This window comes from Aulostomus chinensis, chromosome 5 (genome assembly GCF_037954235.1).
Source record: "Aulostomus chinensis isolate RoL2024-O1b breed Wild chromosome 5, RoL_Achi_v1.0, whole genome shotgun sequence".
In the NCBI taxonomy this organism is placed as follows: domain Eukaryota; kingdom Metazoa; phylum Chordata; class Actinopteri; order Syngnathiformes; family Aulostomidae; genus Aulostomus; species Aulostomus chinensis.
The window spans coordinates 25,408,122-25,548,555 of NC_141324.1; the positions used below are offsets into that span (position 1 = coordinate 25,408,122).

At 41.3% G+C, this 140,434-nt stretch overlaps 11 protein-coding genes and 2 long non-coding RNA genes across 36 annotated transcripts in view; 5 read left to right on the forward strand and 8 right to left on the reverse strand.

The window, feature by feature from the left end:
* Nucleotides 1–9,364: 9,364 nt before the first annotated feature.
* Nucleotides 9,365–32,847, reverse strand: ap1m1 (adaptor related protein complex 1 subunit mu 1). 2 transcript variants are annotated; one of them, XM_086204196.1, is made up of 12 exons: nt 32,742–32,847; nt 20,981–21,137; nt 20,802–20,869; nt 20,577–20,707; nt 19,192–19,339; nt 18,887–19,013; nt 18,504–18,646; nt 17,556–17,627; nt 17,119–17,277; nt 16,812–16,937; nt 10,525–10,600; nt 9,365–10,107 (listed from the first exon to the last, which is right to left on the reverse strand). In XM_086204196.1, exons 2-12 carry the CDS (start codon nt 21,099–21,101, stop codon nt 10,085–10,087), a joined length of 1,194 nt encoding a protein of 397 aa, XP_086060322.1. In that variant the 5' UTR covers nt 21,102–21,137; nt 32,742–32,847; the 3' UTR covers nt 9,365–10,084. The 2 variants fall into 2 exon arrangements, with proteins under 2 accessions (XP_086060322.1, XP_086060321.1); XM_086204195.1 differs by lacking the exon at nt 32,742–32,847 and adding an exon at nt 22,208–22,427.
* LOC147261907 (tropomyosin alpha-4 chain-like) lies at nt 26,613–37,708 on the forward strand. 2 transcript variants are annotated; one of them, XM_086204197.1, is made up of 9 exons: nt 26,613–26,916; nt 29,559–29,684; nt 34,224–34,357; nt 35,768–35,885; nt 35,964–36,034; nt 36,148–36,223; nt 36,554–36,616; nt 36,698–36,767; nt 37,355–37,708. In XM_086204197.1, exons 1-9 carry the CDS (start codon nt 26,803–26,805, stop codon nt 37,435–37,437), a joined length of 855 nt encoding a protein of 284 aa, XP_086060323.1. In that variant the 5' UTR covers nt 26,613–26,802; the 3' UTR covers nt 37,438–37,708. The 2 variants fall into 2 exon arrangements, with proteins under 2 accessions (XP_086060323.1, XP_086060324.1); XM_086204198.1 differs by lacking the exons at nt 26,613–26,916; nt 29,559–29,684 and adding an exon at nt 32,868–33,186.
* An 894-nt stretch (nt 37,709–38,602) lies between these two features.
* On the forward strand, nt 38,603–43,833 carry LOC147261908 (ras-related protein Rab-8A-like). Its single transcript, XM_086204199.1, has 8 exons — nt 38,603–38,802; nt 39,336–39,396; nt 39,648–39,708; nt 39,807–39,884; nt 39,965–40,054; nt 40,199–40,264; nt 40,349–40,399; nt 40,608–43,833. Exons 1-8 carry the CDS (start codon nt 38,679–38,681, stop codon nt 40,695–40,697), a joined length of 621 nt encoding a protein of 206 aa, XP_086060325.1. The 5' UTR covers nt 38,603–38,678; the 3' UTR covers nt 40,698–43,833.
* Nucleotides 43,834–44,324: 491 nt separating this feature from the next.
* Nucleotides 44,325–47,769, reverse strand: cib3 (calcium and integrin binding family member 3). The gene is made up of 6 exons (XM_086205041.1): nt 47,719–47,769; nt 47,010–47,044; nt 46,544–46,655; nt 45,373–45,520; nt 44,494–44,689; nt 44,325–44,346 (listed from the first exon to the last, which is right to left on the reverse strand). The coding sequence occupies exons 1-6, from the start codon at nt 47,767–47,769 to the stop codon at nt 44,325–44,327; spliced, it is 564 nt and encodes a 187-aa protein (XP_086061167.1).
* A 2,251-nt stretch (nt 47,770–50,020) lies between these two features.
* Nucleotides 50,021–51,929, reverse strand: admp (anti-dorsalizing morphogenic protein). Its single transcript, XM_086205042.1, has 5 exons — nt 51,635–51,929; nt 51,398–51,534; nt 50,929–51,051; nt 50,655–50,844; nt 50,021–50,445 (listed from the first exon to the last, which is right to left on the reverse strand). The coding sequence occupies exons 1-5, from the start codon at nt 51,927–51,929 to the stop codon at nt 50,021–50,023; spliced, it is 1,170 nt and encodes a 389-aa protein (XP_086061168.1).
* A 2,034-nt stretch (nt 51,930–53,963) lies between these two features.
* Nucleotides 53,964–59,120, reverse strand: pnhd (pinhead). Its single transcript, XM_086204207.1, has 7 exons — nt 58,619–59,120; nt 58,084–58,179; nt 57,486–57,625; nt 56,991–57,267; nt 56,035–56,216; nt 55,081–55,139; nt 53,964–54,270 (listed from the first exon to the last, which is right to left on the reverse strand). The coding sequence occupies exons 1-7, from the start codon at nt 58,668–58,670 to the stop codon at nt 54,120–54,122; spliced, it is 957 nt and encodes a 318-aa protein (XP_086060333.1). The 5' UTR covers nt 58,671–59,120; the 3' UTR covers nt 53,964–54,119.
* Nucleotides 56,945–64,548, forward strand: LOC147261912 (serine/threonine-protein kinase NIM1-like). 6 transcript variants are annotated; one of them, XM_086204202.1, is made up of 6 exons: nt 56,945–57,259; nt 57,415–57,523; nt 61,443–61,822; nt 61,943–62,209; nt 62,461–62,729; nt 62,917–64,548. In XM_086204202.1, the coding sequence occupies exons 3-6, from the start codon at nt 61,753–61,755 to the stop codon at nt 63,670–63,672; spliced, it is 1,362 nt and encodes a 453-aa protein (XP_086060328.1). In that variant the 5' UTR covers nt 56,945–57,259; nt 57,415–57,523; nt 61,443–61,752; the 3' UTR covers nt 63,673–64,548. The 6 variants fall into 6 exon arrangements, with proteins under 6 accessions (XP_086060328.1, XP_086060327.1, XP_086060330.1 ...); XM_086204201.1 differs by having other exon boundaries at nt 56,945–57,251; XM_086204204.1 differs by having other exon boundaries at nt 56,945–57,251; nt 61,709–61,822.
* Nucleotides 64,549–67,728: 3,180 nt separating this feature from the next.
* On the reverse strand, nt 67,729–69,817 carry ccl25a (chemokine (C-C motif) ligand 25a). The gene is made up of 5 exons (XM_086205043.1): nt 69,761–69,817; nt 69,141–69,230; nt 68,429–68,546; nt 68,226–68,337; nt 67,729–68,153 (listed from the first exon to the last, which is right to left on the reverse strand). The coding sequence occupies exons 2-5, from the start codon at nt 69,202–69,204 to the stop codon at nt 68,094–68,096; spliced, it is 354 nt and encodes a 117-aa protein (XP_086061169.1). The 5' UTR covers nt 69,205–69,230; nt 69,761–69,817; the 3' UTR covers nt 67,729–68,093.
* Nucleotides 69,818–77,907: 8,090 nt separating this feature from the next.
* ranbp3b (RAN binding protein 3b) lies at nt 77,908–88,169 on the forward strand. Of its 2 annotated transcripts, XM_086204208.1 has the most exons (17): nt 77,913–77,987; nt 80,126–80,181; nt 80,521–80,557; nt 80,655–80,732; nt 80,845–80,916; nt 81,990–82,055; nt 82,260–82,352; nt 82,521–82,630; nt 83,009–83,125; nt 83,415–83,515; nt 83,630–83,705; nt 83,804–83,900; nt 85,034–85,158; nt 85,250–85,370; nt 85,683–85,825; nt 86,501–86,696; nt 86,984–88,169. In XM_086204208.1, exons 1-17 carry the CDS (start codon nt 77,966–77,968, stop codon nt 87,025–87,027), a joined length of 1,554 nt encoding a protein of 517 aa, XP_086060334.1. In that variant the 5' UTR covers nt 77,913–77,965; the 3' UTR covers nt 87,028–88,169. The 2 variants fall into 2 exon arrangements, with proteins under 2 accessions (XP_086060335.1, XP_086060334.1); XM_086204209.1 differs by lacking the exon at nt 82,260–82,352 and having other exon boundaries at nt 77,908–77,987.
* A 7,987-nt stretch (nt 88,170–96,156) lies between these two features.
* LOC147261915 (uncharacterized) lies at nt 96,157–102,144 on the reverse strand. The gene is made up of 4 exons (XR_015116126.1): nt 101,761–102,144; nt 100,000–100,134; nt 97,750–97,872; nt 96,157–97,272 (listed from the first exon to the last, which is right to left on the reverse strand). It is a non-coding gene; the product is annotated as an uncharacterized LOC147261915 (long non-coding RNA).
* Nucleotides 102,145–105,059: 2,915 nt separating this feature from the next.
* LOC147261916 (uncharacterized) lies at nt 105,060–114,275 on the reverse strand. 4 transcript variants are annotated; one of them, XM_086204210.1, is made up of 5 exons: nt 114,142–114,275; nt 113,536–114,010; nt 111,775–111,909; nt 107,973–108,273; nt 105,060–106,397 (listed from the first exon to the last, which is right to left on the reverse strand). In XM_086204210.1, the coding sequence occupies exons 4-5, from the start codon at nt 108,244–108,246 to the stop codon at nt 105,961–105,963; spliced, it is 711 nt and encodes a 236-aa protein (XP_086060336.1). In that variant the 5' UTR covers nt 108,247–108,273; nt 111,775–111,909; nt 113,536–114,010; nt 114,142–114,275; the 3' UTR covers nt 105,060–105,960. The 4 variants fall into 4 exon arrangements, with proteins under 4 accessions (XP_086060336.1, XP_086060338.1, XP_086060337.1 ...); XM_086204212.1 differs by lacking the exon at nt 111,775–111,909; XM_086204211.1 differs by having other exon boundaries at nt 113,536–114,228.
* LOC147261917 (uncharacterized) lies at nt 113,819–117,197 on the forward strand. Its single transcript, XR_015115895.1, has 3 exons — nt 113,819–114,237; nt 115,346–115,427; nt 116,747–117,197. It is a non-coding gene; the product is annotated as an uncharacterized LOC147261917 (long non-coding RNA).
* Nucleotides 117,198–119,069: 1,872 nt separating this feature from the next.
* ptprfb (protein tyrosine phosphatase receptor type Fb) overlaps nt 119,070–140,434 on the reverse strand; it is a 172,001-nt gene continuing 150,636 nt past the window's right edge. For all 13 annotated transcript variants that reach the window (XM_086204218.1, XM_086204216.1, XM_086204223.1 and 10 more), the window contains 11 exons: nt 139,787–139,910; nt 139,200–139,375; nt 132,444–132,563; nt 131,553–131,707; nt 130,471–130,756; nt 129,336–129,514; nt 125,604–125,730; nt 123,861–123,986; nt 122,164–122,318; nt 121,821–121,956; nt 119,070–120,966 (listed from right to left, as the gene is read on the reverse strand). In XM_086204218.1, the coding sequence (XP_086060344.1) occupies nt 120,898–120,966; nt 121,821–121,956; nt 122,164–122,318; nt 123,861–123,986; nt 125,604–125,730; nt 129,336–129,514; nt 130,471–130,756; nt 131,553–131,707; nt 132,444–132,563; nt 139,200–139,375; nt 139,787–139,910 (1,653 nt within the window). In that variant the 3' untranslated portion in view covers nt 119,070–120,897. The remainder of the gene's footprint in view (nt 120,967–121,820; nt 121,957–122,163; nt 122,319–123,860; nt 123,987–125,603; nt 125,731–129,335; nt 129,515–130,470; nt 130,757–131,552; nt 131,708–132,443; nt 132,564–139,199; nt 139,376–139,786; nt 139,911–140,434) is intronic.

Genomic DNA, 140,434 nt, shown 5'->3' on the forward strand with positions numbered 1-140,434 from the left:
ATTCCCCGTATTCCCCGAGTTGAGCACAGAGTTGCCAGTAAGTACATCCCACGGTGACACTGACACATATCAAACAGGAGTCGCTGTGAAATTTTTCCACGCTGTTGAGATGTTTGCAGGGAAACGTTCATTCTCGCAGGCTTGTAATTTATCGCTCGAGTGCCTTATGATCTCCTGTGGGCATGGGAGTAAATTGCCCCAGTGTGTAGATGGTGAGATAGTGATCACAGCGCTACAACCTCAGCTTTGGAGCGGTGACAGATGGTAGCCGAACCTTTTCACACACTCATGAGTGGCGAGAGTCAAGAAGTCAATAAACCTGAGGTGAAAAGGTCAATGCAAGAGGATCCTCTTACTGTCAAGATATGCAGGCCTGGTTTTCTTCTCCTTTTACATGTTAAATATTCAATAAATAAATCAGATCGTCCCCCGGGTATCCCTGAATGTGATGTCCATCGTAGTTTAGGGTTTAAGTGTAGTAATCTTCGCTAATAAGCTCATCAGTGGAATATCAAATATCATGAACATCCATACCAGCATTATTGGAAGATCAGTCAAAACCACAATTACCAGCATCATGTTGGCGCCGTGTCCACCTCCAAAATCATTAGGGCTCATCCCCCAGAGACCACGAATGTCTGTCTCACTCTGGAGAGTCCAAAAGTCAAAAATGAGTGCACGATTACCAGTGATTTGTGTTCAAACTATCCTGTCTTCCATAAACAAACACTTAGACACATGCGTCGAGGTCGTTCATCCACTGGACCTTTAACGTACCGACTGAAAAGTCGGGGTCACAGGGTGAGGCAGGTTAGCGATAGAAGTGTATTTAATAAATTTAACTCCAAAAACATAAAGTAGACGGAGGTGGCTGGAATAATTGAAGACTTTGAATTAAAGTCCTTTTTCTCTCAGGATAAAAGCATCCAGTTCCAACACACAATGCAGCGTCTTTTTGATATCGCTTCCAATTTTGGGTGCCATGTAGTGTCAGATTATGTTCTCACCTGAGGCAAAATGAGAGTCTGAAATTGTAAACCAAGTTAGGTGGGCGTCAAAGAGCCAAAAGTGCCCCTTGAAATTAAACTGTACATTCCCAGGGTGACTTTAGCGTGTTTATGGCTCTCAAATGTGTATTTAACTGGCTGTCAATAGCCATAGCCCACTGCAATCTGCCCTCAGTTTTTACATTCACTGAAGTGAAAGATCCTCCATACTTCTTCCACCACTGGCCAAAAGCACACTGAATATAGGTATGAGCGTAATTTCCCATTGTTACAAAACCTACACGGTAATAAATCAGTCACAGTAATTACAGAGGCTACAGTGTAATCGCTTTAATTGCTGCGGGGTGCGTGAGGGTTGAGTCTCTGTCTACATACCTAATACCACGTTTACAGGTTTATCAGCGCTGGAGCCTGTCGGTGGCCGCCACACCTCCTGCTGTTACTACATCAGACTGTGATATGACAACACGTATTTGCAGAGAGACTGGAGAAAGAGTCGGTTAATCTCCTTAACGATGTCTGAGATTTACTTATTTATTTGCACAACATGTGTGCCCATTTGAGGATTTCAGATGTGTGTCGTTCATCTAAAAAGCCACACGGCTTCTTAAAATTTCTTTTTCTTATACAGAGGCACATTGTGAGCTAACCACGTGCGCAACCACCCTACCCAAAAATATTAAAATGGGGGAGTTTTAAAAGCACTCTGGACAGACCCCATCATTGCAACACCGAAATATCTACCCCATCAAGCAGGCTATTTCTGTCTGAGCTCCTTCATGTGGTTGAATTTCTATTTTTGCCTGAATCTTAACTGAATGATATTGTATACCCTGACCTTCCTCCCGTTGCAAATTATATGAGGGGAATCATATGCAGATAGGATGAATCACAGTAGGTTATCATAAACCAGCACAAAGTCAACTTGATGGATGCGTATTCAAACCCCCGTCCTGAGGATGCATCCCAAAGGGTTTATTTTTACTCAGCTGTGAATAGTTATGGCAGCAAACCACCACATGGCCGTATGATTGAGTGGTCTTGGTGGAAAATGGGGACTGAAATTATAGAGGCAGAGCTGGTGTCACAGGCCTCCCATTCCCCCTCTTCTCCACAAGCTGATTGGGTAAACACACAAGGTTTCTCTGGGAGTGGGAAATAGTAACTGCTGGGGTTGGGGACTGAACTTTGTAATTTTCAGGGTACCAGATAAATTACACCGCCTCTGCAGAGGACTGCTCGCAATAAATCAATAAGAGCGCATTTTTGGTACCTGAGAGTGTGGAGTAAGTATGTGTCAGAGAAAGAGAGGAGACCATGTGACATCCAGCACTCAGTCAGAGCAAACTGCGCTCTGTCTGCTAAACTGTTTTTAATCAGTAGTATGTTCTTAAAGGGGCGCGTCAACATTTTGGTATATACAATTACTGTCCATCAATTTTATTGTCAGACAAGCCGATAGATACCCTTCTCTGCTCTCTGGGTTCAACCTGACAGCTAGTTAGCTTAGCTTCAATGAAAGCGAGCATTAGGACGCTTAGCATACCGTAGCAAACCTTGAGCAAGGCTAAAGAAAAAAATCGGCAAAATCTGTTTTGTCAATCAATGTCCTGTACATTGTCCCTTTTCATGATCAGTAAGAATAATTTTAATCCGAGGAAACTTTGGGTAAAAGCAAATGTATGTAAAGGCTGATGAGTGTATCTATCTGGAGGGTTTTCATATCCTAATAATTGATTTGCAGCGTCAACCTGCTCTTTCTCAGCTACACATCACCTGACATTCAAAGTCAATTGAGGGTCACAGAAGATGGATTTTGTCTTTTGAATGTGAATAAACATCAAGAGGTTCCTTTACTGCGAAAGGATTGACAGGCCGTGCGATCCGTGTCAACATGCATATGAAGCGAGAAGATTCTTTGGAAAATACATTCAATCAAGCACATTTGTTATGTATTATAAATAAAACAGATAAAAATCATGAATGAGATTTTGGTTTGAATTACAACCTCACAGATTTGATGGCAAATCCTCCTGCACTCCACTATTTGATGTTCTCATCAAGTAATCCTTTTGAGTCGAGGAGGAGTGTGTGTGTGTGTGTGTGTGTGTGTGGGGGGGGGGGTCCTCGATACTTTTCCACACAGACAGAATTTTTATGACTTGCTTGTTTCAAACAGTTTCACAAGACAAAGTTTTTGCGGCGTAATATTATTTATTAGCTCACACATTTCCACACCTGTGAGCCACTAAGCATTTTTCCCTCTTTTAGGAGCGTTTGTTGAGTGTTTTCAGCTCCTCGCTGGTTGTTATGGCAGGACGGAGCAGCTCACACGCTTTCCTCCGCCCAAACTGTCAAAGCGCATCAGATTTTTGAGCTGCTTATGCTCGTGTTCTTTGATGTCGGGCGTGTTGTACATGGCTTGATAGTAATGGAGAGTTTGTTGTGGCAGGGGACACGTTGTACTTGCTTGTGTTTACTTTGCTGCTGCCCTTTTCAAAGGCCCAGTATAAACAGCAGCCCAGACAGATTTAATATGAGACACCCAAACCTTTTAACTTCAGGTTTCCATCCTCAAACATGAGCTCATTGATTGACCTGTAATTACTAGTTTGAATACACCCATTGTCATCTATCTATCTATATCTGTCTCCAGTTGCAGTGAAAGGGACAATGAAGCCCCGCTGCAAAATGTCTCGAGAGTGACACTGATGTCAAACACATGTTTCCCCCCACAGCCCAACAGAAATAGACAAGCCTATTTAGAGGACTGGTTTGCATGCAGGCTCCAAGGACTGATGTTTGCAATCTGGGAGCCACAGAGGGTTTTTACATGATCAGTAATTCAAAAAGTGGTCGGCAAAAGAATTCATCTTGTGCCTCTTTGTTTTCCTGTTGCCATGCACTTGTGCTAAAATATCATTTGGTGCGACGGGATGGCATTAAGACAGCAGAAAGTATGTCAGACGTCGTCCAAGGACTATCAAATGTCCAGAGGAGCGAGAAAAGGGAAAATGTTTGCAGTTGCAGAGAGAAAAACCCAAAAGCTCACTGTGGAACAATCACCGAGAATTTGATGGGCAAGTTTATTATTATTACGTCCAGATGTAGATTTGTTTGACTTTTACGTGGTCGAAGCAGTAATTTGAATGATGCACTGCCGCTGCAATTATTGTTACCCAGAGTGCAAGGTGTCTCAGTGCTCCCGCTGCACTTGTCTTTCTTTATCCGAGAATAAAAACCTGACCTCACTGAAAACCCCCCCCGAGCCTTTGAACTTACATCCAACTGCCAGGTGTCCTGTGTTTTCCCAAAGACGACAGACAAGGATTTTACTCTCCATTGTGTCACAAGAAAAGACTTCTCCGTTTCCATGCTGCCTCCAGCAACATTTATTTTGAGGGTTTTATCCACTGACAGAAAAGACTTGAAAGACTTCCTTCTCTGTCACAAAATACAGAGATATCCTTAGTTGCGCATTAAGTTCTTTTCATTTATCTATTTTTTACAACTTCTTTCTCATACAAGTGCATCCAGGGGGATGTTTACATTTCAAAAACTTTGGCATCACCTTCAGTTGTCAAAGAAAAACATTATTCAAACTGCCCGGTACGTTTCGCCTCAGGTTGCACCGCACAGCAGCTGTTATAGATATGTCATTTTAACATAATCCTCCAGCAGCGCGGGGCATGTCGTGGCACCGTTACTCCAAAACACTGAGGAAAACCAAACATGCAAATAAAGTGAGCTGAAGTAATGCCGAGGGCATATTTGAAAAGCAAGCCATCCCTCTTGTCTCTTGGTTTGGATAAGAGTGTACGGTGGATGCATTTACTAACTAACAAAACAAACACAGCTCCAGTGTGTCGCGGTGATGAATGCCATGATGGTATCCAGGGTAGTTTTCCAGGAATATAAGCAAACTTTGACATCCACGTATTGTTAAGTGAAGTGGCTCTGAAATATATTCTGGATGTTTAAAGTCTCTTTTTAATTAGTTAGTTATAAAAAACAGATACTGATCGCTAGGCGGTTCATTTATTTGAAGGTCCACTGTCTCTCTCTCTCTCTCACACACATACGTTTGTCTTTTCTGCCTTTGTTACTCAGTGGGAAAATCTTGCAGCTGAAAACATTTTCTGAATCATTCCCTGTTAAAACCATCATTTGGTGGGGGGGCCATTCTCACATGGCTGGAAAATACAGGAGAAAACAGGGAAACATCGAGCCTTCAGGGAGTCGGCGTACCGCGCCAAAAAAATAGTCCTGCAAATAACCACCCATAAACCACCACTCCTGTTTGGTTATTTTATCTGCAGATTAAACAAACAAGATAGAACATGTTCAATATTGAGCTTTAGCTCTGAGCTAGCAGACATACTTTGTAACTTCTGTGCCAGCTAGTTTGTGTCTTTGTGCTAAGCTAAGCTAAGCAAAGCGAAGCAGCTGCTTCTCGTTGTGGTCTTGTTTTTGTTTCTTACACAAGAATGAGTGTCTGCTGCTGATTGACAAAACAGGCTATTTAAAGTATTTCACCTTAGGAAATTAATCATTTAAGAAAATAACAGGCAGACCTAATTATGAAGTAAAATGAGTTCTGTTTCTAAACTTCCCGTTTTTAGACATCTAACCTGTTGGTGACCTCTTATGAAAGGTTTTGGTGCTGTTATGGGCATAAGATGTGAACACTTCTGACAACTCTTCCTGATTAGATGGGTTTATAAAAGTGTGAAAAGTATTTCACACTTTTAAAAACCCACAGACAAGCAGCTGGGAGCTGTGGAAAAATAAACTATTTGCTGTAAAAGGCATATTGATTAAATTATGAGAAGATCCCTGAGATTTGTCTGAGTCTTGGGAGGTCCGACCCCAGGCGGGGGAACACTACTCCAGTAGTCTATAACAATAAAATACTCTACACATTATGAAGAGAGCAAGTGTGCACTACTGTACTTGCTGATCTTTCAGACTTTGAACTTCACTTCTGATGAGTCAGTCTGCAAGGTAAAGTAAAACTCTTAGCATGTACGTGACATCTCTGAGCGTGCGGTAAATATAGCAACGGTGCCACATGTTTACCCCGACGTGCACTTTGGCCCAGTGAGCATTAGAGATTGTGATGAAGTTGTATGACCCACTGTCACGCACCGTCTCAGCACACGTGTGGGCTGGAAGATGAGAGTGTCTCAAGGCCGGTTAAGTTGAACACTCAGCTATATGCTCTTTAAAATAATATTATTCTAAAGTCTACAAAGGCAGATGGAAATTTCCCCACACTCGAGGAATACCCGGCCGGGACCACACACACACACACACACACACACACCACACTCCTAGTGTATTTCAGCGAGTGTAAAAACTATTTCAAGTTTCTGTGGGAGGAAGTCTCTGGCATTCCGCAGCTTCACCTACAGTAAAATACCTTTTCTCCAGTTACTGTCTCAACGTGACTCATCAACTATTTGTATTTCACCACTGAGGGTGAAAGACTTCATGCAGGCGATTAAAGGGGCACTGTGCATGCCTGAGAGGGGAACGACCAGATTTGACGTCACGCAAGGGATCACAGTCCTGATGTGACACCAGAGGATTTCCCTCGGTTGCTAGGCGCCGGAGTTCCGTGTGTGGATAAACACAGGGTTCCTCGTGGCACACCTGTGTTTAAAGTTGACAAGGATGCCGTAAAACTCTACCTGTTGCCTCATCAATCTGCTGAGTAACTTTAGTTATTTTCCATTGCAGGGTAGTTATCAGTCAGTACACCGCTGCCGATAGTGTATCGTTGTCATGACAACCAAATAACCAGTAGAGGGGAAAGGTAAAGCTTTTCTCCTCGACCTGTCCATGGAGATACACTGCACGCGTTATTTTTGATTTCCTTTGAGTTGCTGTGATACCTGGAAACAGAAATAGAAACACAAAGTTCACAAAGCTGCGGTCTGACTTTGGGTTCAATCACACGAAATTCCACTGAGCCATTTACCATGTAAATATGAAGAGTACAATTTTAAAATTTCAGAGCCCCTTTATGGATTTCTCATCCAAGTTGGCTTTCATTTTGTCCTTTGATAAAAAATAAACTACAGCATAATACAAAGTATGAACATCAGAAAGGGATTTTTCAAATATTTCCACTCTAAATCTGAATATCTTGTCATTTTGAAAACTATTAATATTTTATTATAAATATTTTTGACATGCACAGCAGGCCATATTGTGATTTTAATCAATTTTTGGCTAATTGCGCAGCTCTATCCGGTTCAAAAAATATTTAAAAAAACATCACTATTCCTTCTTCAATGGTGAGTTTAAGAATTTACAGTGATACTTCTGTGTGAATTTTTTTTTTCCTGTTAAATCATCATTTGAAAAGACATGAGAGAACTATACCTCTGAGAAAATGTGCTGATATCCTGTGGTGGGACTCGGATAAGAGAGTACAACTTTGCATTAAATATTTGTGAACTTAAGAGAGGAAACTCGTGTTTTTCCTTCGGCCGAGACTTCTACATGTCAGGGCTCCCCTCTGCGTCCTCTGAAGGTGAATTTACTTCATGAATGCAACCTTTTCATCGAGTGCCAAATACAACATTCTCATCTTTTGCCAAGCATCGCAGACGAGCGCGGGAACATTCACATGCACCAGAAAGTGTGTCAGACCATGTTTCTACCATAATGTTTGCTGTAGCCTCTCTATGAAAAGACAATCCTGTGAAATATCTTGGTTGCAAAACCTTTTAAACTCCAGACGGTTGGGATAGATGCAGACCAGATATACTTAATCTGGTTTGAGCAGGTGTTATTACCAGACTCATACCTTTCATTCAGATCCCTGCTGGATAGGACAAGAATTCACATGCAAGGCTGCACTTCAATAATAGCAATCAGTACGAGACAGTCTGTAAATAAGCACATACTAAAATCACATTTGTATTACAGCTGTGGTTCCTTTCACTTCTCAACAAATACATATCAAAATACTCGTCTCATCAGTCTTTTTTTTTTTTAATAATACGTCTCGATGAAGATGGTGAAGGTCCCAGTCTAACCAAAACGCTGATGAACTAGAGAGAACAATACCAGCACACATTCGCTGGGGCAAAGTTTTGGCCCCTCCACATTCATGCTCGGGCCCTAATCATAACTGTAAGCAGCGGGCCCTCACAACCCTTGCCCACATCCCAGTGTGTGGCTGTTGCATAGAGCAAGAGAGTGTTTGGATTTTGCACGATGGAGGAGACTAATGCAGGCGCTGCAGTGCAAATGTCACTTCCTACGTCCACTAGGTGGTGCCAGAGAGGACACACTCCACAAGGAGGGGTACATCGGAGTGTTTTGTCATTTTCTGTTGCGCTGGTTGGCAAATTCACCCCAAAATTAAATGAGATCTTTCGTGACTTCATCTGCACTCTTCCACCAAGTTTGGTGACAATCGGACTCACAGTTTTTGTGTAATCCTGCTGGCAGAAGCACCAACAGCAAAGACGGCAAGAGTTCCTCAACAGAGGTGATAAAGCAAAGGCAAGTGAGTGAGGGAATTATGCATTTATCGATTTGAAAACATCCTGGCGCTCGGGTGTGAAGTGGATTGCCTTTTCTTGTTTCCTCAGTCGTGTCACAATCACGTGATGAAGTCCTTGATTGTTGTGAGAAGAAACAGCTGCAGCGCGGCATCAGGCTCACCTTGAGAACAGTCGGTAAACGCTAAACTTGATCTTGATGACAATCAAGAACAATGAAAGATGGAATAGCAAAGCGCACATTCCTTTTTATGACAGTGAATCAAATTATTTTCCCACACCAGACACACCTGCAGTGTTTGGACACAACAGGCACTTCTAAAAAAAAAAGAACATCTGATGGCATCAAGTATCAAGTCCACGATAAGAACAAGTCTGGTGTTTCACTCACGGTGACATCAACTTCAGCACCTGCTTAGGATGAGTCACGTGAAGTCCAAGTATCCCAGTACTGTCACAAGACAAATTTAAGCAATGACCTCATGTAAGACCACTGCAGTCTGGTTTGGCACGGACAATAGTTAGACTGTGCTGGTCCGTCCTGCGTTGCTCTCCAGCATGTCTGCGACCACTGACCACAGCTTGAGTCACATCCTTCCCAACGCTCCTGCGTGTTTATGGAGTGCTGGCGCTCAATTGCCTATGATATCACAGGTCCTCTTATTAAGAGTAGCACTGTGTGGAGAGACCTCCAGAACGGTGTGGAAAAGAACCATCCAAGGTTGGTGTCACTGCCCAGCTGAGGGGCAGGTGCCTCACTGTGATGACGTGACAGGACTGAAACAGCAGTGACATCACATGTACAATGATGTAAAGAGACGACGGAACCTTTTTCTCTAAATATACATTTAATGATTTCAAACAGGGTGGTTACAGGCGGAGTAGGATTGTTTACCATGCGACTTCAACTGCCCACATTTCTGCAAAGCTGCAAGTCGAAGGAGTGGAACTGAAAAAGCAGGACAGCTACTCAGGAAGGCATTGCCCTGGCGTTTAACAATGGCATTACAGTATGGTGGCAATACAAAAAGAAATATTTTAATTTACATACATTTAAACTAATAACACTGACTTGGAGTTATTAACGTGTACCCTATATACAGATAATCAAAGAAGAATGGAACAAAACAACTTCTTAAGAAAAAAAAAACATACTCAGACTGACCTTTGTGTTATTGATGTTTGTGTGTGTTGGGGGTGTGTGTGTGTGTTGTGTGATTGCAGTAAAGTAAAAGAAAGAATTGTAACAAACGCTTCAAAATCACCTGATCCTCAGTAATAGATTGTGTACGACTTCCACACTGTGTCCGATGATGTAAACATTACTCCTGCTATTCTTGGCCTTGCTGACTTTAGGAGTCACACAGTAGTAAAACAATTATTTTTTTCAGAACCTCACTAAAACGAAAGACCTGTCTAACATTTGCATTGATCAGATTCAACAAATACTATAACAAAATGTATATACTGACAGTCCTGTGGTCTCCTGACTGACACCTGCCATTGACATCAGCTCGACTCCGCCCCCTCAGATTTCCACCTGCCTACTGCCGCCGCCTACTGGGTCCGGAGTTGGTAATCTGAGGAGGAAATGGGTAAGATTTAATCAAATGGGCAAATAAAAGAGGGATTGAGGAGAAATCTAGTGGAGGCGGCTGATGATTTCCTCCCAGAATGAAGGAATAGAAAAGGAAATGAGATGAGGATGTTTAGCAATTAGTGGCAACATTAGCAAAAAGACCAACATGTGCAACCCCGGTCGTCTCAGCATGAAAATCAGGGAAGCTTGAGAAAAGAACAAAAAAAAAAGAAGAAAAAAAGTTCACTTTCTCACATTTCGCAGGACGTTGCCACATTGCCTCATGTTCTACCCTTTTCATAGAAGTGCATCTGATTAAGGTTAGTTCCCACCACATTGCACTGCATTGCTCAACTGTTGCCTAATAACTGCACATATGAACATTCTGCACATGCTTGAATGAGCTGTCAAGCCTTACCTCCATTTTGGGTGATGTAGCGTACCCACGGCAAGGCCTGATAACCGCTCTTCTCAATGATCTTCAGGTAACGCACCTGACAGCCATGGGGGGGGGGGGGGGGGGGGGAAGAGTAGAATAAACAAAAATGTTCTTTGCCAATTATCAAATTACATACAACTTGAGGTGATTCAAGTTTCAAACTGGAAAGAAAGAAGATAACAATATGAACATCAGTTGATTGGTTCATCGTAAATAATTTGAAAAGTTCTTCTCAGTCACTTCTTCTATTACTTTTTTGAAGGGGCACAGGATGCACGGGTGGAAGAACCTGAGCGCCCTGGTGAAATTAATGCAGACAAAAGTCTAATCCGTATGATCTTGTTCCCAGCAGCAGTGCCGCTTTTAGGGGTGATCAAGCACACTTAACCCTCATTTCTGCACGATGTCACGATGCTTTACACACTCCAGTACACTACGCGCCATGTCCAACGTCGCACCAGTGAGGTAGAAGAAGAAAAACAAGAAGAACACCGCAGCTTATAAACACAAGAGAGTGGGAATGTTAGCGGAGAACATCGGGTCAAAATGATCGTCTTTTCTATCAAGCTGACTGAGAGTGCCGGAGATCGCGTTTGCTGTCTCAGTCGGTCTTCTTGCAGTGCTCACAAACTAACATGTATGTTTTTTTTTCCATTTTGAATGAATGTTTCCTCTCAGATAGGCTTCAAAGGTGACGCATTTGAAGAAGAACAAACTCTCACTGACTGCAAATGTGTGTTTCCACAGATGGATGGAGGACTTTTTAAAGAAAGATTCAGGTTCGGTGAGAGTCTTCCGTCAAAACGGCCTTCATACATTGAACTTGTCAGTAGAGGAAACTGTATACAAAGAGTCGTACAGTAATGCTGGAACACTGCACTTCCACTAAAAAAACAAAACAAAAAAACAAAAACACACTGCGTCTGTTACATACTCTCAACCTCTTATAGTTGCCCTTCTAGAGAGTGTGTTAAGAGCTTTCATGGAATATGAAGCCAAGGACATAGAGTGTATTATTTGATGGGAGACGGGTGGAAGCTCTCTGAATGTTTTATGTTTGGATTCACAGACTCTGCTGTAGCTGCCATGAGTGCAAGCTGACTTTCTCATGCAACTATCAAGCCTACAGGAAGATTTTGCAAGAGCAAAATATTAGTTGAGTACTTCTTCAAGCTGGTAGTAAGATATAAGTAAGAGTAATGGAGTTGAGGAAGTAGTAGTATGACTCACACAACAAAGAGGGAAGCAGCTTTAGAACAGCTTTCAAGGGACACACACATTTAAATTTACATAACTGTATTTTTGCAGAAAAAGCAAACATCAGCATAATCAAGACACAACTTTCACAAGCCGTTGACCAACATTTTACCAGGCATGTTACCACATAGCTGATTTTCGAGAAAGCACAAAAATACCCTGCCATTCTGAGCCGCAACTGAACAGGATTGCACTTTTTTTCCCTTCAATCACGAGAGAATTTATGCTTTACATGAACTTTCCTGTCAAGAGAGGCTTGGAACAATCTGTTCTGCAAGTTGTATAGTGACTACTTAGACAGGTTGGTGGAAATAAGTGAATGTAAAGATAGATCCCGCTCCCCTTTTCTGTGTCACCTCCTTTTGTGGTAGCAAGTATATATCGGTTAAAAAAAAAACCTGCATTATTTTAAAAGAGATAACAAATTGTGTACTTCTGCAGTAATAACTTGGCCGCACATATGTGCTCTGACAATTAGCAGGATTGAGGGTGCATTTAAAGGCTGACGTGACCCCTTTTTGGGAGAAGAAGCCGTGCCATGTCTCCATCATGCTGGTTTCAAGCCCAACGCAGGACAGACAGAGCAGGAATTTGCTGGTGGAGTGGCGGCGGGCCTCGGTACTGGCCGCCTTGTTATTACCGTCCTCTACACAGTGAGGTCAGCGAGAGAGAGCACCGCTGCCACCAGACTCATGACGACAAACACATAGATGCGGGATCACCGAGTCTGCAGGCACAGCACTTCTCCTGGAAGCCAGGAGCCAAACATGCCGTCTGGGTACGTAGTCAGCAAAATGGCATCAAAAGCCATCATCCGCAAAATATCATTATGGCTTGTAAGATGAGAAGGGGAGCGAAGGATGTTTGTTGTATCTTGTTTGGTAAGTACAGACTGCATGTGTGGTCTGCATTTATCAGAGAAGTTATGGCTGAGAAAACATCTGCCAACTTGTTTGGGTTCCCTCGATGTCACCTAAGGAAGAACTGAAAACTTAACTACAGCTCACTTTACTGCCACTTGGCCAAAGAGGGGGGTTGCTGCATTTCTAGTTACACATTTATAAGGTGTAGTTGTGCGCTCCTCTACACTTAGTGGCGGAGTTAAGGGAACTTTCTCGTGCTTTGATATTCACATGGGTCAATTAAACCGGCTACGTTAGAGTATGAGAACCAGTCTGCTGTTGCCCTGTAATAAGGGGAAGGTTACTGCCTGACACACGGTTTCGATGGGAATACAGCATTAGCAGTGTGCCTTTGAGAGGGTGGGGGTGGAGGTGGGGTGGGGTGGGGGGTTAGTCACCAAAGAGACAGCTGTGGCGCGCACGGCAACAGACCGAGTGAAACGCTGCAAATTAACCGGAATATTTTCTGTCAATATTTCGTGTGCGCTTGCAGGACACGCCAAGGGACGTGAACGTCAACATCTCTCCTCAGAAGCTCTTACATGTTTTCTGTCACTCATAATCACGTTTCGAATGTACAAAAATGCTCTGAACATTTGCTGTGTCCCACTTGCGTGATGAGCTGACGTCTTCATGGTCATCAGGCTCAACACGCCCTCCAAGAACAGGGTCACACTCATCCACCTGCTCAGCCTCTGAAGTTTTCCAACTGCTTAACAAACCGCTGATTTGTTCAGTAAGTTTTTCTGCCGTGAAGGAAAGTTAGGGAGAACTAATAATAGCTCCGTTTAGACAGTGGATGAACTGAGGGGCTGCATAAGGGACCAGTAAAAGGTTTGGACACATTTATTTTTAAAGCTAATCCAATGAAGTCCCAGAATAGAGCTGGAAATGAGCATAATAGGTCAATTTTAACTTAGAATTTACTTTTTATTTAGATATTAGGAGCAAACTAAAGTAGAATCCCCGCCTCACGGTTGTGGGCCCCAAGAATCCCTCCAGTTGTAGTTCACAACCGTGTTTGTCCACACTCATATTATACTGTATTAGTGCAGACATAATTTCATGAAGTTTTTAAGTTTCCTTTTTGAGAAAATAAAGCTCATCAATACTCAATCAAGGTGTCACTGACATGTACAGTCAGAAGAGTATGCAGATCCTCACAATGGAGTTGACCTTTTGATGATAAACTACCATCATTTCATGCTATCAGCTATTTGTGTACAATGTTGTTTTGTGCAGCCACAGCAACCTTGACCTTCTTACGGGTTCATTCTTGAGTCCAAGTGAACATTTGTACCTGAACTGAGGAAGTTACCCAGTTACACATTCACGTTATCAATGGGATGTACGTACGTACAGACACGCCGACAACATCATGCCTGCAGGCTGCAAAACAAAACCTCTTCAGATAGTTTCCATCCAGCAAGTTAACACAAGAAAGGATACTTCATAAAGTTGGATTATTTATCTTAAAAGAATGATGTTAATGCACGCTACTGTATGTAAGGTCTCATAACTTTGTGATTTTTCTTTGAAACTTAAACATGAATCATGACTGGTAGGGAAATCATCACCAAATCTTTATTTAAACAGTTCCTGGTTCCTGGTCCCCGTCAGGAATCTAATTTCATGCAATTCAATATCTGTTGATACGATATTAGTGTGATTTTTCAGATAATTAGTCAAAATGATTCAACAAAAGCACGACAAGTATTGGAACCGAGGAGAAGATGACACTTCAGCGTCAAGGGTGTGACCAGATTCAAGACACCAGGAACTAAAAGTCTGCTTGTGCTTAAAAGGTTTGAAGAAAACCACAAAAAGAGGATCCGCAACCAAACCATCGCCGCACACGTGAGCAATTCTGATCCAGATTTACAGACTCCACTGCATATTATCACTTTTCGGATTATCATTGATTACTTTTACGTCCTAAGCATGAACTTAAAATTTTTTTTTCTTGATGAGTCAATTATGTCATTTCTCACATTTCACACATCTCTCAACAATAAAAAGAGATAAAAACGCTGTTGTCAGGGAAGTTTTACAGTAAATGGATTTCTCAACCTTTCAACCCATTAAAAAAAAAACAAAAAACAATAACCTCTGCGGTGAGTCAAGAAAGTGGTTTTTCACAAAGGACCTCAGAAACTGCTGTTGTCAGGATGGGACCGTTTAAGGATTAGAAGTGCAACCCATGAAGCTTCAGATTTTAGCTTTTAACGAGAGACGAGGCTTCCCATAGATATGCAAAGCGAGCGAGTAAATACCTGCCTTTGTCATCTGACTGTGATTTAATGCACTTGCTCTCAATCAGCCATCCGTTCATTTGAGGATTGAAAGGAAGGAAGGAACAGGAGATTATTTCTTTCAGCTGCCAAATTACCCCGGAGAATGACAAGCTTCTTCTTCTTCTTTTTTTTTTTTTTTTAAACGCTGCCAAAACAATCTTAATTACCAGTATCATATATTTCAATTAACTTGGGTTTGTGCTTCTTGTTTCCGAGGGGGACGTGTAATGTCCATACAACTTAATAATAATTTACTGATCATGGCGGCAAATCAAGCTGGAAAATATGACTTTCAGCTCTCTTCGGAGTCAGGGAGTAGTGTTAAAAGTTAAGAAACAACAAGAGTGGGAGGTACTGATACACAGATTTCATTGAAGTGGAATCCTACGTACAAAGCTACTGATGCAAAGGTTTAATATGAATATGGATTATAAGACTTTTGGGGGTTCATTTAGGTTTATATATTCACGAATGCCAGTTGCCCAGCTTGACAACTATCAGGATCTTCTGCTTTAGAAATCCATAAATACCTGTATGAGCACAAGTCTACCTTTTAAATTGCCTCGGTTTCTGCTTAGGGACACTTTAACACAATTCCTGATGAATTTCTCTGCAAACATGTAGCTGCTATTTTGATCTGTCGTTTTACACACACACACACACACACACACACACACACACACACATATATATAAACTGTTAGATAAAATAATAATATGCAGTTTTTCATGTTCAAAGTCAAATAAACATGTGAGAAGAAGAGAAATACAGCAGGTTAGTGGGCTAATGTGCTGATATGTTCAGAGAACAGGAAGCACCTGTTAGGTTGTTTTTTTTATCCCCTCCAACTTTTATTTCTTTAAGGGGTGGCTGAGATTTCTGGTCACATGATACCCAACTGGCTTTTAAAAATGTACTCAGACGCATTGGATAATTATTCAGCAAAACTGTATTTTACGATTTCCTGAGTAGACATAACAGAGAATGCGTCACTTGTTGCTTTACATAATAAAACTCATTGTTAGAGAAGCTCATGTGATTATGTAAATGTACCTGAGGAGTAAATTTGTTTTTCCTTATGCAAACAATATATTTATAACTGGTTTGTCAAGTAGCATTTGTTTCCTCACATAAAAACATGGAAAATCATAACTTTGTGTTCCTGTGGTTCCCTGGTGAAACATATAATCATAGGACAACTGTGATTATGCAGTACATCTGAGACCAGCAAGAATTTTCATTCAAGCAAGCAGGAAAAAAAACATCTTGTTACATTTTATTGGCAGTCCTGGATTGACTTACCTTTCACAGAGGACACAAGTCTGTGTCTGCAGATAAATGCAGACGGCCTATCCAAGTTCACAAGCAGGCGCTCTTTTATTTGTCCAACAGAAGACATTTTTGTTTACCACAAAGGAGTCTTGCAGCCTGGCATTGTTGTGCTTTACTGCCCCCTCTGGCCGAAAACGGATAATATGAATTGTTTAAATTCCTTGCGTGGGGAAATGACAGATGACTAACACGGCTATGAACTATAAATCTTTAATCCAGGATGACAGCAAACAAGTAAGAACCACAAGTACTGGATGATACTGAAAAGAGCAGGTGCTGATAAACTGCAGCGTGTGTCTGACCGCTCACGGGTGGTTCAATCAAACGAAAGTGAAGTTTTAATAGGTGCAGGCTCACTTATCAGTCCTGTGATTAATACCTTGCTCTGTTATTTGTTAAATTTTGTTTTCAGCAGAGGTTTTTCTGTATTTTAACCCACCAGGTTTACAGATGCGGAGTGGAACTACTCATGGTAGCGTACCTGAATGCCTGAGGTGGTGAAGTACGGGATCTCAAACTTGACACTGATTGGTGGCTTCCCCTCCTTATCTTCAGCTTCCACACTTGGCAGACCAAAGTGGGCTCGCATCAGATACTCCTTTCCACCCTGTGATGAGTCATGACACACACTTCTTTAAACATAAACTGATCTCAAAATTAAAAAAAGGGAAACATTTACACCAAATAACTGAAAATGGGAAGAAAAGAGGAAATTATAATACAAACATAAGATCGCATAATTCATGTAACTGTGTGTATTAAACTGGTGAGTCATCGTTTTTGCTCACAGGGAAGGACTTGATGGACCAGACGATCTCGCTGTTCTCAGGCACCCACTTCACGCTGCCTACTGTGGTCTTGAACTTGGGTGAGTCAGCGTCCGTTGGCACAGGAATGTGGATCTCCACGTTGTTGGCAGTGGAACGCCTCTTAAATTGACTTTTGGCCTGAGATGAGAAACAAGAAGGTCAAGTTTAACACGGTGTTCTGACTAAACAGGACAATAAAACCACAATCTTGCTTTCAATACAGTGGGGTTGGCCACACATAACAAGATTTAATTCAACATAAATCATTATCAAATACTTTGCAGTGACTGTTAAAACACCTTGACCCAGCCGCATAACCAAGCAATCATTTTTGAACAAACTATTTTTAGAGCCACACTGGGAACATAAGTACTAATAACACAGCAACTGTTGTGTCCACTGAGGAGGAGACGGACCTTGATCATGTACTCGATCCGACTGTGAGAGTGCTTCTCAATCACAGATTCGATCCAGATCAAAGGCTTCACCTAAAAACACAGGCAACATAACACTTTTTAGCAACAAGCACACCAGATTGTTTCAAAAGCGTTGGTTTACATTACAGAGGAAACAGTCACCCTCTAGTGGATGACAGCTAGTACTACAACAAGAAGGATTCAATAAGGGAATTCAACTGAACAGCGATTATAAAACCTCCCTTTATGAGGAACATTTACTGAATCTGTTAGAACTGCTTATTTTGCTCGTTATACGTCTTCCAGCAAATGAATAAATATCACAATATCAGAAATGATAGCTATCAGACATCACGATGGTGCTGATCCCGATCACCTTCCATAGCTTACGCTGTACAACCAGCCCAGTGTATCATGAGCCACCGCTAGTGTCTCTGAAATACACTTCAAGTGGGTATATTTTTTGCTCTTTTAATAACAAGCACTGTGTGGTTTACAACAGCCTAAAAAATGTAACCATAAAAACCAAAAAAAAAAGACCTCTTGCATCTTGGAAGTGAACTCATGCTAGACAGCATTACCGGCAGTGAGATTTCCCCTTGAATGAATAAATGTTAAAATAGACAGGTTGAAGTTGAAATATTTCCTGAGCAGACAATGTCATGTGGTGTGTGATGACTGCTAGAAGATGCAACTGGAAAAACCTCAATGTCAACTTGTACTTCCCACTTACTAGAAACTCAGTTACGAAAGACTGAGAATTTGAAGCTTGTCCAAAGTTGATTAACACCCGCCTCCATTAGGCATTTTACCTGTCAACCTTATTCGCATAGCTACACATTTGGCCAATTGGAATGCAAGATACTGTTGTCCATCAAACTGCTGGACAATATAAATGTTTCTGAAGTCCGTGAGGGGCGTGGAGAGGCTGGGACCCTCGCTACTCACGTGTGTGTTGAGGCGGTACGACATGAGCTCAAACTCTCCATCAGGAGGGATGAAGGAGATGGTGCGGTCATTCTCGAAGCGAGACAGACGGACACACTGGTGAAACTTGACATCCTCGAGTTCCACAGATTTACTCTTCCCTCCTGAGTAAATACAACACAAGAGAGGAGGTCAAACAAGATTCGGATACAAATTGTGTTTTTCAAGCCGAGGGTACCAGAAGGATGTGGCGTATTATACAAAACAAAAGGTGCAGAAAAAGAATGGCCACATGCTGTTTTTGTTCACTCGCACACATTCATTTATTTTGATTAAAACTTCCATCAGGCAGCTCCCCACGCTGCTCAATCATGACATATAGCACGTTGTTAGAGGAAACTCACGTCCAGTGTTTTCAAACAGAACCTTGTCGTTAAGGCCCAGCCGCAACTCAGGCATTCCCGACAGGAAAACACGCATCTTAATGGAGCCAACGATTTCACTACGCAGAACATTACCATTGGCACTGACCTGAAATAAAAAGAGGAATAGAGAAACGTATCAAAGATTATGTCAACCACTGAAGAAAGCCAAGCACAGCAGGATTAGCCATCATGACACATTTAGAGCCAGTTGTGACGCACGCGGCGAGGAAGTTTATAAACAGTGTGGCTGGCAACACAGAGCTTCTAAAACAAGCAGTTCCTACCAGGAGGTTGACCGACTCAATGACGTCCAGGAAGACTTCATTCTTCCTGTACTTGATGCCCTCTGACCTCCAGGACACAGCGTTAGTGACAGTTGCTGGGGGGCGCGGTGCACCGGTGTCCAGCTTGTGCCCCTCCTGGGTTATATATCTTAGAGACAAAAAGGTAAACACAGAGGCAAAACAGAGAAAAGGCAACATTAACAGACTGATGGTGAGTTTCCAGGAAACAAGAGCACACTCTTGTGGTCGAGGATGGAACAATCAACAGAATAAAAGAAAATCCACAATTACTTCTTGTGGACTGTAACTGTTACGTACAGTACAAAAACCTGTCAGTAAAGCCTTATTTTACTGTAAACAATAACAGAAATGTACATGCTAGGCAAGTCCAAAACTGCAGTTACATTACTTCGTAGAAATGCACTAGTTTATATGTGCATTATTACTATCATCATTATTAAATTATGTGCATTATCATTACTTTTATTAGTAGTATTATCATCATTGGTGCTAATAATGGCTGCACAATCTAATCTTTTAAGTTACGATACATTTATGTTGTCCTAGAAGCACCTAAATATACCTCTCACTGAAATATAACGGTCATTCACCAATGTAAAAATTCTGACATATTAACAATACAATATGTGTTTGCTATCGATCAACAGCTGCTATTCACGTTCTGTTTTCGTCCTCCCAGTGGAAAATTTTGGACATCCCTGCAGCACTTTGTCCTGTTTTGATTTTCAATGTAGGAGCTGTGTTTTGTTCGTCAAGTGCTTGAGGACACACTTGTGGTGGATATCATCTGGCTCGTGGTTTCACACTATCCCAATAACTCACAGCTGGTGATTATGAACCAAAAAGTGCAGCACTGCACGAGTAAACGTGAGGCACATACACGCGTGCAATTGTTGTTAGATTACCAAAAAATAAATCGGGACCTTTAACTAGGTGTTTTACAGCTCCGCAAGTTTTGCAGCTTTTTTCTATTTCAAACATGTGACCAACAAAATGTATTCTTTTTTTTTTTCCACTGTCTTTACTCAACAATGATTTCAAAATTCTGCAAAATATGACTGAAGTATTTCACAGCTAAAACGACGATCTTTTGATAAAAACAGGCCCCATGTTCAACGGAAAACACAGATATTTTTCGAAAATGATGCTACACGACCAGTGAAAAAATTACTCTGATGTTCAAAAAAGCATAAATGTGCATCCGTTGTGGAGCACAACACTGTTGCTAATCATTAACAGTGTCCAAATTTGAATGTGGAAGTTCAGTCTGTAATCAGAATAACAGCCATACAGTCAGAGAGCGTCAACTGGATGAGCGCCGAACTCCGACAACACGGACGGAGGGTAAAAACTAGAACACTCACTCTTGCAAAATCTTGCTGTCGGTGGTCTGAGGGTAACCGAAGTCCATCAGCTCATCCATCAGCTCATATATGATGACAAAGTTATCCCTGATGCTCTCTTCTTCCAGCTCTTTGAAATACTCTGAAAAAACCTGAGGAATTCAAATGAAATTTAATGATTTATTGCTTTATTAGTTTTGTTTATTGCTCAAATGAGCCAAACCAGTGAAGTAAATTGAATCCTACCTGGACAATTTTGTACAAAAAGGAGAAAACCAGAGAGACACTGGCATTTTTCTTGGATGTTGCAACCACTGATGTGTGGTGTGTTAAGTATTTTCCGAGTCCAAGCAGCAAAAATAAACATACAGTGAATCTGAACACAACGCATGGGTGTAAAGTCACTCAGAACACACAAAGGATACAGTAGAGGTTATTGTGTTTAATCCACATGAAGCGGACTCCCCCGTGGGCCAGGATGGGAGACAGAGTCCCCTCCTCCTCTTTGTCCATCAGGAGGCTCATGAAGTGCTCGATCTCTGACATGTCCACATCTCCACGGTAATTTCGGCACACCAGGACCTGACCAGATCACAACAGTACTTTACATGAGGTGTTAGTGCTGCAGCGTGCTAACAGCTGTTGTAAAACTATGTAGTAACACAGTGGTTATTAATATGAACTGGGTAACAACCGTAAGAGTTAACATTATGAGGCAAAAGTCCCACTCTGGTCATAATGTGTCTTGCATTTCAATCCTCTCTTCAGACATTTGAGCTGAGCTCAGAATAATGAATGTGCAGAGTTGGAGGTTGTTTTCACATTCCCATGCTGAAGAGGGAACGTTTCTTTGAGTTCCCCTCCAGATTCATTTCTATTTTTCCATGGTCTATCCATGCAAGCATAAATACATTAATGAAGTAAAGAAAAGAGTGGGATCCTATAACATTAGTCATGAATTAAGTTTTGCCTAAGAACATCAGGACAGGTTTCAGGTAAAAGATAATAATTAAAACTGACATGAACTAAATGCCTTAAGAAAAGTTACTTCGGACATTCAATCCAATTTTAGTCCTAAGTTATAGGTTATGCGCGTAAACTTCCCAGCAGTGAAACAGCTGTGAACAGGAGCAAGGCCAAATGTGAGACAGAATTGTTTACTTAGATGTTGCATCTGTTTTGCTTGAATCATGAACAGAAAAGGCCGAATCTACAAGAACATTCTAATCAACGATTATGCTTTACAATATATGATGTAAGCCAAGCTATACCTGGCCTTTAACAATGAGATATGTTACTGTAGATATTTGTAAGGAGGTGCGGAAGCGATGAAGCAGTGTACAGTCAATTCTGCTGTGAGAGCTAACAGCTGTCTGCCTGTTTATTAACCTCAACGTCACTATTTATTCTTGACATTAGCTTGGCTATCATTTATTACACTTAACAATCGTTTTAAACTGCCACTATCGTTAACTCGGCGTTTGTTGAGTTACGTTACACGCAAAACCTCAATGATGCACATTAGCCCATATAGGCTATCGTTAGCTACCCTGCTGTAGGCTGAGCCACATCATAATCTGTCAACGAGGAATGTTAGCTGTTAGCTACGCTTACGCTAGCTTAGCAGAGTCGAAGCTGTTCCGTTACCTCACCTTTCCTTTTAGATCCAAGACATACACCGCACTTGCAGACATCTTGGACTAATTTGAGCTTAGCTCAGCTCGGTATCCGCAACTTGTTGAGAATGTTTGATGATAAATTGCAAGGTGGTAAAAGCAAAAATAGACTTTCATTCATAATACTCGAAAAAGGAAAGCCACCCTTCCCTTTTTTTTCCCCAACAGCGAACAACCACAATCGCGGGCGCCTCCTCGTGACCCGGAGGAATTACTACATCTTCCTGGTGTTCGATTTTAATGGCGACTGATCAGTGCCGTTTACAGCGCACTAGTGCCACCCACTAGGAAGGAGTGTGAGCAAAGTACGCAGAACCTTGAAGCACGCAAATCTCATTTGTTTACTTACATACTTGTACTTTTTCTTGTACATACTTTCTATTGAAATCCAGAGGAATATTTTAAATGGCAGCTATTTCATGGCATACATACATGTGTCATTTATAAAGTACTTTCAGCTGGGAGATAGATGTCTAGATCACAAAATTATCACAATTAAGCTTTTTTTTTTTTCATTTTGCCATATTTTTTGGAACTCGTTTTTGTTGTAACATGATTGTTTCAGTTCTGAAAGGAAACACTTAATCCTTTTTGTACAGTTTAGCAAAATAAAACTTTTATAATACTGTATAGTAGTGTGATATGTGGCTTGATTATGGAGAAAGGCTTCATTGGTTTCATTGCTGTCAAAAACAGGAAGTTCCTGTAATTGCAGGATTTGATTCAGTAGTAACAAAAAGGAATTATCGTTCCTGTTGTCAAAAATAATTTTGAGTTATCAACTAAGACATAATGATAGGAATAAATTAAATGAGTGGATATTTGCCTTCAAATTTCAGTAATATATGTCTTGGCACTACAAAGTATTTGTTTGTACTTCCTACACATAAGGTCATGGTTAATGGATGTAATTTAAAAAAAAAAACATATGCACATGAAACCCATAATCCCAAATCATCCAGTTTATGAGTTTAATTTACTCATCTCATTTACGCAAAGCTTAGTTTTTCTTCTAGCTCCCCCTGTTGGAAGAATGGTTGACTTGCATGTCAAAAATTTCACAGTTTAGAGCTGTTCTTACCACCTGACATGATAATCACCACAAGATAGCACCATTTCCAATTGTTGAAGTACCGAAAGGATCAGTGCCACTACAGCTCCATGATGTATTGCGTATTGAATTTCAATACTGATTGATTATGACATGATGTCAATTTTCATTTAATGTCACAATGTCAAGGTTTTATTTAACAGGAAACTAGGACTAAAAGTCCCGCACCATAACTTTTCTAATCAGTCAAATAATTTTAATTTCTCTTCTTAAATAGAGAAATTTTCTATGTCAGATTTTACTGACAAGTTTAGCTCATCAGGATTTGAAGGCTTCTGAAATACAAGCACTGCTGTTTCTTACATCTAAAAATACTCCACTGATGAATAGGTTGTGGTATTATTATATGTAAAGCCACTGGATTAATAATTGTTGTAGTCGAGGCTTATCATTAAACAGCTTTTGGTCTCTGGTATCCGTATTGTGTCACCGAGTGATGTGATGTGACGAAAGTGTGATTGAACACCTGGGTTGTTCTGTGAGCTCTCTTTGTTCAAACTACATGTTAAGGAGGCTTACTGAAATAAGTTTCAGAAGCTATTCAGGTCTTAAAGAACACCAACCCCCTTTGGAGCGGAAAGCCTTTCAGCGCTGGGCTTGAGTGAGACAACTATGCCTCACCAAAGTTACGGATCTCTAATCCCTTGGCTGGTAAATTGAAGTCTAGACATTGTCAGAAGTCATAGATCCAACTGGACTGAGTTACAGAAGCCAAATATAACAAACTGCGTCCTCTCTCAGCCATGTTTGTGTGCTGGACTCTCAGGAGGAAATCATGTAGTTTAGACATGTTTGTACAGACGCTGAGGAGCGCTGAGGTGTTGGGTTTGTCTCATGAGTCACTCCATCACACAGGTGTTACATTCTAGATTAGTCAGATGGGTTGGAGTAGATTGCCACAGCGAGTGTGGCTTTTCAGACTGAGTAATGCTCGTTTAACATGGAGCTGCAATATTTAAAACCCAGCGTCAGTGTCCTCATATCCTTCGCATGACAACAAGCACTGCAGACTAGTTTGTATATTCATGGTCGAGTTCACTTATGCTCTAATCTTTCCCGTTGCTCTGTGATTTATACTTAGCGGGACTTTGACGAGACTCCCAAGGCGATCCTGTGGCTTTTGGGGGAATTTTTACCATACAAGGAGAAGAGGAGTTTAGCTGGGTTTCCTGTGGGAGGGCTCTGATTTCTCTCACACCACATCTGATTCACTCTCTCTATATTTCTCTCTCTCCTACCTCCTGTCTCTTCTCCTCTCTTGGTTCACCTCCGAACCTCTCTTTGTCTTTACTGTCTAATAAATGAAAACTTTATTGAAGATACACCGAACATCCATATTCGCTGTACTGGAGCACTTTTTGATCATTAGAATGTGTTCAGGCAGCATCTTTGACACACCAAATAAGGCACTTATCACTGCGGGTCATGATGTAAGCTTGTGTTAAGATAACCCACTGTTAGTGTCTCACTGTCAAAGGGAGTGGGAAGGATTTATGGTTCTACATCTCTTTTAATGTTTATTTTAGCGTGGGATTCCTTGGGTGACTCTGATGTCTAAAAAGTCTTGACGCCAAACTCAGAGTGCAGTAGTAGTAGTGCACACCAACTGATGTGATGTGAGGCAGAACTGAACCTCCTGACCCTCATGTCGCACATCTTTCACAACCCTCCAGGGAAACACAACAACATTTCACAAAGAAAAATAGCCAAGTCTTTGAGGTTGAGACAGTGACATATTTCAGATAGTCTGTTTTTTTATGGCTCATATGGTTTAAAAAGTTGCTGCATTTTCTCAACGAGAAAATCTAATTAAACTAGAGAACGTGCATATCACCAAACTGGGAGCTTCCTAATTGCAAGTGATGAGATTCTCCTCCAACCTGCAGAAAGCATATTCTGTTTATCAATCTTCTCGAGGTTAAAGATAATTCAAAGAAAGAAAGCAAGTTAAGTGAAAAAATAGCAAGGGCAATGTTTACAGCATAATTTCTTCTTGGCGGTGCTTTACTGCGTTGCAACAGTTCAACAATGCAACATCCATTCTCAACAAAACAAAGATTTTCCAGTTTTGATTTGATTTGACGCTCCAGAGCATCATTGGGGACATCCACCCGCTGGAGGATAAAGTCATTCAGACAAAGAAAATATCAATGTAGAAGCTTAACGGTGGAGATGCAACAGTAAAATCAAAATGCATCTGTTTAGAGTTTGTATTCAGACGTGACTTAAATCGGCACTGTGTACCTTCTTTGACTTTCCTTGTAATCTTTATTTTTAGCCGGCAGCTGGCACATACGGGTTGAAAGCAACCAGACAGGTCCATTAGTATGAATGTCAGCAGCATTCACACGCACACACACGCACACACACACACACACACGCACACACACACACACACACACACACACACACACACACACACCTCCCTTTAACTATGACTTGCACTCTTTGCAGATTAACTGCAAATAACAAATATAGGGAAATAATATCTAATTTGTCAAATATTTTTTTAATGTAAAAGTGCCAAAGAGCCTGGCAGTGCTCAAACATTCTGGAAACCAGCAGTAACGCAAGTTGGATCCCCTCGTCAACAACGCTTTTTACACCTAACAAATGACAGAAAACAGATCTAAAAAAAAAAAGAGAGAGAAAAAAAGAAGGCCTGCCAAACCCGTAGAAATTAAGAGGATGCTAATTGCAGTTTTACATCTCTGAAGCTCGAATGTTGAAGGTCCTGCCTGGTCTACATCACATGCTTACCCTTCTCTCCCCAAATTTCCTTTGGCGGGATGATTTTCCATGCAGACCTATTCCATTCAGTGCTAGAATGAAAACTATGTCCTTTCTAACCAACTCTGGAATTAACATCAATTTAGACATTCCTAAGAACCCAGGCATATAGATACAAAGCCCAAAGGGGAAAATTGAACCTCCAGTGAGTAACATCACTAATATGAACAATGTCCATTTGAATTCTCAGCTCTTTCATCTTCTTCTGCTATTCCTCACCTGTTCTGTCCAAATCTAAACAGCCATGATCCAAATAAGGAGATGCTGGATATCGCCTAAACATCTACACCCCGTCGTTCCTGCAGGAGCCTTTGAGAGGTGAAGTTGAGATTAGGGAGGGGGGCACAGCAAGTTGTAAAGTAGCCAAGGCAGGGAGTGGTGGTGGGGGGTGGGGGGGGGGGTGGGAAAGGGCTGTCACTAGGGACTGGGGTTGTCCAAAGTCAAGTTTAAATCACATAGAGCTCTCCCGACCCTCACTTTGCATCCTCCTCTCCTCTGCTCACTCGCTCCTCACTGTCTCTGTTTCACTCCTCTCCTCCTCTCTTGCTCTGTCCTCTTGTGAAAGGTCGTCTTCTGAACATCTGTAACAAATAAAATCCTTCTTTTTATTTTTTTTAATATAATTCCTTTTTTTTTGTTTTGCCAAAGACACTGAAGCACAACTGTCACCATGGAGGCCATCAAGAAGAAGATGCAGATGCTGAAGTTGGACAAGGAGAATGCCATCGACAGGGCAGAGCAGGCTGAGTCTGACAAGAAGGCAGCAGAGGATAAATGCAAGCAGGTGAGACCCCGCAGATGGGCTTCTAAAGAGAGAAACGAAGGATGCGGTGGATGGAATGATCAATGTGTGCTCAAGTGGTTTAAAATCTGGAGTTATACAGTAATATTTCAATACTATAAGATAAGATACTGCATAAGCATCAGCAGCAAGGAAGTACAGATGTGTAAGGTATAAAAGATGAGATACGTAATTAATCAATGAAGCACTTAAATAAAGACTTACAATACAAAATACATTTAAACAGCAATAATTATGCCCAAATGAATTGATCCAAGGAAATTGTAAGTATTGTGACGATTTTGGTGGGTTTCGTTTTACAGAAAAGTGTAAAAATTACTATTTTCATACATGAATTGCCTTTTTTTTAAATATTGTAATATATTTAAAAGTCCATAAAAAAGTAACCTTATAGCACAAGCCTCTCTGGAGCAGTCAAAATCTCAGTTACTGTGACAACTACACGTAGTTCAGCATTAGAAGTAATTCCCTTTATATCAGTTTTTCCTCACCATGAACTCACATTCAATTCAAGGTGAACGTTGAAGGAAACGTGAACTTATTTTGGATCATTATTTTCCTTTTTTCAATTTCTATCATGATTGTTTATGTTGTAAATAAAGTGTTTCCCAAAGCCACCAATGCTCAAATACATAGAGCAACTGATCCAGGGGCCCAGGGCCTCTTCTTCTGTTGGAGAAGGGTGGGGGGTGTCGGTCCGCAGGGAAACAGAATGCCAGAAGACTGCTGCTCATATTATCCACGGTGCACCAGAAGGATTAACTGAAGCCACCAGGAGTTGCAGTGCAGAAGTTAAAACAACTCATCTACAGCAGCTGTTACTCTGAATCCATTGGACTGCATTACACATCATCCTTCTCTCAATGAAAGTCAGGGAAACCTCACAGAAATCAAATATCTGCATCCATATTTGGTGCTAAAGCAGAGCCTGAGGCAGCTTTCTATTTGAAGTGCTAACTGAATGATAGCGTACTTCTACCACTTGATATGAGCAAAGTACAATCTAGTGACGTAATGGGATATTTGAGGTTTCTAAAAAGAGGCAATTATTACACAGTGGGAGGTTGTCATCTAGCTGTTATGAGTGGAATGCTGGAGAGTTAGAGGCAAAGCCATGATCTACATTAAAGTAGGTGGAAGGAATCCTTACTGGGGTGGCCGATGCCCAAATCATACCCCCGGAGAGCTCATGCAGTGGCACTTGTCACTGGCACTGCACATATGGACCCAAGCATGTCTTCCACATCAAGAAAGAGTCAGCATGAAATCCTAGATGATGCAGAGCTGTTTAGTTTGTTTGGATGGTAGAGACGAAAGCGGCGCTAAGGGATGCTTTCTTTGCTATTCTTGGCACGACGAGACGAACATCAGACTACAGTTGGTCTGACGAGAGGCCCTGAAAATACACAAAACTAAATTCTAATATCAACAAATACCACAAAGAACTTCAAGGACAGACTACGGCGGCAGTTCAAGGATCGGTTTTCCTAATTTACAAAAAGATAACTGATATTTAACAGCAATGCGTGTCTTTTCGGAAACAATGTTCCAGTAAATCTGGAGAATCAACAGACCTCAGAAGGAAGACTTTACTTGGGACAGCTTCAATAAAAAAAAAAAAACCCTCATGAATAAAGGTTACAGTGAGTTCTGTGGATTTTCAAGAGGACAAGTTTTTTTTTTGGACCCCCCCCATGCTAGTGGTGATGCTCCTAAGACGGCCCACTTAGCTCCCAAACTGAAGTATTTGAAATATTTGAGGGTTGTCTTTGGTCCCCAGTTGATGAATTCTACTGATTTAGGTGGACTGCAGACTCATCGTCTCTCTCCACAAATCTGTGTGAGCACATTAGCTGAACTCTCTCACCAGCTGTTGAACGGATTGGCATGTTTTAGTATGAGAGCTCAGGTATGGTAGCCCCTATACTGCAATGTGAAAAAAATGAAAAAAAAAATCTAAAAAAAAGAAGAAAAAAAAGAAAAACCTCCAACATACATTAAGTCAGTAAAAGTGAATTACTTTCCAAAAATAAAGTTTTACTATCTCAAAATATGAGAAAAAGACTGTCTAAAAATAATATGAAACTCAAAATGATGACCTATTATCTCAAAAACACTGAATTAGCACCTCAAAATGATTAATGTATACACCAAATATGTCAACATCATTCTGCAAATATTGATTTCATATTGATGTCGATTTTTCAGATGATTCGTGACTTTGTATCACAGGAAATCAAGGAAACCTTTCACGTACATGTGAGGAAAAATAGGCTTGAGCCAAATTTTGATAATCTTGGGGTATAAAGTTATCATTTGAGAACTTTTTGTGTTATTTGTAGATAACATTTTGAGAAGGATTGTCATTATTTTAAGAATCTAAGTCATCATTTGAACAATGTTCCTCATTATTCTAAGACTCAAAGTCATCATTTTAAGACAAATTCTCATCATTATGGGATCCTACGTCCCTTCTTTGAGAAGGCATCCTTAAAACAATGAATGACACCTTTTCAGGCACCATGAAATTAATATCTCTTCCACTTCTGGCTGGATTTCTATTGAATTTCATACAGACACCCCCCGCCCCCCCAACTATCTGTCATATTCTCTGTTTCTTTCAGCTTGAGGATGAGCTGCTCGCTCTGCAGAAGAAACTGAAGGGAACAGAAGATGAGCTGGACAAGTACTCGGAGGCCCTGAAGGATGCTCAGGAGAAACTGGAACTGTCGGAGAAGAAGGCCACAGATGTGAGTTCGCCACAAAGACGCCATCTGAAACATATTATCCAAATCACACCGGAACACCACAACTTCTAAGTTGCGGTATCAATATCCACTTTTTCAGATGAAGTGAACTAAATATCACTGCACGGGTAAAACGATAGACGAAAGCAGATGTGGGAGCTGCAAACAGAACTTGTCTTCGGTTAGAGTTTGGGCTCAGGAGCGCACTGTTACATGAGTGTTGCTTACACTGCTCACAGTTCCTGAAAAGTTCGTGTCAGAACTCGCCTTAATAGATGAGTAAAGTTGTTTTCACCGTGATGAAACATGGCGGAGAGCTTTAAACATTCACATCCAGAGATAGAATAATGAAAGACTACGTTCAGCGTTGTAATCCTAGAAATGGAGAGTATTATCTTTAAAAGACTTGAAAGGTTTCCAAGGCAACAGCCAAACAAAAGAGCAAAAGCAGACAAAGTAAAATGGTGTGACCTTTTTGTGAAAGGGTTGTCATGAGATCGAAGTCAAAAGAGGCCTGGTTATTCATCCCAAATCCACCCATCCTGTGTATAAAGCAGTGTACAGTACATCTGTGACAAACTCCACGGCAACTTTTAAAACTCCCCCTCAGCACATACTGAGCAACCACAACTTAAGATCCCCAGAGGAAACAAGCAACCCTCAAAATACCAAATGAATAACTAGTATCCTCTAACCAGATCGTGTGGGGAAGCTCTGACTTTTTAATGGCTGATTGAGGTCTGAACTAGAACTATTTCTCAAGTACAGACAAAACTGGGCCAGCCTGCAGCCGACCAGGAATCCCAGGAATGCAGCTTAAGCAAACAGAGAACCCCTTACTGCAGTGTCTAATGAAATCAATGCTCTGGCCTTTTTTTAAGGGGCGGAGATATTACATGCTCCTCTGTCTAGCCTTACAGTCCACATACCCTGGAAGTGCACCATGATTAATGAGCATTTAAAGAGCATCTATTTCATGGATCTTTATTTATCAAACACATGTCAGTTGGCTGACAGAGACACTGATCGCACTGCAAAAGAAAACCCAAACAAACAAAGCAAAGAACTGCCGAAAAACACATGTCAATTTCTAGCCTGAACAATCTTGTAAACACTTGAAATGAGATCAAATCAGCGGACAAGCGACATCGTTTCATTTCAGGAAGTCGTAACGCATGCATTTGTCTTGCTGACTGAAGATTACGTGATTACACATAAGATAAACCTGTTGAGATTATATTGTTAGTGGATTGGGGTTTTTTTTGCCCGCCTAAGAAATTAATGACAAATTGATTTTTAAAAAATGAGACGAATATACTTGTCAAACTTCAATTATCGCAGTGATCATTAATCTTATTAAAACAAACACATGCTATTTAGTTTGCTTTTCTGAGTAGTAAGGACTTGTAACACAGTTAATATCATTATACAATGTTTAAATATTACATAATATAATAATCTTTCTTATTAATGTAAACTTTAGACCAGCTGTACTTTCATATTTTTGTGAAGCATTTTGGAAAAATTCACGAGGTCATGATTTCTTGACAGCAAATGTGACCAATAAAGATCCTACAGAAGATTTGTCTTAATGATGTGCAACTTATTAAATAACTAACAGATTTAATCGATTTTTTTAAACTAAAATGCCCCACTTGAAGCACTTTTAGGAACCCTACTTGTAATCACGCAGGGGGAAGACTGAGATTATAATACCGTTATTTGTCATTTCTATTTTTTTTCCAATTCTTTAGAAGATCATTTTCTCTGAACAACAAAAGCCCAGTTGTTGAAAACAAATAAGTACGAATCAAGATTACTTTGGTTTTTCAACGTAAAAATTGCTTGTAAAGGCACTTTTTAAATTGCCACACATGACATCTACAAAGGGTTTGCATTGCGTTACAAACAATCCAAACCCACAGATGGTTAGTTTTACTTAAGATAAAGTCAGGAAGTACATTAAATCATTTTGCATGAAAATCAATTGACATCGTTCGATATCAAAAATAGTTTCTGGTTGAATTTCTAAACTTCGACTAATCTGAGAGCCCACTATTATCAGTCCACGATCAAATAGTTTCAAATGTAAATTCATTAAATCAAACGCCACCTCTGCGTAACTCTTCAGTGACAGTGGGAGAGATAAGATCCCAAAGGTCAAAAGGTCAGCGCAAGCTTCTTTTTTTTTTTCTGTCTGCCTCAAATGGCTAAAAGCCTCTACTTCTTCTCAAGTAATACTTTGACTAATATTGTATTTGCATGTGTGGTATAATTCTCATTGAAAACCCCTTTAAAATGATAATTCTATTCTTTTATTTTTCTTACTGATACACTGGCTGGACATCTCTGCAATGCCTCATTTAAAATGGCATTTGACACACGGTTGACAAATATAGTGGCTTCCTGCAGCAGGCCGCGTTTTGTTTAAATTTCTATTAATCGTGCATCCCTATACTACAGTACAATACAATACAATACACAACATCAAAATCCAGAACAAGACACTAAAGTTGCACCAACATTGCAAAGTTCCAAATGTTTGAACTTCAAGCTTAAACCTAGAGAATTGCTGCATTTCATAGGCAGTCTGACAGAAACAGAAAATAAATTCAAGCTTTTGTTTTGAGAGGAGGAGGAGGAGGAGGAGGAGGAGGGCGGGGGGATGTAGGGGGCGCTGGAGGAATGTGTCGCCACCCGATGGCTGCGGGTCATGAATGCTGCAAATCAATTTACATTCCGAGCCACTGCAGGTCAACAACCCGCCCCACCCTCACCCTCCCTCCCTCCTCTCTGTGTGGATGCAAATCTTTTGGTTTTCTCCACAACAAATCTCTCTCTCTCTCTCTCTCTCTCTTACACACACACTTCAGCGTTTTCACTCCTCAGTACCTCATCATCTACCTTTGTTCACGCTGGTTATGATTCATGCAACAAGATGAGACATCCCTTTGGCTCCTCCTGATCTGCTCCTCATCGGAGGAGAAAAATGCAGGCCAGCCAGCACCTTACATTTTCCTTATAAGTACACAAGCAAACACAGGAACTGACATTACACACCTCTTTTGTGGAGGAAAAGAGCAGAGCCTTCCCCTCCTAAATCCTGTGATGTCATCAGAGACTGGCTTCTTCACAGGATTGGAGGATCTCGCCATAAATTTCCTGAAAACTCGCAGCCTTTTTCTTTCTCTCTCTGCCCCCCACCCCACCCCACCACCCCCCCAGCCTCTACACTGCACGTCCCTTATTTCCTGCCCGAGAAAAAAAGTTGGAACCGGGAGACTTTGACACAAATCAGCGACCTTTTTTTTTCTTTCTTCTTCTTCTTTTCCTCATTTAAGACACTCGCGTTTAATATTTTTGCTTTCGGGAGCACAAAGTAACCGAGATTATGGAGACAGTGAAGAAGAAAATCCAAGCTCTCCAGCAGCAAGTTGATGACGCTGAGGATCGCGCACTGGAAGTACAAAAGGAGTTGGACGGTGAACGAGAACTGCGCGAAAAAGTGAGATTACGCATATTTGTCCATCTTCATTTGCGTTTTTGTAACCTGTTGCCTGGTGAGTTTTTACCCGGAACATTGAGTGTAGATACTACAATGCCATATAATCCTCCTCAACGGCTCTGACAGACTCGTAACCCTCCTTTAACTCTTCAAAAACGTCGTTTCAGAGTCATAAAAGGAAATCTTTTAGTACCATCCTCCATTTAATTTGTCTGGCTGCCTTAAATTTGCCACTTATCTTAATAAAATAACGAAACAACAACTAAATGCTTCCAGCCTCCAATACACAATGACATTTATGGGATTAATTTATTAATAATACTTTATAAGGTTTGAATTTCATCCCTCCAGCTGTCAAAAGCATCTGCAAATGGTTTCTGCTTGTTTCCTCAAACAGCCCATAAGTCTCCCTACGCCCTTTATCTGTTTGCCTGAACTCCATTTGACATAAACCTGAACTGAGGAGCCGCTCGTCCTGGCCCCTGCACGGGAAGAAGACTGGTTATCTGCGTTATCAGCGCCATAGGAAACAGAATCAATCTGTTGTCCTCCAAAACATTCACAAGCTGACATTACAGAGGTCAGGCCCTCTGCACCAGACAGGTTGCAAGGTTGAAATGGGTTTTGTAGGCCATCTGATTGGGTCAAACTGTGAAGTTCTCAACATAATTGGATTCTTTGTGGTTGTTAAGAGTATAATGGATTAGAGATCTGTACCAGGGGAAGTGAAAGCAAAGTCTTGCACATGATTCCAGAGAGGAGCCGTAAGGAGCTTTTCATTTAGCCCACTTGACTGCAGGAAATGAATATACATAAACCGATTACGCCCCCAGCCAACTGTAGTCTTCCAAACCTAAAATCTATCTGCTCTGATGTGAATAAACTGTTACTTGGTCTGTTTTCTCAGTGCAGCTTATGATAACAGTGTCCTTCCTCTGAGTCCAAAGTGTGTTTCCTGACTGACCTATGACCCTCTCCTCTCTCTCTCTCTCTCTCTCTCTCTTTCTCTCTCTCTCTCTCTCCCTGTGCTGCTACAGGCTGAGGGCGATGTGGCATCCTTGAACCGCAGGATCCAGCTGGTGGAGGAGGAGCTGGACCGGGCTCAGGAGAGACTGGCCACAGCCCTGCAGAAGCTAGAGGAGGCAGAGAAGGCTGCAGATGAGAGCGAGAGGTGAAGAAGAAGAAGAACCACCCGACACCCCCACCCCCACCCCCCACCCAGAGGGGTTCCTTTTACTCAGTATACTCAAATCATTGACACGAGTGATTTTCTTCGGTGGTCATAGTAACCACAAGTTTAAACGTGCCATAAAATACTACTCTGTTTAAGAGACAAAGACCTTACTGTTTGGATGTTAACCATCCTCAATCGATTCATAGCTAGCAGCAAGAAAAGAATAACTCAAATTCCCTTTTTTAATGTTATTTTGGAAAGTCAAACACCTCCTCTGTTTATAAAATGCTTGAGGACTGAAAGTCCATTCACTGCATTAAGCACAGTCATGGCTTGGCTTTTCATGTGTCATTCGATTATTTTTTTATTCCTCTAATAGAAAAAGCTTCTTTAAAACTGTGTTGGTGACGAAGCGGTCAGCCACAATTGAACAGGGTTTGTTAGCTCTGGAAATATTTTTATATGGGGGGGGGGTTGGAAGTCACCTCAAACCATCTGAAACATTACAGGGTTTTCTGGTTAATATCATTCAAATAGAATGGTGCAGGATTGAGCCCTGAAACCCAGAAATAAGAATTTTTGAACTTCCCTGGTCTCCGTCAATCGCTTTTCAGTGGAATTCCTCTAATTAGGTGTGTGGTTCTGAAAAGTAAAGCTATTTAGACGTTTTGTTCTTTGGCATAAAATGTGTGCTTTGAAGCTTTGAAGCGTCTTGGAGATGGAGGTTTCTGACAAGTGGCTAAAGACGACTACAGAGGTTGTTGAGGACATCAAATGTCATCATGCCAAAAGCAGACGAGGCGCAAACCTAGATGTAGCATAATGTTAGCTTTTTACTGCTAGTGATTACATTTAACGTTGCAGTAATCATAAACGTGGTGTGAAGATTATCTGGTGAAACAAAACCTGTAAGACACAAAAAAGTTTTGTTTGCCACAGAGCTTCTTTTTTTTTTCAATCAATAATCCACACTGCAATGTTTAGAGTCCCACTGGTGTTTGGTGGAGCGAACACATGCTAATTTATGAAGTAGCCTAAAAAATGTGTCCACCCTGCACTCTGTATTAACATCTCAAGTTATGTAGAAAGCTTTTTAAACATTATTTAATTAGCTGAAAAGTCACTTTGATACATTGAATGGTATACAGATGCTTTATGGCAGTTTTCAAGGACAAATACTAGAAACGAAATGCTAAGACAGTAGCATCTTGTAGCGTGTATCTTCCAACATCTTCATAACGTTCAGACCCATGAAGGGTCATATACTTTATTGAGGGTTTATAAAATTATGTCATATTATCTTGTTAGTTACAACTCATGCTGATAAATAATGACATTATGCTTTGTTGTCATGTGATTTGGAGATCTTGAGGTTTTGTTACCCTAACGGTTGGTTATCGTCCTCAGAGGCATGAAGGTGATTGAGAACAGAGCCATGAAAGACGAGGAGAAGATGGAGATTCAGGAGATGCAGCTCAAAGAAGCCAAACACATCGCAGAGGAGGCTGACCGCAAATATGAGGAGGTACAGACATCCCACTCTCAGCTGACGTTTGGAGTTTGTTTTGGTTCTTCTTCTGACTTCCTGCCCCTCTAATGCCAGGTGGCTCGTAAACTGGTGATCCTTGAGGGTGAGCTGGAGAGAGCAGAAGAGAGGGCGGAAATTGCAGAACTGTAAGCATAAAAGACACTGTAAAATGTTCTGCACTCTCTTACCAGTTGTTAGTCAGATAACTAATCATAATCAGTGAAGGAAACATTTACTAACTTGTGCCCTTGCCTCGCAGGAAGTGCGGTGACCTGGAAGAGGAGCTGAAGAATGTTACCAACAACCTGAAGTCTCTGGAGGCGCAGTCTGATAAAGCAAGTGTTGTCTATCACCTTGATTTTGTTTGTTTTTTTTTAACTTCAGAACATTATCCACACTCACTGTTGCGACCCTGTACAACCACTCGCCAGATAATCAGAAATATTTGATTTAAAGGGCCAGATTTATCCTTCTGGTCCTGGGGATTGAACAGGCGGCCTTCTGGTCACTAGCTCGCTTCTCTAACCTTTATGCTAAAATTATGCAACTACATAACTTTCAGGAATGTTATGAATCTACCACTTTCCCATTCTGCCCAGAATGATGTTATTAATTTTGAGGTGTAATGGGAAAAAAATGTTTTGTTTTGTTTTTTTCCTCCGTAGTACTCTGAGAAAGAAGACAAGTACGAGGAGGAGATCAAAGTCCTGAATGACAGACTTAAGGAGGTGGGTGCACGTCTCCTCCACATGTACTGAACAATCTCTGATTGTCATCTACTCATTCTTATGTTTCTTCTCTGGTCAAAGGCGGAAACCCGTGCAGAGTTTGCAGAGCGGACAGTGGCTAAACTGGAAAAGACCATAGATGACTTAGAAGGTATGTTACTTTTGAATCCTTCTCATCTACAGTGTCTTCACTCAGACCTTTGTTCAGATTCTTACTGTACTGAATTTCCAACCTCTTTTTCTCTGATTTCTCTCCTCCTCCTGCTTTCTCTCTGCCTGCCTGCCTGCCCTTTGACCTGCAGATGAACTGTACACTCAGAAGCTGAAATACAAGGCTATCAGCGAGGAGCTGGATCATGCCCTCAATGATATGAACACCTTGTAAACTTGGCTTTATGTTTTCACTTTGTCTCCTTTTGTGATTGCAAGCACTTTTTCTCCTCTCCTGCCTGTTCACTCTTGCTGCTCCTTTTCCTTTAAAGCTCAATAAAGACATTTTATCTTTACTCTGTTTTCTGTCTTCAGTTGTTTCTTCCCACTGTCAGTAAAATGTGTATCAAAGACTACTTCAAGCCTTAGCAGTGTAGTTTGATTGTTAATGTCTTACCAGCCACAGTAGGCAGGGCAAATTTGTAGGTTTGCATTGTTTATTACTGTGTCTGGAAATGTATTTAATTAGCTTAGCCTTTTCTCTTGTGCTATCTGTCTGATTTATATCTGGTCCTTTTTTTATTGCAGACAAACTATCGAGCGCAAAAGAGGAAAACGTAGGAATACACCAAGTCCTGGCCCAAACACTGCAAGAGCTCAATAGCTTGTAAAATGACAAGAAGAACAGCAAGCAGTTAAAAAATAAATAAGTAAAAACATCATTTGTACAAGATATTTTCTACATGCCATCCATTCTCTGTAACTCTTAACTCCTGGTTGATAAAACACATTTACTCATTTTTTTAAAAATATTTATGATTCTTTTGTATCTTTTCCCTTTTTACAATGGTTTTGGGTCCATTTAGTATTGTGTTTCGGTGCTGGAAATTCTCTTGTCAACCAAACATGAGCACAAATAAAACTGATACTGATGACAATGTTCATGCTGGTGTTGCAATTTGTTTATTAACTGTGTGTGTGTATGTGTGTGTGTGTGAGTGAAAGTTTGCCGTGCTACAATTATATTTCAAGAGAGAACTCACCCCACTTGTATGAACATGCTCTGTTATCTGGTGAATTCCTCAAACGCTTCACTGGAGTTGGAGCTTCAACTACTGAGTTTTACACAACCAGCGGGTATGATACTTCAATATTTAATATGAATTATGTTAAAATGTAAACATCTTCACTAATAGCAATCAAACATTACCTCCACATCAGGTTAAAAATAGGTTCTAGGAATTTCAAGTAGCCCACGAGTTGTCTTTTTTGTAATACTTTCCCACAAGCAACACACTTTGAAGGGTTTGTTAGTGTGATTGTTGTCTTATTAATTCTCAACAAAGCATTTATTTTCCCATTTAGTTATAAACTGGTCATATGAACCATTTGGGGTGTGAAGTTGTAAAAAACTTTTTTTAACTTGCAGGAAAAATAATTTATTTTGAATGTATTGTTTATTTGATAGTTGTAACATGAAATAAAACAAACAAAACATATAAAATTAACACAATACACAATTCTTGGTGTTTGTATTTGATATTTTACTGTCATGATTGCTGGTTTATTATTGTATCAAATATTTATCTTTGAAATGAAGTAAATGTTAGACAGTATTTGCATTCTACATGAAACAAAAGTTTAAAGTTACTACATATACGTAAAGATTTTGAAATGGCTGCAGTTTTATTGACTACTTCAGACTGATGCTACATCAAATCCGTCCTCCTCTCCAACAGGAACGATTGCACTTCCCACTCTTCCGCGGTTGCTCGTCTGCTTCCTCACCACGTGACTGATACAAACCCTTGTTTTATGAAATAGCAGGTGGATTCCCAGCCAGCAGGGGGCGATATTTCCAGACGTCACACGGACTTCGCCAGGCGGGATTTCCGCAATAATAACAACAACTATGGCGAAAACATACGACTATTTGTTTAAATTACTGTTAATCGGGGACTCAGGGGTCGGAAAGACATGCGTCCTGTTCAGGTTTTCAGAGGACGCCTTCAACTCAACGTTTATCTCAACAATAGGTAGGTTTTACTTGATATAACTGTGTCTGACTGTTTACAGTACGCTGATGCTCCTTGTAATGGGTGCGTCTATTTCCTGGTGAGCTTGCTATGCTATGGCGATGAGCTGAGTGTTTTCGCTTTGATTAAAAAAAATACTGCGTTTCTGAGAATATAAGAATATTTTAAGTTGCCTCTGTTATTTATATTACCAGTACCAGTTGTTTGACACTTAATTATAAGTCGGAGTTGTCTTGCTCTACTGGAAACTCATGCCGGGGGTTAGCATTAGCGGTTCGCCGTGTAGTACTACAGTCAGCTTTCGTGCCCCGTTTACATCCCGGAAAAGAATCGGAAGTCACATCGAATGCATAATTGCTGGTTATTCAACACATGAAACTCGGTGCTGCTCTTGTAATCAAACAATATTGCTATGTTTTTGCCAAGTAGATATAGTATATTCTCGGAGAGAAAGTGTCATTCTGGTTTTATGGTCATATTAAGTTAGCAAGCTAGCTCATAATTGACATGTATGATCTTCTCTACCCTTCCAGGAATTGACTTCAAAATTAGGACAATAGAGCTTGACGGCAAGAAGATAAAGTTACAGATATGGTAAGTCTACCTTAATATCTGCAGACATTGGATACAACATTGATGCGTTGTCATAAAAGTATGAACAATTTAGCAGGTATTTCATCAGGTTTTCTATCGCTATCTCGGGCACAAAGAATAAAAAAAATAGAGAATAATTCAGATTTCGAAATACTATGCTTTTAATTCATCTCGAAAGTCTTATACTTGGTCCTTAGCATGTCAATATCAACAGGCTTCTTGAGATGTTAGTCTTGTGGGATGTTTTCCAGGGATACAGCTGGCCAGGAGCGCTTCCGAACAATCACAACAGCCTACTACAGAGGAGCAATGGTGAGGGTCTTCAGATATAGATCATATCTATTCACAAGGGTTGCTTTTGTTTCTTAGTTCTGTTAACAACAAGAGATTTGACATGATCCTCTGTACAGGGAATCATGCTTGTCTACGACATCACCAACGAGAAGTCTTTTGAAAATATCAAGAACTGGATAAGGAACATAGAGGAGGTTTGTAGTACAGCTGATGTACTTGTTTGATACCAAATATCCCTGAGAGGCATATTGAAATGTCTTCACTCCTTACTCAGCATGCTTCATCTGATGTTGAAAAGATGGTCCTGGGCAATAAGTGTGACATCAACGACAAGCGACAGGTGTCCAAAGACAGGGGCGAGAAGGTGAGTTGACATTATAATATCCTGCTTCATAAGTTCTTAACTTCTTCAGGGGTACTTGTACACTTTTGAAGTATTATTAACATTAGATATTTTAATGTTGATTAATTCAAATCTTGAAGTTATTTTTCTTCGATTTTCATGTAGCTTGCTTTAGAATATGGAATCAAGTTCATGGAGACGAGTGCAAAGGCCAACATCAATGTGGAAAATGTAAGTTGCAGATCTTCCTTGACATATAATATGCAGATAATTGCCTCTGAAATGTGACATTATCTATATTCTTTGTGGTTGCAGGCATTTTTGACACTTGCCAGGGACATCAAATCAAAAATGGACACAAAATTGGTATGGATTTATACAAATGAACGTAGTGGGAAATGTAGAAATAAATAGCTGCAGTATGGAACAGTTTATCATGTGTTTTATTTTATTTTTGAGTCTTCATCTTTTAAAAAAATGAGTCGTGAGAGGGTTCTGCTAGTAGAAAAATACACAAGGGTTTATGCATAAACAGTGACAGAGCAGTGACCTATATATCATTGTTTTGCTGCAGGAGGTTAACACACCGCAGGGTGGCAGTCATGGCGTCAAGATCCTTGAGCCTCAGAAAAAGACCAGCTTCTTCCACTGTAGCCTACTTTGAGGACGGAGGCCTTCGATACTGCTCTGCCAGGTGGTCGGGCACAAATGGACTGTGCTTCCTTTTAGCACTTCTTCCCCTTTCTCCTTTCTCTCCATCCATGGCCTGACCTCCCAGTTGACACAAACTGTTACTCTCCAAGTAAGTGGAGGATTCTTCTTCCTATCTTCCTCTTCTGAAAGCTTCCACTGGTGCATCATAGTTTCATTTTAAGGAGTTCCATTGTCTACATGGGTCGGTCTGGTTGACCAGCACAGGACACAACCAGGAGCAAAGCTCAAATGTTTCATATCACACTGACAATTCTGTTTGTACGCTCATATTTCTCTCAGCTGTTAAAAGTTGGAGAGAGAAAGCACCTCATTAAAGGAAATATAGATGAGATATTTTATTAGCGCTTTTCCCCTTTTCCATGTTATGAATATCAACCAGAGACTGACAAGCTTGAACATGCATGAAGCTGAGTTGCACATGCTTTCTCTTCATTTTCCTTTCAAGTTTAGGCCAAGATAGTCAGATGAACTCAGTTGATAGGTTTTCCATTTCATTTCTGCTCTCCAGTTTGCATATTGTGCTTGACAATCATTCTATGTGATGTCAAGACCTGAACAGTTGTGTAAAGATTATAGTTTCAGCTTGCATTTGCTGGTTTTTGGTTGATTTTTGACCTGATTTGGTTTATAAAGTCTTAGAAATCAATGAAAATGTAGATTTTGTGTGGGACATCTTCTGATGTCTGTCAGCGGAAGGTGGCAAGACACTCTTAATTTGTACTGCAGAAGTCGGCAAAATTAGAATTTCTGCATAGAAAAATAATCACCCCTTACCAAAATAATTGTTTTTTTCATTATGAAAAAAAATTTAGCCCGTTAATTTGACTTGAAGGTTTTGAAGTGGCTCTGATTCTCTGTTGAGCTAAATGACGTTTCTGGTGATTTTATCAGCAATCAAATTAATCTAGGTTTGGCACTGTAACCCCCCCCCAATCCCCCACCAAACCCTGCTGTCCATGCAGCTCTCCTTGCACTTTACCACTACCTTGTATTCTGTGTGTAGTCTGTGCTAAGTGATAGTTTACAACAATACAATTACTTAGTTCTAAAAATTTTCATCTATTCAGTCTCTGTAATATTAGGGGCATAAGTCTTAAAATTTCCTGCACTTATAAACGACTGCTTTGCTCTCCTGGTAGAAGTTCACTGACAACATTGCCCTGATTTATTTACTAGATTTATATATTTATGAGGAGAAGAATTTGCTCTGTTTCTATGCTGCCAAATTGTAGTTACAAATGATATTTTCTTGGCGTAGTACAAAAAGACTGATATGGTGTAAGCTTAAAGGTAACCGCTTCAGTATTACTGTTCATTGTCTGGTATGTGTGTCGTCGTAGCTCTATACTCTCACAGCTAGGTGGCACCATAGGCACAATTTTATGGTTGGCTACCCAAACTCAAATAGAAGCCAGTATTGCAAAGAAACAAAATCACACTTACTTGCCAAAATCAGTAGGGACCAAGATACAACTACTGTATGAAATACTGCAATAAATTGTCCCTTGTTGATTTTTTTTTTCAAAGGTTCATTCTGGAGCTAGTAATTTGTATAACTGCACTGGGATACAATGATGAGAGGTGTTCTTGATATTTTGTCAGCTGTTAGGGTTAGTGTGTGTTTTATCTAGATGTGCCTAATAAATTGGCGAGTGCATGTTGTCCACTTGTGTCGAAATAGGGCTGTCAACACTCTTGAAAAATGGACATTGTAGTATTATTTCTTGGGGGACAAACCCTCCTTATTGAAAATCTACTTTGTGCTCAGTAAACCTATCAGATGATGTCTCTGAGGGCTTATTATTTTGCAATCTGTGTCCATCAGAGGACAAAACTATAAAAGACGTAACTTCTCCTGAAGATATTTGATCAACACACAATCTGCATACTTGTACAAAATATAGACATTAAAAAAAAAAAGGATTTCAAACATGAAAAATCAGTAAATGGCGTTGCCTTCAGTGACGCAGCTCAGGCTCATGCGAGGACCCGATGCTTTTTGTTTCCACATTTGGGTGTGAATACTCACAATCGAACTGATGTTTTTTTTCTTAAAGTTTGAGTTTAGAACAGCCCTATATCGAACGGTGATGTCTCAGTATGTTTTCATAGTTCCTCCTGCTGCACTTGTTGTCAGTCTGAAAATCAAATTCCTGTCTGCACAATATCGAGTGATGAATCAGTTTGTTTGTCAGCACCTTTAAAAAAAACTAAAAACAAAGAACCAACATCCAATCATTTGGGGACCTCACAGACTACCATGACCTTTAGTCTTAACAGCTCAGTCATTGATAGGTGAGCTATGCATTGTGAATCTTGGACCTTGAACCATATTTGTGTTATTTTCAGACATATTTGTGGACCTGTGCTGTTGAATGTATGGGATTATTAACGTTTGTTCGCTGAGCCAAATATGGGACATACTCAGTCGACATCTGATTGATGATAGGGACATTTTGAGAAAGCACTGTTGACTCGTTTCAGTGATACTGTAGCTTTAAGACACACAGAAATATTGGGAGTTGACTGTCGTGGGACCCATGATGTGTCATTTTCAGATGAAATGATACACACGTATTGTTTGTTTTTCTGGTTACACTGTAATAAATTCCCCTTATTTAGCACTTACGAGCAGCGTACAAATTTATAATTTATTGCACAGTGAATTATTCATTTTTAATGTTGTTAGCAATTGTAGCTTACCCTATAAAGGCATATTTTTGTTATTACAGCTTTGTTACCCTGGTACAGTTGTTAACAAATGTATTATTTTACACATACTGCTTACAAATACATCAGTGTTACCAACCATTTATCAAATATTTGTATCCCGCTTGTAAGTGCTAAATGTGGGAATTTGAAGTTACGCTTTTGTATATCTTTCTTTTTTTTAACGATTCCAATCGCATGTCATATATCTATTTTTTACAGACACATTTTCATGACATCATTTGTGAAGGACACAGGGAGAATACTAAAAATGCATTTTGAAAAAAAAAATTGTAAATATCACATTGAAAAAGAGATCTACTTCAATTGTACTGTACTTTCTAAGTCCTTATGAAGATGTATCTACAATTTGTAGATATATGTATGTTTGACTTAATAAAATAAGAAAATCAAAGTACAGCTCATTGTCTTTATCGGCTGTCGTTTGACTCCATTTTTCCACGACAAAACCTGACATCTCAAACTCCTCCCTTATTATCAGCCATGAGCCACTGGGGCATCCTGGCATGTGTCTCCTCTGCAGTTTAGTGTACCCTGGTTAGCTTCAGCCGTATTGTGAAGGATTCGCAGATTTTCTTTCTTTTTTTCATCAGAGCAGTACTGCTGCAATAAAAGAAACGTAGGATGTGGGCTCCATGTTTTTTTGCGAGTTTCTCTCAATGAAATGTCAAAGTGTTCAGTCATAATAACTCAGATGCTTCCACGTAAGAAAGCTGTCATCGCATGAAAATGTCTCTTGAAAGAGGAGACGACAGGACTCCTGTTCGCTCCAGACAGTCTGCAGACTTCTAAATTCACCCTGAGGTGATTCAGTTAATCAAGACGTGAGCTTGATTGGCCTACTCACTTATATCCGTATGTGGAAGGTGCTGTGAGCAGAAATAAGAATAGTTAATGCTGTGATATACGCAGTCAGAAGACCATAAATTCAATACATGAGCAAAGAAATTGAGTCTCAACCACTAATATTGATGCATGCTGTTATTCACGAGTGATGTAAACCTCTCCCGGCCTACCTGAGGAAGTCTGGGGCTCGGACGATCATGTGCTGGAAGTCTTCCAGGGACAGACGTCCGTCGTTGTCCAGGTCAGCTTCATCTATCACCTTCTCACACACCATCCTCACCTCATCCTCCGTCAGCTCGTTACGTGTCAGTTTGTTGAGCGTCTTCTCCAAATCTGACTTGCAGATAAAGTCATCATTGTTGAAATCTACCTTATAAATAAATAAATAAATAAGGGACAAGGAAAGGACAAAGGGGAGTTAAGTTAAAACTGCTGTAACTATGGTTAAGATGTTGATAAGACATTTGTTATGCATGATATTCATCAAACCCCACACGTTATCAGATAGGTCACCATGGGCCCGTGCTGCTTTATCACGCAGGTTCATTATAATGCAAATATGCCTTTACAGCACATCTCACTGCAGTTTCTCCCACGTTGACCTGAATAATGAATGAAAAGTTCCCTTGACCGTGACCACGGTGATGTGTATGCAACTTCTTCATTTGTCAGCATTGGTTAATTAGAGGGAGACTGGTGCTGAGCACAAACACAAGCTCTTTACCTCAGTAAAAGGCTGGTTAATCATTTATGACAGTCCACGCACCGTCCGTCCTGCTTAAAGCTCTGTAATCCTTCTCCATGTACCCCTTTCAGATGCTTGCATATTGAAATACAAGAGGCCCTTGTTTCATGCACGGATGCTAAACTTACAGGGGAAATATTAATCTGAATATTTATAAAAGGAATTGGATGTTGTTTTTTGGCTCAAAATGAAGCGCAGTTTAGTTGGTGTGCTTCACTGCACTGAAGTTATGGGTTATAGCTGTAAAAGCGGGTCCGATTTCTTTGGTAGGCTAAGAAAAACTGCAGGGCTCCATAAATTTTACCGTAAATCTTGAAAGCATAGTAGGCCTTGAGGTCACGTGGCGCCATCTCACTCAGAACTGAGAACATGTCCAAGAAGTCATCCAGTGTCATGTTTCCCTCTCCGTCCTCAGAGAAGACCTCAGCGATCCTCTGACGGAATGGGTTGTCCTGGACAGCAGGGAGAGCCGTCACAAAAGACTGACCAGTTCAGCACCACTGATCATGCTTGAGCTGTAGGACCTGACGGCCATGACAATGACGGTGTGGTTACCACAAGATTATGTCTTTGTCTTTTATTTGTCTCCCTTGTTTTGACGTTTTGTCCGAATCAAACATCAGAGGCACTTTCATTGAAGGAACATGCCAACATTTTGGGAAATTCCCTGATTTGCCATCGTCCCCGGAGCCAAATCAGAAGACACCCTTCCCTCCTTTGCACTAGAGCGCTGAGATCCAGGGACTGCTGACCTCTGGTTAGCTAAGCACAGGGATTAACAATTTAGAATTACAAGACTTTTTATCATAGAATCAGATACATAGCCGGAGGTACTTTCATGACACGACTGCTGGGTGCAGTGATTTGATGCAGCCCCTAAAAATTCCTCATTGTAATATTGTCCAACAAAGCATTGCAAATATTTGCTTGTAGGTAGAAGATTGACTGCCACTGCTAACCATGACTGACTTTGTGAGACAGGATTGTTTCTGGATAAATCAACATCCTGAACTTTATCTCTTCATTGGTTGTTGAATGAATTATGCTAACACTTCCCACCCACTACCATTCGTTGTGCTAAGCTAACTAGTGATCAGCTGGTCCCTGGAGGGGTCTGGCTGTGGGGAGGATGGTTGAGAAGAGCATTTTCCCCCAAAATCATCTCTTTTAAAGCAAACTGTTGGATGAACAGGTGATATGGAGAAAGTTTAATCTCACTCTCTCGCTCAGGTCATGTCACTGACCAGAGTGTTAACACACTTGATTACCCCACGCTCTCATCGTGTTTAAATGTGCATATAATTGACCCATTCCCAAAAAGTGTGCCCCGTGGGACCCACCAGCATTCTTCAAGTTGAAAGGAGTCAGGTAACATATAACCTTTCAAAGAATTCTGTCGATTAGTTTGTGATGAATTATGGATGGGAACGCAGGGACAGCGGGTCTGCTGGGTGTGTGTGGACCAGTGGGTCTACCTTCAGCTCTGGCATGCTGCCAATCAGCTCATATGGTAACTTCACATCTGGGTGGTTGGTGTAGTCAAGGGGAACAAGCTGCGGTGCCAAATCCCGATAGCGATAGAAGAGTCTACAGTAGGGAAAGGCTTAATATTGAATTACATCTCCTGTATTATATAGTGGCATGTTAATGAGATGCAATTAGTAGCAAAGAAAAGCCCAGTTAGAGCAGCTTGTTGTACAAAAACACTGCAAACATTTCAGTACATTTCAGAAAAGCCCCCTCCTCTGCATGCTTTCGAACGTTCATAATTCCAGTTTTGATCTCATGAGACGCCCCACACCAGGACGTGTCTCCTGATACTGTAGTTTAGAGTTACAGTATTGTGCGGAACAGAGTAATATTCAGCTGTGTCAGGTGAGTTACACTCAGAAGTTATAAGGTGTGATACAATGTCCATACACGGATAAACAAGTTTCTCACCTGAGAATTTCTTTTCTTGTAAAATACGTACAGTCCTGCAAACACATTCAGATTAAACATTGAATAGACTATTAGGAGCTGAATTAAAAGAAAAACTACAGTGCAACGTATCTGCCCAAGATACACATTTTCACATCATGCTGAAGTCAGAGTAACAAAACATAGAAGTATAAAATACTCCAGCGCCCAAAAAAACTTTAGCAAAAGCCCAGATGGTAGAAAAATGTATTTAAATGATCAAAAAATAATGATATGGTTCAGTGTGATTGATTGATTATGACTGGTATATTAATATGCAAGTCGTACTTTTCTAAGCATGTCATTAAAAAAAAAAAAGAATCTAATTTAAAGTACAACATTAGCAAGTCTCCCACACACTTGCCCTGGCTGTATATGTGCAGTAAACAAGTTAGCAATTGATCAAAAAGAATACAATAATTCTAACTTCCTCTCACAAATTTAACACTTTGCTTTTGAGGTCTAAAAAAAACCCCCAGCAGTTTGTGAAGTTGCTACTGACAGGAATGAGTGGAGCTGGTTCAACAGCACCCTGAAGGATGCACCACATGACCCCGCATCTTCTTGTTTTCAGAGAGAGACAAAGGAGCAGCATGAAGAAGTTGCCGTTAACTTTGTTTACAGAATCCGGTAGTTCTTGGGGATAAGAGAGGCTCCGTTCGAACCGTAGAAGGATAACAGTTACACTCACCTGGTAGGCATCTAGCTGCTGCGATGTGAAGATGGTCTGTTTGTTTCCCATGTCTGAGTGCACCAACGCCAAGCCTCAGGTCCATCGTTGCTCCAACATCAAGTGCTTTTTAGGGTGCATGGACATGTCAGATATGAAATCCAGGGACAAAAGGAAGCCAGAGCCAGAGAGGAGATCAGGTGTCGGCCTGTCACAGGGGCCTTTGGTCCCCATTATAATGGCAGCATTTCATCGTTTTCTCCATTGTGAATAGCAGCTCCTTTGACAATGAACACGGGCTGTCGTCCAGCATCATGCCAAATGGTATCAACCCCCTTTAGTGCCACTCCATGGCCAACGCTTCTGCCGCTGCTCAGGTTACACTCTTTAGAGACGGGGTTTTGTAGTGGGCACATAGAGTTTAAGATTGGAACACAAGTTCAGGTTCAGCTGATTCCATCACTGTGAACAACCATTCTCCTGTTGAAAGTGACATATTTTCTGAAATATTATATTTGGAAGATTCTCAATATGTCATAAAATTCACTCCCATAAAGCTAAGATGTACCGTGGACACAGATTATTGTATTACATCACAGGTACGACAGACATTCAGCCGGAGATGCTAAACTCACTGTTCCTTTCCTGCAGAGCTGAGGATGCTGCAGACGTTGGTGCTTCCTCTCGTCATCTCCATGGCCTATATCACAACTATATGTTACTAAACCAAAATTACTGTTTGGATCCCACATCTGTATTTGCACCATTACTGGTTGGATCCCAGGTGTTACCAGAAGAGCGACATGTAGTTTGCCTCACATCAGGATGAGGGGACCCCAAACGATACACTGTTTCGCACGTTAGCAGGTTAAATTCCAGTTGTAACCCAATTTGTGATTTTTATCAAATAACATTTCTTCAAGATAACTCACTTTAACTCAACCCTCCCATGTCAGTTAAATGTTGCATGGAAGCTGCTTGCAGATGTTCAGTTAGCAGCATAATCTGGTGTCATGCAGCAACAGCACCACTGACAGCAGCTGAAATTTTAATATTTTGCAGGGCTGCGGGGTGGCATTGAATTACACAACTGCAAAGGTGTATTAGTAACTTGGAGTGTTGATGCTTAAGTTTAAAAGCAAAAAAAAAAATTGTGTGTACCATGTGCAAATGTATTGAATTTGTATGCTTCAGCATATTTACTGTAAAACCGCAGTTTGTTCATTTAAAGCTTTTTTAAGGAATTTTTTTTTATAAGTATATTAGAAACAGACAAAACTGCAACAATTCAACATGGAATGACGTTTTTAAAATTTCGGAATTTTTTGACAGAAACTTATATGAAAATACAAGTTGTTTTTGGTATTTCGTAAGGACCACCGTTGGTTTCAATGGCGTGTAGCCAAGTTGTTCTGATCCAAGGTGGCAAACAGTGCCCTCTTGTGGTATAACAATAGCGCCTTTACAGACTGCAGATGCTGTTGAACGTCATTCAGTTCTGTTGCTGCTTTGTCATCAGGGATGTTCTTGTAATAATCTGATTTTAAGAACAATTTGAAGACCCTCTCTCGTGTGAATTTGTCTGGCTCTTTGAAAAAAATGTTTCTCTCTAGTTTTAACTATAGATCTGAGTATGATCAACAGGAACTGGTCAAATTAGGTTTTGTGTGTGTGTGTGTGTGTGTGTGTGTGTGTGTGTGTGTGTGTGTGTGTGTGTGTGTGTGTGTGGAGGGCGGGGTTTTCAGATGGGGCCTTCTTTCTTTCAATTCAGAGACTCAGTTGGCAGCATGTCGTGAGCTAATGTTGCAGTCTTTAAACAAGGCCACAGAGAAAAGATTTGATTGTTTAGTGGTATGATTGTGAAAGGGTAGTGCCTGTGTATGCCCTTCGCTCCTTTTAAGTGATATTTATGATTCAGCCTTCGTCACGAGTATTGTTGATGTTGACTTCAATATATTAAATCTTGCAAGTGCAAGATGCCTTCCGAGAGCAGTATTGTCAGAAATTACTGTTGTAACATGTTGTTCTCTAGATATTTTGATGCTGTTTACAGTGAAGAAATTACAAAAAAAATTCACCTTACCCTTTTGTTTACAACATTTATTCTGACTTAATAATCATTCACAACAGAAAACATAAAATATACACATTTACATCTTTCACAGGATATCATTTCTATCACTGTCATATATTATAATTTATGATTATTTACATATATTACAATGCCAGATGTAGGACTTAGCACAGAGTTGTGAGGGGCATCAAACCCTGATTTACATCATATTTTTACAGCATATCTGTGCAGCCTGACACCAGTCAGACATCAGTGGCAGCCGCAGCTCCCAGCCACCATGTCATTATACTGTTTCAGCACTACGTTCTCATCATCATCGAAATATAGCAAGTTGATGGAGAAGAGTTTATCAGGCACGCAGCACGGTGTCTCAATGCCTCTGATCAGCTTCAGGGCGTTGATGATGGACTGCACAGTGGCGTGGTTGGTTGGCCTCATGTTCTGACCCAGAGGAAAGGGGCAGGAGCCTTTGCAGTGGTAGGCATTGTAACCCCGGGGAGACACGATCCAGCCTGACCAGCCGATTTCCTCAAAGTCCACATAGAGAGGCAGGCGCTGGCAGGGCATGGACGCACCCTCCTCCTCGCTGTGGTCCAAGGAGCGAGCGCTGCGGGAGGATGGAGCTGACATGGGGGTTTGGGGCAAGCTTAACATGGCCGCGGTATCGTATGGATCTGGTGATGAAAAGATGAAGAAAATTCAGGGTAAATGTGTATGAACGCTGGACATTCGGGGGAGAAAATGGAGGAGAAGGAGGCAGAGAGTTTCTCCAAGCCCCCAGATTTCTTATCTACACCCCTGTTCAACAGCGTTGGGACAGTGGAAAGTCCTCTTTGTGCTTGACTCAATCAACATCTCTGATAACACAATCAACCAGCCTCACCTGTGCTCTCCAGAGTGGCGGAGCGGCGGCCGTCGTCGGTGAAGAGGACCAACATCGGCTGCTTGCTCTGGTGGTGGTTACTTCCAGAGGCAAAACGAATCAGTTTCAGATCCATCTGACTTCCTCCCAGAGTCCGAACCACCACGTGGAGCCCCAGGTTACTGCCCTCATCTACCATCCAGGAGCGGACCTTTGTGGAGAGATCAGTCCGTTTAAACACTTAACTCAAGCAGCTAAGATCACAAGTCACCGGAGAGCTTTGAGAGACACTTACAGCTTGTGTAACGGTGAAGACCTCCCAACCAGTCGAGTGGACTGGGATGAGTCGAGAAGACAGCAGCTTTTTGTCTTGAGTGTGGTTGGATTTGGTGGTGTCGAGCAGCTGATAAACACTCACCTGAAGAATTCCGAAAAAAAATTGCGCATTAGATCAAAATATGAGATGCTTCAACGCACGTGACGAAGCTTGGAATAAGGTGCTCCTCCTTACACTGCTTGAGGAATAATCCATGGACAGTCAGGAATAGTAGTCTTGAGTTATAAGAGCTTATGGAAATCGGGAAAAAACAATGAACGATCCCTCCAACCTACTTTACCTCTAACCAAATCACACATTTCCAGGCTAATATCTCTCATACTTTTTCAGCTCCATGAGCTGAGCCCCCTCTGAGCACCCCCACCCTGCCCTGGGAGGCCCTCCTCACACTTAAAAAACTTTTGCATCAAATAATTCCTTCACATACCTGGCAAAAGTGATGCCTGTTGAACGTCAGAGTTGCCTGAGGCCGCAGCTTGAACAGATGCAGCTCTGCAGTGAGAATCTTCTCAGTTCTTGCAACCGTGGATAAATTGAACCTGAACTCCACCTGTTCACTGCGCACTGCAACAGAGATTAAATTATTAAAAAATAAATAAATAAAAAAAAACAGAACAAAACGTGACTAATTATCAAGGATGGCCAATCACAACTGAGATCTTACATTTATCAAAGAAGCTGCGGACAGTATTGCCCTCCAGGAGGTAGGGGTCCTTGGTCACACCGTCCACATCAGCAACCGTGTTGTACAGGTCGAGCATGTACTGAGGAGGTTGCTTGTGTCTGTGGATGGCAGGAGGGTCCTCCATCCCAAAAACCTCCAGCAGCCTCTTGATGGCAGCTGAGCGGACTTCCTCCGACTCGTTCTCGGCGGTGAAATGATTCTCCAGGTAGTTGAGAGAAGGTCTCGCATCGGCGGTGCAGACTAATGAGGCCAAACTGATCATAAACATCAGCATCTTTGAACCGTGTGAAGTTTCCTGGCGCATCGGTGTCCTCGTACCAACCCGGAGATGAAGTGACTGCAAGGACCTGGATGCTCGACTTTTTATATCTAATACCCCCTTTCCCTCTTCATTGCCCCCAATCTATCGGTAAACAGCAGTAAAGATGCTATTTGGTCGCAAATGTAAATCGCCAATCAGCGAATGTAAAGGGAGACTAATGGCGGCGTTAACAAGGTGTGAACCCGATTGTAGATTTTATTCAAGCCCATTGTCCCCGCGTCTGGCAATAAAGGGTCAAATCAACTAAATTCAACTACTGGGAGCATTTAGCGATGAGGGAGAGGATTGTTTCCTAAGGTTTTGTCTGAGATGTCAATTTAAAGTAGAAGAAAATCTAAAATCTTGGACTGAATCAACTTTGCGTTGATGGCATGAGGAAGTGCGTTCTCCGCGGGGGGTTAAATGTGCCAACATGAATCCATTAATTTAGAATAATGGGCACATTCCACGTAGGTGGAAACCAATTACTTCGATAAAGAGAAGGGTGTCGCAGGCTACACGTCCGGAGATTTACATAACCGCTTATCCAGTTCCAGCTGGATAATCAGCAAATTTGCAGTTTTATTTATTTTTTAGAGCAGTCAAAAACTCGGTAGAGGCACAGCGGGAACAATCGGAAAAGGAATCTGCAACATCTTCTTACGAGTTCGAGTAATTCTACATGAATTCATAGTGTGTGAAGAGTTTTAACCCACTGGAACACCAAATCATTCCATGCTTCTCCTACCTTTGCAACATTAAATAGCAAGTACGAAAATTGATTTTCATGTAAGCGATCCTTTGGTGTCAATTATTTGTAAAAACCAAACAAAGTTTTTTGTTGTTGTTGTTTTTTTTAGGAAACGCAGAAATGGCGCACCGTGCCATTTGGTGCCTTTGATCTTTACGCACGAATACGCGCCAACAAAAGACTTGAGGTTGAAAAAAAAAAAAAAAGGTTTCCTCCAATGTAGAAAGCGTTTAGGAGATCAAAGTAGTTTTGCATACGGCGCCCTGCAAACAAGCCATAAAACTTTCTACTCTTCGGATGACAGAAATCTGTGACACAGTCCTAACACAAACGTGCCGTTTCACACGTTGATATCAAAATAAGGTCCTATTGACTTGTTGCACGTGTGTTTTTACAAAGCCACATTTGTCTTTTCATGTTTTCTTTTCCAGCGTTGCTTCAAAGCCTCGTTCTGCTCCTTTGACTCTCACTCAAAGTGATCTCAGATTTCATGAAGCCTTATAAAGGTTAGCGCGATCACCCAGCTATTTGCTGTCAGCATACATCATCCTTGACCTGTTGATTTGTTTCCTGCACAGAAATGAGAATTTACACTAGAAATGATACAGGATGAGGGGACCGTAAACCAGGACGCAGTGGATGTCAGAAGTGCTGAATTTGTTTGGCTGAGAGGATTAAAATGAAAAAGGGTTTTAAATCTTGTTGTTCTCTACAGTTCCAAAGAACGCATTTGTTCCAAAAGATGATTTTCGTTCTTCTGCGTGTGCTTATATGAAATAGATAAAATCAAAAAGTTATATTTAATTGTATGCACACTATTTGCTCTAGGTTTTTTTGTTGTTGTTGTTGTCATGTTTGTATGGTTTTACTGCTCCAAAAAAACCTATTTCTCCAATCTTTAAAAATGCAAGCGCTGTACTTCTGTCTGGTGACCTGCTGACTTTTGTGTCTCGATCTGTTGTTGTAAGTTGTTCTTCTTGTGTTGTTGGTTGTTGGTTGTTTTTTTTTCTTTGCTGTAAATGAATAATCCTTTTTTACCAACCTGGCCGCTGAACTGCACACGAAAAACTGAAATAAATTTACAAAAATATTGCTGGGATTATTTGGAGTTTCAACATGTGTTGTAGTGTCATTTTTTTTTCAAAGAGATCTTAGTAAACCGGAGTCAAACTCCTTGTTTGTGTTCCAAACTTGGCCAAGAAAGCTGATTCTGATTCTCATGACAAAGGCGCACAGATTGTTATGGTATTAAATTTATTTACAAAATTAGCATTTTTACATATATTACATATAATACAATAATACTTTAAGGTGGCAAATATGTCCTAATGGTTTGTGAGAAGAACATCAATAGGTTGCAGCCATTGCGAGTCAGTGTCTTGAGTAAATCTTTCCAGTAGGGGGCGCAATGCTCAGTTCTGGCAGTGGCAGGAAGTGATGGAGAGGATGGTTCGAATCTTTCCATGCTGGTTGAGGAAGCTGTGGCTGTCGTATCCTTGAGGAACACAGGAGTTGGATTGTTTTTCAGCCCACAAGTGACAGATTTCTGGATCAGATGGACTCCTGCAGTCGAGAAAACAGACAGACAAATAAAATTACTCTGTAGAAAAAACAACAACGCACTAATTCTTGTGTACACCGTGTGTCTGTCAATGTATCGGTCACTCTTGGAAAACGTCGGTTAAAATATAGCTTAAAACAACTTAGTATGTAAGGAATTCTTTTGGTCCTTGTCAAGAATAAACAGAAAATATTACCCTTGATTTTTACTCTCATATTCAGGAAACTGTAAGGCAATTTTTTTTTCTAAGTTTTTGGCTTTTTTGTTTTTCCAAAACATTTCCAGGCCTGTAAATTGCTACTTTCCAGGTTATTCATAACAGGGATGAACTGAATTAAAAGTGTAATACGTTTCCCACAATTTTAACAAAATCTTTTGGAAAGACAAAAGTTAAATAATCTTGCTTGTGTTGTGCGACGCTTTGGACAAAAGCGTCTGCTAAATGAAATTGTAGAATTGTAGGAATAATGAATATAAACTGTCAGGTTCTAATGATGACAGAGTTAAGTACTCAATGAAATACTTTTTGTACTTGTTTGTCTAGCACTCCCCCTCCCTCTAATCATAGTATTTAAATTCAATTATATGAGGAAGAGACTGTAAGGTCTGGAGAGTCATAATTTATTCTGCTGTTGGAAGCCTGCTAGCACCACAGAGGAGCAGCCAGGACATTTGGTGTATGAGGATTAAGCTAAAAAGGCCAACACGCGGGGCTCAGAGGGTGTCAGAGCTCACAGGCAATTGTAATGAGTAGTACCAGAGGAGGTGTGTGTGTGTATGTGTGTGTGTGTAGCAGCTGTGTTCATACGTACCTGAGAAGGCATCGGTTTCCTGTGGTGCAGCCTCCCAAACATCTGCCCACATCTATTTCCTGTGGAAAATTAGCAACACAGAGAGAGCGCAATCAGCTCACAGCTGCCCACAAATATTGACTCAGTTGATTTGGGGGGGGCAGGAGGGGGCAGCTGCCGTTTAGCATGTTAACTGCTTTGATTTGACACCTGCAGGAGCCATTTGTGTTTGCACTTCATACACACCTTCACTGCTGCGGCCCAGTAGGCAACTCAAACTCAGGAATGCCTCTAGAAATTCAACTTCAAGCTTCTTCATATATATTTGATGCTTGTATATAGAAAATAGTCCATAATTAAGAGCTCCTAAAATGAGATTTTTAAAAAGCTACCAAGAGATCTGACTTTCTTTTAAGTTTGATGTTTGTCTCTTGCTGAGATGTTTCTCCATTTGCTCCATGGAAAGACATTCCTTCCCTCCAGGAAAGTAACTCTACTACAATGTCCCAGTCCAGTAACCCAGGGAGGAAAGTAACTCTACTACAATGTCCCAGTCCAGTAACCCAGGGAGGAAAGTAACTCTACTATAATGTCCCAGTCTACCTTGCCTGTGGTCTCAGATTGTACACGGATAAGCACACACATCCTGACATCCCTCGCACCAGGATGTGGAGTGCAGAGGTCAGAGGATTAGCTTGATTAAGTGCCGTCTTCCACACTTGAGACTGACGAATAAAGATACTTCATTACTGTCTGGCACCCAGCTAGACCTGCATTTCCTCTCTACTTAATAACCAAAGATAGTGTGAAACCAGCACAGATGAGTCAGAAGTGTTAAGAAAACGCTTTTGAAGGGACAGGCCTTTCTTGAGAGGCTGAACTTAAATACAAAAATGAACTATGTTGCAGATAATCCCTACTTTTACAGGGTAGAAAAATAAAAATATTTATAATCCAGTGACAGTCTACACTTACTTTGAGTCTCTCCTCCTTGACTCCATCTGAGTGGTGGACTATTTCATAATAATACTCCACATATGGAACCCTGTAGCAGCTCTCCTTCAGCTCACAGCCCGCCACGGTTTGGATGACATCCACTTTGTTGGGGGTCTCCATCAAGGCTGAGTCGAACTTGGTGGGGAGACAGGAGAATCCATCTGTGAATGAGTTATGAGTGAAAAGCTTTATGAGGAGGAAAGTAGCAGGACTAGTGATTCAATCACTCCTAATCTGATTGTCTTTTAAAACAATACATAGTTATGGCCATAATTTTTTCTTTTTTCCAGATTAATTTAAAGGGCTTTTGGTTGTATGGTTGATAAAGGTTTACATTCGGAATGTTTTAACATACAATGTATGAATAAAATATACTAATATTTATCAACAACAATTTAAAAAAAAATCACACAAAATGTCATTTTTCACTGCCAAATGAAACTTTTCCATCAGGCAGGTTGCAGTTAAAAGAAAGTATCAAGAATTAAAGTAGATGTTATGGGGTTATTTTTTTATATATTTTTTTTTCAATAAAGTGAATAGAGTATAAAATAATAATAAAATATCATCAGCACTATTTTAATATTGGACCACACATTCAATGTCCCTGTGGGTAAATTTGAAGAGTTAATAATCCATATTAGCCAATAAGCTAATTTGTACTATGGCTCTGTAGCAAAAAGTAACATTTTGTCATGAGCAAAGAAAAAAAAGTAAGCAAATGTTTAAGACAGTTAAAATTTCAATGAAAACAACTATTGATAACAACAATTAATATAATAAACTATTCAACTAACGACAGCAAACCAAATACCGAGATTTTTACACAGGCATGCGAGAAGGTGACTATGTATACTTTAGGTTAGGAGGGTGACAGACATTTCTACATTTGGCGGGAACGGACATTTTGGACCTGTTCCAGCGTGGACACACACCTGGGGAGCCCTTGGACCGAGAGCATCCTCCAACGTCGATGACCGTCTCATACGGCGTCTCGGCGTAATATGTCCTAAGAGCGGGGACGCGGATGCACTGTGTCAGCTTGATCTCACAGTGACACTCCTCGATCACCTCCACCTCCCGGGGTCCCGCAAACAGAAGCACCCGGTCCACACGCATCCCTGTCGGCTCACACACCTGGTTCAGCCCGCAGGACGGAAGCTTGTTCAGCGGCTCGGAGCTCTCAGGAGCGGCGGGTCCGCGCGTCCGTAGCTTTTATGTGTGGGGGGGACAGGCAGTGTCAGACATGACAAAACATGATTTAGAACTTAAATATTATGAGTTATTGGGTATGCACATTATTTTTGAATGGTGTCATGTACTGCGTTGTATCAATGACAACTTCTTCTCTGTCAAAAGGTGTCTCACACAAGCAATCATGAAGCTACGGCGCGCCCCTGTGGTGGTTTGCGGCACTGCACCCGACCTACTTTTTTGCTCCTAAGGAATTCCAGCATTGAGGCATGTTGTGAGTATTCCTGCTGTCCTGCTTCGTGTGGAGGCCTGGGGGGGCCCCCACAGTGTGACCTGCACATACCCACATCTACACTGACAGGACTCCCAGAGATGTCTGAGGAAAAAAAAGTGTAAATACATACATACATACACACACACACACACACATATATATATATATATATATATATATATATATATATATATATATAAAACAATGTGTGTATTTGATTATAGTCAGATACATCTTAACCTTACAGACAAATAATACTGCAGCAAATTAAAATGTAGAATAAAAGTCAATGGAGCAGGAGAGTGTCTTGAACACATAACAGGCTCATTTTAAGTCATGAAAAATGATACAAAAAAGACAATGAAGATTTGATTAATATTGATTGCAGCATTTTAACCAAGCGCGCTGAGCTGTCATGCCCAGGTAATAAGTGAATTCAAATTTCTCACTTACAAAGTCAAGTGCCTTGTTTGTTTTCACTTACTTTATCAAAGTTAACCTTGTGAATAACAGTTTTGAGCTCTGTTTTACTGCACCTTTGGAAGAGTGGGATGCTTTACCTTGACCGATGTAGACGAAGTGGCTCTGTCTTTTGCAGCAGGCTCTCTGTGTAAACAGGTTTCTATGTTCTATGTGTTTGCTCAGCACTCCCGTCACTGGAAGGCACAACACCAACACATCAGTGGCTTGACAGTCTCATCATATTAAAATATGAATGATATAAACATTGCTTCAGATACAAATTTAGATAAAATAGTTGATTTAATGAATTTAAACACTGGGACACTCAAACACAGCTCATATGTTGGATAAAATGCTTTAATTTGCAGCATGTTTGCCCCTTAATAACATACTTACAGAAAACTAGTTCCAAAACAAAAGATGTAAGACTGTCAGTTTCATAAAATATGGAGTTACTTCAAAAAATGAGACTTTCAAGAAAAAATAACTTAAAAAGTTCTTTGAACGATCTCAGTACATGGAAACCTTCTCAGCATCACACCACTTCTAATATTTATATTTAACAGTGAGCAAGGGATCAGAATATATGTGAGTGCAGCATCCCTGAGAAGGAATACAGTAAACAGTACTTACTGGTCAGGTGGAGGGCACACAGGAGGAGAAGGCGCTGTCGGGGTACATCCATGGCTTTAGTCCCACTCTGCTCCTCAGCTGCCAGATCCTGAGTGTCCCTCTGCCCACTGATGTCCCTGATATTTATATGAGATTGAGCTACAGCCCTAAATGTCACCCAAAAAACAAGCTCTCAAAGTGGTGTGGAGCCTTAAAAAAAAAAAAAAGAAAAAAAAAAGTGAGAGCTAATCAAATTTCCATGCCGAATGTGTTGGGATGGTGTTCCTACTGCCAGGTCCACTTCAAAGGCAAACCCTCCAAAGCAAAGTATCAAGTTTTCACCTCCCGTCTTGTTTCTGGAGTGAGTTTCCCAGCAGCTCGAGTGTGTTGAGCGGGCCTGAGCTCACCCTAATGAAGTGCTTAAGTAGCCTTGAGCCATTAAGGTGGCGCTCACTCAAAGGCATTAATCATCTTTTATCTCAGGGGGAAGGTATTTAGCACCTCGGACTTAAAACAAAACCTGGTCCAAACACATAAACAGGATCAGCGTGGGGGCCTGAGCCTCACCTTCAGAAACATCCAGCACCTTTGTGTTTATTCAACATAACACCAAATGGCCACAGACCTCGCGGAGCACATCCCTCTTTCTCTTGCTCCCCAGAGGAAGAGGAAAGATTAGAATAGAACACCGTGTAGTGCACAGGTTTCTAGATATGTGATGTGTCTTTTTGAGGTCAAATTGAAACGTAAGTAAGTCAACAAAATGTACGCTTTGTTTATTCTGATATCTAAATGACAACCTAAAAGCTCTGTTCTCAGACAGTTTATGCCTTTTCAAACTCACATTTTTGCAGGTTGTAATCCGTGTCTTAAAGTGTTAGTCCTTGTTTGATGTGTTGATGTGATCCCCTTATTTCTCCTGGGATCAGCGGATCATCGTTGGGATAACCGTCAGACACCTTGATTAATGTCACGCCCCTCTGCGGTTTCAATCGTTGATTCTTTTCATTAAGTTCAAAGTAAATCACAGTCAAATTCTATTCTAATCCCGGTAAAACCCAGATTGTTAGTAATTAGTTGATTTAATTACCTTCATCATACATTATGTTGTTGTTGTTTTTTTTTTAAAGAGTTGGAAAAAAATTGGATTGGATTGGGTTGAAGGCCTTTTAAATGGGAGATTGCAAGGATTATTGATATGTGGATTTGCTTTTTTTTAAAAATCATTATTTAAACATTTATTAAGAATCTTAAAGTGGAAATGATGGTTGTAGTGCCGTTGCTCTCAAGTTTCTTGATTTTTAGAGTCCAAGCCTGTAATGTTTTCCCTTTTGACGGATTAAGTTAATTTTTTGTTCTCTCTTACGGCTGTAGATTGCAAAATAATCTATGATTTTAAAGCGTGCATTTATTTTCTTTCTGAACTGGTCAATTTGTTTTGGACATTGCGGTTACAGAGTGGTGTTGGAATGAGCCCTGCAACTGTAAACTAGCCCAGTTGAATGTGTCGTTCCCTCGACTAAGAGTCAGTAAGATTTTTGAGTGGGTATTCTGTCAAATGTCGGAAGTAAATTTTTCGTTTAATATCTTATCCTATAAAATAACACACATCAATAGATAACACGTGGGAATTTTGAGGCGTACATGTCTGTTAAAAGCAATGGCGTAAGTGTTTGTTAGCGTAATGTTAGCTTTCTGCTCGAACCACTGAATTTAAGTATCCATCCATCCATCCATCCATCCAACCTCTATACTGCTTATATGTTAAGGGTTGGGGGGAGGGGGGCTGGGGCTGGAGCCTATCCCAGCTGACATTGGGTGAGAGGCGGGGTTCACCTTGGACGGGTGACTGACAGGGCCATCAGGAGCAATTCAGGGTTCAGTATCTTGCTCAAGGACACTTGGACATGGTCACTGGGGGAAGTGAGGGTCGAACCAACAACTCTTCAGTTGCTCGATGGCCACTCTACCTCCGAGCCATGCCGTCCCTCTGAATTTATGTTTCCAGAATCATAAAAGTGACATACATTTTTGAAAATAATCTTGCTGAACAATATGTATAAGTCTCATATACAGAGCAGGGCAAAGATCCCATTGGGTTCTGGTTGGAGGAATCCGCTGCAATACTGCCATCTTAGTCTGCCAACAAAAGCACCTCACCCCTGCAGCGTTCTATCGTCCTGATAGCTTTAGAACATTTAGAACACCTGCTGGAACGCAGCCCTTGTCACCTCCACCGCACCTTTCCCCTTCACATCCGCTTCAGTGCAGCGCGTGATCACGAGGAGTTGATGGGATTATACTCACAACATGAACATGCGGCTTATGCATGATGAATGCCAGACAATCCCTGTGTCCAGTCTGGGTAATGGAAGATGATCGCGGTGGGGGGGGGGGGGGGGTATTTGCAGACTGTCTGACCTCATGGCCTGTGTCTGGATCACTGTGTTACAAGCAAATGGACACAAAGGTTCTTCTTTGTGGTCTCTTCTATTAACTTTTGGTTGGCTTTGGTAAAGTAATCTTTTTGTTTTTCATGATGGAAAAGGGGAATCCTACTTTGGGCAACCAAATGTTTCCAACGAATCATTTATTGGATGGTAAGTTTTAAATACTTAATACTGTATAAATTACGCAAAAGTGAGTTCTCCTGAATGGTTTCAACCGCAGCAAGGCAACTGCAGTAATGACCTCAGCCGTATGACCCCTAACTAAAGATGGTCATGGGTAGCACATTGTAAAGGTAATCCTATCAGTGTCCCTTTCATACACTTGCATCAGGCTCTACATGCAAAGGTAGGGGTTAAGGAAGCCAAAGCCTGTCTGTGTGTGTCTGGGATTACAGGCTGACATGCAGTAGTGCTGGATGTCACACCCAGGAGACAGTACTGCGAGCAGGAAAGACGGAGCAGGAAAAGAGCAGCAGCATCTGGGAAGACCCTTATTTTCTCAGCAACATCATTTTGAAGATTTTCCTGACGCTCACGCATGCTTTTGACATCTTGTCATGCAGCTCTCATCTTTTCTGGTCACGTTTTCCCTTCCTATTTTTTGTTTTTTGGATATTCTTGTTTGTAATTGACTGTATTTTTGTTGTGTAAAATCTTCAAGAAGTCTGATTATAAACAGCAAACCCAGCCGCTGGGATAGGAATCATGTATTTGAACAACAGGAACAACGCCGCCAACACAGAAAGGAGTAAGAAGAACATAAAAGGGAAAGCATGTGAGTGCAGACACCATTTAAATCTTTATGATTTGAATAGAGTTACAATAAGCAGTATAATCCTGTAAATGTTTCTCACATCATTAAGTAAAACAAAACAGCAGTTATTTTCCTTTTCAGGGGCTAAACCAAGAGCGAGGGAGGATGAAATCATAAACCTGATTTCCCCAAAAGTTAGGGAACGGAAAAAAAAAGTGCCAGAGAACACGCCAGAGGAAGCGATGCTGACCACAGCGTTTGAGAAGGCCCTCTATAACCTGACCCACTCAGAGAGAGTGATGGATGATCTCACGTTTGGACGGAGGGTGGGGCTCTATGAGCTGAGAGGCGAGATCGGCTCAGGAAACTTCTCCCAGGTTAGACTGGGAATCCATGACTTGACCAAAGGTAAGAAATTGAATGCTTTGACCTTTTCTGACCCTAGTTTTCCCCGCAATAGTTAGCAAGCAGGATGTTTGGCTGGAGATAAAACCTCTCAAGGTTTGGAAGTTCTCCAATTAAAGTGCATTTCTAGTCATAAATCTTTCACAGTGATATCATGATGGTAAGAGGTGGCCACAACTTGCACTATAAAATTGTAAAGGAAATGTAATCAGTTCCTTGTTGGCTTACAACTGGTTTCGATTTTCACTTGACAGAGAGGGTGGCAATAAAGATCCTGGATAAAATGCGTCTGGACAAGCAATCACAAACACTCTTCGCTTCAGAAATCTCCTGCATGGAGAAGCTGGCCCATCCAAATATAGTGCGTCTGTATGAGGTGGTGGAGACATTCAAGAGGCTGTATCTTGTGATGGAGTATGCCAGTGGAGGAGAGCTGTTCTCTCGTATCAGCACCAGGGGGCGCCTGTCAGACCTGGAGAGCAGGCTTGTGTTTGCTCAGGTCCTCTCAGCAGTCCAGCATATGGTATGATTCACGTTAGTAGTGCATTCTGTTGCAAATTAAGTAAAATGATAGCAAATGCTACTGATATTTCCAAGCTGTTGGTATTAACTCCAGGCTGTAATAAGACTCCAATACAGCTTGCAGGAAAGTTCATTTATTTTCGAATTACCGATGACCAAATGAACCTGAAACATTTCTCTTTTCCCAGCATGAAAATAATATTGTCCACAGAGACATGAAAGCGGAGAATGTCTTCTACACCAGCACTTACTGCATTAAAGTTGGAGACTTCGGTTTCAGCACATCCTGCAGACCTCATGATGTCCTTCACACTTTCTGTGGCTCTCCGCCGTACGCTGCCCCTGAGCTGTTTAAAGCTAAAGGTTACATCGGTCAATACGCAGACATGTGGGCTCTGGGTATTTTACTTTACTTCATGGTGACTGCCACCCTGCCATTCCGAGCTACCAACACAGGGAGGCTCAGGTGCTGTATCCTGAACGGCTCTTACAACATCCCCCCCTACGTACCTGAGTCATGCCAGGATATCATTAAGGGCCTCCTGAGACCAGTGCCCAGGGAGCGGATCACTATGACACAGATCATGGCCAGTAACTGGATGAGAGGCACTGAATGCCCAGAGGCTTACCCTACATGTTCCCCTACTCCCTCCCACCTAGCAGAGCCCTCATACATCCTCACCTCAGATGAATTACATGTCAAAGCAGCACTGGAAGATCTTGGCATCACCAAAGCCCATCTCCTCAACAACACCCTCGATTTAAAAAGCCCCATCACTGGGGCTTACCGGATTTTACTACATCGCATCCAGAAGAGGAGATCTGTGGAGGCTGTGGGCTACAACCAGATGTGCATCAGAGAGTCCCAGAACAGATTCAGATGGCGATCTGGTTCAGATGGGCTTCTTGACATCCCACAATCAATTGTTTGTATCATCATGTAGGCTGGTTTCTCAAAGGAAATCGCATTTTAGAATGAGCTTATTTAGCTTAGCGTAAAGATGGAATGAACAGGTTTTTATATATTTATCACTACACCTTTCTGTCTCTTTTCTTAAAAAACAAACAAAACAAGCTTTGTGTCAGAATTTTTAACACGACTGTCAATTTCTAATCCCAATCTCAACCTGCCCCCCCTAACAAATAGTTGTTTCTTAGAGTAGGATGTAAAAAATTCTGTAATGTCAGGCGGTAGTGAGAAGATTACTGTCTCCTCTGTTTCCACTCTTTATGCCATTAAAAAAATATGCTGACACTTAATATTGATGGTCTCATCATGTAACTCTTGGAAATGAGAACAAAGTATGTAAAAACACCTCTGTAAAAAAGCACTGCAGTCACACAAAAAGGGAGATGGCTTCACATTTGAATTTGACATTAAAGGAATGTGCCCATGTTCCTGGAAGAGCTGGAAGTCAATGGGAATGGGAATGAGTTTGTTTTTTTTGTTTTTTTTTTTCAGCTATCGTCAAAATTTGCATGAGCATGGAAGACGTTTTGCAGGTGCTGACAGTGAGCAAGACATTGCTCTTTCCCCGAGGCAATAGGCATGTGGAAATAGATAAACCACTGGATTATTTATTTTTTTTATAAATGCACGAATATCAATCATGCAAAGGTGAGAAAAGTGCAGCCCAGTAAGGGCTTGCCATTTTTAGCATTGTGTTTGACTTTTTCCCGATTTTGATTCGTTTGTTTTTAGAGATCCTGATCAATAAATCAGTTCAATATGTTGATTAGCAATCCTAGTTGGCACAGTGCTGTGTAACTGATTGACCTTGTATTTAGTATCAGCCAATAAACTATGAAATGATGTCCTTTTTAAAAAAAAAAAATCCAATGATGAACTATTTTTTTTTTATCTTTTTTGCTTCAAATATGTCTTTCCTTGGATTAAAACTATTAAAAAAGTATGTGTAGGAAATGATAAAAAAAACAGGATATTGGTATTCATTTGTAATCTCAAGAGATTTCCTGAAAGCTCCTCAGTCAGCAGAACTTGCAAAGCCTGCATTAGAATACAAAAACAACTCAAATGGTGCTGCAAAAATATTTTTATCAGCCATTAGTGTATCGTTGTCCGTTGTCAGGCAAAGAAAAATGTATGACAATAAAAACATAGTTCACCTCCCAGGGTGAGAGGAAGTCGCTGCTAGGACAGCTTTCTGGCAAGTATACGAGATAAAATAGTGATAAATCTGTCATTTCAATTCGGGTTAATGTGAGCAATGTGTTCTGACTGCTTTTATTTTTGTTTTGATTTAATTCCAATATGTAAAAAAAGGGCTGTAATTTGTAATTCCATGTGAAGAAATCTTTGGCACTCTCTACTGTATGTTTTTTAACTTTGGAGGTGGCAGAGATACAACTGGATAAAACTCCAAGCTCTCCACTTTTAGCGTTCACAGAAAGTCTCCCGGGTAGAGAGCTCACCAAGTCCTGGATCGGGTTCTGTGGTATTTTGCTCAAACTGTCCTTATCTCCAGGAGACAAACCCTACTAACGACGATATGGCTTTTCATCTGATACCAGCAGCAGTTGTTGTTCAGAGTAAAACCTCTTGACAGCTCAGGCGTAGATTCTCATGCATCACATATCTGAGGTCCCAAGTATTGTAATTATCCTCTTGCTTGTGCATTAGCGCCACCAGCAGGTCACATTTTCTCATTTATAAATACCTCAACATGTATAAGCAGTATTATAGAAGCGGTCCAGGCATCAGGGGAGCTTACGAGGTCATGTGATTGCTGGCGTCAGTTCAACTGTTAGTAGGACAACTCCAAAAACTGCGGGAGGATTTTGATGTAATTTTGTAGCATGATAACATGTAGGTCGAGGAACTGATTCCTGAGCTGGATTTGGATCTTTGCTTTTGAATCTGTCCTCAAACCTCCGATACTTTATCATACTTGTTTCATTGTGAAGAGATTCCTCTACATATTGTTTTCAATACTTCTCTTTCATGTTTAGCGTTTCGTAACAGAGGAGTAATTTCTGCTCAGGATGCCAATCCTGCGCACGCATGCAGGAGCAACACAGACAGACTGCTTGATATGAGTGAGAGGAAACTAAGCTTCACTCTCACAACACAGCCCCATTTTTTTTTAACGTTTGACGGTTGTGCATCATGATAATCGTGATAAAGATTTGGAAATCTAACTGTATTTGCCAGTAGCCTTTTGAAACTATCCTACATCTATCAAGTCATTATCAGCTCTCCCTTTGGGCTGAATTGGCAGTCTACTAAAACAAATCATAAACGGTGTATTTTCTTTAAAAGTCGATTGCCCAACTATCTCTTCTTTTTTTATTCATTTCTTCCTTCACCATTCATCAATTTCCTTTCAAAGCACACGATACACAGTAGTGCGCGTACATGTCTGCAGCACCTTCATGCAACGCACAGTGGCAGCCGTTAATCTCCACCAACAGCCTGGTAAAACATGTTGCATGACTCAGTAAGATTTTATCGGCTGCAAGTTCCAGCAGTTTCCCGTGAAGATGCTGCCTAGGACATTGAGAAAAACCAGCTTTTGTCAAATAGTTGTAAATCAGCATATCATTGAATTTCTTTATATGTCAGCTTTCCCTCTGCAGTTTTTCTAGTGTGATGTTTCAATTGGAATATACAGATTTTGGGGCTTTGCCACAAACTTCACTGTTGAGTCAAAATTGATTTACAATTAACAAAAAATAGACAACAAAAACAATTTTATTATCCACTTCACAAGGCAACCTGTGAGGTCTAGCAGCAGCGTCTAAAACAAAAGTCTGGTTCCAGATGCCAAATGGTGAATGACTAGAGTTGGCATCTACAGATAACCACTAAAGAGAACCTGTTCTTGCAACACAAGAGATTAAAAAAACCCCAGTTTATTACAGTCATGAAAGATCAATGAGAATTCTGGGCATCTTTCAAACTGGCCCTATTCCATTACCTTCAAACTTATTGCCTTGATCTCTCTCGCTTTAAAAAAAAAAATGGGTTGGAACCTGAAAACCCGAGAACCTGGAAAATAAGTATTCTCTATAGGTGTCTTGTGCTCTTGTAAAGTTCACCATTAATACCTCTTTTATTAGTGAGCGCTGTATAGAACGAACATGGATTATACCACACAATGTATTCAAGAGTTTAGGACTGTTGTTCTTCATCACTGATCGCCACTGGATTCAAAAGAAATGCGTCTCTAGCATATTCTGACTTCTGGCATTACAAACAGTAATGCAGTGAGAAAGAAATACTCGTGTGTGAACTCAAGGTAGCTAATTATAAGTACTTGAAGGTTAATAAGTGTCAATTTAAATACATTTTAATTGAAGGTGGTTTAGAATCAGGCGGCACGGTGGTGCAGTGGTCAGCACTGTCGCCTCACGGCAAGAAGGTTCCGGGTTTGAGCCCCGGCTCGGGCACGGGGTCTTTCTGTGTGGAGTCTGCATGTTCTCCCTGTTCCTGTGTGGGTTCTCTCTGGTACTCCAGCTTCCTCCCACAGTCCAAAGACATCAAGAGGGGACGAGGCTGATTGATACTCTAAATTGACCGTAGGTGTGACTGTGAGTGTGAATGGTTGTCTGTCTCTATGTGTTGGCCCTGCGATGGACTGGTGACCTGTCCAGGGTGAACCCCACCTCTCACCCGAGGGCTGCTGGGATAGGCTCCAGCCCCCCGTGACCCTTAACAGGATAAGTGGTAGAAAATGGATGGATGGATGGTAGTTTAGAATCATATGAATTTCCAACATGTGTGTAAACTTTTGACATGATGATGTATTTGGGAAGATTTGATCCAGTTTTATAGAAACCTTGAATTTGTAAAAAAAAATTGTAAAAATAAATACATGAATAAAAATCTGGTGTTCATGGTAAATATTTAAATGTTAATATTACAGGCTTAACATTCCTGGAGTCCTGTGAATATGGTTACACTTTTACTCTACATACAGTAATAAATTTCAGTTTCAAATACTTAACATAATTAAAACCAAACAACACTGAGCTGGAGGTGATAAGAAAATTTATTGCAACAAGGCTTAGCAGGAACACATAAAAAAAACAAGAGGTATTACAGTCAATTGCAAATGAGTTTCCTCCCTCAAAGTTTGAAAAATAAACATAGTTGATAGACACATTTATACATAATTACACATCAAATTTATCTGCAAAAAGCATGAAAAAAGCAGTTTACATTTTCAGTAGCTATGCTAATGTGGCTAGCCAGCCAGAATCAGCTGTTCATTTCTTTACTTTTATCTTACAGCAAAATGAAAGGATGATATATGCGGTGATATCTGTAACCAGCGGCCTAAATAGCCCTCCATTAAAATATTTGTCACCGTTTGAAGGTAAGACTTTACAGATGATTGCAAGATTACTCTGGGCTGTTCTTGTTCCCCGGCCTTGACTCTCTGTTCCGCCGCTGTTTAAGGTGCTGTTAAGAACAAAGGCATCTGTTGGAACGTCGCTTAGTCACTTGAATTTATTACTATAATTTTATTATTACCTTTCTGGGTTTCGTTTTTGTTTTGGGCTTTTTGTCAACAAACTCCATCAGCTCCTTCACCCACAGCTCTCTGGGGTCTGTACAAAAGACACGACCCTTCCTCATGGTGAAGCTACGGAATAAGAGAAGACAGGTTTAATTCAACGCGGGTTAAAACAAGAAAACACCAGTTTGACGTTGCATTCTTTTTCATGCGCACTTACATAACAGCAGGGATGTTGCAGCCTCCATCTGCCAATTGATGCTTGTATTCCACCGCATTTCTTTGCGTGCTCTTGTGAAGTTTCTTCACATACTTCAGGCAACAATCCTCATAGGAAACTAAAGGATAGAAAAATTGTTGCATTTGTATTTTACACCTACACAACAATATTTGTACAATGTGAATAAACACATCAACACAGCAGTTAAGAGGAGACCTGAATCTGCTATGAGCTGACCCTCACTAACTGGGGTGGGTGACAAAACCTGATAACATTGTCTGTCTTTTCAAACAAGCAAAGAATGGAAATGATGAGACCGCGTGGAATCCATCTACAACAGTTTTGTTTTTCACCAACGGTCCTTACAGTGACCCATCAGCAAAGTGTTCCTGACCACATTTGAGATGGATCTCCTCAACCCACGAGGAGGAGCACAGTCTGGAAAAATACCTACAACTTGATCTACACTCCTCTATGTTACTGCTGACAAACAACCAAAACAGCCTGCTAAAAAAAGAAAGGAAAAAAAAAAAGTCAGGATCATGTCGAATCAAGAAATGTTGAGAAGAACAACTAGTACACACTACAGTGAAACCGTATCCTCCCAAGCAGGGTACTTAAGCAACACACAAGCCTCGCTGACTCTCCCTTTATCTTTACTGTTTGCTCACAGTGCCGCCAAAGAGGCACAAGCCAGTGCACTGTCATATACCTTGTGAAAACACAAAACACAGGCAAGACAGGACCAGCAGGGAGAAGAAGGTATTGACCCACATGGCGCAGTCGGGATGAAGTTAGAGCTCTGGAAAAGAAAACAGATGGAAGCAGAATTAGCATGCTGCAGTCAATCTTATTGCTCTGCCGTTCTTATCCAACACCTAGCAGCACATCAAACTTTGAACATTGAACGTGTGTGTGTGTGTGTGTGTGTGTGTGTTATCTGCAAATGAATGAGATAAGGGGGGGGGGGACTCAATAAATGAGTGTTGACACATGTTTCCGCATGGATCAATCAATTCCTGTAATGCTTTCATCAGGAGGAAAATACATCTGTTTTGTTAAAAAAGGTGAAAAAAATACTAGGTTTCAGATTATTTCAAAAACAGCCAATGTGTTATCATTCCCTCCACTTTCATGCTTTGCAACCTGAAATCTCAACATTACAAAAAAATCCAAACCCTTTTGGCCTAATCTAGCAAACGAACCGACACCACAAAAAAAAACCCCAAGAAAACTGGAAGCAAAAAGTCTTAGGAACTTGTCCAATGATCATTCTGTCACTGCATCTTCCCTCTCAACTACACAAAGTAAGTGCAGCTGCATGTCACTCACCTCTCTTGCTCCTGATGTGCACTCTTGTGTCTATCAACCTTGCACAGGTGAGGCTTTTATATGCACACAGGGATAATTCATCAGGTATCATATTTCCACAAATGTAAAACACCTTTGGACCTTGGCTCATTTTCCTTTCAGTTTCACTTAAGCTCAACAATCACTCTTTAGGTTTGCCTGGAATGGTGTATAAAGTAAGTATTAGATTATAATCGTATATAACATTTGTTTTTGTGATCTTTATATAGCTTTTTTATGACATTACTCAAGAAAAAACAAGTGATAGTTTGTCTGCATTGACAAAAAAATTGCAAGAAATTAAAAACGCACAAGAAATAGAATGTATGTAAGCCTGTAGCCTGCACTGTATGTGAGCAGGTGGGAGGAGTCGTCTTTACAAATAAGACATGTTTGTCAGGAAACATGTAAGTGTAGAATACACTTTTGGCTTTGAAGCCGTTTTCGTTTCATCCAAATAACATCCCAAAGATTTTTGTTTTGCACCAAATATGCTCATCGCCATCATACAGATGTTCCTCATGATGGGGTCCATGAAAGACCCCGAATCCTCTGGAACTGTTTCATCACAAATCCCACAAATGTCACAAGTCCTGAGCCCGGTCCAGCTCCTCCTCCACCAGCTGGATCCTGCGGTTCAAGGATGCCACATCGCCCTCAGCCTGTAGCAGCACAGGGAGCGACAGAGAGAGAGAGAGAGAGAGAGAGAGAGAGAGAGAGAGAGAGAGAGGCGTAGTTTGCAACCAGCTGAAAGAAAGTCGGCGTCCATGCCTGTCGTCCCCACAGAGGCCTCAGCCTGATGACTGTGCAGCGTAGGAGCAGACGTCTGTGGCCTAACGCTCGCCATTATGTATGATGTCACACACAGTTAAGTTTAACTTGAAACACTGAGTACCTGACGAACGAAGGCATACATAGGTTGCTGTGACACTCTGAAAATGCGCCAGTTTAACACTATGACTAGAAATTCCAGTGTGTGCCTATCACCGTGACTTTGACCTTTGACCCCCGCAGTTGTTTCAGGTCATCCTTGATTCTTAGCAGATATTTGTTCTATATTTGGAGAAATTCCCTTGGGGTTTTCCGGAGGTTTGTGTGAGGTGACAGTGGCCTTTGACCGCCAACATCTTCCCAGTTCATTTTTATGACATTTGTGACAAATGGGGAGAAATTTTCCTCAAAGTGGTCTGAGATATGGTGCGTATGTGAGGTCACAGTGACCTTGACCTTTGACGACCAAAATTTTTTCAACTCATCCGTGAGTCCAAGTGAACATTTAAGTCAAAATAAACTCCCTCAAGAGAGACTCCATTAGTGACAGAATGAGCAGACGTTTGGATGGACAACCCGAGAACATAATGGATTAATCAGGCTTGTCTCAACTTCTAAATTCTCAGAGGACCCTAACTAATGGGTATATGACTCTTGAGTTGTACTTGACTCAGAAATAAAATGCCACGTGAAGACTTCCTGTATTTAAATAACGTGTCAGTGTTGTCCCATCACGTACCCACCCAAGATCTTTGCCTTAACCTTTTGAATTTAGGTCGCTGTGTTCTTCTTGGATTTTTGTTGAATGCTTTGTGACAGATACAAATGAGCTCTGAGTGCTTGACTGGACATCTGATAGTGCTGCTCACTATTTATACTCTGGCTGGGACTCACATCCACCCTGTTTAAGTCCAATGAGGCGTTCAATGGAACTGCCCTTTTGCTTTCTTTTGCCTGAGGCTACTGGTGCTCATTTCAGTTGTGTGTTTCTCCTTCAACACACATGACTGTGCATGAAGTCGTATAGAGGGAATGTGATTCTGGTCTTCCTCTGAGCTTGCTGTCTGAGTTTGATCCTCATACAGCAATTAAAGAGTCTCCAGTGTTTGTTGGTAAGACGGCCCCTAATGCCGACAGGGAAAAGTGAAGTTGTGGTTATGATGGATTAATAACCTTGGATGTTTGTCAGAAGATGATGGTCCACTGCCAAAGGAGCTTGGTTTCACGATTTGAGATGCTACACTGGGTTGTCTTCAGCAATTCCCTCCAACAATACATGTCATTTCATTGCAGTTCCTGTCAATTTACAGGCACATGAAGAATTACATCTCCAAGAAAGTCATTCATCAGTGTGTGAGAAGCTTTATTTTGGCACACAGAACAGAAACGCTACAGAGGAGATGAGGACAGAGCTGTCTCACGCGCTGTAGACTGAATAATGATACTGATCTAACGTGTAGCAACCATTTAAACAACAAATGAAAACAAACAGAGGAAAGAGATCCAAAAATGAAATAATGTTCCTCTGATTAATGTCTTATTTTACATTTCACTGCTTTTGAAGCAGTCACGTTTTTAGGATGCGATGATGAGACAACAGAAGAATACAGGAAATCTGAAATCCTGTGGTTGTCTTCCAGCTGGGAGCATTAAGCTATTTTAGAAAGGTTAGTGGTCACCAAAGGCAAGGGCCTCTTTATTGCAGTACAGTGAAGTCTTTGATTTTTAGTTTATGTTTGCTGGAATCCAACCAAATTATAAATAAATGACAGATTAAAGCATTCACAACTTTTATTACATTAGAAATAAAACAAATCCATAACAAAAATAAAGTGTCATGACAGCGTTTTCTTTCTTTCTGTCTTTCTTGGACTTTTTTGTGAAACAGGATCAAAGTGTTGGGGTACTTGATAAATGGTTATAAACTATTACCAGGACTAAAAAATGATAGAAAGTATCTAACCTTATACTTAAGAGGACTCAGCATTAAAGCTCTGGAAATGTGCTTGTGGATTTGACAATTATTATGTTTTTTTATTGTCACGGTGGTGCAGTGGTCAGCACTGTCGCCTCACAGCAAGAAGGTTGTCAGGGCTGCTGGCTGGGTATGAAGCATCCAGACCCCTCAGGTCATCAGGGACGGGTCTACTCAGTGTCCCCAGGGTCAGAACCAAGCAGGGTGAAGCTGCTTTCAGCTTCTGTGGTCCACACCTGTGGAACAAACTCCCTGAAACTCTGAGGTGTGCATAAACTGTCAGCTCATTTAAATCAGGGCTGAAAACACTGCTGTTTACTGCAGCCCTCTTATAGTGTATTGATTTGGTATTGATCTGGGTGATTTGGTATTGATGGATTGATTTACTATTGATTTGTCTGCTGTCGAATTGATTTGAAACTGTTTTATTGACTTTATATGACTTTTGAATATTTTAATTCACTTATTCGATTTTAAACTTTTTAACTTTCAAGTCTCTCTTTACCTCTGTAAAGCACTATGAACTGCCTTGTGTACGAATGGTGCTATACAAATAAATTTGCCTTGCCTTGCCTTGGATCGAGCCTCGGCAGGAGCACGGGGTCTGTCTGTGTGGAGTCTGCATGTTCTCCTTGTGCCTGTGTGGGTTCTCTCCAGGTAGTCTGGCTTCCTTCCACAGTCCAAAGATATCAAGAGGGGACGAGGTTAATTGGATACTCTAAATTGACCACAGACGTGGCTGTGAGAGTGAATGCTTGTCTATGTGTGGAATGGATGGATGGAAATGGTATATATTTTGATATTATCTTGCAAAAAAAAAAAAAAAAAGAAAGTAGAAACTTAGCTGGGACATAATTAGCCACTATATGTCCACAGCTGATTTACAGTGGACTTTGGCCATGGTGAATTATCGCAATCCAAGCAAAACTGTTACTGAAAGCCCAAGCCAAGCTCTCTGACAGATGAAGGCCCTCTGAGGCAAACACATGCAGTGGCTTGTCATAGTTGTGCCTGGAGGGATATCTGAGGTGTAATTCTTTCCAAAAAGAATTGTGCAACCATTATTCTTATGAAATGTGCTCAACTTATTCTTCTTTAACCATAATTGGACAAATATTTATGTTTCTGTCTGTATTCACTTGGTGTTTTATGTGTAACTCTCTTTTTTCTAGCACTTGGTCCCTTTCACAAAGAACAAATATGGGAACAATTTGGGTCTGTAAAAGAGCTGTTAAATTTAGTGTGTGATCTACGGCTGAGTGAGAATGGTGGAGAAAGTAATGATAAATGGGTTTAGTTTCTCAGCGGAGAAGGGCCGCAGTTAATAACAACTTCATAGGGGGGGGGGGGGGGCTGACAAGGTCTGTAAATATAGAAGTTTGAGATTTTGAAATTATCCAGACAAAAATGTTCTGAGGATGTCTTGATTAACTTCATCAACATCGTGTTTCTGGTGGTGTTTGCTGGACTTTCAGCAGGACTATGTGAAAACTGAGGCCAACCTGGCGGCAACATGGAACGGCATGTTTATACACTTTGATGTACTCCTTCTGATGGTTCAAGTTGTGGTGGGTTACTTTGAAGACTGAAAGTTTTGTTTAAGAAGTGTTAAGTTTTTATTTTGGGCCTGAGCAGAAATGTCCCGGTGGAGTCTTTTCCAGTGTTGTTGTTGAATTGATTTGGTTGAATCTGGTATACTCGGGCACGGGGTCTTTATGTGTGGAGTCTCCATGTTCTCCCTGTGCCTGTGTGGGTTCTCTCTGGTACTCCGGCTTCCTCCCACAGTCCAAAGACATCAAGAGGGGACGAGGCTGATTGATACTCTAAATTGACCGTAGGCGTGGCTGTGAGAGCCAATGGTTGTCTGTCTATATGTGTTGGTCCTGCGACGGACTGGTGACCTGTCCAAGGTGAACCGCGCCTCTCGCCCGAAAGCCACTGATAGGCTCCAGCCCCCCTGTGACCTTTAACAGGATAAGCAGAAGAAAATGGATGGATGGATGGAATCTGGGATAAACTTAACTCACAAGACATTGTGAACATGTCCATTGACTGACTTGTAAAATCAAAGAAACATATTGAAAAATACCATTATAATACACACACACACACACACACACACACACACACACACACACGCGCGCACACACACACATAAGCAAATGTAGTATTTGTGAAGGGGAGGCCATCTGCCAGCTTTTAATGCTAGTTTGCCCTCTGGTGGCAGCTAACAAGAATTACATTGGCTTTTTATGGATGACGTTAACATGTGGATCATGAAAGGGGCACAAATCTTTAGCTTGTTCTTATTGAGGATCCCCCAAATCTCTCTCAAGTGTCATCTCTGGGTCTGATCAGAGTGGACATGTCTGTGTTTACACCTCGAGGAATCAATCAGCACCACAGAACCGTGCAGGCCTGATTCACAGCAGAGTAAATGCAACTTCTGAAAGAGCAGCAAATAAGAGAGCACTAACACAAGCCGGTGTAAACAATGCTGGTTTCAAAAAAGGGCTTTGCAAATGTTTTATGAGGAAGGAAATTCATTCAACATGTTAGACCTCAAGGATACACACAAAGCACTTGATGGGAAACACGGGACATAAAACCAAGCAAGCTATTTCCATTCTTGACATTAAAGGCTGATTGTTAAAGTGGGTGAGCTTTGGAGTTTTATTTTTTCTTTATTTCCTTTCATAACAATAATCTTTCATGCGCGGTTAAGATTGTGCATGGCTGTTTGAATCTGTCTTCTAAACTGTTTCGATTTTAAGTGTAATGTAACTTTGCAGATGTTTGATGATTAAATTAGCATTATGCAATCAATAAGATAAAAGAAATACCTTTGCTTTGAGTGATACTGAATTGAATGCACACGTCTTCTCTTGGCCTAGCCTGTATATTTTGCATGGACTGAAGCAAACCTGCACAGTTACGGCAGTAAATATATAATCAAGAAAGACCTACTCTTCTGTGAGATAATGTTACAGCCCTGTGTGTGTGTGTGTGTGTGTGTGTGTGTGTGTGTGTTTCTGATGGTTTGATACGATGGATACCACCTGGAGGTGGAAGGAAGGCACAACCAGTCAAACTGTTCAGTCCTCATACATGTTTGATCCCTGAGTCCTGGGTTTCTGGGTGTCGACTACCTTAATGGGTAGTGTTCTGACTGTATGTGCGTATTCTTCTTCAACACTACAGAACTTTTTTCTTATCCCTCAGTTTAATCTTACAGACAGGAGGCAAAGCCTGATGCCTATTTATAACTCCTTGCAACTTACATCTATCTCTTGAAACATTAAAGTATTTGACATCTGGGTGATTTTCAGGTGCAAATTCTCCTGCTTTGGGCATTTATAGCCGCCAATGGTTAAAAAAAAGTCATAAATAGGAATACATTTATGCTGAGAAAATGTCATGAATAAGGCCCATTATTTCACGTATAAGGCAACAACTGTTGCTCTCCTAACTGTTAAATATGCATCAAATAAATGCATATAAAACTTATGGACAGGATGATTAAATTCAGTCCAGTTGGACTGCAACAAATTACAGAAAACTGTGCAAACAAACTTAAATAGCTACAAGAAGTATAAACAAATGACAGATTGTTTTCATTGTCCCCAATACTCGATCCAACTATTTGTGTCAGTACTGGATCCATATCTGATATCAGTGTCAGATCAATGTATCCCAGAGAGGTAAATAGAGACAAGCCCTTCCTCATCTGCTCTCTTTTTTTTTGTAAAGTGGAATCATTGGGATCTGATTAAATTTGCTATCAAATCCACATCCCTCCTGTCAGAATTAGTCTTTTGTTTTCCTGGGACCTGGAACAAGTTCTCCTGCTCTGGTGCTTTGGTGTTAAAATCTTCATCTTGTCACACAGCTGCTTTCGCTCGTGCACAATGAGCAGATTGTCATGTCTGCATAGCATTTCCACCTCCTCCTTCTCCATTTGGCAATTTGTCTGATTCCTAAAGGCCGTGTCATGTTGTCATCACTGATAATGGCAGCAGTGATTGATGACAACAGAGCTGTCTCCATGACAACTAAACAAAGAAAAAGAGCCGGTGGGCCTAAGTGGAACTGTGAGTTCATGTTTAAAAATTTTTTTTTTTTTTTTAGTAGAACTATTTACACGGGCCAAAACTTCCACAAGTATTTGTATTTTTATAGAAGGACTGTGACAAAATTGTCTAGAAAATTATTGCTCACTGCGGTCTTTGTTTAACAAGATTTAGTTGATTAATGATGTTCTTGGAGAATTAGGGAGGAAAAGAATAAATCAATCTATGACAAAATCTGTTGTCAGAAAATAGCAGTGGGACACATGAGAGCAGTTGTTCGTCTGTTTGTTGGGATCACAAGCTTCTCAGCACTAACAACAGAAAACATCAAATAGAGTTCCGACTCCAATATGGAAAAGCCTCTAGCGCTGTGCAGGCTCATTTAAACAAATAAAGTTTCTTTTGGGATTTTACTAGTTTTATTTCAAGCAGCGAGGGACCACGGCATTTATGCCAGTTCATTTCCATGACTATTCCCCACATTTAAAGAATGTGATTCCGCGTAAAAAATGAAGTCTAACCGTGTCAAAATGTATCACAGAAAAGCATCGTAACATGATACAACATCAACATGTAGTAAAATTAAATCTATGTTAACCAAAGGAGATTTTTCTCAGTCAGCTGAATTACCTGAATTACGTATTCTCAAATATTCAGGTATCCAAACATTAAACCACGTCTCAATGAATTAAATTTTCATGATTTCTTCCCAAGATTTTGCTGCAATTCATTCTTTTTTCAAACGTTTACAGGCCTGTAAATTGCATCTAATCCTTGTTTCAAATCTATGGATTGACTATTTATCATGTGGATAGCAAGGAAACCTGTGGGAGAGGACTGCACCCTGGAGCCACTAAAATACTGCTGCCACAGGCCAAAGAAGTCAAATTTGGGACAGGAACAGGAAGAGGACCAAGCAAAAAGACAGAAGTGCTCTCACAAGCACCCTGTGGGAGACAACTACGTGTCATCATGAAACTAATTATAAAACAGCCTGAATCTGACATTGATGTTAAAATTAAATACAGTTAAGTCATCAGAAATTAGGTAGGACATATAAAGGATTTTTTATATATATATATAAATGCTCGTTTCCTCTAGTGTGAAGAGTTGCTCCAGCAACTTTGCCTGGACTGTCCAAACTCACTGAGATCTGCTCCTGTTTTCAGCTGGAAATAACAACCTGGCTTTTGCGATGGGCAGACAACATTTAGTGGTTTATTTTCTGTGGTATATTGGCAGGAGTAGGAGAAATTATGGGTTCGCCCTGCAGTAGTAAACGGTGGCAACGTGCTCCCTGCCACTGAAAACATTTCTGCCTCAACTTGTATTATCTGCGCGGTGGGTTGTGGGTGTGTGCGTCGAAGTAAAATGGCGGACTTGGCAAACGAAGGTGAGTAAGTGGCAGTGTGAGAAAAACAAAACTGACTGTGTGGCGATAAGAACGGTGCCTTTTCATTATCTGCACATTGGGAAAGTGAAATGAAGCAACTCGACCGTTGGTTAATTTTGGACTCAAGTGCATTACAGCTTCGTGGTGTTTACAAGACTAAAACGTTAGCTACTAGGCTAACATGCTAAATGCTGGGATATGTGTAATATCTGGAATGCTACGGAACGCCCTCGAATACTGTCTGCTACTAGCTGGCTTACTTCCTAACGCTAGCACCCGGCTATTTATAGTCAGTGTGTTTTGCAATCTGTAGTGAGCTGTTTTGAGTTAAATTTCTTATAGATACAACCCTTTCGGCCCATAGAAGTATTCTACAGATATAGCTAACGTTGTAGTTCAATGTTATCAGCTGTGGAATATGAAAAGAAATCGTTACTGAACTAGCTCCTGCGTGTTGGTTAATGTTGTTAGCGTTCAGTTGCAGGACTGTTTGACGTCTATTTGGGCGCGTAGAGAGAAACTCGTCGGTCAACGCGTGAGTGTAAAGGTGGATATATATATTTTTTTAAATATGTGATCGATACCCACACAGGATACTTGATATGTCAATGAGTGCAGAATTCAATGAGGATCTTGTTGTCATTGCTGGTCGGGCGAGATGAGTCATGCGAGATGGAGAGCATTAGCATGCTAACTATAGCAAATAAGCTAACCTGCGTCCGGCTTTACGGAACAACCGGTGGCGCGGACTATTTCCTGGATCGGGTCAGATAATGTGTAAGTGCTAGCATGTGGATATAAGCCGGGAACATCTCCGGCTACCTGTATTTCCTCATTGAATGATATTTCATTCAGGATTACTAACACGCATTAGCCGATTTAGGTGATTGCAAACTGCAAAAAGGTACTCAAATGGGTGATTAAATATAGGTCACAGTACATTTTTCAGGTTTCTCCTATTAAATGTGTTTAATCGCATTTATAAATAGATAGTGATAACCACGAGGGTGTGAGATTCAGATGGTAATAGCTGAACAGTTTGCACGTTACCGCATTCATTTACACCCCCAGCAAGGCTCCAAAACGACAGCGATGCTACACCTGCTCAGGCCCTACCCAGACTGAGAAAACCTTTGTCTGCTAATGTTATAGGATTACACATCTTACAGAGGTGACAGTGTGAAGGTAGACGCATTAGGTGCTTTCAGGTGACATGAAATTATTACCTGCCTCATCCAGCGCTATACTAAGTGGATGTAACGACGTTTTTCTCAGCGATTTATTAAAACAACAACATTTTTAAGTAGCTGTTGTGAAAGTTTGATGTCTTTTCCAGTTTTTATTTGATTATATGGACACCGTTGTCTTATTGCATTAATTTATTCATATGTGATGATACTGTTGCAAAATCAGATCAATCATTATCAGTATATGTGGCATAATGTGACCTCTGAGTAATGTGGTATAGTCTGATTGAGGGAGTAAATTTGTGTGTGTTCATGTGCTTTATCCAGTCTCCTCTTATTTTTACTTTCCCTTGTAAAAAAAAGAAACCAAAAAACTCTTGCACTTATGAGTGCAAGAGTTGTCTTATGTGGTTGAAAGTCTTATCAAAAGGGCTAATTTGGATATATTTTATGGATGTGTGCTCCACTTATTCATGATAACTAAAGTATGAGTGGTTCCTTACAGATTGAATTAATTCACACAAACCACACAGAAGTTAATATGCTTTGGTATGTTTTGACATGGATATTAATTCTTATTTTTCATATGTAAAAATATCTTAATGTTTAGTCATGAAAATTTGCCTCAAAGGCTCAGGAATGGAAACAATATTTTTCCACCGCGAGCTCATGAATTTGTTGATATTGTTGATGTATTTTGGATCCTCTTAAATTTTTGGAAGGCTTCACACAATTTGGTAATTCCTGTGATACCTCAAATGTCGTACTGCACATAACTTTCAAGGTGTCATCAAGACAGTTATTTAAAAGGGATTATTGTAGACCACAGATTGAGAAGGCTGAGCTGTAGCTGTTTTATATTAATCCTTCAAATCAAGAACACTCAAAGACTGATTTGCTGTATACCTTGAGGTAGTTCTTTGGTGACAAGCCTTTGTTTTCTCCTAACAGACAAGCCTGCTATAGCGCCTCCTGTGTTTGTTTTTCAAAAAGATAAAGCACAGAAGGTAAGTTTCCCTCTGTTTTTGAAGTGTTCTTCCACTATTTTGCAGACTGTACACTGATATTCAGTCTGGACTGAATATGCATACATTAAAGAAGAGGTGTTGAACTGACTGAGCTTATCATCTTCACCAGTAGCAATACTAATAAGCTTGACGAGAAGTGCCTGATCTCTGTCATGAGCATTTTCTTTGAATTACTATCACCTTTACCTTTGATATGTCACAGCTCCAGACTGAAAACCAAGGAGGGTTATTTGATGAAAGTATTTGATTTAATACTTTGAAAACTTAAGGTACCTCTTTTTAAGATGCATGAAATTCAAACATTGGTTTTTCTTCCAGCGATCTGCAGAGGGCTCAAGTGCAGAGGATGGAGAGGGTAAATCTAGGGTCCAAACTGACTGATTCTTTTGTTAATATTTTCATTCTCATAAGTTAAAGTCAGGATATTGATGATATGTTGCTACCACTTTCAGATTCAGATAAAGACGAGGGAAGTTATTGCCCCCCAGTGAAAAGGGAGAGAACCTCATCATTCCCACCCCCACATTCTGGTAAGGGCACGTGGTGACTAAGCAAAGCATTTGCTTTTTTTCCCTTGGTTCTTGCTTCTGGTGTACAAGACGATTTGTATGCTGAGTGCAATTCCTGTCCACTACTTTGCAGTTCCCAAGAACAATGTATTCATGCCCTCAAGTTTCTGCCAGTCTCCTACTGGGAACTCTGACTCTGAGCCAGGTGAGGTATCTCGACCACCAGTGGTTCCCCTTTATAGCTCAAAGGCCCACTGCACTGAATCTTGGTTTTGAAGGTTAAATGAGACACAAAACACTGACTTAAGATTGTTTAACAACAGCATTTGGTTAAATATCAATGCAACTGTGATTACTTTTTTATTTGTAATTTTCTTCTACTCATACTAGTTACCTGCTCTGCAGCACTGATATTTGCATGAATAGAGGAAAATGTTCAGTCTCATAAAAGTACAAAGTTGGACGAAGAAGTGACCCCAACCCCCACCTCCCCTTCTCCCTCTGGCTGCTGTGGTGTGTGTCTGTGTGTATTATGTCTTGCAAGCTAATGGCTAGTATTGTCTTTTAAAGAGGATGTCACAATAACAAAAAGTCAGTTGTAAATTCAGAGTCCTATCATGGACATTATGAAAGCATTTAATTGTTGGTTGCATTTCTCAAGTTTCATCACAACGTGTGTGTGCATGTGTGTGTACTATGTTATAACTGCTGATTGATTTTATAACAAAGTCTTTTATGCTGAACTTCATCACAGCCAGTCTAGCTTTGCAAAATGTCCAAAGTAATAATTTGTAACTTCAGTTTCAAACCAGAGATCTTGATGATGTGGTCAAACTTGACATTCTAAACATTGATTCCTTGTGTAGTTTGTTTTACATCTCAGTGGTACAGCTTTGTCTAGTGTAGTGCTTCATCCTAAGACTTGAAACTGCTGGTTATTGGGTTGAAAATGTAGCCCAGATTGTGAAACTCAAGTTATATTCACTGGAAACGGGAAGGATCTTGTGAATGTTGATGATAAAGAGGATACTTGTAGCTTTAGCCCTAATTAGGACCAGGTCATGTAAATCTAGTAAAGCCACTGAGACGCAGATGTAGAGAAGGTTCAAAGGCCCTTGAGCCAGCCATTTTACTGCTCAGGAGTTTGAGTAAAACACAAAGAAGAGTGAACAGTCTTCAAGGATTGTGGTAAAAGAGGTGTCAAGACAGACGGATGCATCTATGGTTGCTAGCGTACTCGGGAATTTTCATTTATCCTTGTTGTTTCCATCTTGCCAGAGGAGAAACCTGTGGGATTCCGTTTAAAGCCACCAACTCTCATACATGGGCAGGCACCAAGTTCAGGTTTGTGTTTGATGTCTTGTAGTATTTTCCTACATTGTCTTGATTAAAGTAAAAACAAAAAAAACAACAACAACACTTGAACCCAAGCATGCACTCTCAGAAATGGAATAGGTACATTTAGACTTTCAGATGTAAAACTATTACACAACATTGTATAGAAACGTATGAGACTTGGAAATCCAACAAGTAAGTTGGCTTTTGCAGGCGTCCCAAGTCAGAAACCCAAGGAGCAGCAACGCAGTGTTCTCCGCCCTGCAGTTCTTCAGGCGCCACCCTCAAAATCACATTTAGAGTCCAGTATGTATCATTAACTTGATACTTGAAATGTTCTCCAACATAATTTGAATCTGCTTTTTCTGACAACGTATTCATTTAACCTTAAGCATTGTTAGCTTTTATATTGCAAGTATTTCCTGCATGTGGGCTACATTTGCATTACTTTATTTTTTCTGTCTGTTTATTTAGACTCCAGTTGTGGAACTAACGGTGTCAAAAAGTCGTCAGATGGTATACCTGTGACCCAGTCCCTCTTCCTGAACAACACAGAGCACTCAGCCACCCTGACCAAGTCACTGGTGAGGACGAGCTCATCCTGTCCATCATCTCAGGCTGGGCATCGCAAAACATCTTTAGTTCAGGTTTTACTCCTTTGTTTCAGGCAGAACGTAGAAAAAAGATTTAGGATGTAAAATATTCATAACAGAGCTACAGCTTTTCTTTGTTGGTATTTTCATACTCCACTATAATAAAGAACTGTCGAGTCAAAAACAAATTTACGTTAAAAAAAAAAAGAAGAATCACTGTACTACCAAATTTCATTCAGGTCAACACTGATCTGTGTAAATGGCCTATTGCTTACTTTACCTAGATAGATATGTTGGATATAACCACCTGCCTGCAGTAGAAATACAAGTTTGACTCTGCTTCTTCTTCTTTTTTTGTTCCAATTTCAGAAACATGAAAATGAGGAAGATGGAGCAAGTGGTAACAAAGATGGAGGCGGCAAAGAGAAGGAGGCAGATGTAGCAATATCATTTGTGTTTGGTCAGAATATCAAAGACAGAGCAAAGGTGAGATTTTACTCTCATACGTGCTTGTAATAGAGAGGGAAGATGCTAATGTGACAGACACCCGGGTGATTATTATTCATTTATCACACATTTATTCATAATTTTGTGTCATTGTTCTGGATCAGGTATGTTAGGAATGTTCGGATAAAACTCGGGCAATTTGGAAATGTGGACTCACTCATTCATTTGCTATGCTATGTTTTAGTCAGGGCTTTAATTTAATGAAATTGTAAAAACTGTTTGGATCCTACACAATTCCATATTCAACATAATTATACTCTTTCTGCAGTTGGACGAGAACAATACAGAAGACAAGTCAAAGGATAGCGTGCCACTGGACTCTCAATCAGAGGGCACTAATTATTTCTTACAGTACATCTCTACCCCAAGGTAAAGTCTGAATGAAATGGTGTCCCCTTTCAGGTATTTTTAGCAACTCATTTTGTTCGCAAGTAGCTTCCATCAAGTTACTAAGGTCTTTTTTCTCTTTCCTGCTTTTTTCAGTTCAAAAAATGCCACAAAAAGTACAGACAGTGGGGCAAAATTTGTGTTTGGGCAGAACATGTCTGAACGAGTTCTGGTGAGTGTTTCCAGCTTGTTGAATAGCTTGTCTGCTTTCTGCAGTGTTTAAAACAAGAACAATAATGGAGCTTTGAACAAAATTTGTTTTGTTTTCAGAGTCCCCCCAAGGGCGAGTCCTCAAATGAGGATAATAAAGAGGTTTCAGCTGCCCCTGCTTCTGAACCCTCATCACAGGAAACAACCCCAGAGAAGGGTAAGAACTCCAACCCAATTACCAGAGAAATGTTTGCTGCTTGGCTTGAGTAATAATAGATTTAAAAGAGACACAAAAACGCAAGACCTGAGACTGCAGCAGTTCAACAGAAATATAACTGTATGGTAGAGACTCCTCACATTGGACAAGTTATGTAAAGTGTTGTAATATTGGCATTAAAATAAGATGTGAACTGATGTTTGATAAGCCCACATAAATTGCCGTGGGTGTAATGCTAAAAATGAATACATCTGTAATTTGAGATGCAGGTTTCACAGCTCTAGCCCCCACCGTCTGCCTCACATCTGCATCCAGCCTGGCGCGTATTAAAGCAGATAACTCGAAGAAAATGTTGGACTTGCATTACACAATTTGAAGATGTTATACAACAGACTGTCTTTTCATTCACTGACCTTTTTTATATTGGATTTCATAGAACCAGAGATGAAGTTAAATTACAACCCAGGCCCAAAAAAATCCCACCAAAAAATGACTGCTTTCTGTTATTTTGTTGGTTACACATTAATGGTTGTGTGACTTAGCAGGATGGTACTTCAGCCACACTCATGCGGCTTGACAGTGTGTCTTTCACTGTCTGCTCTGGCCAAGACTATTAGAATAAATTCAGCAATTCTAAGCTGCTGTGTGCACAGTTGTTAATCATTATGATAAATGTGCTCCACAACAACCACACTAATCTGTGGTGTTCTTCATTCATGCCTGAGAATAATGGTGAGTGAGTGAGATCAGGCTTCACCACTCTTGTGGTCACAAGATAATAAAGTATAACAGGGTATTTAAAAATGCACAACTGTGTCATTCATAAACAAATTCCTTTTAAATGCCATATGATCCTTCTTGGGATTTCAGAGGCTCTACAAAGCTTCAATTATGGGCGCAATCTGTCCAAATTGGCTCAAGTGTTACACGAGGGAAGGGGAGTAGGCCCTACCATTCAAAGCTGACTGCCATTGGCTGTTGTAGGGAGAAGACTTCCAGCTCATATTGGCTCCAAAGTGGCGTCAATCAAAAGTTCAGAGTGCAGCCAGCGTTTTGGTTTATATGTGAACATCTGCCGCTAATCTGATGTGATGCAACAGCAGTTTTCTCACCACTGTGTTTTCTGTTCCCAGTGAACAGCGTGTCAGAGTCTTTGGAGGAGTCTGCAGCAGCGTACACCAAAGCCACAGCCAAGAAGTGCATCTTAGAGAAAGTCGATGTCAAAACCGGAGAGGAATCGGAAAGCAACGTTTTACAGGTAGATGGTGGGCTCATTTGACTCAAGGCACATCGTAAATGAACGAGGTAGAAAACGATGCAATCTTTGTTTGTCTTCACTTTCATTTCAGATGCAGTGCAAGTTATATGTTTTTGAGAAGACAGCTCAGTCGTGGATAGAGAGAGGTCGAGGTTTACTGAGGCTCAATGACATGGCATCAACAGACGATGGCACGCTACAGTCCCGTCTAGGTAAACACGCCTGCAGGAGTTTCCTGGGAGAATTACAAACACCTCACCATCAGGACAGTAGATCAGCAGTTTCATGTTTCATTTAGGACACACTGCAATTGAGAGATGTCCTACTGACTTAAATGTTTCAGACATACACAATATGTGTGGCGTGATGAGGTAATGTGTCTGTTTGTTCAATACCTGACATGAACACAAGGGGGAGGTGTTTCTCCATGTTACTCACTGGACCTCAGAGCAGTGGATGTGTGGTGTGATTGTGGACTGTACAATAAGGTTGTTTTGTTTTGTTTTGTTTTTTTAACCTTGCAGTGATGAGGACCCAGGGAAGCCTCCGGTTGATCCTCAACACTAAGCTTTGGCCTCAGATGCAGGTGGACAAGGCCAGCGAGAAGAGTGTACGAATCACTGCCATGGACACAGAGGACCAGGGGGTCAAGGTCTTCCTAATATCGGTACGTATTACAAAACACCACCACTTAACGAATACTTTAAATGAGTAGCTGTCAAGTTGTGCTTGTTTTTGACACTGATTGTCTCAGGTTCTTATCGGCGTGTGAGAACATTATAAACAGCTGGCTGTTGTGGGATCCCAGCATTAGGCCGGGCTCACTCTCCTCCACATGGTAGCCTGCTGCTAGTAAGCCTGCGTTGGTAGCTTAACCATGTCATGCTGTGAGTAGCCTGTATGTGGAATGTAAACAAATAAGGCTTAGCTCGCTGACAAACACATTTCCTTTAAAAACTTCATAGTGAGTCAGCTCATGTTTCATCACTTAAATATGAAGCTGCAGGAAATGTTTGGTTTGTGTGAATTTAATAAAATCATTTTTTACTGAGTGGTAATTGCAAATACAAGGGCTTTCAACAGTGTCAATATGGCTGCGGTGATGAAGTGGAGTGAACAATTAGAGGATCTTTCTGCTTTTCTTTGTCCTTTTGATCAAACAAGACATTTGAAGACGCCATAGTGGCCCCCAAGAGGCTGTATTGGACAGCTTCTTTTCCTTTAAGTTTGAAGGAAGACCTTAAGCATCAGCGTCAAGCTTTTTTGTGTTGAAATTCAACACTCACAGAACACATGTCCCACGTTAAAACCATTCCTGTTGCTCTCTCTCTCTCTCCTTCAGGGTAGCTCTAAGGACATAGGTCAGCTGGCTGCAGCGTTACATCACCGTATCTTAGCCCTAAAGAGCAGAGTGGAGCAGGAGCCCGAGGCCCCTGCTACAACCATCCCCGAGGCAGCGGTACCACAGTCCAACGAGGACGACAGTGACGAGGAAGACAATACCTCTGCCTCTGCTTCAGCCTCCACTCCTGCTACAAGTCAGTGGTTTTACTCTGTCAGTTCCCCAGGCCAACTAATACTTTAAAATACAGGCCTTAGTGTGCGGTACAGTGTAAACAAGTATTTTGGTTTCATACATTTAACGCAGTATAAATGACACTGTTAAGCTTATCTTTTTAAATAACTTGTGTTCTTATGAACTAAAACTTCATTGATATTTTTTTTCTGACCTTAAAATCAGAAGTCCAACCGTTTCTAGGATCTGTAGAATTGTGACACCCCCAGGTGCTGTCTTTGCCAACCTGCGGCCACTGTCTTCCTGCAGGTAATTCAGAGGGAGGAGAGAGCCAGGCTGCAGGAAGCACATAGCGTCACTGTTGGACAGCCTGCTAAGATGCTGTTGTTGAGGCATTTTGCTGTAGGCATCTCCATGGACACCCCTTGACCAACATGGTCCTCCAGACCAGTACTTTTGGATATTAGAAGTCTAGCTCCAGGAAATAACCCCCTGTGCCGGAGTGTCTCACCCAACTTGTGCAGTTCATCTTCTCTGCAATCAGCGTCATATATGGAGTCGTCTCTTCCCTCCCTCTCCTGTTTTGTGTTTTATTTTTGTTTTCGAGTATTTTTTCCTCTCCCCGATAGCAAAAATAAAGACTTCAAAGCTTTGGTTTGGGACTTTTCTGCTCATCATATTGATGAGTGTAAGGGTGTTTTCCTCTACATTTTAAAGTATGGCACATGTTAAGACTGCAGTTTCTACTTTGGGACCTTTTTACTCACTCTACAGCTGTACTTCTAGACGCCACACATCCAGAGGAGCTTCATTCACAGTGTATTCGACTAGTCATTCAGCCAGTTGTTCGAGTCCTACATCGATTTCAACCCTTCCACCCATGCCCCAACATCCCATACAGTCTGTGTATTAGGTTTTGGCAAATGTGTAATTTATTTTTGGCCGTCATTTTCATGAGGCATTTCGACACGTTCTGTTTGTAATGGCTAGCCAGGACCACTGAAGTTCTAATTAATAGCAGTTTCTTATATTTCCTATCGATTCTAGTGAATAAAGACTGAAACAATACAGTTTCTGCTAACGAGTCTATCATTGGAAGACAAAAGGGCAAGATTCAGCTTAAAATTTTCTTATTAATAAGAATATGTTAACCATTCTCCCCTCCTGGTTTTTAAAACATTTTTTTCAACTCAAGAAAATTAATCACTCATGCATGCAGCAGGTTTTTTTTTTTTTTTTCTTTAAACATCCCAGCTGTTTATTGTGTTGATACATATTTTTATTTTGGAAAATATACAAACTTTTTATTGATTTACATTTGGAAGACATGTTGGAATGAAGACTTACTTCATGTGTGGAAAAATGTGTGAGTGATAACTGTAATACCCTTTGAATGTCATGTACATTTGAATATATCATTTAGTAGCGCACCATGTTTCATGTTTTCTCATCTCCTACGACTGCCCCCTTTACAAAATAAAACTTTTTGGACTGACCTCTGTGATAATTTTCCCTCTGACATCTTACTTTCTAACTTGAATCCAACTCAATAGGAAGGAAGCGCTACATGGAATGTGAGTGTTTCACCTGCTTTGTGTTGGTGTGTTGCCCTTGGCTTACAGGTTGATGAATGCGGCTCTCTGAGTGTTTCACACCCAGCCTGGTTGGTATATTGTATTCATCAGGAACAAGGGCATGAATATGTGATGTGTGCGCCCCCTCGTACTCAATTTGACCACTGCTGCTCCTAAACGGGCGCCTCTTGTGAGTGACAGCAGTGGTGTACAGCAGGTGACACGCTGGTTTAAAACGCGTTTTAACAGCCATCTTAACACTTTCTCCACCTCCTGAGGTTTAGCTTTTACAGCTTTGACCAAATTCGGGAAAACAGACCTTAAACACTGAAGCAAAGTTGCTTCGAGAACTTCAGCGTGGACTGCCAAAATTATTTTGGGGCATCCTTGAGTTCCCTGTGAATGTTTGGTCAATATTTGAAGGAATGTCCTCCAGGTTTTCGTAAGAATTCATGTGAGTTTACAGTGACTTACGATCATTGAAATATTTTCAGTTCATCGTGAAGTACCTGTTGACTTACGTGGCAAATTGTTGAAATAAGGGTATTGTAGAGGTAAAGAGTTTATGTGAGGGGATGGTGACCTTGACCTTTGACCACCAAAATCTTGACGACCAATTTTTTTAAAAATTATTTTTAAAGGGGCATTGCTGAGAAATCACATTAAATGAATCAGGCAGATGGATAATCTAAAAATCATGTAGCATTTTAAGCATAATTCTAATAATATTTGCACAAAAACACAAAATCCTGATCCTCATCAAATACTAAACTTCCCATTATGAGAAGAAAAGAGAATGTAGGAAGAAACACTACACGATGGAAACACTGGATAAAAAATATAAAGTCAATAATGTCAGCGCAAATGTACATATTCCAGCGTGATAATGATGATATGAATACTTAGGAGGAGATTTTTGATGGCATTGGATGATATATCACGTAAACGCAGTTATTTAAAGAAACAACAGTTGAAACAAAACTAAATTTCTCTTGTATTGACTTGATTGTACACAGCTCTGTGGACGACGAGGTCTGTGATAAGGTTTAACCCGCCTGACAGACCATCACTCAGTCTGGGTGACAGACTGTGACCCTCCACATGGACAGCACACACTCCAGGGATTAATTAGACTGGATAAAGCACAGAGCTGTCCTGCTCCTGCTGGGTGCACATTTACTCATTAACATAAATCATCTGACATGTTACTACGTTTCAAGACAGCACGTGAAGTGCATGAATATAGATTGTGACCTGATGCCTTATTGTCATTGTCATTGAAAGGAAAATAAATCTGGCGTATTATTGCTAAAACCCCCTACAGGTACCAACTTGTTCTATCCAGATGGGTTTTTTACCTTCTTGACACCAACATACCTCATGGGATAGACTGATTTACGGCAGGTGACACAATAATGAGTGTGTTTCTCTCAATGATAATTATAGGTTGTATTATATTGAAGCAACGGCGTTCGACATATTGCTCACGCATCGTTTTAATGTCAAGGTCACGCAAGGTCAAACAGTTTAGTATGTTGATTTTCTCAGTCTGGTTGGTTAGCAGGGTTGCCTGATACATTTATCATGTGTCACAGGTTAATCTGAGATTTTTTCCAGCATAATGTAATTTTTAAGGAGGTCACAGGGAATAGAAAATAAATATTTAATGGCCAAAAGACACTACAGAGCTCTGAAGTGGCCATAAAGAGATTTTAGGGTTGGTTGACAGTTGGGGCGGCACGGCTCAGAGGTAAAGTAGTCGTCCAGTAACTGAAGGGTCGCTGGTTCGATCCTCACCTCCCCCGGTGACCATGTCCAAGTACCCTTGAGCAAGATAGTGAACCCCCCCCCCCCCATCCTTAATGGATAAACAGTATAGAAGATGAACGGATGGATGGATGGAAGACAAAAGACTGAATTTCACAGGACATGAAAAACAACGGTACTGAGCTTAAATATTCATATAAAAGTATAAGGGGCAGTAAAATGCTCTAAAAACTGAATTTGGAGAACTGAGGTCACGTGACATGGACGAGGTCATGTGACACAGACGCTACTGAGAAAAGAAAGCGTTTCATTTTGTGGTTAAAACAAATAAATAAATGAAAAAATTTCCACGAAGATCTTGATATCAATAGAAAAGGCAAAAAAATGAAGTGAAAAGAAGAGCGGACTCATAGCTGGTCCTGATTAGGAGTCATAGGTCCATGAATATGACAGATAAAGTGATCCCACAGTTTATGAAACACAAAGGATTTGGAACATACATTTAGGAGCCACTAAGATACAAAACAATATTCTAAGTATAGGGATCTACACATTAGTTTATCCACTGAAAAAACACTTTTCGCTCTTTACACTCACCTTTCTCACTTCACACGTGACCACAGGAAAACCTGGATGTATCAAATTCCAGCAGCACTTAAATGCATCATGCACATGTGGATCTGTCTGGACCTGCAGAACGTTAAAGAGTCTAGCACACAAACGTAACCTGATCTGTGTCTGTCAGGCGAGACCAGATACACATTTACCCACATCTAAGTATTGACTGATAGATTAAGAATGCCACCAGTATTTTTCTTATTTTTCATTTGTGCATCGTGTAATACACGTTCGAGAGTGTATTTTCTCTCCAGAGAAAAATCTTTCATTAGGGCTTTTTTTTGTGTGCTTAATTTCAGTGAGGAAACATCAGGAAATGAATATTAATGCGTACATACAGCAAATATTGATGCCATTAATATTGGTTTTGTGCTTCTGTGGTCATAAATACATCCTAATTTTTGTCATGTTAGTACATGTTATGGAAATCCATCCATCCATTTTCTTCCACTTATTCCTGTTGAGGGTCGCGGGGGGGCTGGAGCCCAGTGGCTACGGGTGAGAGGCGGGGTTCACCCTGGACAGGTCACCATCACAGGACCAACACATATAGACAGACAACCATTCACACTCACAGCCACACCTACAGTCAATTTAGAGTATCAATCAGCCTCGTCCCCTCTTGATGTCTTTGGACTGTGGGAGGAAGCCGGAGTACCAGAGAGAACCCAAACGGGTACAGGGGGAACATGGAGACTCACACAGACAGACCCCGTGTTCCAGCTGGGGCTCCAACCCGGAACCTTCTTGCTGCAAGGCCACAGTGCTGACCACTGCACCACCGTGCCGCCTTATGTCTTTTGTGGTTTGCTTTGTTTTCTTGGTGTAAATAAAAAACTCCGCTGCTCTCGCTGTAGCTCGAGGCCATTGTCTGATTATGTAAGGTACCAAAACAAACAGGGCTCTGCTGGAAAATGTCATCCTAGTGGAACATTCAAAGGTGGTCTCACCTGTTCGGCACAGGCGCGTTGCATAGTAACATAACTGTTTTTCTGAATCATACCTTTGCTTTTTATTACACGGCATTCCTTGCTAAACAAGCCGTGTAATAATCATTATCGTTTCACCGTATAATCTTCAAGTGCTGACAAAAATATTGAAGGATGAACAGCTTTTCACGGTAATATTATAAGGTATTTCAGCAGATCAAATATTTTGACTCTCTTCATTGCTTAAGAGTGGACATGAGAGGGATTTTTCTTTTTTAATTCTCATGGTGAATTTAATGAGGAAAAGTTTTTGAAGATCTAAAAGAAGCATCTGGTTTCGGAGAACAAACACAGGTTGAAATAGTTTCTACTTTAGTGATCCGGACGTCTCTCTCATCAGGAGCGACGTATCGTGACAGCTGTGGAGCAGATTTGATTGTTCATTTGACACAAATTTAGGTCCACCTTAAAACATATCAAGCACCTTGTTTTATTAATGAATACTTGCAAAACCAATGACATTCCCATGAACCCCTGATCGTCTTCTTGTAGTTTGTATTAGCACGAGCTAACACTTACGCATGCATTTAGCTTAGCTCTTTCTGAAATTTTCCTTTTTTCTTTTCTTTTTGTTTTGTTTTTGGACCCTCCAGTTATTTCAAGAGATTGGGAACTAATGTTAGCTCTGTGTTACCCTTGGTACAAGGAGTAAGAAATAATGAAATGTTCATTGTGGTTCATTTTTATGAAGCATTTGGCTCATTCTTGTCATCCAGAGACATTTTCTCTTCAGAAATTTAAATTATTATTTTCCTCTAAGCATTTCATCAGGGCTAAAAAAAAAAAAAAAAATGCTGTGACTGACAAGACAAACCACTGAGTTCAGGCAAAAAGTTTAAAAGGTACCTTTTTTTTGGCTTTGAAACAATAGAAAACAATCATTGATTCATGTGTTTGATGGCAAAAAGAACTTTTTCTACCACAAGTTTAGATGGAAGCATCTGCTGATAATGCTCCTAATAATCCCAAATGACTAAAAACTGTTTACTTCCATACTTATTTGTCACAGAATGATTCTACTGCTTTGGTGAAAATGTTGATGAGTAAATAACAGAAGCGGAGAAGTTACTGTAGAACAGGAACAGCCCACTCACTTCTGTCACATGTTGTGTCTCTGTGCTGAATCAAATCCCATTGTTCTGGCGTCACATGAATATTCACGCTGGTCTCCTGCTCACCAAATGCAAATGCGTGACTTCAGACCAGGTGGAAGCTGTTGTAAAGTGATACCTCACAGTTGCAGTGGCTCCTGACATTCAGTAAACTTGGCCAACGTTCAAGCCTATACATGTCATGATGTCAGAATGACAAGCAGCTCATATACATGGGAAGAAAGAACCAGGGATCATCGTGCAGAAAGCCAGGAATTAACCTTTTGCACTCCTCAATCTGCTCCTCTTAAGAATTCTTTGCACATGCAGAACAAATTACACCTGCTAACACTGCGTTCATTCTTCTTCTCCACAGTCAGCCCCGCTGTTATAACTCACTGAAAAGAGAGTGCGTAATTCAAGTTACCGCCTCAGACGCCACATTTTTTAAGGCTTGTTATCACCTGTAAAATAAAGCCTGTTTACAAAAGAAGATCTGTAAATGACTCATTGACTGGGGAAGATCTGGCAATACATTAAGGACAATCGCGCCAAAGGGGATTATAATCAGAAGAGGAGAGTGAAAAAAGTGAAAATAATTAAATGAGAATTCGTGGAATGCTGCGGTGGATGGTGGAGGAGTACACCAGCGAGCAGAGGCAGCCTACATTTCTGTCAGAGTAATATTACACTCTTACTCGTGGGCATCTTGGGTTAACAGCAGGTGCCTCATAAAAAACACCAATCAAAACAAGGAGAACATGCTCTCCCATCACGAGTTACTGACAGTTCTTTATTTGAGTCATTTATTTCCTTACAAGGCGTGAAGACATTCCTAAGAGGGCTGGGAAACTACAAATCACCGCAATACAACTCGCTCGACTGGAGGGGATTTACACCACGCATCCTCCCCCGGGATGTTCTTTAAATAAAGTGAGATTACTAACCAGAATGAGAAGCATGACGTGGATTTAAGTTACTTTTTTTTTTTTTTAAATCCCAAATTAATTCATTGTATTCACAAATAAAGTCACTCAATAATCAAGGAGGGTCCACGTTATTCATCTGGGGGGGATCCCAGGATGTAGAGCAGATGGACGGACTTCTGCTAGTTATCACCTGGTGATATAGACGACGTGTTGCTTTTCTTACTGACTTTTTTCAATAAACATTTAAATAAAAAGAACTAGGACTCACAATTTTATCATTTTCACTTCTGCAGTGCTACGTGTTGAGTTTCTATGTAAAAAAAAAAAAAAAGGTGAGGAAGAAGAAGAAACTCCTGTGGATTCAGAGTTGAATCAAACTACGTGATTAACTGAAGTGTTTCTGAGCAGATGGACTCTGATTTACTATGGGAGTGCTGGATTTTTCTGAGGACTTTAAGGACTTCTCATCCATGTGGTCTTACAAGTTACAAATGACAGTTTGTTGTGGTCCTTTTCAGAACATCAGTTTTAAGCAATATCACAAAAAAGGTGAATTTAACCTCTGGAGTTTGATTTTATGTTGTTGTTGTTTTGGTTTTTTTTTATAGTGCGACACACTTGAAATAGAGAGTTTAAGATGTCAAGGTTACATATCTGTTGATTCCCTCCAGTGATTTGGTAAAAGGTACAAACACATATAATCTTTTGATAACTGAAAATTGGAAAAACCATTTGCAAATGTTTTGACTGACTACTTATGCATCTACGTCACTACATTTCAGGGGCAGTTGTCGTACTATTATTCAATATCTTAGCACAGAGAAAAATGACTTCATGACTGGAAATTTCTAAGTTTAAATATAAACCATCACTCCGTGAACTCCCTAACTTGACAATATCAATCTTACTGATAACTTAGAAACGTTAATCAATAAAGGATTCAATTCTGTAACATTTATGTTTCTAATTCATTGCCCAGTTTGCTCAGCAAAAATGTTTCTGTTTGGTTTTTTTTGTGTGTGTGTGCTTGCAACGCACTGAGTTTTATTTGATTCTGGCTGTTCTGTAACAGTGAGAGATAAAGGGTGAGTGAAATACCCAGAAGACCCTAATCTGACCAGACCAGCATCCATCATTTGTAATAAATAATACAAATCTTATACCTTATGAAAGCATGACTATTTCATTATAATATATATTCAATATTTCATTGTGTTTTCATTAAAACTTACATATTTATCAAAACCATCAAATTCAGTCTTTACGTCCGAATGTGCCCTTTAGTAACCCTTCCATTTGCCATTCTCCTCTTCATCCACAAGGGGGAGCTATCATGTGAAACACACACACACACACACACACACTGGCCTTTTCATTAGGCACATCTGTAAAATGTGATGCAATCCAAAACAACAGCACCATAAATTCTCATTTTACGAAGTTTATAATGTTTCAGTTTGTGTTGACACTGGCAGACGGGTAATAATTCTACTTGATGTTTCGTTTTGAGCCTTTGAGGTGGGTGGTGGTGGTGCACTGGAATGCATTACATTCAAAAGGTGTTTCTAATATCCTGTCTGTCTGCGCCGTGTGTGTGTGTGTGTGTGTATGTGCGTGCGTGCGTGTGTGTATGTGCGTGCGTGCGTGTGTGTGTGTGCGTGCGTGCGTGTGTGTGTGTGTGCGCGCGTGCGTAAGGAGAGTACCTCTCAATATCATGCGGATCAGTGAAATACTGCAGAGAACCTGGATGACATGTAGAGAGGCAGGGGAGAGGCTGCGCATCAGCCTGGTCAGTCCTCAGCAGAGGGGGGGTCTGCGTCTGAGAGTGCTCCAGCAAGAGCTCAGGATTTCAACTCCAATGAGTTCAGCCACATGTCAGTCGGCTGTCACTCAGCAGCATCCATCAGGACCATCCCTCCATCCATCACTTTCTTTCTCCTTCATCCCTCTGTTTTTTGTTTCTGATTCCACTCACACATTCTACAACAGCTGAATTGTATTCACATGAAACAAATTACAACCAAACACAACATCTTAACCTTGTGTGTGTTTTTAAGGATCCACCATGTGTTACAACTGGAAGGAATCAAACAATGAATGCAAGAAAAACAAACAGGGTGTGTGCGCCAAATTCTGGAAGTCCTTGGTTTTTGTTGTTGTTGCTGCTTCGGTGGGATAACATCACTCCGCTGAAGACGCAAACATGAATGAAGAAGATTAAATGATCACTAGACAACTGGAGTCTTCTTTTCAAGAATGTTTTATGAACAGGCAAAACCCATTCCAGATGAAATAATTGTGATCCTTATTTTTTTTGCCAGAATTTTTGCGCCAAAAGTTTTGGAGGCTGCAGAGGCCAAAGAGAGCTGAGCAGCAGGATCATCCTCATCCTCTCCGGCTCTCCAGCCCTACACCTTGTCCCACTTTTCCTTCCTCCCCCTCTAATCCCCCTATTCCATCAAATCCTTCCCTCAAAGTCAGCGGCCCACCCCAACAAACACTCACACACCCACCTACATCGAAGCAAAAAAGAATCCTGATCCTGACACACAATCCTCCTGTGGGGAGCGTGACCTGAATGGGAATCATCGTTATAGATTCCCTTCTCTGCACATCCATTTATTTAAAAGATAATCTGGATATTACTTGCACAATTGCAGCTGTCAGTCCTATAGCTAAAAGTGACAATACACCGAAAAAGTTGAGCATAAACTGATCATTTCTAAGACCGTCGTGACATGTTTTGTTAATTTTTTTTAAGTCTAACCAGCCAGTAAGTTTGAATCACACTGTTGTCTGGTTTACAAAGACAGAAAAGTTGTATTATTATTTTTTTTGGCTCACTTTTCTGCAGTGGAGTCGACGGTCTAAGGAGAGAGGGTGTTGTACGGATGATCAAGCCCCCTGGGCCCTGAGGCAAACTGGCTTTTATGATTTGGGGCTATTTAGATGAAATTTGACTTGACTTGGAACAAACAGTTGCACATTTTGCCACATATGAAAACAAACACGAGATAATTATACTCAAACAGTTTGGTTCTCAAGACTCCTTCACCCATTCCTGTGACCCGTACCCAAGCTGAAGTCTGACCACTTTGCCTGAGTGGGGAAAAAAGGGAAGAAATTACATAAACAAATACCAGTATTCATACGTACACACCTAAAACACACGTTCACATGCACTTACATTTGTTGCAGCAATGTTGTGTGTTCTCAGACCTCAGAAGTGATTTTGTTGCACACAATCACGGTCCAAACTAAAAGGAAGCTGGAATCGTCCATCTTGATGGACAGAAGTACATAGCCTGACGTGTTAAGAATATCTAACATTACAAGTAGCAGAGAAAGCCAGAGCCACGTATCCTGCAGCCAAGATAGCTGCGTCAACTTTACCACACAGGCTGGACGTATCTCTGAATAACATCACCGTGATCAAACAATGAAGCCGCCTGTGTGTTCACACAGAGATCATTATCAGCGGCACCTCCACAGCCACATTCACGTCAAAGAAGCAGAATCAGAAGACAGAGGATCCTCGCCTCAGTGGTGCCAGCCCTCTCACAGAATGGCCGTCCTTCTTTCCCGACAGTGCAGACCATCTAGCGGTGTTTGCACGTCCGCTACCACGGCCTGAAAACCACAGCAGCCAATCACAGAGCTGTTATCTGCACCACCATCAGCCCCATCTGGACCCCGTCAGACTAAGACCTGGTCACTGCCTCAGACTATGATCTAACACCGCAGTCACTTACGATGAGCTGATCCTCTTGAGGATTTCTCAACAAATATTATATACATGCAAGTTCTTCGATTATTAATGAGTGTTTAGGATCGGGCTTTTTAAATATTTATGGCTGCATTTTGTGGATTACAGATGAATTATGAATGAATTTAGGGAGTGGACAAGTACATCTAATCCCTCTACATCAGACAAGGATATGACCTCACATTTTCTTCCCGAAGACTATCTATATAAATCTTATGTAATTACATATGTAACGCCCAAAGTTTAATGGATTCATTTCATTATTAAAATGATGCAGCTAAGATGTGGCATGTTAATTCATATTTGGAGAGTTCACAGTTGTTCTGGAAGAAGAGAAACACCTGCTCGCTGCAGTTGTCCAAGCCGTCCGGGTCCTCCAGAGTCTCGGCTGCGTCCTCTGTCTTGCTATCTGCCTCTAAAGATGTCTGGACTCACCAACACGCCGCAGCTGGACATGGGAGGAGCTGTAAAAGTTTGGCATGTTTATTGTAGATCATGTCAAGGCTGTTACTAATAACAGATGTCGTGTATACACTAACACCATTATCTTCCAACATGCTGGGATGTTGACATGTATATTGAGGGGATTTCCTTTAAATCTGCATTAAATCTGCAAACCCAAATTAGCATTGGTTTGATATTAAATGGTGTTGTTGTTGTTTTTTTTCTTAACAAAATGGAGTTAGAATGAGAAGGCTAGAGAAAATGAACAACAGTTTAATGGGTAAATTGGTTTAAAACTATCATGTGGGACTTTTGTCTCCATCTTCTGGCAGTGACAATTATTGCAAACATCTGTCGACTTGCGTCATTGGCTCCACTGTAGCGGTCTCCATTGTTACTGTTTCGGCTGTGTACATAAACAAAATGAATCGTTTCACTATCAGAATCTGATAACATCAGGAAAGTTTAGAGGAGTTGCACGTTTCATTGTGCATCCACATTCTTGTTAGCAGAGACCTGACAGGAAATAACTGACTGAGTTTTGACCCGCTCTGTTGTTAATTCTGCCTCTGAAAAAAGGCAGATATATTGCCTTGAGTGAGTCACGTAACCCCTGCGAGACGTCTCGTTTTAGTTGTTGTGTTTCCATTTAGTCCTCAAGTGTCAACTGTGGATCTGTCAAAGGAAGTTTGCATTGTGTGTTTCCATCGGCTAGTTTGGAGCAAATAAATTAGGCTACATAATGCTGTCAGAAGATGGCGGTAGAGACACCATTAAATACGGCTGTGGCTGTAACAAACATAGAGGAAGACACGTCCACCAGCAGAAACTGAAATGAGGAATGACTTAAGGTTGGACAAGTTGCAGTCGTTCTTTTGTACCTTGGTGTCCAGAGACAAGACAGCGTTGGTGGCAGTGATGGTCAGTCACGCGAGTTAAAGATCAGTTTGTTCAAAATAGAACTTTCAGTGTTTTGAGGGATTCACTTTTTTTTTTTCCTAAAGCAATAATAAAATCTTTTTTGGGGATTTCAATCTCATCAACCTTTTCTAACGAGACTGCTATCCAGACTACTCTCTGGAGAGTCCCACGGTTACATTAAGCATCTACATGTAATTAGCAGAGGGCAAACTGGAGGTGGCTGCCTCCACTGGCGAGCCGTAGACGATGTGAACCGCAGGTCAGTGTGTGCTCAGCGTTCAGCCTCCAAGCAGAGCGGGAATGTTGCAACATACACAAACTCCATACTCTGTGAAATGCAAAGAGATTTACCTGCTGGCAACGGACCTAATGAGCATCATGTGAACTCATTCGGCAGGGGCTTTATTGTAAGGGACTCTCATTTACATGAAAATATGAAGCACTATCACTTTAATTTGGTCTTTTAAAAAAAAAAAATCATTTTGGAGTTCATTAACTGTCACTGGCCTCAGGTCCAACATGCCATTATCACCTGGAAAAACAAATTATAACAGTTCTGATTATTTCTTTGTGTGCGGTGCAGATTCATCATAATTTGTGATTAAATGGATGCCATGTCTTCGCAGAGTTCATTAACTATCGCCTTTTTTATCCCTGCAGGTCCTCCATTGCTCTGCTGCGGGGGTGTTGACATTCAGCCGAAGTATATTTACTGCAGTGAAAAGTAGCGGAAATATTTGTTTATATCAGAGGTAAAGTGGGCCAATTCTTTGGAGTTGTACAAACATTTTAACTCATATTTTTCATACGACAAGGAGCACCTAAGGTGAACAAAAATATAAAATAGGCTAACAAGAAACTTAAATTTAGGGGCTCTGTTGTAATCAGAGTATAAATCCGGAAATGAAAAATTATATCTGTAAATACAACATGCTGTCAAAAACGTTCGAAAATGTTCTCTTTCTTCCAGTAAATCAAAGGTGACATTTCTTTTGGAAAAAGTCTTCACACGTTGGGTTTTATTACATCCAAATGCTTGAGGATAACGTGCCTTTGATGTGATGGAGTCATGTACTATTATTGGCAGAATTCAAATATGAAATTACTCAAAATACAAACCACTGAGGTCATTCCTCCGCCACAGCTGTAGTAAATACAGTAAGTCACAGACAATTTGAAACATGTGCTCTACAAATAAACCCCAGAGGGATTATTTTCTCACTCACAAAAACACTCTGGATCGTAGATCAGCCACATCACTCGGTGACCTGCCTCTCATTCGTTGACTTCTGTGTTACCTCCAAACGTCTGAAGTCATAGTTCACACAGGAATTCCAAAAGGTGGTGTTGTCTCATTGAAACTGTGCAGAGAGTTGTGTAAGTGTCCAGCATTTGTTGGGATTCGTGTCTCAGTGGGATAACAGTCATTAATTCGTCATGCGTGTTGAACTCAGGAAGAGGATTTTCATGCTTCGTTTAGCTGATACTCAGTGGATGAAATATGGTGATAACGTATTAAATCTGAGATATCTCACACCCAAACACAGGCCATGTTTGCACACAGTTTTAGAACCAGAAATGCTTTATTAAAAAAAAAACAACAAAAAAAAAAACCTGCCAGGAATAATCTTTAATTCATAGGTGATTCAAGCCTCTATAACGCCCTGTAAAACTGCACTGCTGTAATAGCTGCGACGCAAACACATGTAGCGTTTGGCATGTAAGACATGAGAAGAGGCGAAACGTGTGTCACCGCTGAACCACTGCGAGTGTTTTTGTTGCTTGATTTCATTCTGCATTTAATAGAAGTTAAGTAGGCACTTATTAACTGTTAAATAAGCTCTTTGAGGCCGCCACATCTAAAGCTCTTACAGTGCATGACTGAGGTTAATAATGATGAAAATACCACGTACTTCGTCTTACATAAACCTTCGCAAACATATGAGCCCAAAAGCTTATTACAAGAACCTTAACAGAAAGTGATACTGAAAAATTAGACGCTATTTAAATAGGAGTACAAAAACTTTAAAAAGTCAAAACGTAAACAGATGGGTAAAACTAGTTATTCAGCTTCTTTACAAATGTATAAATACAATACCATATGATGTAATGTAATATATAGCATATCTTATGATATAAAAATAACATTTTATCATATATTTTAATTGATAATTCAACTCAAATCTCTTGAAACCAAAGACGCTTCTTTGGATGGAGGGATTAAATATAGATATGAGTGATAAGTGTGTGGGTTAAAAGTAAAAAGTGAGATCATTAAGTGAATGAAAACCCTAGTTCAAGTACAGTAGTAGTATTTCCTCGATGTTACTTCCCACTTCTGTTGTACACACTCCCGTTTTTCAGTGACTTCAACTGAAATCCAAATCGCTCTCAGACGCTCGCATCAACCCCGCATGGAAGAGTTTGTCGTGAAGCGTTCTAGTTGAACCACGTTCCTTCAGCCTTGTTACCCTGCTTCCCCTCAAGTTATCCCCCATTACTTTTACAAGACTCACAAAAAAGAGCAACAGAACCTTTTCACAACAAACATTTAGACTTTTCATGGCCTGAGAGGTGTAACTACAGCACTACATTAGCAGTGGCGCTGTGCCAGTGAGGGATTACCTGCAGGCGAAGTCGATGAGTCAGCGAGTCAACGTGAATGCCCTCAGCCTGACACTTTTAAATGGAAATGTTTGTGGAATGCATCAATAAATGATGATATCAATTACACACGTGGTGTTCCTGTTATGACACGTCAAAATATCTGAGAAGAAGCGCAATAAAGAGGCAAAAATCGAGAGTCGTGACCTTAAACAAGGGGAAGTATGTATTATACGATATTACATGATTAGCTTCTGCTCTGCTCATTTAGTTAACTGCATGATGCTCGGGTGTTTGTGCTGCCTGGAAAATCTTTTCATTTATTTATGGCAGCCTTCCTAAAATTTGTCCTGGATTAAATTTGAATCAAATAAGTCACTCACCTGTGGTGGCATCTGCAGTGAGTTCCTGATTCGCTCAGGTTTTGAGGTCTGTCACTAAAACTTCGGCTTCCAAACCAACACAATGGCATTTGAACGGAATGAGTGCGGTCACGGAGCGAAAAGAAAACGGCAACATCTGTTTTTAGCAGAAGTTCCCCAGTACTTCATCCATGTTACACACAATCAGTGCATGTCAAAGCAAATCTTTAACACTGAATGTTCAGATTAAAACAATTATGTTGGATTATTAATGTTACTGAACGAACGTGGCTACCCGAGCAGTTAGCCCCATTAACAGCATATACAACACATACCCAGCTTGAAGCTAATGGCAGTTTGGGGCTAACAACAGACACAGTAGCGAAACGGCAGCAAAACGATACAGAACCGCCTGTTCACTGACTCAAGTGCTTCTGTATGAGCCACATTGTCTTTATCCAGCCACATCCTCAGTAATCCACAAGCACTTTGGATTTCGGCTAAAAAAAGAGCCAATTAAAACCCTCCTGTTTCAGGTCTTGTTCGCTGCAGCACCAGGAGTGACCAGCTGGCACATTCAGTTGAACCGAGTCACTTGTGCTCATTTATGGTGGCGAACTGTTTTGTGTTTGTTTGGGTTTTTTTCCTGCTCCTGCTCCAAGTGTTTGTGGATTATTGACCATATGGCTGGATAATAAAGATGCTGATTGTTGGCAGACATTTTTTTGGACAGTTTTGCTATAGTTAGCTTCAAGCTATATATATATGTGGCCAGCCGTTTCTGCATTCTTGAGTCAGAAAAACATACTGCAGGTGGGGGGGGAAAGAACATTTCAATGAGGTTAAGACACCTATTTGTGAGTACTTGAAAGGCTAAACATGCATCCAATCCACCCACATCTTATTGACAGCTGTTTCTCTGGTTGGAAAACCCACTGAGACATTTAGAGGTTTCTAATTTGGGTTAAGGACAGGGACATTCCTGTGCAAAAGGCAGCAAAATGGCAGCGGGAACATTTGCACAAAACATTGTTTGGATGAAGTCAACACAGCTGTACAGGCTGTTGAAAGTTGATTCAATGGGAAAACAACTCTTCCTGAACTTTTTTCTGCTCCTCTATAGCTTCAGGAGCGACGATACTAACATCTCCCGCATAGAAAACAACGTCTCACCTTGTCTGATTTTGTCAGATAAGATCATGTCAACACATTTTGCTGAACAAATTTTCTTTCTTTAACAAAACAAAACGAAACAAAACGAAAATAAAAACAGTTCCTTGGAAATCATTCCGCAGTGTACTCTTCTCAGAACACATCAACCACTGCATCTGGAAACACAAGTTTTCTTCGTCACTGGTCTGGGGACAGCAAAAATCTTAAAACCTGGGAAAAGACAGAAATTACCAGCTTGTTAAGAATTATTTCAGGAACCTTTATAGGTTGAAAATGTCATACCAAGAGCTCAAGAGAGGGTTTAGACACCTGATATCATTAATACCTTCAAATAATACTTAAAAATGGCTAAAAAAAAGAAAAGGAAAATCACCGTTCAAAATCAACTGCGGCATTAGAGAAAAGAACTTTGGTGATTTTTCCCAGTCAGAGGGATCGGAGGGACCCAGAATTAACCAGCGTCATCGAGGAATGTTACTGTATCCCCATCACATTGTAATAGTAATATAGCAATATTATTACAATCACCTTCCTAACAGAGTTTATTTAAGTACTAACAGCATTTTGCATGATTCGTTTTATTATTCTACTTATTTATGTTAAATACAGTCTGAGTACAGAATATTTGACACCTCGAAAATCGACAGTATAGGAGAAATGATGAACATTCATACCTCTGAAATTACGTTTATTCAGTGGTCATTATAGAACGTTAAAATGATAAACATTTTTTGGCACAGTTGCTTATTATAATCAGCTGTCCTGTTTCTGTGTGGTACTCTAAATAAATATGCAAAACCATAATTTACTTCCCAAATAAATACAATATCAACTACAATAAAGATGCACTGCATCTGCGCCTCCTCAGAAAAAAAAACAAACCACAAAAACATAATTTATCGTACTTCAGGCAAGCAGTTGCAGCGAGTTCAGACGAAATAAAGATAGAGTGAAAAAGACGCTTCATAATTCATAACAACAGCTTATTTTTCCACTAAAAGTCTACCAGGCAATACACGGAGGCATTTGAGGGGCCAATAAAAGGCTGTACTCTGGGCTTTGGATCATAATAAGTTGCAGGGGTTTTATGGATGGTTGCAGAAAATAGTTCCTAAACTCTTTCGCACTTCAGATTACCTAAAACCTCTGAGTGTAAACGTCCACAAATTACAACCAGATACAATACTGATGAGGTTATATCACCTGGAACTTGAGAACTTGACGTGGTTGGTTTTGGCAACTCTTTGAGGAAAATAATTCCTGAGGATTATGGGTAATTATGATATCTGTTGTTTGGGGGAAAAGGATGTAAAACGAGAGTGAGAGTGACAATTGTTTTGAAGTGTGCTGACGTGTTCGACGCAGTCGTAGACTGCAGTTGTTCTCCTGCAGTTGTTCTCCTGCAGTTGTTCTCCTGCAGTTGTTCTACTGCGTGTGTCTGGGTTTTGAAGCAGAGCCTCATTGTTGACCGTCTACAATATCAATATACAAAAACACAATATTTAAAGGTGGGTATCAAACCTGGAGCTATAGAAAAGGACATTCTTTCATCGTCAAATTCTTATTAATAATATATGTGGGGTTTTTTTTTTGGGGGGGGGGGGTTTGTACCTGTGTAATAACACTGCAAGTGATGCATACATGACAGGTACCAGGTCACACTGCCTGTGATAATAACTCAACACACCTTTGGTCAACACACGGGATCACAACATGTTAGGATGAGTTGTGGAAATTCTCCTGCAGACAGTTTAAAGTAAACTTTTGTGTTTTTAATACTTTTACATTGTTTTATTGATGGCTTTGTATTATATTTATAATTTATTTATTTTTTGCCAGAGAGGTGATTTAATGTTATAATAATGTAAACTACAAGACTTTTACTCTCTGGAGTTAACACCCATGGGTATGATACGGCAGCCTAGAGAGCTCAAAGCAAAGAAAATTCATGCAAAATTTATATTTATGACACAAACACATCATCTCAGTTGTGCTTATTGACACTATTTTATCTTGTTATTTTTGTTTATTTTTTTTTCTTTTGGGTTTCATTTAACTTTGTCCTTTTGCTGTCAATATATATATATATATATATATATATATATATATATATATATATATATATATATATATATATATTCGTTCTATAGCTACAAGTCCAAATGAATTGTAGGTGTTAACACAAGCGAGTTCAAGCAAACATACGCAGGACTGAATACTGTGCCGAGTCAGAGAACACAACACATTTCAGAAAAGTGCTGCAAATTGAGCTAAATTAAGAAGTGTGTCTGCATTTATTTTAAAAGTGTATTCACATGATTTAAATATTATCGCAGATATCTGCTGTTTAGCTCATTTTCCAACATCTCTAAGCCAACATTAATTACTACAGGAGCCACAAAGTGTGGTAACAATTAAAAGAAAAAACAAAGAAGCATGTCCGGACATGGTCATCACTTTTAAGTGTCCTCTGGAAACAATTTGTTGTTTGGTTCTTGTGAGGTGTTGTGTTGTCTGAATATGGAGCTTTTTTCTGTATTTTGTTGTATTGTATTGACTGGATTCGCCTGTGAGCAGCTTCATTAAAGATGTTTTCTTCTTGTTCTTGGTTGTTTGTTTGTTTATTTTCTTTCTTAAGTTGCAGTGTTTTGAGCTCTCTCAGCCACCGTAGAAGGAGGTGCAGTAACAGCAATAATCTATTCCACCATGACTCGTCGACTTCATCATGGGTCAATCACACGACTACTGAAATATAATATCACAAACAATGTTGCTACGTCCTCGTTACACCACGGCTGACAGTGTTACTACACAGATAGAAAAGATCATAAAAACATATTAACAGCCATTGCTTGTGTCTCTTTACATGCTGTCCAAACATGTGACGGACGCCCCAAAAAATTCAACGTCTCTTAAAAAGGCCGCCGTGCAGCAGCCATAATCCTCTTCCTTTATATTCCACAGTTTGTCTCTCAATGGCCTCCATGTTGAGTTCGTCCATCAGAGACTTTGAGCAGCATGAAGAAGCGATGAGTCTGTTTCTCTTGGTCATACGCACCCACAGTGCTTCGCTGAAATATTCTGTATTGTGTGATAGCGGCTCCTGTTGTCCAGGAAAGAAAAGTCCTTCTCAAATGCAGTGGGCCGACAGCAGGGGCCGTTGCTGACCTTGTCCTTGCGGCCTTTCTTCTTGAAGCCTGTCCGCATCATGTGCTCCATGGTGATGTCATAGTTGCGCCTGTGGGCTGTGCATTTGCCACTGCAGTAGCGTAACAGCACTGTCTCATCGCTGTCATAGCCCAGACCCAGTTCAGTCACAGTCAGCTCCAGCTCCCTAACAGAGCACGGCTTCGGCCGCCGGGCTCGTTTAGTCCTTCGGGTCTGGCTGTCTCCTTGGCGCCGACTCTTCCGTCTCTTCCTGTCCAGCAAGGTGTCCACCACATGCTGAAGCTCACCCTCCGTGAAGCTCTGGAACATCATGGAAACTAAAGGAGAGGACATAAACCAACATGTTAAGTCAGGCAGTAAAGGTGAAGTAAAGCTCAACAATTGGATTTGTCGTCCGGGCTGAGGGTTCAGAGACTCCGAGCTGGCGGGACGACGGCGATGATTGTCAGGTGTAAACAAGAGAATAGCAGAGAGTGGAGGTGAGAGCCAGCGAGCTAGGAGGTGCTAATTGACTGCAGGTGAGTGTGAGACTTTGAAACCTGCTGCAACCTGCTCACTGTCTCAACATGTAGAATCATTTCATAGAAAGACACTTAACTGTTATTTCTGGATCAAAGTCAGTTTCATTGTGTTGGTAATACCAGCTGGAATCGTATTTATTCTACCATGGTATTAAAGGAGCACGCCGACTTTTGGGAGATACTTTGATGTTCCATCTTACTCTGAGTGAGGCAAGTAGAGGAAAACACTTCTCTCCTGTGCTCGCGCACGCGTGTGTGTGTGTGTGTGTGTGTGTGTGTGTGTGTGTGTTAGCTTAGCAGAATGAATGGTAGTGGATGGGGGATGTAGCGTTGCTCTGTCGAAAGTCATTGTTCGAGCCAGTTCTTTGTTATATTTATGTGTTAATTCCATTCTCATGGTGAGAAGAACTTTCTTTGAATTCCTCCTTGGGCCAAATTGTTTTTAGATTAATCAGACAGCAAGCAACTGTCGAAGACGGAAGGCGTGGGACTGTGGAGTTTTTGACCAAATGTTGGATGTTTGCTTGATAAGGGAGAATGAGCCTGTGACTGCAGTGTTGATAGTGGACTGTCTGGATGTGCGTCAAGGAGCAGAGCCTTGTTCTAAATAAAAACAACAGGTCGGCACAGTCATCAGAAACACTTTTCTGCAAAGCAGTCCTCACCTGCAGTCATATAACTGGGCTCTGCATCACATTTGTGACCTAAAATTCAGAGGGCTTGTAATTTCAGGCTCAGATACATCGCTGGAACGCCTTTTTTCTCAAGCCCCATTCTAACTTCAGCCAACAAAACATTTGTAGACCAGAAGAGAGACTGCTGCTACTAATTATGGCTGACCTTGTAAAAGAGGACAAACCAAGATCCTGAACCTCATTTATTTGATTACTTTTTGATTTTAATGACTTGCTATGCTATACTGTCCATCCACAGCCGTTTACTGTGCTAAGCCAACTAACAGTCATGGTAGAGAAAAAGCATATTTCCCAAAAAAGTCAGTTCCAGTTTCTGTTTATACTTTTTTGTCTGGTATAACTGCAGTTTTTATCTCCGGCTACTTGCACAGGAGATTTAAAACTTTCTTTTAACAACTTGTACTCAACATACCTTAGGATTGCATGACTCTGGGACTGTGTTGTATAAATGTTAGTATAGAGGCTTGATTAATGTTCCATTTATATAGTTACAGTTTATTGTTTTGAACTTTGATCTCAGCAAAATCTTCTCTCAGTCAGCCATGTATGTACGTTCAGTTAATTTAATTCCAAACAACAGTTGGGCGGTAAGTGTTCGGTGTGAACCCCGGCAAACCTTTCACACGCCGCCTTATCTTAGACATGGAAAGCTTAAGATAAGGGAGGTTCATCTTACACTCTGAGAGGAGGGAGTTCATGTTGTCCGCCGAGCGTGTTCTCCGTTGAAGACCACCCATGGACCTGGACAGCGCTGCTGAGGATGAGGATGAGGTTGGTGCGGTTTTGGATGGTGACTGTGATGAGGTTGATCTTGAGGAGGATGAGGATGCGTATGGGTATTTTGTCTTTGGTTTGAACTGTCCGATGGAGGCCATGTTTCTAACGAGGAGGATGGACAGGGCTGCGCCACAGAGCATGAAGGCAAAAGTAGCACCTTTCCATAACTTCATCTTAGAACGTAGAGGAGCATTGAAACTCTGCGGAGGGAAGCAGAACGCGCCGTCATCAGACATGTTCAAACACACCAGTGACAGTCACATCCGCCGTCTCCTCAGCTTGTCACATTAAAGCAGACAGAACAATCGTCTAACTGTGCCATCACATTTCTGTCTCCTTCCATAAACCCACCTCCCTTCTCTAAGGGGACTTTCATTTTACAGACGGTTTGCTTTCTCTGATTCTGCATTAACATTGCTGTCAGCTCATTATCACTCTAAGTGGGTTCATGATCTGTGAGTTCGACATCACTTGCTGACACCTGAGAGTACAGTGTGTACTTAAAGTCATTTTCCTGCTGCAAACACAAGTGCAGCTTCTTATTTGGACTGAAGGTTGCTTAGATGAGTTTTGAGACCTTTTACCCCCTAAAAGTTTATAGAAATACCTGCTGTGAATGGGAATATCCTTGTTTCATTTTGAAAAAATAAACCTATTTCATTGCAACAAGGCCTTAGTGAATGTACATACATATGTTTTCTCTTATAGAACCCTTCCTTTTACAGGAACCATATCAGATATTTTTCATTATTGTCATGCCACATGTATTTCAGAAGCTTTACAAGCTTGCTGCTTTGTATTTCTCAACAGATCCACGGAGCAGGAAATGGTAGACTGGAAGTGACTAACAGCAAATCCAGACCGGCCTCAAAGTGTTTTGCCAGACTGGATTCTGTAGTGTACATATACAGGCTCCCGGACTGTTTACAATGAGAGAAAGTGTCTCATATTTTTGTCTAGTTTGACGCAAACATTTCAAATGAGTCCCTCTATAAGTTTCCACTACAAGCATGTGAGTTGCTCCTGCAGAAGGACCAAAAAAAAAAGGTGTGCATCTGTGAAAAATGTCTGTGAAAAATGTTTTGGTGGAACTTGTTGGAGTAAGTTAAACAATAAAGACGAGCTTTATGCACATTTAGACTCTGGCTGCTGCAGAGCGGAAAATATAAAGAAGCTGCAGACATGCAATATGGTGGCATAAACAACGTATAAACAGGTATAACCAGTCCTGTCCGTCACGGCTTGACTCATCACTCATAATTCCATATGGGCTTGACGTTGTAAGGAGCCTCTGCACAATAACAGGGCAGCACAGTACTCATTTGAAAGTCAAACATTTCAGCTAGCAACCTCATTTGACAAAGCCGAGGTAAATCAACTGCGAGGCGGCTGCAGAATGTGCCAGTTTTATGTGTCTGAACTCTATTTGTAATCAGCACACACGAATGATCGATCCTCACTGGAAATTCTCGCTTGGTTCAGACTCTTCTGGATTTGACCGCTTTAAATATAAGAAAATCTTGATTCACAAAGAGCCTTTTGTAAATGGCAAAGGATGAAATCATTGTTTTCGATTCTATTAATAGTTCTGTTTAAAAGAATTACTCAGCCTTTGAGTTTTCACACTGCCTCTATCCATCAGTGTCAATGGCCTGTTAGCTTCGTGGGCTCATCTTGATAAAACAATTAACTCGTAAAAAAGTAAGTGATCCTCGGCCGCTGACTCTGGACAAAGTCTGGTCATCAAACTCTGATCTCATGTCTCTGAAGACATGTTGATCGACATAATTGCGCCACTCAGAAACACATTAGTCCCATCTGTAGTCAATTGGCACCAATAAAAGTGCCAAGGAGCATTTTGTAGCTAGTTCGGATTGTCACACATGATTAATCAGCTCAGACTTGTAATATCTACCACCGGCCCCTGCTGCTACAAACATAAATATACAGATATTGATAGGAGGAAGGGGCACTGCTGTTTTCTTAGGAAAGCAACAGAGGGACATGATTGAGTGGTCCACTTCCTGAAAGCACAAACGCTGCTGTTTTCCTGCAAACAGAAGCGAGCAGCAACACAGAGGATATAGTGGAGACCCCAGAGACTCTCCAGCAGACGGAAAAGTCATCCCGACATAAAAGCACACATGAGCAGCAAAGAGAAGTGAAAGAGCTGCAGCATGTCTAGCCCATGACGATGAGCCCGTGCACGCTGCTGTTTGAGGAGGCCAGGCAAACATGCGAGGCCCAAAACAAACGGAGAAAATCGTCTATTCAAGAGGAGAAAAGAAGGAGAAAGTCGCCACTGAGATGTTGTGTGTGTAGTGAAAGAGGAGGTGAATATATGGTATGTAAGTGAGGAACAACACACCTAAAGTTCGCTGTCAGCCATATGTCACCAACAGGGAAGGAAACAGTGAATCATTAAGATGTTTGAGGCAAACCATGAAAGCGAACAGCAAAGCCAAGAATTCACAAGTTTGTCAAAGCCATTCCTGAGACATTATGTATTCTCAATGCATGCATCGTGTAACGAGGGGGAGCCTGATCCTCAACCGAGCTCTTGTTGTGACTGAAAGATGGCATTATTTCAAAAGACACAATAAAATTGATGTCTTCAAGGAATAATTGGGTCAGCGGCCGTGCTGCTGCTGCTAAGCTGGCAGTAACGTAATTGCATCAGCATGGCACGCATGTCCTGCTTCGGCTTCAACGCCAGAAGAAGGAGACTCTCAATGTAGAGGATGAAGTGAAAATGTGTAAGGAAAAAAATTAAAAAAAGAAAAAAAGACGATAAGGGGCACACTTTTGAAAGAAGCAGCAGACAGGCGGGGGCCTCTTGTCAGCTCACTTGGCTCTTGACCAATGTGACATAATTACATCAAGAGAAGATCACAGCAAGCATGAATGAAGAGCTTCTTTGTGCCGGACTTTTATGTTCCGCCACTCTCTTTGCATTTGTTCCTACAACTGACAAGCGACTCCTCTCTCTTTCTTCATCTCCTTTCGCTGTCACTGGCGTAAACACATGCACATGCAGCACGGTTTATCATCTTTGCCACATCATATGACACAGACGTGCGTAGAGACCAGCTCAAAGTCCGAGCTTCCGCTGTGGTCCCAGCAGCCTCTTGACTTCTGGGGCGGGCACACACGCTCCCAGCAGCACCATCACATAAGGCCTGGTAATCCAGTCTACATAATACTGCTGCTTCTTGATAGCTCATCTGTGTCGACGGGTACTAATGGTTCATGGTGTATTTGCCACTGTACGGATCATTATTACCACGCTGTGTTTTGCAGCTCAACTCCACCCATGTGAGTCTGTCTCTATACTCTGAACACACCCCGTAAATACCTGAGCTGAAAAGATAGCAGAGGAGCATAACAAACAGCAGGAAAGGCACCTACTCTTGCTGCAAGGAAACAAGGTGCTTTAGGGAGTCCTAGGGAGGCCTTGTCTTGTCTTTTCCCTCTTAAGTGAGCATCAGGAGGCCCAGGGACAGCTAGAGAGTGCTTGGAGAGGTAATAGGGACGTATTCCAAAGATCAGGGCGGGATTAGCACTAATGCCTGCCGGCTTTATCTGCAGTCACGTGGGTTAACACCTGGCTGCAGTGTTGGTGGCTGAGGTCTTGCTGTTTCTGTGTGTGTGTGTGTGTGTGTGTGTGTGTGTGTGTGTGTGTGTGTTAATCCATTAGACACCTTTAACTCAGGGGTTAGGCCAGCATGCACAGCCCACTGAGAAAGCACCAGAAGACACTTCTTCTTCTCCTTCTTCTCCTTCCTCTTCTTCTTCTTCTTCTTCTTCTTCTTCTTCTTCTTCCTAAAACCTGCTTTCTGTCAGAATAGGTGAAGAGGAAAAGTCAAGATTTGACGGGTTGCGTTGGCATCGGGGCAGAGAGGCTGTGAAATCAAGTGGATGTTCTGAGCCAGGATTGGCTGTTCTAAATCCAGCCTTGGTTCTAATGCAACTGAAAAAGGCTTAGGCCTGACGCTGCTGTAATTTTGCTGGGCAACGCTTGGCTCACGCTCTGTCACTTCATAACCAGAAGATAATTAAAACAAGCCTGTTCCTCATTAGTCAGAAAGCTGCTGGTCATTATTGAGTAAAAGAGGGGAAACGTGTGAGGGAGGTTAATGCCAATAGAAGTGGTAATTTTACACATGCGCTGTCCCTTTTAATCTTCAGGATGTAGGTGAGTAGTTAAACAGCTTCCATTTTTTTTTTATCTCTACTATCATGTCCTACGGATTTATACAGATTAATCCAGTGACCCGGGCGCCTTGCACGTAATCTCACGACTCAAACCTGTTGCATGTAGGGTGACGTTAATGAGGTGAATCTATAGATGTCCCATTTTGTCTGCCCTGCTATTACAGAAGGCCTGAGTCAAGCTTCTGCCAAGCTTTTAAGAGTTAAATGAGGCTTGGCGGCGAATCGTCGCTTCGCCTTCATCATTTATGTGTAAGATTGATGTTGGCTACTTTCTAAATCTCAGCACTGCTATTCTGGAAGTTAATCTGTCTGCCGTGGATCCTCTTTTGACACAGCGACATCGCCTCTAAACCCATGTTACACATGTTTGGTTGCACAAAAAAGTTGATGTCCATCTGGCACACACTGAGTGCTGAATTAGGTGACAGACGCAAGCAAGCAAGCACAAGCAGGCAGAAAGGCTGGAAACATGATATTTTCATTCGAACTTCATCTTTTTTCCACACTGTTAAATGCTTATTTATCTGTAAGGTACATTGATTTTATGAGGTCATGATTGGTGCTTCAGCTTCCTCTTGAGTTCGCTTCAGTTATGAGCAGCTTCAGCAGGTTATGAAAGCTGGATGGCTCAGCTGAACTTCAGGCTTAACCTCTATCACCAGATACTGTATAATCTCGACGTATGATACGGGCTTAGTTAGGGGATCGTCACTTCAGTAAAATGACCAGGGTGAGTTTGCTCTCCAAGATCTTTACAGATGAGCGACTAGATGTAACACTTAGTTTAAAATATTAAAGGTAGAGAAGTTAAAAAATGTCATCCTCTTAAAATAACTACTAAGTGAGGAGGAATTGTTCATTTGCAATATTTCTGATAATCAATTGCAGTTTTTGCACATAAGACCCTTTATTTGGAGAGCAATTAGCATGATGCTAATGAGGAAAACCCTGTTGTTAGAAAGCAAATATTCCTTCTTTGCATGTTGAAAGGGTGTTTAAATTCTACAAGACAAGGGAAGCAGCAAGGTATTTCTCTTGTTCCTATAATCGGTAGCAAACAGTTCGTGACAGGCGGCTGTGTACTCCTGACATGTGGTTCCAGCGAGGGCCGCTTGTTGATACAGATAATCCAACGTGTGTTTTCTGCCACTCAAACACTCGGTGAGGCATCCCCTGTCAGCGGCACCTAACGCCTTCACCCATAAGCCGCCGGCTTAAACTAACAAAAGAAGATGTGGTGTCCTTACCGTTCGGCCGGCTAATCCAGATTTAGCTGTGTGGCGTTGTCTTCAGCTGACCTCCACAGGCAAGTGCTGGCTGGGTAAGTCCATCATCATCACTATCATCATCATCATCATCATCATCATCATCATCATCATCATCATCATCACAGGCGAGGAGCGTAGGCAACACTCCTGCTTGTTCCCCTGAAAATCATCCCAACTCCCTGTGCCTACAAGTAAGGGAGCTGTCCTGACTTGATACAGGTCCAGGATGTCTTATTCTTTTATCATCTTTGCTCCTCCACAGAGCTGCTTCAGGTGGCAAAAATCAAAGTCAACATTCCTCTGAATGTAAGCGAGAGCTTCATGGCACTCAGGTTGATCCATTCAAAAAAGAGGAAAGTGTTTAGAAAAGCATCTGGTTCACATCAAAAACCATTCTTCTTATCATGTTTCTCCATATAGATCTTCAGGCCCCCCCTCGTGCACAAACCTGAACCTGAAACAGAACAAGCAGAGGTCTTGCAGATGCTTTAACTTTTATTCCATCTGTTCTGTGTCTCCGTTCACCTCAGATCAGTTTATCTCCACACAGGAGAGCTGCAGCAAAGATCACGCACATCTCCTTACCCTCTCTCCAGAAGCAGGTCTTCTCCTCAGCTCCAGGGAGGGGAACTCTGCGGGTCGAGAAGATGGGTTAGGGTGAGGAGGGAGAGCGTGGTTACCGTAAGTGGAGCAGAGAGCTTCTCTGATGCCTCTTCCTGCCTCCCCCACTCAACTGTTGCTCCTCCTCCTCCATAGTTGTGCTTGTGGGCCGAGTCGGATTACTCCTGACATGATAATCTCCCAGGCTGTAGCTCCAGGAGCACTAAAGGATGCTTTGGCCTGAGCAAGGGCTTACACTTACCTTCTGCTGCAAGAGAGTCTGCCATCTTAAGCGGGCAATTGGTAATAGCCTGCAATCAGTGTGTTTAGAGGGTTCTGCTGAAGCAAGTGTCTTCCAATCTTTTAAGGGGAATTAAGAAAGTGCGCAATTGGTTTAAAGGGTGATAAGACAACACTAAACCCACTTAAATGAAATTATCACAGCGGAGGTATTCATGATGATTTAATCTACAGTTGGCCGGGGGTGAAACCCGGGGTGCTGTTGTTGAGAATCTCATGTTCACAGTGCCTCCAACCAGTATTTCAGCCCTTGAGCCTCAAGCGGCAAATGAGGAGCAGATGGTTGTGCTTTTGGAAGGTATCAAGCACTCCAGACTGCACTCTAAATAAATACTCCATCTTGGAGGAAATGCGTCAGGTGTGTAGGGTCAGTCGTGTATAAACAAAGGCCAACCCGTTCAGAGAGTTGCTACATGAGGGAGAGACGCCGGAGATACATGGAGTTTTTCAGGTGGTGTTTGGAAGTAAAAGACGATCCAAATATAACTGAAGGTTCCGAAGGCCAAAAGACAGTGAAATAAAGCAGAGATCTCAGTGTCGGAGCAACCGAATGTACGTCACAACAGGAAGCAAATTATTTGCTAACAAATATCTCATTCTGACTCCATGAGTCACACAGATACACTGAAGCCAAATTATACACAAATCACACTTTGCGAAAGCAGACTTGCGGCGAACTTTGTAGGTCTTGAAATTCCTTCCGTGTTGACTGAGAGAAAAGAGAAATACCAAAGAAATACCAGCCGCTGTTCTCGCTTTGTCTCCCACCAAAACGTGTGTATTGATGGATATTGAAGGTTGTTATCGTCTTGACCGAAAGTGGAGATTTCATGTAAAGGCTGAAATGTTGCCAACAAAAATCTATCCTTTTTTTGCTTTCATCCTGCAGCAACAACCTGGAGGTTACGACCGAGCTACAAATCAGGAGACCGAGCTCGTCAAGCTGGGAATATTTTGGTGACAGTAAGCAGGTGAAATATACTCAAATGTCTCCCCGGTAAAAAAGAAAAAAAAAAATCTTAGAAAGTAGTGAGAATTATTACAACTAACTTGTTTGACATACCCCTCAATTACTGAACTGGGGAGCCTATGTAGTAAAACATAATGAGTTCCAGTTAGCGGAGGATATCGTGCTTTTCTAGCCTTGAAAAGGAACAATCAGCACAGAAACATTTCCTGACATCAGGCAGGAACTTTTCTACTCTATACATATTGTTCACAGATGTCTGACGCGTTCGTCCACCAGCCCGCGCTGTCGAACGGGCAACAGCTGCTAATTGCTAAATCAAGTCAGAGACAATAAGAGTTGATCTGTACACAAAGCCAAGTTTGACTCAACAGCTAAGATTACATGAGTCATGAGGATGGTCTGACATCCGGCGTTTACATGAGAAAAAAACAACAACAGCGTATGTTTCTAAATTGAATACGATTAAGTCTCCTGCTGCAGGAGTGAGTCTTTTCCACATGGGCGTGGATGAGTGAAGAAACACTTTTTGTTTAGATCTGGGCAAGATTTTAAGGGAGCCCTCAATCAGTAACAGTATAAACATAAGTGTTCCAGCTGAGGTGTCATTAGAAAGGCTGGAAGTGAAGCACGACTGCTGCGCTATCTTGCACAAGATGTGGTTTGATGATTGGACAAGTAGCTGTCAGCCAAATGTCATCACACCGAGTGGAAAACGACTTTTTTAGAAAACCAAAATCTAAACATGTGTTTGTGGGGCTTTTCCATATTTGAAAGACAACATGTCTTTTTCTGAGAGCTGGTTACAAGGTAAATCCATCCTGGCACGAGAACAAATATACACTGCAATTTGCAGTTGTGACCAGACGAGCAGGGGCCCCGGGGGTGCAGAGCCCACTCGGCTTACAGAGGAGCTGATTCAGAGTCGTGTCAGCAGTTAAACACCCTGGTTGTATAACATGAAGCAGCTCTTGCTAATTGTGTCTATAAAATGCATTTTCTTTCTATGGAACATGGCAGGTCAGTTTGAAATAACACAGACGTGATCACAGCTAAATGGCGCCCCCATTTGTCCGTGATTTAAAACTACATCTTACCCAGGAGAAACTGTCGATCATCAGCGGACCTGCCAGCGCTGGGATATCTGCTGCACTTCGAAGCAAAAAAAAAAAAAAATTCCTTGTTTCAGGTTCTCCCTCGGTGTCCATCACGATGCTGATCCCCACTGTAGCAGCCTCACCCTCCCCACTGATGCCCCTAAACCAAGTGTTCAGGGCCAAAGAGCTGGCACAGCACTCAAACTATTCCCTCTGTTCTACTCAGGTACACAGTCGCCTTGGGATTTCATGCACCGGCTGCACATTTTCACCTGAGCACCCATCACACCACAGAAGGACCCATCGTTACAGCTGACGTCTGCATATCGGGGCTGAAATGTGTCAAACTGGGGCAGGCGATGAGGGTTCCTCCTGGACCGGATCCTCTTGGGTCGGTCCTGTTTGATCATTTCTCAGGTCTCCTAAGAACACTGAGCTTTATGAACCACCTCCAAACTATGAAACTTCATCACCTCACACAACTCTTTGTGATGCTTGGCACAGCACCGCAGTTCCTCAGGAAGTTCTTTGCAAGGATCCGAAGTGAAGTAACATTGCCACGAGCACAGCTCATTAGTGCAGGCCTTGAGTGTCTTCCTCAGAAATATTCCAGACAGCAGTGGATCAATCTGTCTCACTTTGGCGGCGTCTATCATTCCTGTCCAGAAACTCTGCAGACTCACGCACCAGTTTGTGGTCAGTAATTTTATCCGTGGCAACCCTCAACTTTGTTTGTGGACATTTCTCTAGATGCTTTTTGTTCTAAGGTCTGAAATAAAAATAAAAAAAATTACAGCACAGATAAATCAGTCAACTCTTATTAAACCAAAAGCAACATTTTTATACTTATAAACTTAAGAGTGTGCCTGATGTAACTGCGCTTGTTCTGACTGGCAACAAAACCTCCAGCAGGGATTGAATCCTCAAGCTGAACAACTCATGTTCCACTTCCTTCTAGGGAGAGAATGGAGCTGAGCCGGGATGAGCTCGAAAATAAGGAATGAACACATCAACATCTCCTGTAAATTTCCTGATTATTCAGGTTTAAATCACTTAACTTTGCTGATTACTGGGTCATTTCTGGGCAGCAGAACCACAACTAGTCAGTCAGTTCTCAGAGAACACAGAACGGCATGTAAAAAAACCCAAAAGTTATAAATGAGAGAAACGAAAGTGACAGTCGATAGAACCCCACTGATGAATTATCGCACCGGCATCAAAGAGCAGCGGCCTCAGCAGAGCTCTGGATTCCTGCAGTGAAGTTCAATCAAAGCAAATGATGATGTTGCTGCTCTCACAACTCCACAAACACTCAGCAGCATTAATAACACCACAATTAACCTTTAAATCTTATTTTATATCCTGTTTGTGTATCTTTGTTTTGCAGTGAGTCATCTTCTACTGGATCTCGCTGCTGCTGTTCAATATTTCACAACATTTTCTTTTTTTGTTGTTGCAGACCACAGTTCTCCTAATAGCCTCATATATCGAAGACAATAACAAATCTTTTATATTAGCGCACAGCGCGTTTGTGTGTCCACGTTGTATTTCACATTCTCTCTATGATTATGATAATTAACACCATACATATGCAAAAACTCATCTGTGCTGCTGTTACATGACAAGCCGACTGTGATTTAACACGCTAAGTGGGTTGATGATGTGTTGCTTTTTGATGAGCACACACCCACATGGAAATAAACACACATGTAGAAGAAGGCAGGAGGGAGAGATCTAGTGCTCTCTAGCTGGGGTTTGGTGCAGCGCCAGTGCTGCAGAGAGCAGTTCGCTCTGAAAACAGCTGCCTACTGTTAGAACTAAAACACACAATGAGAGCCGTGACATTCAACCAGAACAGTAAAAGATGAAAGCATGACAAACTAGAATACCTCCGCCAAAGCGAGCCAAACCCAACAAGCTGCGATGAGTGGGCCTTCACTCTCTCACACACACACACACACACACACACTGTGCACCAGCGTGGGTCTGTTCTGCACAATGAGAGGGTGAAACCTGATAACATTTGGGATTTGCATGAAGGAGAAGACTAATGGATGCAAATATCAAGCCCTGTATCCTGTAGGTGGAGCTGGAGAACGCAATTACGATACATTATGTTGCTGTACATCATGTTCTACGGCAAAATATCAAAACTGGCCACTGTCTCCACACAACACCATGACCAGCTGGATCTGATCGACCCACGAGGAGGAAAACATCAATGTGTGTGTGTGTGAGTGTATATATGTATATATATATATGTATATGTGTGTGTGTGGATATATGTATGTATATATATATATATATGAACCCTACAGGTCATAGATTGTTCCAAATCATCAAAAATAGCCTCATAATTTCTGTGTAATCCTGCTGACAGACAAACGGCAGACAAGGAGGAAACTCATGGTGAATCTATGTGAAAGTGAGGGGCTAACATTTGTTGATTGATACGGGCAAAAACTGATATACTGTCATTGTGAAATCTATCAAATATGGTTACTCTAATAACAGAACCTCACAATCAAAGGATTTGTACAAAAACCCAATTATTTATCTTTATTAACATCAATGTTTTTTCTTTTTCATCAACAGTTTCTTTTTAAATTCCAGTTCTTTATCAACAAATAGAAAACAGACTGTGTGTACAACAGATCGAACCCCTACAGCACTAAGCATTCACAAGGTAAAAATGAACATTTTTGTTTTTCGCCAGCGTTTTCAAGTCCCCCCCCTCCACACGCACACAACCCCACCGTGGCCTCCTCCTCCTCCTGCTCCACCGCCACCACCACCACCTATAGGCGTCGGGTCAGACCCCCCTCCTGCTGCGGCTTGTGTGGGAGAAGATGTGTGCTCGAGTGGTGCGGTGGATGACATCGCTGAGTCCGTTTTGAGGGGGTGGGGGGGCTTGTGCTGTTTTTCCTCATTTAGACGGACAACCAGATGTTGAAGTTACTATGGTAGTACAGTAGATACAACGGTGTTTCCATTAATACACACTCTAGGACAGCAGGCCGTCTGCAGCGTCTCTAGGGTTGGTAGATCAGCAGAAGTAAATCATTTTAACAATATACTTTTGAAGCTGTGTATATATCTATGTGTAATTGTACATATATATAATCAATCATAATTATATATATATATTTATAGTTCTATTTCTGTATAAAATAATATCAGGTTCAGTCCAAAGGGCTGAGTCTCTGTCCCTCTGGTAGGAATGGTTGATTCTGTACAGGTGCCAGCGTTGATGGTTCCACTCCTCAGCCCGGGTGAAACCACTTCTACTCCTTTTCGCTCTGTTAGGTTCAACTCCAGCAAACCTACCACCGGAATAATGGGCAGCGAGGAGATGGGAGGGACTTGAAGAGCAACTATTATCAGAGATCAGGGAGGGTTTTTTTTTTTTTTCCTTTCCCTTTTGGATATAAAAGTCTGCTTTCCTCAGGTAAGTTCTCCGCTGTGGAGTATGAAGGCCTCAGTGCCATAGGCTTCTGATGAAAAACAAAAGAAAGATAACGTAGAAATCGTGTGCTTCCATTCCTGTACACTGATTTAGTCTCTCCTTAGCTAATTCACTTGCTTTTTTTAACTAGCTACCATGTATACAGAGGGACGACGTTGTGCTCTGAAATCAATTTTCTCAACTTTTTAGAACCGTGAAAACGTGATCTTTTATGTTGTTGAACTGACTAAGACCAAATATTTAGGACACAAATATATGAACAAAACAATAATGTGACAGCAGCTCAGAGAACAGTGGTCCTCCTGTATTAGTATCTAGGAACATGTTACAAATACATGCCCCTTGTGCTAAAGTACCCTCAAATAAAAACATAAACATAATAAAAAAAGTACCGATTATGAAAATAATGCATGCCCGAGGCAGGGCCGTTTAAGACAGAAGACATTTCTGAAGTTAAAATGATTATTAAAAACAACAAAAAGTATACTAAACATAACATTGAACAAAATGAATCATAATATTTGACAATAAAATGAGCAGAAACAGAGAGAAAGCTCTCTTAGTGCTACCAGTAGCCTTTGACAATCAGGGAGGATCGGCGTGAAGGGAGCAGAGAGGCCGCGGCCGTCTGCACCGTAGCATCTGTACAAGAGTTGTCATATTTGTCAGTCTGTAAATGTTTCGGTTATTATCTTTAAAGCAAAAATCTCATGTGGTTGGTGAAGTGGGCGTGGATCTCTGTGATTGGTTGAACCCATTGGCGGGGTCTTGTAAGCGCGTCCCTTTCTCCTCCCCTCCGGTAGCTGCGAGGGGTTGGGTTTTAGGGGGTCAAGTGAGTGGATGGTGGCTGAGATGGGACACTTGGCACACTCCTGAGAGGTTTGACCAGGGAGGCTGCTCGGTGAGAGTGGTTACGTTGCATAGTGGTCAAAGCTCCCCAGGTACTCCAATGCTGCCCTGTAGCATAACTGGTACTGGTCCTGGGACACGGACACAGACACAGACACACACACAGACACAGACACAGACACACACACACACACACACACACACACACACGGGTGAGACACGCTGCATGTAAACTCATCATTAAGACAGCTGCAGGTTTAGGGGTTATTCAAGAACAAGTCTTGCTACGTTCTACAGAACTACATCCAACACTCACTTCAGAATATCATGAAGCTTTTTTTCATGTCTGGTTGCTAAAGGACAAGCAACTATTAAATATAAATGATCCTGGCCATTAAGATAAATGTAGAAAAAGAAAAAAAACGACTATCAGTGCAGTATTTAAACTGACTTTCCCTCAGCACCCCGACTGCGACGGACTAGAAGCCCCGCTGGACACACAGCAGCACCACTCCAAGTCATTAAAACACTCCCGTCTTTATCAGAGAAAGACTTGACCGAGGAAGCCTCAGAGGATGCTGGGGAATCAAGTGAAATTATTAGAATGTGCATTTGAATGTAGGACTAAACTGGCATTAAAACAAGACTCTCACCCCCAGAATACATCAATGCCGCCATTTCAAAAACATCTTTGCGCCCGACTCCTGTGAGTGCGGCGCTGACAGACGCGACGGTGGCGCATGCATCATTGTTAATGGCAGGCCAACTGACACCAGCTGTATTTACTATGATTTCTGATTCACCCTTCAAACCTTATAAGAGACGCTTCTGTGTTCAGTCTTTGATTTAGTGGAGCATGAATGACATTCACCACAGAATGACACTTGAAACTGCATCAAAATTTAAATGTCAAAAATAAACTACATCGAGGTGGAAAGCCTTCATGTCACTCGGAGGATTTACAGATGAGTAATACTGCTGTTACCTCAGTCTGCACCATGGCAGGCCGCTGGGTGCGGAGTGTCTTCACAGTCTGGAAGAGGTCGACCACGCCCTCGTACCTCATCCTCTCCAGCACGATGCTGAGGGTGATGAAGACTCCGGTCCTGCCCACTCCGGCACTGAGGAGCGCACGCACGCACACACACACACACACACACACACACACACACACACACACACACACACACACAACTGTTTTAGTACTTCAGATATTCTGAAATTCAATGTAATTCAGCAGAATTCTGCTGCCATATGATTGAAGTGATGTTGCAATTATGAAACGAGCTCTTCTTCTGACAGGGCACCATCAGTATTTCTGCCGGTACCTGCAGTGTACAGTGATTGGTCCGTCCTGTCCAAACTGCTCCTTGGTTTTGTGCACCTGTCCAATAAAATCGATGAAGCCCTCTCCAGTTTTTGGCACTCCTTGCTCGGGCCAGTCAGTGAACTGGAATTGGCGGATTGTTCTGGACTGGCCGTCCTGAGGGAAAGGGAAGGAGTTTAAGTACATTTACAGTGTATTGATGAGGAGAGGCGCTGACACCAAGGTGAGTGCATCCTGTGCAGATCTGGCTGGAGATGTTTTCAGTAACTGAATTTATCTCTTTGATGAAGGATCACTTGGCTGTGCTCCGAACACTCCTGTGCCCTAAACAAACACCACACTGGTCTCTCAGGTCCAGGTCCATTAGTGACCCTGCTCATGGACCTGGTCTCTCAGGTCCAGGTCCATCATATACATAGGAATTTCAGCAGATAAAACCTCTCTCAGTTTAACCCAGCACAGTTCAACTATAATCTAGATGATAATCCTCATGAGGAGTGGATTTATTACAGGGTTCTTTACATTTGCTTTACTAGATAACGCATGGGAAAGTGTGTATCTACTCGTGATAGATTAGTGCGACTGATTGACTGGCCGATGACGGTGGTCAGGACGCTGATTAAGAAGCTCAAATTTCCTCTGTGTTTGTATCCTTCCGCCATCCAGTCCAGTTCTAGTTGACATCCAGCTCATGTAGACTGTAGCAGTGCAGACCCTGACATGCTGTCTGCTGAAAAATGCTGCTGAAATTTCTTTTCTGACTGGACACGCTTGAAGCGTATGAATGGAACACACAGAGGCAAAGACAGGGCCACGCAGCATGGTAACTCATTTTGTAGTAGTTTGAGTGTTTTTTTTTTCTCCTTTAGACACCAAAACCTTTTTAATCATTATTTTTTGATGTAGCCAACCCCTGATTAAAGGAAATCATCTTGGCCCCCATGTGTGGCTGACCTCCACTCTGGGAACCCCTGAGATAGATGACACATAATCCAATTTAAAATAAGAGCACTGTGGACACATGAGCAAACACAGAGAGCTGCCACTAACACTTTTTTTTTTTGTGATCAAATTCTTATATTTTCACAAACAGCGGCATGATTTTGGAATTTCATATTTGTCTGCTTCTCCTAAAATCTTGGCGCTGGCCGCTGCCAAACCCTACAAATAAAAACATCAATAATTAAATAAAGGAAAGGAGGCGCGCATGTGGGATTAGAGTGTCGCTGTGCTGTGAGCCGTCTAACGACAGTAAAGTGTATTTATAGCTCATCGCAACTACTGCATCACAGGGAGTTGCTGTGTTGGCCCTCTGGGATCAGAGGCTTTGCTTTGAGTGTAATTTCACAGTAAAAGTACACAATATCAGGCAATACACATGCATGTATGCACAAGCGCAAATACAATCCATAGAGCAAACACAGAGTACTGAAACTAAATCCGGGTAAACACGTTTGATGGTGCATTCACTCAGTGTCAACCTGTCTGGATGTGTTCTGATCATCTGGACCCTGAAATCACTCTGCTGCGATTCTTACGGCCACTGTCAGCATTTAGCCGATGTAAAATTAATATAGATTTATGCTGGACGGCTGTATTTATGTTAAATATGTTCTACACATCTTACATAAGACCCTCCAAAGACCACACACTCACACACACAGTGACATATTCTCAGACTGAGGGGATCCAACATACCCTGGCGTCTGTGACTTTGAACTCTCGCAGGATATATTGGGGCATGTTGTACTCAGCCATTGGATCGACCACAAAGTACTGGTACCTGGCTGAACGCTCCGCTGGCCAGTACTGATGGCACTTCTCCTATGAAAGATGAGGGAGGCAAAAAAGATGAGGCAGTTATATTTGAAGAATCATTTTCAAAACAGGCTCAGTGAAAAAAAATAATTATTTACATAATGGCTGTCTGGAGTTCAAGTGTAATCTGTGGTGTTGAAATGTTGCCTGATTCATCTTAAATGGCAAAATATTCACATAATTTGTATTTGTACCAGACGGCTTTCGTTTATAAAAAATTTGATTATGGACAAGAGGGTGTCACAAAGATATAAGAGCTTTAATCAAACTGCTACTGAGATCAATTTACTTAATGATTCCCTTTGCACCTTACTATACGATTCACATCCAAACAGTATCTAGATTTAAGCTGATTACACGGTCACTTGTCATTAATACGTCTCCAGTGACCAGATTAAGATCAAGCTGAGACCCTATCTCTCCGTCCAGCTTTACATCTTCTTGTCTGCAGCAGCAAACAACAGCAACAACAAAGCTTTGTAGCCATCCCTGAAGCTGCGCTATTGTGTTTGTGTGCTTCTCAAAGTGGAGGAAGAAGCCGTCTTTGACAGCTGGCATAGTGAAGATGAAAGCAGAGGACAATGCTGCTTTGATTTCAGCTGTTATTGCCATCGCTTTTCAGAGGACGATCTGGATGTGGGAACACACTCAAGACTACTGATGCAGTGACTGATGGGGACTTTCACGGATAAACACTGGATGTCAAACTTACTTATGAGCTGTGAAAGTTTTTACTCTATTTTTACAGCAGTTGGTGTTTTCCAGAGGAGACATGGTCTTACTCCCGCCCACTTAGATGTTGTATACGGAGGTCCTGAGCGGCCATAAAAAGTTTTTTTTAATCATTTTTTGGGGCATAAAGAGGAAAATTAAACATTTTCAAGCTGAAAAATATAAGCTGTTATTTAAATGTAGTTATTTTGAGGCCGCAGTATATAACTTGCTCTCTGAATTGAATCATTTGGCGCCCTTGAGATATACCCTGTTCTCTTATTTTGAGGCCACAGTATATAACTTGTTCCTACAATTGAGTTATTTTTCAGTTCATGAGATTTAACTTTCCCCATAAATGTGGTTATATTGAGGCCAAAAGATAAAACTTTCCCTACAATGACTTCACTGAGGACAAAAGTTATGTCTTGTGGCTTCAAAATATATTAACATCTGTAGGTGGGTGCCTTTAGACCTGAACTTCCATGTGATCAAGCACTATTTGATTAAGGTCCAACCAACTAAAACACATTTTACTGTTTATGGTGCAAATGAGGCAAAATTAACAACAACAAAAACCCTTTACAACTCACTTCCTTTCCTAAATGTCAAAACTATGTTCAATTCCAAGGACGTAGCTTTAAAAACTGGACATGCAGACCATAGAACAATCAGAGTATCAAAGAGGTTTCATGAGGTTTGAATTCCTCTCATTATTGACCAATCCGACACAGGAGCAAGTTTCAAGCCACACGCATTCCAGCTACGGTGATAGTGCAGCTCCCTTTCAGAATTAGTATTTGAGCTGTGTGACACAGGAGCCGGACTGAGCAGCTACAGCATGCAGAGGTTGTTATCAGGTGACCTCAGAATGTCTTGCGTGCATGTGCGTGCAGCGTGAATGAGCATTACCCGTCCCATCTCTCGTAGCTTGGTGAGCATGACGACGATGGTGGAGTTGTGCTCCCACAGCATCCTCCAGAAGTCCTCGGTGGTCTCGGCCAGGGGGCCCTGCGTGGCCAGGTAGGCCTTCTGCTGTCTGAGAACACGAAAACACACAGGCACAGGCTCAACATCATAATGATAAATTTAATGGTGCTTTTACAACTGCTATTACAGGTTGCTTCGCAGAGCAATGACCAGATAATTAGTTAAAGATAAAGCTGCAGTGGCAAAGGCGGTTAATTCAACCGACAGGCTATATACGGCACGCCTGGTCTCTCCAGCACACAATCAGACATAAATTTATTGAAGTAAAATCCAAAAGCTTTTGTCTACTGCAGTAATATTTGCAGCACCTTCATACACACACCTGCAGTAGCATGACTTGTAGTCAAGGGAATTAAGCCCCATAAAACCCCACCATTAAAAGCATTCAACTGCAAACAGTAGAGGATGTGAGCTTTTTGTCCTTGTACCGACTCTGCAAAATTACTATGATGACAAAGTCCTGCACTTTTAACATAAATAGCTTTGCAATGACCCTCATCATTGAGATATTCAAGACTATTCAGATGCTCTGCTTCATCCTCCTTCCTCTTTATGACACAACACAGAGCGAGGGAGCACTCGCTCACGGAACTAGTGATGAGCTCATTCAGCATGGTGCCAGAGCTGTGCTGGTGTCCTACGTGACTTTGGTCCAGCTGTGCAGTTATTTTGTCTAACAGCAGGTGGCAGCAGCGCACTAATTAGGAGAGAGGGAAGGTGCGGAGCCGAGTAACCCAACACACAAATGCTGGCCTGATCATGCGTGCACACACTCACATGTCTGCAGCACATGCATCCAGGTATGTGCATTTAGCCGTGCAGTAATTTTGCATGTATATTCAGACACGCTATGACACACACACACACACACACACACACACACACACACACACACACACACACACACACACACACACACACACTCACTCACTCACACATACACACACACACACACACACACACACACACACACACACACAGATAGGCAGTCAAACACTGAGCTATGGCTGAACAACTAATGAAGGTGCTGCAGGCAAGGCACTAATGTGGAACCAGGAGATTAGAATATGCTAAGGGCCTTGCCTGCACAAATAAAGAAACAACAGATTGGTGAAGAGGAGAGGAGTTGGCATATGAGGAGGGGAAGGCAACAGAGTGAGGAATCAAATTAAAAACATGAAAACAGAGAAAGAGAACGCAAGAGTCCAGAGAGGAGACGTACAAAGTAGAGGGAAGATGTGGAGGGAAGAATTAGAGAGGAGAAGAAAAGAGTGAGCATTGCTTGCTCTGGCTGGAAATCGCAAAGTAGAACTGACTGCTGAAGAGAAAGGAGGAGAGGAGAAAGGAGAGGAAAGTGGAGAGGAAAGAAAGGAGAAAGGAGGGGTGAGGAGAGGAGAGAAAGGAGATGAGATAGGAGAGGAGAGTGGAGAGGAAAGAAAGGAGAGGAGAGTTTGCAGGAAAGAGGATGCAGAGAGTAACCACAAAGCCAAGCAAGGGACAAATGCTACATTTCAAATTGATAGGGTGGACCCCTCTAACCTCCCCATAAAACGGCCCCTAGCCTAAACAAAAACAATTCTAACTGTATCACATACTGACTTCCCTGCACACAGTGTCCCGATGTGCGCGCTGCCAAACAGCACAAAGCACTCTCTGCATCATCCCACATGACTGCAGTGCTTGAGGACATAGTGTTTCATTTCAACCTCATTACAATGCTAAAACTCCAGCCTGCATCGGAGCATATCCAGGGCTCGTGCCCCTGATAGCATAGCTAGAATCAATGGTTCGCCTCTCATTAGCTTAGCATATTATTGGCTTTTCTTGAAGGCGCAGGGGTGAAGGGCACTGGAGGCCCCTGTTTAGTTTTTATTTATGCCCCGGCTTTAAAAGCGGCTTAATTACACAGTGCCTGTGGTGCACACAACAGGTCCCCGCACGGATATGTCAGTCTCTGCCATGATGTTTGGATGGAAAATTAAGATGAGTTAGGGAAGAGGGTGGAGACAGACTAAGTAAGAGAGGACAGAGAGAGTAAAGGTTAAAATAGGAGAGAGGAGATGAGGAGTGTGAAAGGGAGAGGAAATGGGGAGAAAAGAAAAAAGAAAGGGAGGAGTTTTGGAAAAAAAATAGCACTTCCTTATAATAGACTCTTGCTGCAATTTTGCTATTTACACAGCAACAATGAAGAGGTTGTCTCTGTGGAGCAACTTCTCATTAACAACAGGACTGGAGAAAGAGGAGGGGGTGTGGGGGTGGAGGTGTTGTCTCCGTCACGGCCCGGAATGAAACAGAACCCCATACGGACTGAACGGCATTTCATGCTAGCTAAATCTCTCTCTTCCCTGTACATTCCAGCCACAGCAGAGTCGGCTCTGTCTGTTTCTGCCCAAACTTATACAGATATAAAACAGAGTTGGCTTTTCATCTTCCTCCCTCAAGGAAGCAATTTGGACTCACGGTGCACACAAGGACACGCGGTAGCTCCGATATGAAAGTGCACTAGCTCAGCGGACGAGAGGCACACTGACAGAGCCGGGAGTAATTCTTGCAATTGGATACTGCTCACTGCGTCCTCGTCTTCAATCTCCTTCCATACATTTTCATCTAGTGAATACCTGCTGTACTCTACTGTCTCTCACAGTGTAACAAACAGTGATGCCATACAACAAACACCTGTCACAGTGTCTGAGCAGCTGCTTCAGTACTAGACGAGAGACACTTTTGGCTCTTCACTCACACTGGATTGAAAATGAAACAACGACTATCAGGGAATAACTTTGAAGTTCAATGTGAGGGTGTTTAAATCCTCATTAGATAAGCCATTACTCTTGTAGCGAATCCTGCACCATCGACGTCTGGCCGAAATCCCTGAACTTATCTGGTGAGACTCAATTTAGTCGCCCTGCGACTGGCAACCTGTCCAACCTGTCCTCTCGCCCAAAGTCAGGGGATAGGCTCAAGGCCCCCCGTGACTCTGAACAGATAAGCGGTGTAGAAAATGGATGTATGGACCCAATTGAGTCTGTGTTATCTCCACTTCTTTCTTATTTTGCAGCTTTGTTTTGCCTTCCGTCTGATCTTAAAGCGATACTTGACCCAAAGAGTGGAATTTACCCTTCAGCTTTGTGGAACACTGAGCATACGACTGGATAAAAGAGACGTGGTTTATACTTGATAATGCATTTGAGAGTTTGTAAATGGATGTTTTGCACTGTTCTGCTGTTGTTTTGTCATTTCTCATTAGCTTCAAGCTAAACATATGAGGCTGGTGTTTCCTGACTACTGGAGTCACCAAGAAGTCGAGTAGGAGGCAAAAATGACTTTGTGAGTCCAAGCCATTGAAAAGCAAATTATACTTTTTTGGGTGAAGTACTTTAAGCCAGTCTATACCCTTTTTAGTTCATTTAACTGTGTGGGTGTTATGTTCGTCTGCATATAAGATGATTATGTTAAAACTTCTATTTAAACATCCCTTCACTTTCATCTTGTACTCAATACAAACAACCTCAAACTGTCAGTGATTGATTGACACCCTGTATACTGGAGTTGAGAGCAAATACAATGAGGAATGTTTCCTCGTTCTAAAACTCAAAGACATCATTGTTTAAATCCCCCATTAATGATCCTGGTCACATCGCTCCCCGTGCAGACCTGTAGCCGTCGATGCAGCTGGCGTTTATGTAGTCAGAGCCCTCGACACCACGTATGGGCTGCAGGCAGACGCGGGTGGACTCAAAAGGCATGATGTTGACCAGGCGGTTCTTGAACTTGTTGCAGGGCAAGTTGGCACTGATGAAGCGTGACGTGTGGGCTTTGGAGTTGGCCAGTCTCTGTTTCGTGGACAGAAAGAAAAAAAAAAAAACGCGACAGGAAGATGGAGAGAAAATAGAAGAGAGAAAGAATTAGTGACCTGTGATGATGCGTAAACAAACAGTCTGGCTTTGTTTTTATTCAGACTTCAGGCTTCCTGTCATGATAAAATATAAATCCAACAGACGACAAGACATCAGAGGGTATCAGGGAGGGGTGGCATATTTTACATATCTGCTGGTAGTGTTACTAAGTGCCGTCTCCAGAGTCCCAGAGCAAGCATGGAGGACTGTAGGCGTGACAAGAACAGTTCTGGCAGTGGACGGAGCACAGATGGACAGCACAGGAGTGTATGGTCACTCACAGGATGCCAGGAGAGTTGTGTGTTATGGCCAGACTGTGTGGGCACGGATGCTGTGGCCCTCACGTATACCGCCATCATTCTCTCACTCTTTCATTCTCCGTTGCTGGCAGAGGTGTAGACACTATTATCACTTCAAACAGAATGGATCATGGTCATAAGAGGGCTAATGGCAGAGCCACGCGAGGAGGAAAGTGTGTAATAACATCACAGTTGATGGCTATTGACAGAAGGTGTTTGTGCGTGCGTGTGATTGCAAGTCACCTTGAGCATGAGCTGTGTGCTACGTGCGTGCTTCTGGTCCGTTTGTCCCTCTGACATGTGTATGTGTTTGTGTGGCTGCGATGTCTGAGTAACAATGTCACCGACAAATTCCTGCTCATGGGCATAATTGGTGATTCATTATTTAAAACACCATCATGCACCTCGACATAATCACCAGGCACCACAGCGCCACCCTGGACAAAGGGTTGGACTCTGCAACTGTGGTCGGAGGGAGTTGAGTCTCCCGCAGCTCTGATGCCACCCCTGCAATCTCACCAGTATGAAGGAAAAAAGCCTGCTCTGGATTCTCTTTTGATGTTAAATGCAAATTGATGTTTGTGCCTTAATCACCTTGAACTCCAGCTCCATGGAGGTGACCGTCTCACCAGGCGGAGGCTGTGTGAGTTTCTGGATGTGGGCGTACAGGTTGCGTGCCGGCACCTCTGTGTTTCCGCAGGTGGCAGCCTCCAGCAGGGCTTCGTGAATGAAGATGTACTGATCCTCAGTCTGTACCATGTAATTCCTCTGGGCACGCATGCATGTCACATGACCGTAGATGTCTACAGACTTCTCGTGCTTCATGCGCTCCAGCATGGCATCGATCACGATGAAGCAGCCAGTCCTGCCCACGCCCGCACTGATGGAGAGGGAGGGAAAGAGTGTGTTTTACCAGATACTCTTACATCTATTTATATAACAGTATCCACCAATGGAACTAACACAGGTAGGAATGTAGACAAAACCTGGACTAAAGCAGTTAATGATTCATATGAGACCCAATACTTGGATAAGACAAGACACAGGTATGTTTCATCCCACTGTCTCATTATAATCACTCTCACTATCATCAATATCAAGATGCACTCGGAATGTTTCGTGATCCAATTGTTCCAACCTGAATCAAAGTATAATCAAATCATAAGGTAATTGTCCCAGCCTTATTATGTTTTCTCGCCATGTTTGTCTGCAGCAAACAGGATATTATGCTTTCCAGGTTATTAGATTCACGCTCTCAAGCACAAGAACTGGAGCATATAAAGACAACTGCAGCAGAATGTAGAGGTGTCCTGACAGGCTTTATGAGTGAATTATCCAGCCAAAGTCGCTGGGGATAAAAAAGAGGAAACCTCCAGAAGGGAATTACTGCATCTCTGCTGTTGTGGTTTCATTTGGTGTGCATGCACCAGTCTGATGTAAGGAAAGACTCTCATTTTTCCCCCCATGACTTATCATGCAAAAAGTAAGGAAACCAGCAAAAGCCTACATGAGACTTTACTCCATACGTGTGTTGGTGATAAAGACAAGCATCCACACCACGATGACTACCAGGTCAAAACAAGGACGTAAGCATTGATACTTCATCTGATGTGGTCTGACCTCCTTGAGGATCTGCTGTACTAACATTTGTATGAAATAAAATCAAGAGTACAAACCTGCAGTGAACCACCATGGGCCCTGCATCTGGAGGATTACAGGCCTTCACACGTCTTAGGAAGGCCAGGATGGGAGTAGGATACTCTGGCACGCCGTGGTCTGGCCAGGCCATGAACTGGAACTGCCGCACCTCTCTCTTTTCACTGGAGCCATTCTGTGTGAGTCAGTTAAGGTCTGGTTTAAGCTTGAGCTTATTAGAGGTCTCTGACGCAGAGAATTCTTAATAGGCAGCTGTTTAAATAGCAACTTCTCATCCTGGGCAAGATTGTTTTAAACACATAAAAGGTCATACTGTTTTGATGGAAAGAAAGCTGACATCACTCAGCTTCAATTTGAAAAGCACTAGTGATTTAATTGTCAGGAATTTTGCTATTTTAAGCAAAGGTCTTGATTTGAGTCATAACTTTGATAACAGCACATAATGTGCTCCACTTTCAAGGCTGTGATCATTCCGCAAGGGTAGGTGTAGATAACATTTATAATTTTGGAATTAAAAGTTTCTCGTCATTGTCACCATTTCCGATTGAAACCAACCAACTACTCCAGCTGCTGACTTTAATTAGTAACAATAATAAATATTTAAATAGTATGTAGTAGAAAGAAAGACCTGGAAGAGGAGAAAATAGTCTTTTCATCCTCGCAGTGATTCAATATGGAAAATTAAATCTTTCATAGCCTTTGAAACAACACGGAGCACATCTTAAAACCAATTACTGATGTGAAAAAAAGAAATTTTTCCAGCAGTAATAATTATAGTCTTGAGAAAAACACGACATTATTTTTTAAAATGTGACCCAAGTACTTATGAACTGCAGTCACCTGCCAGGATAATAACCTCCACGCCTGCCTTGATATTTTGTTAACAGCAAATGAAAAGGGGTGAGGTGTACCTTGTAGAGAGCGAATGTACGGACGCTGTAAGTGGCCAACTCCACTGTGTCCAGCATGGTGACCTGGATCATCCCATAGGTCTCTGTTCCTCGTGACGGCCAGTACTGGTCACACTTCACCTGGCAGAGCAAGAGAGAGGGCACGCTGTCAGGAGAGAAGCGCTGCTAATATCCACCACGAGGCTAGAGGGAAGCTTGTAGGATCACACTGATTAACAAGGAGCGAACATTGGAGAGGTCAGATCAAAGGAGCAGTCCACTGTCTAATTAAAAACTGAAGACTCACAGTCAGCTCCAGGATCTCCCCCCTCCTAAAACATACATGTTTGTCCATGTGTGAATTTGAAGTACACTTTAAAAGGGAATTATAAAGCACACTTTGTCTTTCTACCAGCCTGTGATCATTTTCAATTAGCTAATTGTCGGGTGGTTCGCAGCCCTTTGTCTCGTATGCTTTTGGTGCATTTGTGATGACTGTGTGCTGCACTGTGGAGGGAGACGTGTTTCAGGCCACTTTCAGAGCAGCATTAGATCGTTGTCAGACAATAGGGCCCTCTCTATCATTTCAGTGATGGAAGTCTGAACCTTGGTTCCATCTAATGGACCTGAATTTGATCAGTTTTGAGTTGAACCATTGCATCGTCGACTGATGGATTTGCACAATGCACAGCGGATGTTAGACTCTATGCACAGCTGTCTTTGCACTAACGTGCCAACCAGGACTGTGGCTGTAGTAAAACAATGTCTGCACATATGAGACAGGAACAACTTACACCCCATCAAAAACAAAATTCATTCATTATTGGCTCACATGTGGGGGTTGTGATTCTGCTGGGTGGGATTTGAACCGCACAAGACATAAGTGCTCATCACGCATGTGCTTCATCACGCGGTAAGAGGTCAAGAATGGAGAGAGAAAAGGATGGGCAGGAGAGGTCACATCAAGTATTTTTAAATTCGTTTGATTTGCAGATTTGGATCAAATTAATTTCTGGTTAGTATGCTCGCAATGGCTCGAAATACAGAACCCTGTCTTTGGTGGCGGGAAAGACTTCACAGCGGCATCATCCGACATGGTCAAATTTGGCCAATCACAAACAAACCGCATTTTCTGTTGTCCTCCATTTACCTTACAATCAACATCCCAGATGGTAAAATAGTTGCCAAAAAAATGAATTCAGAGCAGTAAAATCTTCTCTTTGAGTATTGCTTCATCTGTTGTTTCTGACATCACTCTGCAAATCAAACTAGCTTACTGTTTCATTTTTTCAGTGTCCTTAACAACACGCCTCCACATATCCAGAGGGCTGTTTTCAGTCTGAATCCCCTCTAAAAGCTTGTCCTGGCCTGGCGTGATGACACAACAGGTTGGACCACCTGGCTTCATATGTGCTCCAAACCTACTCACTACTAATGAGGCTAAAGATCCTCCAAACACTGGCGCTGAGTGGCTTGTGCTTCACTCTGTGCAGCTTTGAAAATGTCAGAATGGCTACAACTTTAACGTAAGTCATTGTCGTTTAGCAAAGCAAAACATTAGCGGCATTACATTAGTGGCTTGTTTTCAAAAAGCAATAATTTGACGTCTGTTCTGGAAACATTCAGCCAATTTGTCCTGAGGGACTTATGAATAATTTAGTCAAAAACAGGCCATGGAGATGCACAATTATGCCTCATTTGATTTTTGTAACACCTAATGTTGTAGTTGTTCACAAGGTCTGAGAGTTTCTACAGGCAGTGAGTCACACCATCTACACACTCTGCAGAGCTGGCTGATTGGCTGCTTTTTGCTTTTGGGCTCAGTGGATTCTTAGTGGGTGTTATTAAACTAAAATCTTGTTTGGAAACAATTGAAGCTTGTGACATGCAGTCTGACTTTGCGAGGAGGCTCAGTTCCCTGCAGTCTTTATTTTAGGCTAGTCATTAACGAGAAGCTGAGCCTGTTTTATTCAGTTTTTGTTACTGGGATATGCATGAAATCATACACATATATGAGCTACATATACAAGGTGGAGTATTACAGAAGCACTGCAGCTCTCCCATCTTGCAGTGCAACTGAAGAAATGCAGACTTTTAAAGCTGGAGTTGCTGGGACCAGAACTTCCTGCTATTGATTCTGATGACATACAGCAGGATCATATTGAAACTGCAGCGCTGTGCTGACATTTGGAAGCACCCATGCTGTCTCAGTGAGCTGATACAAATCAACAAACAAAATGCACAAAAATTCACCCCCTCACATTTCACCTCCCTCGGCGACAGCTCGCATTCAGAGACGGAGGTGAAGCTTGCAGGAGAAACTCAACTGAGTAATGGGGAACTGCTTTCAGTACAAACATATGGATTAGCAGTCACCACTGTAATGAATATTTTCGTGCTGCTGTCTGAGGCTGGGTGGCATATTCTCTCTTTGCAAACACACACGAACAAACACGGGCACACACACAAACACACGCAGGAACACACTCACACAAATCGCACGTTTCACTATCATCTGCTTTGAACCCGGCTTTTCACATGTCATCACCTGGCCTTTGCAGAGGACACAGTTCTCATGACTAGAAACCTCTCTCTCTCTCTCACACACACACACACACACACACACACACACACACACACACACACACACACACACACACACACACACACTCGTATACTTGTGAGGACACGTAATGCATTCCCCAGCTACTTAGAGGTACCTTGAACCTAAACTATCCATTCACAAGAACTTCACCGCTCTACTCTCATAGTTTTAGTGATCTTTCGCACAATTATCTAACGACATGTTTTTTTTCCTGGCATGTCCCTGCTAGCACTTTAACTAACATTTGTCCAATTGACAAAACAGTCATACGTTATCAGTTCCATGTTTGTCACAATTCTTTAACAAAAAGTTATTCCCTGGTTGCGATTAGGAACTGTTTTAAAAATATCTTTGCTGTCCTGCAAGAGCCTGTTGTCGTAGGGTTGGTGCTGCTAGGATCATGTCATATAATCATGAATACAATTCCTGAAGACAGAATGGCACTTTTCAATCATATTTGATATGCATTTGCCATCATTTTAAATAAATTATAGATTAGTGAAAGAGTTCACTCACAAACTGTCATTCACTGGTCATAAATGGCTATTTTTGTCTAATTCTCCCATTGGCCGCAGTTCATTCTGCACTAATGGTGTTTTGAGCGCCCTCTGCTGGCATAAGTATGTTGAGATAAAGAAATGAGCATCTGTTCTTCAAGACAATCTGTGCTTAAGCATCACAACTAATTACTCAACTGCAATCCTTTGCTCAGAGAAAACTAAACTAAATCCAAAGCCCTTTCTATCCTCAGCAACCAAGCATCCAAATCTTTAAGCAGTTGTGTAAATATCTGTCCTAAAGAGAGGATCTCCCAAAATGTCATAAATTTCCAAAAAACTTCTCACTCCCGGCATCTGAAACTCAAATTTGTTCTCACAGGGACACCTACAGGAGCTAGTAGTCCTACTGTCTGCTAATGATGATGCTAGAGAGGAAGCTGAAACCTGCCTGCTGCCAGGCTGCACGATATTTGCCGAGCTCCTGCTCTGTTTGGCACCAAACTGCAGTGTGGCTGCGAGGTGGGAGAGGTTGACTCACTGGCCATATTTGTATGTTTTTGTGTGTATGTGTGAGAAAAACAACAGGATGTGTACAGTATCGAAATCCTTGAGCGTGTAGGAATAGCACAATTCCAATCAGAGGTGTGTGAGGTTGTTATGAGACAAAAGCCTATTTATTATATCACGAGTATTATGATGAAGTTTTCTTAGTAATTACTGACATAGGTTTTCAGAATTGTTACACCTATTCAATTATGTTTTAGAGACATAAGAAAAATTCAATCCACTGCTGCTTCATAATGTAATTGGAAAAATTCATTTAAAAATTTGACACAGAGATTTATATCAGATACACTACTAAATGTCATGCAACTAAACATTATTGCAGTAATAGTGATTTATATGTGGTGTTTATGCAGTAATTGGAGGAGCTGGCCCATTCATTCACGATATATGAATAAGTCTTTCAATTCTATGAATGTCAGCAATGCAGATAACAGACTACAGTCCATGGGTTCTTTTGATGCATAAATCTCTCACCACCTCATTTAATAAGTGCGTTTCAAGATTCTAGATGTTGGCTGCAACAATATTTCCACCCCCAGTCTGTGGAAAGTTGCCTCAATCTCTGTCTCGAGCCAATTGATTTTCAAATGTGTATGGGCGGTGGGGGGAAGGCTGAGAGGCAGTGGTATATCTCTTAAGTCCTACGTATATGTTGTGATATTTCAAGTGTTTTCTTCCTGTGTTTGTATGACTCAGCTGCCCTGATCCAAGCTGAAGAACATGTTTATCTGCCACAGAGCTCTGAAACTGCCTCTCAGACATAGCAGGAGAGGTTTTGAGAGGATGTGTAATTCCTTTCCAGGTTTGAATGAATGTGTAATAAAAATCAGCTTATCAAACATCCTTGCTGCAAAACATCTCCGAGGTACGAGTGAGTGATCCAAAAAGAGCAAGTGTGTCCACAATTTGCCTAAATGACTGATTGCATCGATAGCTCAAAATTAAAACAGATGATGCTATGTTCTGAGGGATTCTAAGTCATTTAAGTCTTTGCTTGGCAAAACGATTGCTCTATAGAGTCTCTATATATTCTGATTGATGAACTGAACTTCAGGTTAATTATTTCTTTTCTCCCTTGAAAAATCAATGTCTAGAGTTTTGGAAACCAACTCCTTCATTTACAATCCCTCTTACTTCCAGCTCTTAGTCTGGGGACTCTCTTTCATTAGGGCGTCGTAGGCACACACTAATAACACACTGGCAATGCTCCATGCTGATTTATTTTCTCCCAGGAATTTATGAGCGTGATTTTCTGAAGGTAATTAAATAAACCCTTCCAGATTTTGTATCTCAAGTTGCCCGTGTGTGCCGCTTTTTTTATTTTATTAGCTTGAGTGTATTTTTAGAAGTGCACAAATGTTGTTGGGTGACAATCCTCTTAACTCCAACTCAAGAGTTTTCATTATGGTACTGCGGCTTTCAAGTGCTAAATGCAGAAAGCGGCAAACACAAATGAGACACAAGTCTATGAAACCTTGCCGGGGTGTTGCAAAAATAAATGCATTGAACTCGTTGAGAAGTGTCTCAGTAATGGATGAAATAGAATTTGCATTGTTGAGAAAATCTAAATAGAACTGCACTGTACAGTTCTGTATAGAAGTGCCTCACTTCAGTAGGAGTGTGTAAGCAGTGGCAGCATATGCAAAGTTGCTATGGTAACTCTGCCGTAAGTGACAAACAAACAACAGGAGGGAAATGAGTGAACTTTGTGTGCAATTGTCTGCAGAAACAGATTTAGAGTTCAGGCAGAAGTTTTTGGAGATTTTTGAAGACGCAGGAGAAGAGAAGCAACATGAGGCGATACTGTCCACAAACAACCGAAATATCCTTTGAAGTCCTTGTGACTTTGATCAGGTTGACAAATCCCACTTTAAAGCAGGACCAGACGTCTATATGCCTCCAGGCTTTGCTTGATGTAATGTTACTGTCAAGCTACATAAATACATATATATTATATCAGCAAACTCCATTTCAACTTTCAAAAATCGACTGAATGGCACTAGAGATCATTTGATTTGCCAACTCTAATGACTCTTAGTTTTACAAGATGGTCACTCGTGCAGTCAGTGTAATGTGACCCTCTCTGTCACAGCAGCCACCCGCTGCTTGTTTGGTCACTCTGAGAAAAAATTGGAATTGCGTACTGGCCTCCTGCAATATTCAGATCACAGGAAAGCGCAATATTTGTTACGGGGGGACTGTGTGTCAAAAAAACTATTTAAAATTAAATATTGTGGTCCCTCCGAGATGCCCTGCCTACACATCAGATTCTATAGACTAAAGAAAACATTTTTGTTTGATCAACATTTTACTTGACTTCAATGAAAATTAGAATAATCATTTAAAATAATTAACATTTCCTCTAATAATGCGAATCATTTCAGGAAAATATATTTCTGGAATTGTACACTATTAAAATATTTCAAGTGCGTTTAAATATTCAGTGATTGCTGTTGGTTAGTTCAGTGTTGGATGATTAGTAATTGTGTCCTTATGTTGTTTGTTATTAATGAATTACTGTGTTCCTGCAGAATTAGACTGTATTCGTGGCAGCAGCAGAAGGGTGGGTGGGTGGTGAAGCGCCTCGGGAGGGAGAGTTCATGCTCACGCTCGGTGCAGCTCCATGACAGTGGAACTGAATTTGTGCAAAAATGCTTCTTTGCAAGTTCTCTCTCATGGATCCTGTGTGTTACGACCCCATGCACATGCCTGGTTTTTATTAGAATGGGCTTGGAGACTAATTAAACAGCATATTGTCCACAGTTGGGCCCGTTGTCAGAGAGAGAGAGAAAGAGAGAGAGAGAGAGAGAGAGAGTAAGCCAGAATGGGATGAGCAAATCAATGCGCTGCACCAAGATCTACAGTTCAATACCATTGATCTATTTTAAATAGTAAAAAACTGATAAACTCAATATGTGGCCATCAGAGTTGAGGTAGGCTGCCCCTAATAATTCATCGTACAGTGAACGGTGACGGATCTGTTTGTTGTTTGAATTTTGCGCATGTCAACAAATCTTGTCACAATGAGGTAATACTGTAATAACAAAGTAAGTGATATTAAACCGTGCCCTCTTGTGGGTTTTACAGTAATTCGTGTCTCCTTACCCGAGACTTCTCCTCCAGTCTGGTCATCATGACAATGGTGTTAGATCTTTGCTCCCACACCATCCTCCAGAAGTCGCTAAGCGTCTCTGGCAGAGGCCCCTGAGTGGCGATGTAGGCATTCTGCTTCCTGTAGCCATCGATGTAGTTGGCGTTGATGTAGTCACTGCCAGGAACGGCTGAAACAGAAATAGGCAGAGATATTACTCATCTAATGTATGATACAGTTACTTGATCTCACAACTCCGAGCAGAGAATCAAAGATCGGAGTCATCTGAATAAAACCAAGGGACTGATTTATTATTTTATCCTGTCTTTTATGGGGCAGGTAAACAAAGGCCATCTGTCAATCACTTTTAATTTGCATATGATGCTGACAAAAGTGACACATTTGTTACTTTATATGATACCACCTTGTACTGCAATCTGCATTTTATGATCCGCGCGGGCTTTGTGGCTTAAACTGGAGATTTCTAAAGCAGCAGCTGCAGTCATACAATGTGTCCTTGGTACATATGAAGGAGGCCTCAATCGATGGCAGCTGTAGTCAAAAGCTATCTCAGGGGTTAAGTGGTTACATGAGCTCTTACCATCAACAGACGTGAGCACCACTCTGGAATGGTCATAGGCGATGACGTTCGCATAGCGATTCTTTGGCTTGTTGACTTCCATGTTTGAGTTCTCCCAGGTAAACTGCTGGCCTGGATCAATGGACTGTGAAAAAAAAAAGGAATGGAGGTGCAGAGAGACACAGAAAGAGAAAGAAAACAGGAGCACAAAAGGAGCCTTTAGAATTTTACACGTGTAAAATACAATGAGGCAGATGGTTGAGGCAATGGGGCAAAAATTACCCTACTGTCTACTGTCACCTATTCAACAGCAGTATACCACTGGGTTACACAGCCTTTAAATGGAACATATACTCACGTTGCGTCTCTTGAGAGACCACAGTAGACAGTAGTCACAGGTAAGTGGTTTAATACTCTGTAGGACATTGTGCCGAGCAAAAGCTAAGCTCAACTATAAGCTAACAAAGCATTTTATTAGTGGCTACGCTACATCAACTGATGGTGCATTAACATGGTAATTATTTGCATGACATTTATTGCCATGAATTCTAATGAAGCAGAAATATAAAGGAACTTAATTTGGGTAATTAAAATTGACCAAAAAAAGAAAAATCCACCAGCCAAGAGCCCGAGTGTATTCCCTCAACTTCTAAACACTCCTAGACACAT

What these genes read in the sequence shown, in the direction of transcription:
- LOC147261912 (XM_086204202.1), top strand. Translation starts at nt 61,753, where the DNA reads ATGTATTTGAACAACAGGAACAACGCCGCCAACACAGAAAGGAGTAAG. An exon ending in GAACATAAAAGGGAAAGCAT is followed by an intron (nt 61,823 to 61,942) that starts GTGAGTGCAGAC and finishes TTTCCTTTTCAG; the next exon opens with GGGCTAAACCAAGAGCGAGG. An exon ending in AATCCATGACTTGACCAAAG is followed by an intron (nt 62,210 to 62,460) that starts GTAAGAAATTGA and finishes TTCACTTGACAG; the next exon opens with AGAGGGTGGCAATAAAGATC.
- admp (XM_086205042.1), bottom strand. Translation starts at nt 51,929, where the DNA reads ATGCTGATGTTTATGATCAGTTTGGCCTCATTAGTCTGCACCGCCGAT. An exon ending in TCTTCACCGTTACACAAGCT is followed by an intron (nt 50,845 to 50,928) that starts GTAAGTGTCTCT and finishes CTCTCCACAAAG; the next exon opens with GTCCGCTCCTGGATGGTAGA. An exon ending in CGCCACTCTGGAGAGCACAG is followed by an intron (nt 50,446 to 50,654) that starts GTGAGGCTGGTT and finishes TTTCATCACCAG; the next exon opens with ATCCATACGATACCGCGGCC.
- ap1m1 (XM_086204195.1), bottom strand. Translation starts at nt 22,249, where the DNA reads ATGTCTGCAAGTGCGGTGTATGTCTTGGATCTAAAAGGAAAG. An exon ending in TTGAGTCGGTCAACCTCCTG is followed by an intron (nt 19,014 to 19,191) that starts GTAGGAACTGCT and finishes TTTTTATTTCAG; the next exon opens with GTCAGTGCCAATGGTAATGT. An exon ending in CGTACCGCCTCAACACACAC is followed by an intron (nt 17,628 to 18,503) that starts GTGAGTAGCGAG and finishes CTGTGTTTTTAG; the next exon opens with GTGAAGCCTTTGATCTGGAT.
- ccl25a (XM_086205043.1), bottom strand. Translation starts at nt 69,204, where the DNA reads ATGTGGGTCAATACCTTCTTCTCCCTGCTGGTCCTGTCTTGCCTGTGT. An exon ending in TGCAACATCCCTGCTGTTAT is followed by an intron (nt 68,338 to 68,428) that starts GTAAGTGCGCAT and finishes CTTATTCCGTAG; the next exon opens with CTTCACCATGAGGAAGGGTC. An exon ending in CAAAAACGAAACCCAGAAAG is followed by an intron (nt 68,154 to 68,225) that starts GTAATAATAAAA and finishes TGTTCTTAACAG; the next exon opens with CACCTTAAACAGCGGCGGAA.
- LOC147261907 (XM_086204197.1), top strand. Translation starts at nt 26,803, where the DNA reads ATGGAGGCCATCAAGAAGAAGATGCAGATGCTGAAGTTGGACAAGGAG. An exon ending in CTGACCGCAAATATGAGGAG is followed by an intron (nt 35,886 to 35,963) that starts GTACAGACATCC and finishes CTCTAATGCCAG; the next exon opens with GTGGCTCGTAAACTGGTGAT. An exon ending in TGAATGACAGACTTAAGGAG is followed by an intron (nt 36,617 to 36,697) that starts GTGGGTGCACGT and finishes CTCTGGTCAAAG; the next exon opens with GCGGAAACCCGTGCAGAGTT.
- ranbp3b (XM_086204208.1), top strand. Translation starts at nt 77,966, where the DNA reads ATGGCGGACTTGGCAAACGAAG. An exon ending in ATTCCCACCCCCACATTCTG is followed by an intron (nt 80,733 to 80,844) that starts GTAAGGGCACGT and finishes ACTACTTTGCAG; the next exon opens with TTCCCAAGAACAATGTATTC. An exon ending in TGGGCAGGCACCAAGTTCAG is followed by an intron (nt 82,056 to 82,259) that starts GTTTGTGTTTGA and finishes TGGCTTTTGCAG; the next exon opens with GCGTCCCAAGTCAGAAACCC.
- cib3 (XM_086205041.1), bottom strand. Translation starts at nt 47,769, where the DNA reads ATGGGAAACAAACAGACCATCTTCACATCGCAGCAGCTAGATGCCTAC. An exon ending in ACAAGAAAAGAAATTCTCAG is followed by an intron (nt 46,656 to 47,009) that starts GTGAGAAACTTG and finishes TCCCTACTGTAG; the next exon opens with ACTCTTCTATCGCTATCGGG. An exon ending in CTATGCTTTCAAGATTTACG is followed by an intron (nt 44,690 to 45,372) that starts GTAAAATTTATG and finishes TTTATAAGGTAG; the next exon opens with ATTTCAACAATGATGACTTT.
- LOC147261908 (XM_086204199.1), top strand. Translation starts at nt 38,679, where the DNA reads ATGGCGAAAACATACGACTATTTGTTTAAATTACTGTTAATCGGGGAC. An exon ending in CCAAAGACAGGGGCGAGAAG is followed by an intron (nt 40,055 to 40,198) that starts GTGAGTTGACAT and finishes ATTTTCATGTAG; the next exon opens with CTTGCTTTAGAATATGGAAT. An exon ending in CAAAAATGGACACAAAATTG is followed by an intron (nt 40,400 to 40,607) that starts GTATGGATTTAT and finishes GTTTTGCTGCAG; the next exon opens with GAGGTTAACACACCGCAGGG.
- LOC147261916 (XM_086204212.1), bottom strand. Translation starts at nt 108,246, where the DNA reads ATGAAGTTATGGAAAGGTGCTACTTTTGCCTTCATGCTCTGTGGCGCA. An exon ending in GAACTCCCTCCTCTCAGAGT is followed by an intron (nt 106,398 to 107,972) that starts GTAAGATGAACC and finishes CCTCTCCTTTAG; the next exon opens with TTTCCATGATGTTCCAGAGC.
- pnhd (XM_086204207.1), bottom strand. Translation starts at nt 58,670, where the DNA reads ATGGATGTACCCCGACAGCGCCTTCTCCTCCTGTGTGCCCTCCACCTG. An exon ending in AATTCCTTAGGAGCAAAAAA is followed by an intron (nt 57,268 to 57,485) that starts GTAGGTCGGGTG and finishes CACACATAAAAG; the next exon opens with CTACGGACGCGCGGACCCGC. An exon ending in TCGGTCCAAGGGCTCCCCAG is followed by an intron (nt 56,217 to 56,990) that starts GTGTGTGTCCAC and finishes ACTCATTCACAG; the next exon opens with ATGGATTCTCCTGTCTCCCC.